Genomic DNA, 122,185 nt, shown 5'->3' on the forward strand with positions numbered 1-122,185 from the left:
CAAACGGATATATTAAGTCGTGGCATACGACCAATAATTTTTGCCTACATAGAGCTATTCTGATATCTCCTCTAGGCCATATAAGGAATAAAATGGGTACAATAGACCATTTATTTACATCCTGCCGACAATGTGCATTTCAGAGAAAGGGGTTACTCAAACCTCAACTTTGCCATATTGTGCTAGACTTAAGTATTCCAGCTGTACCATTGTTCAGGCCTTCGACACTACGATACGGTATAGCCATAAGTATATTTGCTCTCCTGTATTTGATTTTTTAAGTCCAAATGCATGATTACCGTGTCAATTTCTGTTTCTTTACCATTGCCGCTCTTCTTTTCTCTGTTCACCATTTGTTTCGCTGAAATTGACTGATTCTCGAGAGTGTTTACATTTGGGTTTCTGATCACTTCTTGGTTAATATATTTGTCACAATTTGGTTTCGGTTTATTTTACTGCTCAGTCCCATATTGAAAAAAAGAATTGTTATGTTTTACGTGCCACAAGCACAATTTCATTATGACGCACGCTGGCATAGTGTCTCCTGAATAATTTTGGCTACTTGAGGTTTATTAACGTCCTTCTAAATTTAAACAAAGGAGTGGTTTCGCATTTAGCTCCCATGAAAATTTCAGCTGTCGTGGTCCGGATCGAACTCACGAGCTTGAGTTCCGCATGGCAACGTCATTGCCATTGTGCTAACGAGTCGGGTGCACAGTATTCTTATTTTTCAGCGTCTCTCCTTTTGCATTTTGCATTTCTCCTCCTAAAGTAATTGTTTGTCTCGCGCTACCTGCTGCCACCCGACTGTTGGCCTCTTCTCCTTCATGAATGCGTGCTGTGGCTGAGGATCATCATCATCATCATCATTAGTGTATGTGGGACAAAGAACCGGACGAAGAAGAAGACGACACCGGCGGCACTCGGCAGGTCACACAAGAACCACGCCAAGGGAAGAGCAATAACATCGTCGCCAAGCTTGTGAGCCACTCTGTGCACCTGAATCGGGAGCCGCTTCGCTATCTGTCATCGACACACTTCGAACCTTCGGGCAGCACTTTGTTCCGACAGTTTGGCGGCGTCCGTGGCAAGAGCGCGATATGGCCGCCATGCAAGACGCAGCAGGTACCAGCCGGTCGTCGGGCACAGACCCAAAGTCTGTCTCCACCAGCGGCGGTCGCAAGGCGGCCGCGCTGTTCGGACCGACGCACGAGGAGAGCACCGTGATCGGGCAATGGGAGCGCAAGTGTGTGTTCTGCGCCACGCTCATTCTGCTGACGCTCCTAATACTGGTGCTGGCGATCACCCTCTATTCACCGCGTAGCACGCGCACGCAGGACACGAGCGCGGCTGCACCGGAGGCCCTCGTCCGCTGGCGAGCGTTGCCGGAGACCGTGGCCGCGGCGACCGACGATGACGACGAGGCGTTCGGCCAGCGTGCGGCCATTCGCCGCATTGGGCCTAGCGAAGGCGAGCCTCCTGACGCAACGCAAGCCGACGAGAAGGACACGAACGTGACGGCCGCCGCCGTCGCCGAAGATGGCAACGGGCAGCAGACGCTGCCACTGAACGACATGGCGAACGCCTACGAGTGGGGGTGAATTCGCGCGACCCTTGCGTAAAAGAGGAGTCAGTCAAGACGTGAAGGGCAGAGCGAATGCTTTGGAGGGACCATTTACTGCTTCTCCAACCATCTTCTGGCCAAACAACAGCAAATCTCTGCCACGATCGTGCACCTTGACTATAGCTCGGATCTACGCGTGCCCTTCTAAGTGCAACATTTGTTAGCAACTTCTTTTCGGTGGAGCGAACGCTGCGTAAAGTGTACATACCTTACGCTTTGTATTGTGCAGCATCTGCATTGACCATCGTGTTGCAATATGTAAACTGTTACCCGTCAGTGGCCCAAAGTTGTCGCTTATTGTAATTTGGCGCGCGAATTCGAATCGAAAGCATGTTTCAGCGAATTTGTTCTAACACATAACTAAAATTTTGAACCGTGGCAAGCTTTTGTACCTCATTTAATGTTCCCCACTCTCTGATCGATAAACACCCGTCTGGCAAACATAGATACACCCCATGCTAGGCAGAAACACAGTGCCAGATGGTAGTCGCGTGCAGTGCGAAGAGATTCGACAGAAACGTCAAACTTGCTTAATGTTCGTTGTTTTTCTTCTGCAGGGACAACAAGAATGTCGCACTGCAGCTGCCTATCGCAGCAACTACAGGTGTCTTCTTCTGGCCTAAGCTGCCTCGTGTTGACGACAAACGCACTGGGGGGTATTTTCTGACGTTAAGAGTGTCAGCTATTAACAATGCACCGTCAAAGCTCGTCTGATGCGCCCAGCGTGGTAGTGGATCGCGCCTATAGAGTGCCTTGATTCGCTCTTTCCGGCTTTATTCAGGGTAGCCATAACTGCATCGTCTGCCACGGCGCGTTCCATGTTCTGCCCTACTCTGCAGAAACCTGCACCTGGCGCAATGATGTCACTGAACTGTCTGCAATGCATTCGAAGCAGTGTTCGATGGTCTCAGGTTGCCAGTGTGCGCTTGTGACGCTTTTAAGGCGAAAGTTTTAAGCGTCGATGTTGCCAGTGCCCTTGGTGGCGACCTTGGCGAAACTGCGCCGCGACGAAAGAGTAAAACCACTTGAACAAATACTCGGGCTGACGTCACATTTCTGAGGGAGATTCCTGTAAACAAAGTAAATTAGCGGCCTTGAAAATACAATTCAGTACATTTAGGTTTAAGTGGGGAGGCGAGCCCAGGGCTCCGGGTAGGGATGCGGGTCACAGAAACGTGCTTGTGCTGCTGCTCGCACGTTTTCGGTCAGTTCTGTAGTGCGCCCCGATGGACAGTTGCCACAGTTTTTCGTAAACCTATCATAATCAGTGGGTGAACAGTGGGGTTAGTTTCGGTATTGGTTATAAAGTGTCGCCATGACACCGGTAGCCAAAGGTACATTGAGTAACTTTCGCATATGCGGCTCTATCTTTTCAACCTACATAACAAAGTGATGCAATTATGTGTAGATATAAAATGTGCTTTTCGCTATTTTCTTTTTCAGCATCTTATATCTATGTTGGCGCATCACTTGTTACAGTAACGGGCGGCGCCTTTGCTCATATCGCTTCGGCTGCCACTCTCTTCGCCCGCTCCTGCCGCTTTCTATGCACGTGCACGTTTTAACGCGACAGCGTTAAGGAGCTCGTGTCGCAGAAAAGCCGGTGTCGTCAGCGTTGGCCGTGAGCGATAAATCCCAGAAGGAACTTCATAAATAAAAAAACATCTTACAAGATGGGCTGGTGGGAATCGAATCAGGGTCTCCGGAGTGTGAGACGGAGACGCTACCACTCAGCCACGAGTTTTTTTTTTTTTTCGTTATTGCCGGCTTTGACATACACAAAGAATACAGAAAAAGGAAAAACATGTCAACAAGGATTTTGCTGGCACGACATATCAAAATTTTTTCAATGCTGCAAGTTTATCTAGCAAGCACTCCCTGAACAACCAACATGGATTGACATGCTCAGCCACGAGTTCGTTCCTTCAAAACGGGACAAAATCGCCTCTAGTGAATGCGGTGTTGCCTTAGAAACGCGCCGTAGAAAGTTATACTGCGGTGTATATCGGTAATTATGACCATGTAACTTACAGAAGTCGCAGTTTCACGAGTAGCGAAGTGCGTTTCCGCTAAATTTCTTCTGCGCTCTGCGCACACGCAGAGCCATCTTGCGGCAAACACAGAAGACCCCCTCCCCGCAATGTACGGCGCTGCCCCGACACGTGGCGCGCCACTCGCCCCATTACCGCGTCCGCCTTCATGGCGCGTCGGGGCCCGGCTATCTGTGCCGATCGCGACGTTTGGCTGGCGTAGCGCGTTTGAGTAGGCGGTGCGAACGGGGTGCGATAACGCTATCGCGTTCCACTCTTGAAGGCGAAGCTTAAGCGTCCTCCAATTTTTTTTCATATGCTGTGCAGTTTAAAGCTTTCTGCGCCTGCAGATGTTCGGCAATGTCGGAAAAACCGAGGAATCAAGGCTTGCTGCGCGGCAGTGTGATGTGGCAACTCGGGGTGCAACACAAGGGCGAGATTTTCCCGTTTCCCAGCGGACGAGAGGCAAGCGCACTTTTTCTGCAGTCGTAATGAAGGAACGAGCGCTGTGCTTATCAAAACAGCTACAGGACGAAACGAAAGGTTTTCCGCGCTTGTTTTCAAGCGAATATCGTTTTTGGTTTGGCGCGGCGCATTTTTCTTCGGTGTTGTGAGAAACTGAAGCTACTTGGCCTATTGATGCTAGCTGACGCGCAGACGGAAATTTCGCTTCCGTATATGCTAGCGGTTGCGCTTCATTCTTTTTTTTCCGCGAGTAGAAAGCTAGCAATTTTTATCTGCCGAAGGTATTTGAATGCTGCTACGCGAACTGCTTACGCTGGAAAGCATTCCGGTGACCAGTTTTTGTTATTACATTACCCCCTTCGAATGGTCATGGCAATGGCAGAAGTGCAAAAAAAAAATGAAAGAAGTCCGTTACCTAGCAGTTCACCGTTTGCGTTTAGAATTGCAAGAAGTTCGAGTTACCTATGTGACGACATAGGTTCGCTTCACATTTAAACCCGTGCCTAGAAGGAGAGAACTTTTTAGTCACTTCACTGTCTGCATATATTCAATCTCTGCAAACGTGGGTGTTTAGCTTAGTGGGTCAAAATAAGGCCAATGTACTTCGATCCGTGACGTCATGCAACCTTGCCCGACTGCTATAAGATTTAATGGGGACGCTCCCGAGTAAGGCGCGGTGGTTCTGACGTCCGTGCTTCCGTCACCCAGGGCTCATGGCCACAGAAATTTCGGTCCACTTAACATGACATCACAAACGACAGTTCACAGTCCTGTTATTTTAAGACAGTCGTCTTCTGAGCGTGTAGTCGCAGGTTTCAAACTCACCACCGCCAACGCTTTTCCTTTCGAATGTTATTTTATATATTACTTTCTGTATAGCAATTCGTCTTACGTGAGAGACAGACCGACCCGTTTCCTCGTTAGATAGGCATACAAATGCGTACGCACATAAATATAGAGCTCTCTGTTTTCTTGCACAACCTACAGCGGCATTTTCTTGTTTCTAAAGCCCGAAACTACGGCCCTGCAGCGAGGTTCCTGCGGCAGCGGCCCATGTATTGCCGCAAATCCAAGAGCGCTTGCGAAAGCATTTGTTTGTTGCATGACATTTGTTGCTTGCCCCTAGCTAGTGCTACAGTTACTGTATATTCTCCTAGAGGAAGGTATGCACAGTAACTTTATGTAGAACCAGCAGTCAGTGTTATGCCACCGTGAACTGAAATAAACTAGGAGGAAAAATTACGACCCGTAGCCAGCCTTTGCAAGCCAACTCTCCGGGAGACTAGGTGCTTCGCCCACTGTGTCTCAAGAAATTACGGCTAAAACTGCCATAAGGGGAATTTGTCGTGAAGCAAAGCATTACGCAGCGGCTGCTTACTTGCGCGTTTGCGAGCTAACATTCTTGCTTCTTTTCTTCTGTTAGATTAGCGTAGCGCTGCCTGTTCCTGGCTGTTCGGGTGCGTGACGTAGAAGCAATGCTCACCTTTTTCGGTCGAGGCGCGTTTGTAGTCCGAGAACAGGGGTAAGTTTGGAGAGTTGCCAGTGGCGTGCAGAGTCCAACCATTGCACCAATGAGGGCGCACCTCCGCGCCAAGTGAGCGCAAGTCGCGCGGTAGCGGCTCTTCTATAGCGCGTGAAAGGGGAGGAGCTTCGGACTTCGTTGCAGGTTATGCGGCCTCCGTTCCCGGAGTAAAAAGCCCGGCTATGACATTTTCCACAAAGCCTCATTCAAGGTGCTTAAGCCCAGAGGACCCAAGACTGCAATATTATCGTGTGGTTGCGTCACTCACCTTACGTGGACCCTTACTATATAGATGACACACACTGGCCATTTTCAAACTACTAAGTTAGCTTAATTCTTCACACTCCTCACAATATCAAGAAATTGAGTATTTTTTTAGCTTCGTTAATGAACTACTGCATAATTCTTCACATCTCTTGATAATTTAGAAATTATTAGGTCTAGCTTAAAACTGTGGCATCGTATTGCGGCATTTGTAAGTGGTAAACAGAATTTTTTAGGGTAGACCAAACAAATTGAAAATGACCTTGCGTCACTTTGATGAGAGCTTTCTGTATAATGCTTCGACACTAGAAGTTAGCGCAACACGTGACCCTAGCTCCTCAGCAGACTCGTCGCCCTTAGCTTGGATCGCCGTAGATTTCCATCGACGCGAACTAGCCGGTGTGCCTTGCCACCCGCTCTGTGCACATTTTATCCCTATATGCTCGTGCAACTTCGGCTGTTTATTGCAACGCATGCATTTATCGTTTTTACAGCGAAGCTATCTGCGGCTATAGGTTCTGGAAAAAAAAATAGTGTGTCCGAGATGGTGACAAAAACACTGCGCTGGAGCGATGAACGCTGTCACCCAAACGCTGGTCTATGACTAAGCGTGTAGAAACGTCAGTGATAAAACGTAATAGTCTACCAGCCAATAGCTGTGCCTCATTCTCTCTTCACATACTTGACATGTTTCCCTAGCGACGTTATCAGTTGCCCCTTTGGACTCAGTGGGGGTAACACCCGTGTCGCTCGCTCCGAAGAAGAAGAGCGCGCCTTCAAGGAGGGCTCAACGGCGCGAATGGGTGCGGAGGCGGCGGGAAAGCCAAACGCGCAGCGGCTCAACCTGCTGCGGCCCATGGTGCAGGTCCTTAGACTTCCAGTGGCCGCCCCCTTACCAATGAAAAACGTGCCCGTAATTTAAAAATATAAGTAAACAAAACCGCCAGCTTCGCTGTTCTTCTAGCTTCACATAGTGCAAGGGCTCTGCAATTATTCCTTTATTTTTTTTTATTTTTTTTTGCAACATGCGACTGGCACAGCCCTGTGCTGCTGCCCCGAGCTGAGCGCGGCTAGCGCTTTGGTGGAAGACACTAAAACTTACCGAAACATGATCATGACGGGTTGGGCACACTCTACTGACTTTCATTCTGCTGCGCAATGCTTAGTTCTGATTCTTTTGTGCCTCAGAGACGTGCCACCAAACCGGCTGTCGCGAAGCCCTTGTAATCAGCTATATCAATGTATTTTGCACGTGTTGGTGTCGCTAACGTATTCTTCGTTTATAGTGCGAATGGACACAGACGAAGGCTAAAAGCAGACCGGACGAGCGCTGCTGGCTTGGCCACTGCTCGCGTAGCTGATGATGTTTTGTCGCGCTCTGACTGCTTACGGCTATTGTTGCGAGAACGTCGCCACATTATCGTGCCTCCCCCTCTCCCTCTCCGCCCCCGCGTTTGAATCTAGAATTGCTGCAGTGAATTGGTTTGGGGTCTTGTGACCTGAGTGGGGGCTCTATAAGCAATCAGATAAAGAGGTAACGTGGAATGAATGGTCCGCGACGCGTGCTATTTACTTAAAAATATTTTTTTCATTTTTTCTCTGTCGAAGCACGAGAACCAGAGTCAATGGTTTTGCGTACTTTATTTGAACTGCCCGATTTAGATTGAAATGTTATCGTGAAAGCGCACGTCTGAAGATGCGCATAGCATCGTTGAAAAGTCCTTGCAGCGCACTATATATCGATGTTGGAGGGTTATGACCAAATGCACGTCTGCACTCTCTTGCGATATACGGACGCGCATAAATAACTAGAAGCAGGTCCACTGCAAGAGAGAAAAACAACTGTCAAGCTCTTGCAACTTAGTCAATGCTCATTTGCATTTCGGTAGGAAATCTTGAGCCCTTCTACAGCATCTATACAACTAAAATTACCGATAGGCAAGATGGAGCGGCAAAATGACAACTCGAGGCACCCACGAAGTAGCGCGTTTTTTTTTTTTTTTTGGAACTGAGAAATATATACAGACAAGGTACAAATCACAACAATATGGTAAATATGAAAATAAAGGCACATTTTATAAGTATAGAGAGAAATGAGTTGTCTTTCAGACAGAAGGGCAGGGGGCGTGCGGACCCAAATGGTCATTCATATGGTTTTACATCAACTGTGGCTACAGCATGCATAGCTTATTCCAATGGTGTTACGCACATTTTTTTTGTTAGAAAATAAACGTAATACAGGAGGAGGGCCCAATGTAACGACTTTCTGGCGGACCTTTTGCCAAAACGTGTATAAAATATAACACTATTAAGGTGGCGATCAAGGTCTAATACTACAGAAATGTGCAAAGTAACATATTAGAAGCAATTAAACAACACATCAGGTTTATTTCCAGATTACACAGCATTGTCTTTTGGAGTTGCTATAGACGGTACACAATTTATCGACACGCCTTCCAAATGTGAGGACCCAGGAAAACAGAGTTGCATAACCGGATAACGTAACCTAGCTGCATAACATCACATTACATCACAAATTCCTAACATAACCTAGAGGAGGCTCGGTAAATCAGGAAAGATACAAAAGCAAGGAACTGGTGCCACGCTGAAGTTCATGCACCAGCTTGCAGATACGTCATCCATTTTAAAAGAAAGCTTTAGCTCGGGGCCTCCTGCAGAATTAGATGGGAACGAACCACTCGGCGAATACTTCACCATACTGATGACGCTTGTTGCACTTAAAGGAAGCACTCAAACTATAGTGACAGTAGGAAGCGCATCGTTTATTCAGGCCGTCGAGTTCTTCATAAAAATTGTTGAATATTGCAGAACTTGAATAACCGAAATTGTCAAGTGTACGACTCTGTTGCTCAGTGATGAACAATTACGTAAAAAATTATGAACTCTGCGTGTAATAACACATCTAAAGCGGACAGAGTTGACTAATGTAGTGTGCACTTCTGCGATGTAAATTACTAAGTTGTGAATAGGACTTTTGCAGAACTGTTGCGAAGATTGTAAGAAATCTACGTAAGCTTTGATTAATCTGTCAAATTTGTCCGCTTTAGTTTAACCGATGCAGTTCACAGAACTGCTATATCTCTTTTTGGTGCAGAGCTACAAATTTGTAAACGTCGTGCTTCTATCTTTTTCACATCCGCCAATTTTCCAAAATATTTGTTAAAAAGATAAGGCTCTATTCCGAAACTATGTTTCCTATACACGCTAGAATGTAACTTTCGTCAAATGCAATAAATTTCATTAAGATAGGTCCAGTGGTTACCTCAGAAAAGCATTTATGCGTTTTTTATGTATTTGAATGGACGATATTGGAATCGATTCCGAGATATAGCTTCCTCTAAAGAGCTGATAATAGGGTATTGCAAACTATTCATCGGTAGCTAAAAACTACATTGCATTGTTCAAAAAGCAATGACTCAGAACAAATGACCAAAAAATTAAGCAAATATCCATGGTGCCATACTGGAATATAGGGTGCAGAGGTTTCAAAAGTTTGAAAGAATGAGCGCTCCGCTTTCATTTTCCCCAAAAACAATTATAACATTTTTCAACCAAATGAAGGAAAATATTTTTTTCTAAGGGCACCTTACCTTTTCAACACACATTTAGGATAGCTAGTTTCTTTATTATTTCCTCGGGTTGCCACACCGCATAACTTCAGTAAGCAATGAAATATGAGCGTGCAAGTCCGTTTCAAGTAGATACGGCAACGGTCACTTATCGAATGCGTCGTCAATAATCCGTCGTTAATAGTTATTGCGTCTGTAACGTGCGGTTTAATGTTTCTTACATGTAAGGAGTGTCATGAAGAAGAAAACGGTGCTTCTGAGCAATGTATCCATATTCCTGAGATCTGTAGAGAGTACATACAAAGAAACGCATTCAGTCTCTGTATCAAACCGTGTCTGAGCTAACGTTAGTAAGATATTCAAAGAAAACAAAAATGTTAAAAAGAACACTGTGCAAGCTGCACTTATAAGAACTACTGTGTTAGGTCGTCAGAGGTGTGACAACCGATCACCGTAGTTTTTAAAATTGTATCTTGCACAATGTAGATAAAATATTTTTATTTTCTTCGCCAGCTTGGCAAGCGTTAGCTGGGGCACGCCCTAAAGCAATACTTTCTATATAAAGGCTAGGATATATTTTCGTTTAAAAGATATAAACGTCACTTGTCATTTTCGGTTAGTTCCGTCCCAAAACGACTATTTGTAAACACTCTGCACTAAACGTGTATGATTGCTTGATTATGTAATATTATCAATTCATTCTACCAAGGTATAAGGCCAATACGCAAGATTGTCTGAATCGCTTGGATTTCGTAACTTTGCAAAGTATAGCCCAACTACTACAGCGCGGCAACTCGCCCAAAAAAGTACGTAGGCCGCAAAAGCCCGAGTTCGTTATACGAAAAGGGTGCCTGTGTCTTCGCTCCAAAGCTCGCAGTTGACGCGACGGTGGCGTTCTCTTTGTATTGTTCAGTTTTCTCAAGCGCCCCTAGTACTGTTGTGAGGCAACTTCTTCATAGAATACCTTAACAGTACTAAGAAAGCGTGCGACTCACCTTGTATCCTGGGGAACCCAATCGTTCTAGCAGTGGTGCTAGAAAAGCGGGAGAGGTATTACAGACCGCCAACGAAGGGCTCGCCACCTCGAGAACATTCCATCCCTCTAGCGGCAATGTCTGCGCGTTGTGGGAAAGCAAGCCGCGTCTCTAAGCACGCTCCTGTCGAAAGCTTCTAGCTCGACCGGCGCTATAGTGCATGGAAAATAAGATCTACGGTTGCGAGTGTCACGAACATGACAAAAATATAAAGCGAGCGTGCGTGCCAGTAACGAGAAAAAAAAAGAAATAAGGCTGCTCAGGTGGCTGCCTTGTTGCATTCGGAGCCTGTGAAGAAAAAGGAGCACGCCACCTAGTGAACCATGCAGGCACGAGCAGCGGACAAATACAGGCCTGCACTCTGCGATTATTTTCGTGCTGACTCGCCCGCTAGAGAAGCGACACACACGAGAAGTGATTTAGGAAAGCTGTCATTGGAAACTTTCAGTTATTCGTTCTCAATACGTTGGCTTGTGCGTGTTGGCGGTGACAACGGAGAATTTCGCACGCAATGTGCGCGGCAGTCGAAGAAGCGTAAGACGCTAAATGTTTGCTCCACCCGAAAAGGCAATACGGTCTTAGCCGTTATTCGAATCGTGAATGCGATTTTTTTTTTCAGTGCCAAATTCAGGAATCCGACTTTGTCTTTCAGTCGTCTTCAGTGATTGTCGAGACAGAATTCAGAAATTAAGTGAGGACAACTAAAGAGCGGCCGCTGTATAGTTCTACGTTGTTCACAGTAACAAAACTGCATCCCCATCGTATTTTATTTCAAGAAAATGTTCACTTGATTTATCTCACATTTAAAATCATTTGCGCCTACCTACCATCGCACACATTGTGTGTTGCTTAATGTGTGTGCGTGCGTGCGTGCGTGTGTGCGTGTGTGTGTGTGTGTGTGTGTGTGTGTGTGTGTGAGTGTGTGTGTGTGTGTGTGTGTGTGTGTGTGTGTGTGTGCGTGTGCGTGTGCGTGCGTGCGTGCGTGCGTGCGTGCGTGCGTGTGGTTGGTTGCAAATGTCCGTGACATTCTCAGCTAGGCATTCTCACTGGTCTGAAAATAAGGCAGATATAATTTGAAAAAAAAGTATCAAAGGAACTAATTCGCCGCATAAACTAAATAAGCTATTTATATGAAATAAATTTTAGTTCCGTTCTTTTACGCAGGCGCTTATTCTGCACTGTTGGAGGGAATCGCCGTAAATGTCCAATTACGTGTTTCTACATTTCAGAATGGCCGTATTCGCCAAAATAACCGGCGGTAAATTAGGCATACTCGCACTAGAAAGGCGAATGTCGCCGTTAGGCAACAGTAGTCAAGTGCCATTCCTTGAGCAGGAGGCGGCAATAAAAGACCGAGCAACGGCGGCGGCGACAGTCATGAAGTGATCGTACGGCCGAAAACTCGAATGCGTTCGTGGCGCCACTGCCACAGGAAGCGTGTTATAGACCACTACGCCGGAAGCATAGTTGAGTACACAAATAAAATATGGCGCAGTAAGCGCGCTTGGCACAAGACAGGGCTAATTGGAGATCGCAGGGAGAGGCCTTCGTCCTGCAGTGGACATAAAATAGGCTTACGCTGCTGCTGATGATGATGACGCGCGCTTATCGCCTTGCTTACATATATGGCGTAAGTGCGATTAAGACAGCACAATACGACAGCAGGCCAAACGAATAAAACACATAAACAGCGCTGGCTTAGAACTCAGGTTTATTCGTCGCCACAGTGTGATATACTGCTTGCGCAGTCTACGAGAAACTAAGTACAAAAGAAAAAGGAAAAGGGACTGAAACAGGAGGAGTAAGAGGGCTAAAGGCACATGCAATAATAATAATGACTACCAAGCATCTTAAGGGAGCGTACATACTGACTGCTGTCTTAATGAGCGGTTGAAAGAACATGCCTGCAGCGTTTCCTCGGTGACATGTGGTCACCTTAGCATTCATTATCGTGACTGCGACTGTGCGCCCGAGTTGCAACTATAAGGAGTGGTTAAACGTCACTGGAACTGTCTCACATCAGGAATTCTTGAGCCTTTGGAAATGGCCAAGTTAGGTGGCATGCACGTTAGAAAGCCTTCGGTTGATCTGCCATACAAAGAGGTTGAATTCATATTAGTCATATTATTGCAATATTGTAATAATATTGTAGACTGTATATATATATATATATATATATATATATATATATATATATATATATATATATATATATATATATATGATATTCTAAGTGTGTTTAGCCCTTTCACCGTTCATGGTTATTTTTTAATCATTACTTGTCCTTCATTTGCCGAAAACTGCGAAAGCATTTGTATTGCCTTTAACCGAATATAGCGGAATCGACATAGAATTCTAGAAGGAAGCTGACGTTCTTGTCAAGGGATCTCCCGATAGCCTATTCCGCACAATAATCAACGACGCGTTCGAGTTTGCAGGCACGGGAGCTTGCCGAGGCCTTCTTTCCATCGGTTCGCGGTTGCAAGTATAAGTGGTATGTCATAACACCGCAGCCGCAGTGCCCATAAACAGTTCGTACGCTTTAACCTCGCTCGGTTTGCCTCGACAGCGCACGCACGCACGTCATTCTGTTACAATGGCGGTGGGAACCCAATGTTGCTTTGCGTGAGCACAGGGTTGTCGGCATTATGTGGAAGGTTTAGAAGCTTATGTTGAACTAGTTGTTTTTAACGGCTTGTCTAAAGTTAGATGACACATCATATGTACTAAGGCAATGAACTTAGAGAGAGCGTTTGTTGAGTCATAAATACGACTCAACAAACGTTTGTTGTCGCAAAATTAACAAGCGTTTGTTGTCGTAAAATAAAATATACCATCTCTTTTACGAATGAATTCCATTCGCTTATGAGGAAGAGAAAGAAACGCTTAAACAGACAATTTCTGTGCATGAAACAGCATAAGCCACTGATAAGGTTAACAGCGAGTCACAAGGTCTTTGAAGTCCAACTGCAACACTATTTCACTTGGGCTAAATTGACTCTATAAATGCCTAGCGTATACTTTCAAATTATTATTCGCAGGGCCGCAGGGCTGGTAATTGCCTTATTTTATTAATAGGAACTAATTAATAGCGCCTATGGAGACGACGCGTGCGCAACAACGCCAAGCGGTAGCGATGCGGATATTACGAATATCGAAGAAGCGTACGCAACTGTTGATCTCTCAGTTGCGCCTAGACAGCGAGGTGCATTGCTCAGTCATCATCTGGCGTCTTCCTTGGCGTGCGTTCTCCCTGCTGCGCTCCCAATTTGAGCTGTTGCAAGAATGCCGATGCATTGCGCGGCCGTCGGGGGCTCGAACAGGTGCTCAACACGAGCGATGGCTGGGCTGTGCACAAGGCTGAGTAAAGAAAGGCCGAACGCAACTTTCCTGTCCCAGCTTTCAGAGCGCAAGCGGGCATCTCGGCGCAGCAGGCAAGTGCGACACGGACCAGTCAACGCGCACAAAGCAGGTGAACTGCAGTGGACAAAGCAGCGAAAGCTACATCTGAACAGCACAGTCATTTAGCCATCAAGATATTCTTGTGAAACGCTTTCACGGGATGACTGTAAATACTACAAGCCGCGATGGCGCACCAAAGCCAAAGGTAAATTGTGTTCGGGCGCGATATTCTCGGGCCATCATTTCCGGTAGTGCATCATCTTCAGGATATTTCTCGCGTTTCTACATCCAACGCGTGGAAGTAGACGAAAGAAAGCCTTTCTGACAGAGGGCCAGAAATGAGTAGGAACCGCATGCTGCATTTGTCACGAAGGAGAATACGATGCGGCGCCATAGTGTAGATGCGGCGGCAAGCCATGCAGGAGTGCAATGTCGCCAGAACGAAATGGACGAAGGTTTATCAAGGCCGGAGTCCGGCCTGTCTGGCCGTGAGCTTACAGGCACTTACAATTAGGACCGAGTCCCTCTAGGTCTGTCGTGCCCAGCTTCAGCTACTTATCATCCTTTACTACTGATGACTGTAGTTGTGTGACCACTCAGCGAGTCCGGCGTTTTCATCATGCCAGGCAGCGGCCGGTGAAGTAGAATACGCAAGGATGCCAACTCTGGGTATTTACACCTAGATCTAGGGGTTTTCGGGTGAGATTAGGCATGTAGCGTCTTTCTCGAAGTATCTAGGGATTTTTAAGCATGCAGTTATCTCGCCATTTACGCCGCTATGCATATTCATAAGTACCCACGCAGACTTTAGCAAGGTTACAGACACCAACTGCTTCTTAACTCTCGATCACTACCATTGTAGGTGGAACAGCGCGCCCGGAATACTTTTCGCCAGAACTAGCGGCGCTGTAGTCAATTGCTACTTCTTTCAGTTATGGCATTGTAATAGGAGAGGGTGGAGCGGACGTCGCTGTTTTCTTGACAGCCGTATGGAGCATGTCTTCCGGCAGCCCCGTAATTGAGGCGGCTCTAGTACCATAGTGTTTCTTTTTGACCAAAAAGGGTGTCCAGTGCTGCCTCCTATCCTTCATTTCGGAAACCCTTTTTGGCTCCTCTTCGTGAAAAAAGGCGAAGATTTATCGCGGAAGTGTATTACACCTGCTGCGCAGCGCGTGTAGAAGCGAAACTTATGAAGCTTGGCCAGTTTTATCCATTCTGCACTCGAGAACGCAACCGTTGTTCGCGTAATTTAATGAAGCAACACAGCATACGCCTAAAAGCATTAGACATAATATTGTGCTCCAAATGACAATTAGCAATATTAAAATTATTAAGGTTCTACATGAAACTACATGAGTATAGCAAACTTCCTGCTCTCACACGTTTCCGCGAAGCATACTGGCGAAGTCACTCATATCCAATATGGCGACGAGCAAATTCCACGCAGCGGTGCATTGCTGCAGCGCTAGCCGCGATGCCCGCGTCCGCTGCACTGCATAGTGAATTGTCGTTGTTTGCATCTGTTGGGAGCTCGAATTAGCGGAGGCAAGGAATACGTTTTGCAGGTTTAGAAAGGAGAGATTAGGGATGTAGCGCCTTTTTCGAAGTAAAAGCAGGTCCTCCGAGTGGCTGTGGTGGCGCCCCAGTCGGGCAGCCACCTAGATTCCAAAAAAGAGCAGGGGGCAATGACCCCAACGACGAGGCAAGGCGAGGTGAACGGGATTTCCGCAAAGCGGAGACAACGTAGCGGCGGACAGTCGCTACAAGGGCTCCCCCCTATCCTAGGATGCCGGTGGTTTAGGTGTGAAGGGCGGAAGGAATGAAGAGTTGTTCAAAATGGGCTGGCTTCATGCGGTCGCACGACACTGTCTCTTCTTTGCCGCGAACGTCAATCTTCAAGGTCTCCTTTGAACGCGAAACCACACGAAAGGGGCCTTCATAAGAAGAATTCAATGGTGGCTTGATAGTGTCGCGTCGCGGAATGACGTGCGTAGTTGTGTTCATTGTCGGGGCACTAAACACAGGCTCCCCAAGGGCGATACATGGAGGTGTCGGTCGAAGCTGGCCGATCCAGGAATGTTGCCTCTCTAAGTGCTGCGCGGCCACTGGCCGAGTGCCTTGCTGGGTGCCGAAAAAGTGGCCTGGAACGCGGATTGCTGACCCATAGAGTACCTCGGATGCACTGACTCCGAGGTCATCCATGATTGTTCGCAGCTGCAGTAATACTAGAGGTAGCCCAGCTAGTAATACTAGGGGTAATACTAGGGGTAGCCCACCCAGCGCTGTCTGTCAAGCGTGGCGGTCAATGACGCTTTCAGTTGTCGGTGGAGACACTCGACCATGCCGTTGTTCTGTGGGTGGTAAGCCGTGGTGTTGTGAAGGCGCTTGCCGAGCAGTCTCGCAAGGGTAGAAAAAAAAGCGAGCTTCGGTATTGCTGGCCTCAGTCAGTAGTTATTCGCAAAGGACAATCGTACCACGACACTCACGTAGCAACAAATGCTTCCGCCACTGTTTCGGCCGTGGTGTCTTGTAGAGGCGTCGCCTCAGGCCATCTTGAGACATACGTGAGGGGGTACCTGTAGCTTTGGGAAGGCGGAAAACGCCGCACCAAGTCTAAATGGACGTGATCCAAACGGCTCTTTGGTGATCGAAACGGCTGCACCGCTGAATATGCTTGTGCCGGATCACTTTCATGGCTTGACATGCTGGGCAGCTTCTTGCCCAGATTCGAACATCTTTGTTGTGTCCTGGCCAGACAGGACAACAAACGCCTCTGTGTCGCTCTGATGTCGGAACCGTGGAGAAAGACATTCAGCAAGAGGGGACACTCGCATAGAGCCCAGCGGCCGAATTGACTGTAGCGCACCAAGAGGATGAGATTAACTCCTTCCGGTTTTGGTCTTGGACGCGCGGGTTTTGAACGCTAGCTGGCACGCGCTACGCCTGCTGCAATACTCAGTGGCTTTTTGTTTTCGTTTTTCTGCTGCTCAGTCGCTCGCGGTCTTATTGCAGAGTCGTTTATTTATTTAAAACGATTGCGAATGATCTTTAGAAGCCTCCATCGAATCCGTGCGACGTGCAATTTCATTAACTAGACGCAAAACGCCTTGTATATGAGCAAATCTTTATTTCGCTCTATATAAAGGCTCGTTCGGGGCTTTTTGTGCGTTCATCCAACGTTGTGGCACCTGGTAAGCAGCAGTAGTTCCCGAACGAAGCTCCACCGGACGGAATCAGCTGAAGAAAAGTAAAAACAAGCATGTGTAAATTTTTTTATTTAGACGTTATAGGAATACTGCGCGTACAGGGCAAAGTGCGAATGTACTGATTGAGCGACGTCACAAACAAAAGCAATTCACCTTTACATAGATGACGTTGAAAATACCCGACTCATTCCAAGCCGCACTATGAATTATGAACAAAACATCTGATTTCCAAGCATTCCCCCCTCCCCAGGCATTATGTACTGCACTTTAAGAGCAAGAATGCACCGGCGACTCCGCGTTTCCAAAACAACTTGACCTCAGCCGACGCGATAGTACGCTACATACACAGAGGAGGCCACAACTTAGGCTCTCAGCCAGACCATGCTAGACGCTCGCAGAATGCCTTCTACTCGCACTCAAGAGAAATTCGGGGGTGCAAAGCCTGTTTTCAGTCGTTCAGAAGACAGAATTGTCTTGTACTTGGTTTTTGAGCTCCTCGGCCTTATGTATTTCGCGTTCTGTCGGCGCAGGCAACACGCTCCAGTGTTATCACTCTTGGCAATCACTCGTCGCGTCTTCGACAAGCGTGAGTACCGAAAGAAAGTATATGTTGCGGCGCCATAGAAAGCGTCACAAACTCCACACTAAAATTCAGTACACGCAAAACTAACTGTCACCACGGCCGGCTTGTTTTTTTGAAGACTGCGTCACAATCCCAGGCGGAGCGAGCGTACCTCAAAAGTATCCCAGCATGTAACAAAGTTAACTATAATAATTTTCGGGGTCAGATAATGCGCCACGAGCTTGTCCCTGTAAGATTCAATACACGCGAAACTACTTGCGGCACCCGGCCGAGCTGCTTTTCGCTTACTGCGTCACGACGCCGGGCGCGGCCACTGCGCTTGAAAAGTACCACAAAAAGTAAAGAATTTAGTTGCAATACTGTTAAGGGTCAGAAAGGCACCAAAACTTCTCCCGATAAGAGTCAATACAGTGAAATTGCATCACACGGCCGAGGTTCTTTTTCACTAACTGCGTCACAAAGCCGGCTGCGGCGAGCCTGTCCAAAAACTACCGAAATAAATAATAATAAAGTTGGGGCTCATTGAAAGCGCCGCAAACGTCTCCCAGCACGAGTCATTAACCTAAATTAACTACGCAAGGACGGCCCAGCTCTTTTTCGCTAACTGCGTCACAAGTCTCGGTTCCGTGCCGTAAAAGCCTAAATTTGCTTGAAATGCATTGCAGACTGTAAAACTAACTCTCTCACCTTGCCGTAGTGCAATAGTGCAGTGGGGCCGTGTCGAAGTGCAGACGGAATGCAAAAATACGCCGGGAGCCCAACAATCTAGGCTACATCCAAAAGTGACGCGTCGCCGTACAGGCGAACTTCACATGCACAACCAGCCACACTGGCTTCGGTGGCCTGTTTGGCGCATGACGTATGCATCTTTCACGCCTGGCGTACCGTTAGCTTGTTGCTAGGTTACCCAAGAAAAGTAAGTCGCAAAGTATAAGTTAATATATAGGCTAAACTTTATAATTTTAGCGAAAAAGAATTAAAAAAAATGAAACGTTGTCTAAGTTCATTTGTTGTTGTGATGTTGTGAAGCGCCTGTGAAAATTTATCAGCCCCGAGAAACTTGCGCGAATTTCGGAAGGATGTTGTAAAGGAAAAGTTCTCGATTGCCCGCACCCGTGATTCCAGTGGCTTGATGCCTTCGAGGGAACTGCGATGGCCAAGAAAATCCAGGGCTTCAACTCCGAAAATTAATTTCTGGAGCTTTAGGACCAGGTCGTGTTCATCCACTTACTCAAATAATAGGCGAAGGTGCTCTTTGTGCTATTTGTCTGTGCGACTTGCAACGAAAAAGGGAGGAGAAAATGAACAGCAGTCCGCGCGCAACCTAGTCCATGAACGTTTGAAAACTTTGCACCGCTTTCTTGAAACCGTAAGGCATACGGACAAACTCAACCAGAACCCAGCGTCGCTGGGCTCTACAGGAATTCGGAGGTGGGCGATCATCAAATCAATCTTGCTGTATATTTTGGTTCCTGCGAGACGGGCGCCGAAGTCAAGTTTTTGGGGAAAGGAGATTGATCCAGAGAAGCGGGGCCATTCGAAGCTCGGTAATCATCACTCGGCCGCCAGTCGCCACTATCCTGCTTTGGAACCAGATGGAGAGATGAAGACCAACTGTTGGAGGAAGGAAGAATGACACCGAGGGGAAGCATGTGTCAGAACTCACGGTGGGCGTCTTCGAACCTCCGTCTAGCGAGCCTCCGTGGCGGGAAGGCGACAGGTGAGCCGGTGGGGGTAATATGATGCGGTACCTTGTGTTTCACGGGCTGCGCATCACTGCGGGGCTTCATGAGTTGCGGGTACTCCGCAAGCGTCTTGTACGTTGAGACCAGCCGAAACGTTCGAAGGCCAGATGAGATGAGGTTGGACTGCAGGGCAAGTACATCGAAGGATGTGAGGTTATCTTTTAAATGCCGGTCGCGAACACTCACATCTTGGTTGAAATGACTGAAGTCCGCTCCCTGTATGTCAAAGCTGACGTCGGCGATCACAAAGACCCATCTGTGCGAGTGCCAGGGTCCGATGTCTAGCGTTATTGTACGGAGTCCATACGACGCGATGGCAGTGTTGTTCACTTCGTGGAGCGTGGGTGGGGACAAGCCGCGTCGGCGAGCTATGGCCGTGGCGGGAACGATAAACAGCTCGGCTTCGGTGTCGATGAGGAAGCGGGAGCCGGTGATGCGGTCGACTATGTAGAGTAGGCGTCTTGCGCGAGGGTCGATGTCACATGTCGCCATTAGTGACTGGCCGGTGCTTTTCCCCAGCAGAAACAGGGCTGGGTGCAGCGACTTATTTGCTCACGAAAGCGACGGTGGTACCAGCACAACAGCCGCGTCGAGTCTCTAGGTGTGCTGTGAGACTGTGAAGGGGAATGGTTGCGCCGAATTCGGTGGCCATTGTTGTCACCCGTCGTCAGCTTCTGCAGTGCGCTGGTGGGGCTGTTGACTGTTTCCTCCAGGCGCGAGAGTCGGCCTCTGTATCTGAGACTCGCAGCGGCGATAGGTAGCTGTGCCGTGGACGAGCAGTCGCTTATGCGGTAAGCGAATGCATCTAGCCGATCGAGACTCGTCTTTTCGGAACCCGTGATTACCATGTGTGCGGACTGTGGGAGGCATTGAAAGAACAGCTCGCGCAAAATGTGCAGCTGCCACTCGTTTTGGGAGTGCTCATCCAGTAACTGATGCAACCGGTGCAGGAATTGCGACAGTCGTTGGTAGCCGAGTTCCTCGTAGAGGAGCTGTTTGAGCCTTCTCTGATACGATGGCTCGAGGCACTACAAGACCTTGAGTTTTAGGTCGTCGTATGCTGTAGTCGAAGGCCTACCCGCTAGGAAGTCGTCTACGGCATCGGCGATGCTGTAGGGTAGCGCGACAACGACGTGCAGGTATTTTGCTGCTTTTGAAGTGATGCGCCGGAGTTGAAACCAGGCCTCTCTCTACTTGCATAAACCAGATTCGGAGATTCTTAGGCCAAAAAACTGTATTTATTCTCGTGTGCTGGTCACAAATATGTAATTATATTTTTAAAGCTAATCTCTACAAAGTGCACTACTTGTTGCAAATTTGGGATGTGCTACAAAAAAATATGCTGCTTTAACGGACAGACCTAAGATTAGGCAGGAATGGTCCTGCATGTTCAATGGATGCTACTTTGAATTTGAATGTTTGTATCAAATTCCGATGAAGTTATGAACTTGTATAGTGCAATTTCGCAAATTGGAATTTTGATTGATTTATAAAAGATTTCCAAATGTCGCACTGTGCTAGGACACTATATCTTGTTAGTGTGCACTTTCTGTCTGACTGAGTGACTGAATCGGGCAAATATACAACGGAGGGCATTGAATGAGTAGTACGGACACAGTGCCGCTCCCCAAATTAGAGAAAAAGACAAAAAGGAAACACAATGACGAGTGCACAAATATACATTTCCCACTACAAATTTCCAGTAGTATTCGTTTGAAGCCGCATTAAGGCTTATTTTTGGTAGGAAAGCATGCTGGAAAGATGGTTCTTCAAACCATACTGAGTTGCCTTGGCTATGATAAGCAGTTATGGAATGGCAAACAGAACAAAATGGGCCATTTATTGTGGTCTTCATTTATTTAATTTATTTACAGAAATACTGCAAGTCACATGGCCCAAGCAGGAGGGGGCGAAACACACGCTCACGAACAACAACACACAGCAATGAACAACTAAAAATTTTAAAACAAATAGCAACATTCGAAATAAAATATGGTGACAAGCGCTAAGAAATACTGAGAAAAAAGCGGATACAGAAACAGTAACATATCAAGTGGATTTCAAAGACAAAGAGTTTTAATTATACACAGGATAGGTTATTCCAGTCATTAATTGTTTGCGGAAAGCATGATAATTTATATACATTTGTTATGGCAAAAAAAGCAGTTAGAGAAATCGGGTGCATATGACGAGTGCGCTGGGTAGAAAGTGGGGATAAGTACTGGGCTGAGTCGAGCCCAAGCTTTCGATTAAGGGATGAATGCAAAAACATTAAATGCTGATCCTTGTGCTGGGATTGTAATGAGGGAACCTGATGACATTCCATAACTAACGAGAAGGAATGCTGGTGGCCGTATAAAAAGAAAATAAATAGTACAGCCCTTCGCTGGAATTTTTCAAGAGCGTTAGTGTTAACGTTAGTATGCGGCTCGCAAATAATAAAGCATACCCAAGCTTAGACAATCAAGTGCTCGTACGCCAAACGCTTTACACGTGGTGGTGCATCTTTTAGCATGTGTCACGGAAAGCATAGTTTGTGAAGAGCAGAGCATGTTTTAGCAATATGGCTGTTCCAGTTTAAGTTGTTTGTCAGATTGATATCTAGGTACTTATACTCACACACCTCAGTTAATGGTTCAGAGCCTATGAAATCAGAAAATTTAAGGGGGCTAAGTTGCTTGGTGACGCGAAGGAGCACAGTTTTGTCATTGTTCAGTATCATGCACCCCATTCGTCCCACCACGTAAGAATTCTATTGAAGGCCATGTTAAGGGAAACTTGATCGCCGACGACATGAATATTGTCACGTGGTTGTGACGTTGAAGAACACAGTAGCAATTCTGTGAAAGGCAAAACTAACTTTTGTTGGGCGAACCTGTGCCCACAAAACAGGCTACGCTAACAGCACAACGATAGCGGCGAACACAGTCGGCGATCGTTGAAAATCTGATCAGCGGGTCAAGCGCGTCGGCTTTTATACAGCAGTCGTCGAATGTTCCAGACTAATCGTTCGGACCCGCGTGCCTTCCACAAAGTTCTACACCATTCGCGTCACACGATGAAATCAGATAAAACAAGGTTCGGCGACAACAGACAGCCGGGTAGAAGCATCGATAACTTTCCAGAAACCTCGGATACATGCAGGCGCATCCCGCGCTGTGCGATTACCTTTGTTAGGCGGCGAAACGTGGTCGCCCGATAAAGATAAGTACACGTCTCAATATCATTATAAAGAACGCAATCATCTGCGAATAAGGCCGTTCTCATTGGTTCATTAATTATTGCGACTAAATAATTAACGTAAATAAGGAACAAAAGTCGCCCCAGGACACTGCTCTGAGGTGCCCCTGATGATACTGAAAGAGCGCCCGATTTCTTTCCCATTCATTTCAACATATTGCCTGCGATCATTTAAGTAGGCGGAAACCCAGCAAATAAGAAAATCGGGAAGGCCAATTATATGTAGTTTCTGGATTAATTTGTCGTGTGGAACGCGATCGAAAGCCTTGCTGTAATCTAAGAATGTAATGTCTACTTGACTCGTCTTATCTGGAGTGTCAGCCAAAAAAACATGAACAGAAGTCAACTGATTAACAGTTGAAAAGCCTTTTCCAAAACGATGTAGCTGTGATGATATGTTTTGTCGGCTAAAATATTATTAATGGTGGCCACAATATGCTCAAGAAACTTACAGCAAGAAGATATTATAAATATGGGGCGGTAATTTATTTATTTATTTATTTCAATACCCTAAGGGCCCATGAGGGCATTACATAGGGGGGGATTCATCAAAGAAAACTTATAAATATACAACACAGGTTATAAACGGCTGAAGACAGAAATAAACAATTTAACAAGCCAGGTACAAGTTTTTAAGAGAAAAAATGGCTAGGAACAGGATCTGGAAAAATGCACATGTAGCAAATTCCACAAGACATGACATGGCATCTAACATTTCACGGAACGATACGGCCAGCACGCACAAAAAAAAAATAGAGAAAAGAAAAAATAAAGACGTACATCATTTTACGTTGGAATTTTCTAAGTATGACCAAAGAGCTGTTTGAAATGATGATGTTTCATTGATAGCCGCAATGCTAGAAGGAAGCGAATTCCACTCTTCGATAGCCAGGACCAAAGGTAAGTATTTGAATCGTTCTGTTCGAGCGAAAATGGGCTTAGTCTTCTTCATATGATCTACACGAGCCGATGTGTGCGGCGCCGGAAGAAGATGTGAACTTGCGAATGGTGTGTTATTGTGGTAGAGAGTGTGGAAAAAAGATAAACGGCTGAATTTTCTGCGCATGGCCAGAGGCGGGGGATGGAGCGTTATTTTCAGTGATGTTACACTTTGATGCCGAGTGTAACGGGAAAGGATGAATAGTGCAGCCTTGTTTTGTATAGATTCCAACATGTTAATAAGATACGTATAATGAGGGATCCAGATCACTGACGCGTATTCTATCACAGGCCTGATTAGCATGTTGAATGCGTGAAGTTTTGTATCCTGGTTGGCTTGGTGTAGTCGGTGTTTAAGAAGGCCAAGTTTTTTTAGGGCTTTGGTAGTAATCAGTTCAATATGAGTGCTCCAGGATAAATTAGAAGTAAAATTTACACCGAGGTATTTTACCGACACTGCAGTTTCAATGATAGTATTATTAACTGTGTAGGCATAAGGACTTGTGTTAGCAGCGGAAGTAAACTTGAGATGCTTAGTTTTGTCTGCGTTAATAACCATTTGCCACCTGGCGCACCAATGAGTTAGTTCATCAAGGTCAGTCTGGCGAGCAATGATGTCGCAAGGGCTCGATATTGCTCGGTAAATTACGCAGTCGTCTGCAAATAGCCGTATTGTTGATGTTATGTTCGACGTGATGTCATTAATATATATTAAAAAAAGTAGTGGACCCAGCACCGAACCCTGGGGAACTCCTGAAGCAACACCTGTACGCCTTGATAAGAAGCTCCCTAACTTAACTGACTGAAAGCGGTTTGTTAGAAATGCGTTGATCCACTGCGTAGTACGCTGGTCCAGCTGCAGGTTGCGTATCTTTATCATCAGGCGGTTATGAGGCACGCGATCAAAGGCTTTAGAGAAATCAATAAAAATGGAGTCAATGTAGAAGGAAGAGTCGATTGCTTGATGAAGGTCCGTTATTAACTCAAATAACTGTGTCTGACACGATAAATGTTTGCGGAAGCCATGTTGGTTGTTATGAAGCAAGTTGTTCTGGTTAATATGGGTGATAATGTTAGTGTATAATATATGTTCGAGTACCTTGCAACATATCGATGTTAGTGAAATTGGCCTGTAATTATGAGGAACGGATCTGTCACGAGATTTAAATACCGGCATTACATAAGCGGATCTCCAATCTTCTGGCACACATGCCGTATCGAGTGACTGTTGGAAAATGAGAGATAGCAGGAAAGCTGTGTGTTGGCAGGTAATTTTTAAGAGTTTCGCGTTGATACCATCGGGTCCTGGGCTAGTGTGGTGAGGTAGGCGTTCAATTGCACGAGCCACGCCAAGCGCAGATATGTGAATGGGTGAAAATGGAATCTGTATATCGGCCTCAGGAGGCAGCAGTGGATTGTAAATGGGCAATTCGTTCGTAAATACTTGTGAGAAGTGGCTATTGAATTGTTCTGCACACTGTTCGATAGGTAGAGTGCGGCCGTGGGCGTCCAAAAGAACAGGAACCGTACTAGCGGTTTTAGGATTAACAGTGTTCCAGAATTTCTTAGGGTTGGTTTTTATCAAACTAGGAAGTGTAAAATTAAAATATTTGTCTTTGGCTTCAGAAATTAGTTTTTCAGCTATTTTGGAAATGCTTTTATAGTTTTCCCAGTCTGTAGTTTCCTTTGATCGAACCGCTTTACTAAATGCTCTTTTTTTCCTATTTAGTGCCCTGTTGACATCTGTAGTGAACCAAGGATCGTTGGTACGCGTACTTATCATTAGTTTTGGCACGCAGGAATCTTCAATTTCATTGAGTTTGTCACGTAACAACTTCCAATTTTCATTAGCCGTACGGTTATGAAAATTGGCCTGAAAGCTATTTGTGAAAGTTTCCAGCAACAGGTTCATTTTTTCAACATCCGCACTTGCGTAGTTGTAGATAAGCTTCCTGGTTTTTGTTTTGTCGGTCCGTGGAAGTAGAAGAGAACAGTGCACAACTTTGTGGTCACTTATTTCTTCCAAGACGTGGATGTCTGAGAGCTCAGGATGGGTTGTCAGGATGAGGTCCAGGATGTGTTTACCGCGAGTGGGCTCGTGAACAATTTGGGTGAGCTGGTGATATTGAAGTAAATGAAGAAAGTTAATGTTTTCCTGTCTGTTATTATCGGAGCCAACAGTTAGCGTCATCCAATTAATCGCGGGAAAATTAAAGTCGCCAGCTAAACATAAGAGGCAATTCGGGTGCCTAACAAGGATCTGCTCGATAGCGTCATTTAACAGATCAATGAATTCAGGTTGGCTACTTGGTGGCCTATAACAGGCGCCAATAATGCAAAACTTATGACCAAGTTGAGCAGAAACCCAGACTATTTCTAAGGGAGAGTCGATAGGAGTAAGAGATGCATGAAAGTCTTTGTTAATCGCAATGAGCACTCCTCCTCCTCGTCGAGAATCAGCCCTATCTTTCCTAAATAAAACGAACGATGATGGAAGCGCGATGTCGTGACATGCAATGTCTTCGGTTAGCCACGTTTCCGTACCCACGATGATATCAGCTGAGCAGGTATGTGCTATAGCTTTGAGTGCGTCTAGTTTGTTATGTATGCTGCGGAAGTTTGCCAAGACCAAGGAGATTGGTTTTGTTTTGTTATGGTTGGCTTTCTTTGGGGTAGATTGTCAATTCTTGGGGGGCGAGTGCCTAGAAAAAAGTTTTTTCACGCTATCTGTTGGCGAATCATACCGGTAAACCAAATTTTTCATGTGAAGCTTATCAAATCTTACAAAATAACGCTCGTTTTCTCTGACATCGGCCTTGGCGAAGTCGCGCAGCTTTTTCCGTGCATGTAGGACCTTCGGGGAGAAGTCTTCGTCTAGCCAAACTTTTGGTTCCGTGAGATGTTTTAGTTTATGTGCATTTTGAAATGCTTCGAGTTTTGATTTGAAGTTAAGAAATTTAACTATAATTGGTCGAGCTTGGTCAGAACGTGGCCGGACAAGGCGATGTGCACGTTCGATGCCACCACACTGTAACTTAAGGTACTCGCTAAAGAAGTCCTTAACTATTTTTTCTGTTTCTGCATAACCTTCGTGTTCTTCTTCAGCGAGTCCTTTAATAAGCAAGTTGACAACGTCAATCAAAAGTGACAACGGATCTTCTTTCTTTAGTATGGGAACTACACGTGCAAATTTCCAATCAAGAGGGATGTGAGAGGGTTTTAAAGAAGATTGAAATATAATCACGAGAAACTTCGCTAATGGTTCAGCATAGCGGTGAAGGAAGGAGTTGGGCATACTATTTGGTGTGATGGCGACTTTGCCTTTAGTTTCAACAATATGTTCAACACGCCTTCATAAGACAGAAGACTAACATCAAAAGTATTTGACGAGTGACCGGCGGAGTTATTCATAGATGCGACAGATAACACACTATGAAATTGAACATTAAATGATCAGCAACAACCTGCGGATCATCCAGTATTTCATTGATATATGAAATATTATGTGTTGGCTGCTTGTGCTACTTAATATAATTCCAATACTTCCCTGGATCATCTTTACTAAAATTTGGCAAAGTACTGTTGAAGAAAAAGTTTTTTGCTTCTTGAACACCCTCAGAGGGTGCCGTTCGAACTTTATGCAATGCATGTGAAGAAGAGCGCTGGTCTCTCAAACTTATGGCCCTGTGTTTCAAGTGAATGTGTCTATTTGTCCAAGGGATATATTTGTCCGTTTTTTTTACTTTAATGGGTAACAAATGATCGATACAATATAAGCAGATTCTTTTTTAAACTTCACGCAACGCAGTGAATGATTGTCCTCTGGAAATGCACTGAACCCTGTTTCGAGATGATTAAAGATAACATCGTCATCAGCACACAGGTAATTTTTTACAGATTTAAACGCAGTGAAATGCTTTACAAGTCCAGTAAGAAGCAGAAATGAAACAAGAACCAATAAGTGATCAGAAAAACCGGGTTGCACAGAAACATTGTAGTCAGCAATGGACCGATCTACGAACACCAGGTCAAGAATGGAACTTGAGTTATTGGCAATGCGCCTGGGCTCGTCGACAATCCATGCAAGGTTGTTATCAAGGATAATATCAAACATCACATCAGCCTTACGTGCAAATTCATAATTGTAAGCTAAGTGGTTCCAGTTTATTGATGGAAGGTTAAAGTCAACCAATATAATTTTGTGTTTCTTAAGTTGAAGTAAATGATTTCGTAACGGAATTAATACAGCATCAGGAGAATCAGGGGCCTGTGCACAGCACAAAAGACAAAAACAGTATCAGAGAGATTCAACTTAAGGCATAAGCATTCAACATGAGCGAATATGAATAATAAAATACGCTCAATACTAGATTTAACAACTACAGCAACTCCGGCACCTCTAGATGGTCTGTCATGGCGATATATTTTGTGAGAAGGCACAATCGTGACCTCATCGCAAATATCCTTGTGCAGCGAAGTCTCCGTGATTACAGTAACGTGTGGATTGAAAGAGAGGACGGCCTCCAGCTGTCCTGTTTTACTCATGATGCCACGTGCGTTCACATTTATAATCCTGATATTATTAAGGAAGGAATTTTACGCTGACCGCGGCATTGCACGACCATTCGAAACACTCTTACACCCATTCTTTGTTTCGTCCCGGAAAAACAAATCCCAATTGATCTGTAATTCATTGTGAATCAGTGACTTTCTTGCCTTGCTGTTTGTCCGATTTAGCACTCTCCCAAAACAGGCTCATTTTCATCAAAGTTTCACGTGAATAGTCATTCTCTACAAAAATATTTGTTCCTTTAAGTTTGTCAACATTTTTGAAAACAGATACCCTCTCTATAAAGTTTTGAAATAATTCGATGACTGGTCTCTTAGAAGCCTTGTTTCCAAGTCTGTGAATGCGGAAAACAGATCAGCACTTCACCCCAAGCCTTCCCGCAAGTATTTCAGTTATTAGCTTACGCTTGCGCTCACCCTCTGTTTCACCTGCTCCTCAGGAAACCCAAAAATTATAAGGTTTGAATGTCTACTTTTATCTTCGATATCAGTTAGCGCACAGGTTGAACCTTGTTGATGACTTGAAATAAAATCAAGTCGTCCGTCCGGGTAAAACGCACGCGACATGCGGGCAAACACAGTGTGCATTCCTAGGTGGGCGCCATCTCGCAATGTCAACTGTGTGTTGGCTCGTAAAACTCGGTTCGCACGTTACACTACTTACCGTCTGGCATCGCATACTGAAAGTGTTTACGTACGGTAAAGTTCGTGCATGCGCAGTCCTCGGCCGATACGGCATTTCCGCGCTTGCCGTACGGCACTGCTGAAACTATAATATCGTTGCCGCGTGCCGTATGCTGTATGCGAGACGGAAAGCGTGCGAAGGGGAGTCGACGACGGTGGCTCAATCCAACGCCTCCTAGATAGCAGGCCTGTGCACTCTGCTTTATGACGACATGTTACCTGGAACAAAATTTCTATTGCAAAGCGCGGCGTGAAAAAGCGGTTGCGTCAAAATCACCGCGGCTTATACCCCTGTCACACGGAAAGATTTAATGCCATTCGAATCGAATGGCATTCGCATATAATCCCACTAATCTGGATTTACGCGAGAAAATTTAATGTCATTCGAATGGAATGACATTTGCCATCGAATGAGTTAGGGGAACTCATTCGCATTCGATTTCGAACCGAATGTATACTCTTCACCCCGGATAGACAACAGCGACACACAACGCGAAAAAGTAATGCGTGCATCAGCAAAGTTGGAAGATATTTCTTTAGACTTATAAAAAGGAATAATTATTTTTGCCACGATGATATTTTCACCACGGGCTGTGCTCAAGCGCTATTACTCTTTGCATCAGGAGTCTCTTGCGACGGTGGGCCATATTGGATGTGCTGATCGAAGTGCTTTTAGTTGTGAATAACTGACGTCAAAATGTTTTCGGCCGTTTTAAAAGTACTTCCAAAAGTTCTTAGACGCGTGTAATAGGCATGAAGCTTATTGGAATTTTGTAGAAATTTTGTTCCAGATCGTCATTTCTATCATTTGCAAATGCAATTATATTTTACTGTGTAGCACCGCAAAAGACCGAATGGCATTCGAAACATCGAATGCCATTCAATTCCAATGACATATAATCTTTCCGTGTGACAGGGGTATTACTCGGGCGCATGCCCGTTACACTCTTTGTCAATCAACGCCATACATCGAAGGAGGCGTCCCTTAATCACAGGCGCGCAAAGGAGGAAAGCGGGGAAGAAGCGCGGCGGCTGCATATGGCCGCGGTCGCGCGGGCCCTATCTTGAGAGCTATCTACGATGGGGACATGGTGCCCCGAGTGCTGATAGCATCCGGTGCACGGTGTTCTCGCCACTTAGTTGGCTTTGAAGCGAAAGGCCGCACGAATATGAATTCGCTCGCTGCTGCTGCCCCGCTTTCTCACTCAGCATTTTGAGAGCGAGTGTGCGCAGTCATCGCATGAGATCTGTTAAAGATTACTGGGGCGCGCGTGACATCATGGCTGGTAATTTTGCTAGTGAGCGAATGTTTACAAGTCTATAAGGCCGATAAAGCTACAAGCCTTACTCCCGATTACTTTCTACCAGTTTGTTGTCGCGAATTTTTCATGTGCTCACAAAATCCACCGATGCCCTGTCGCAAGAGCTATAGTTTGGTTGGTAATGGGTGACCAGCGCTGAGCATTACCGTACCAGCAGCAGCCCAGTAACACGCAATTCGATGTGAGAAGTAAACGTTTGTCATTAGCACATGGTGCGACATGGCGAAGCCGAAAACACGGGCGTACTAAAACCTGCCGGCGTACAAATGTGGTGCTCCTGACAACTCGCATTACCATACACTACCCTACATTGCCAGCTTGGCTGGACACATTGGACGATAGCTAATGCTTCAGCAGGGTTAGGGTACGGGCTAGTTAGTATTCCTTAGCAAACTTCACTTACTGCGCGTACATAGAAAAAAGAACTGAAAAAACGATGAAGACAAGCGCTCACTTCCAACTGAATTTTATTTCAAATTTCAAGTATATATAACCAAGACACAAAACAAAAACGCCCCCTCCGAAACACGTAGGCTGCATGAATACGCATTCAAAATTCAAACGAACCATAAGCGCCTGCTGAAGACGAAAGAGAGCGCATGTGCGATCTCATGGACGCAAGTTCTTCCTTTCGTGAGATCTTGATTTCCTGAGCAAGATATCAAGCGCAAAAATAAACAGCCCGCATCAATTTAATCGCAAAACTCGGTAAGACACGCTTCAGCAAAACTCGAACACTCCACTCGCAGCGTAAAACTATAGAAGGACCGCTAAGCGACGTTCAGATGGACATTAATGATTTCGCACTCACAGCTCGTAAGAAGTACTAAGGCGTCCTGCGATGTTTTTTTAAGTTTTTACTTTGCGGTATGCTGTAACCTTGGTGGAAGGTCTCCCATGAATAAAACGCGCGAGAAATGAAGTTTCTCACGCGGGCACCCACCCCGTGTTCGGTTTCTTGCCTGCTCTGCGGTCGTGTCTTGTACACAACGTCCTCGGCAGCGAGCACGCGCCGCCGTCACGTGAACAGAATTAGTTTTCGTTTCTTCTACGGCACAGAATGCAACGAAGATTGATCTTGGGCTTCTTAATACATCTATGAATCAGAAATCAATAAAATTTAGGAGTGCGCAATATTGTAAACTTGCAAATAGCGAATCGAATAGTGTCCTATGGGATGTGGTTTTCGACTTTTCAAATATTTAAACACGTTAACTGTGCCCAAACAAACATAAAATAGGAGTAAAAGCACGGCAGGTTTTTTTACCCCCGCGGCAAAGTATGGATATAAAACATGAAAACTTGCGTAGTGTAGCAGGCTACGTCACTTAGGTAGCCATACCTCGCAGGCAGAAACCTGGGGCAGAAACCTGGAGCAGAAACCGGGGCAGAGTACGGGGCAGAAACCTGGAGGCTTACGAAAAGGGTTCGACTTAAATTGAGGACGACGCAACGAGCTATGGAAAGAAGAATGATGGGCGTAACGTTAAGAGATAAGAAGAGAGCAGATTGGGTGAGGGAACTAACGCGAGTTAATGATATCTTATTCGAAATCCAGAACAAGAAATGGGCATGGGCAGGGCATGTAATGAGGAGGCAAGATAACCGGTGGTCATTAAGGGTTACGGACTGGAAGCGTAGCAGGGGTCGGCAGAAAGTTGGGTGGACGGATGAGATTAAGAAGTTTGCAGGGACAACATGGCCACAATTAGCACATGACCGGGGTAGTTGGAGAAGTATGGGAGAGGCTTTTGCCCTGCAGTGGGCGTAACCAGGCTGATGATGATAATGATAATGATGATGAATGTGACCTCGCAGGCTGTACACCGATCATCTGCAATTTATTCAAAGCACCTTGCATACGAAAAAAATGCTTGTTTGCTCCTAATTTTACATTTGTGCATTTAGTAACAACGCTTTATACTATAATGACAGAAACTTGCTAACTTTCAGACTACTGGTATGTGAACATCGTTTTATATTTATTGTGGTAATGACTATTCATAATTAGAAAACTGTTGGAAATGAGTTCAATATTCGATTCGATTCGCTTCTGGCCCTGTTCAATTCGTACTTAATTCGATATCAAAAATCCCTATTCGTCCACTCCTGATAAATTTAGAAAATGCATTTTTCTTTCGAAAATCGCCATTTTAGCACCGCTTGTCCCCAATAAATGGGATTGCTGCAAATGTCACGCTAGTGTAGTTTTAGTGGAGGCGCTCGAAAAACCAGGAAGTAGGGCATCGCCTAATGGCGCAGTCGCACGAATATCTTTTTTTTTAACGTTACTGGCACCTGATGACACTGGTGCTGAGCTTTAGGTGTATGCAGTCTGCAGCTGCGATAGCTTGCGCTTCTGGATAAATGACGGGGGGGGAATCAAAAGCGAAGACTGCAATTTTAATGGGCCCCTGATTTTGCATGTCTGATGTGAGTGATGAAAGCAGCAGCTGGACGTAGCATAGCACATGTCGGCGTTACAAAAAAAAAAAAAAAAAAATCTCCCTTCGCTGGCATAGATCATTACTACCGGTCTCCTAATTAGAGACGGCTAGCTATATAACCAAAAACGCTTCGCGAGGTGTAGCCGTCTCTCAGCTGCCAGAGTAACAGTGATCAAGGAAAATGAAACACCATGCAGCCTTTTGTGCAGCAGTCGGCTTAGCCTTTGCTGTCTTGGGCACCGGTGTCTGTTCACGCAAGGGACAAGGACGCTTCGATGTCTGCGAGGAGAGAACGGGTGGGTCGTAACTATAGGAGCTATACACGCAGTGTAAAATCTTTTAAGAACGCGGAACATTAAAAACATTGCTGGCGGCTCTAATACTATTTAGGAAAGAGTGGTAGATGATTTATCAGGCGCATTCGATTTAGGGAATTAGTCACAGTAATAGTTAATTTTATCGCCTTCAGGTCCACCGTGTAACTGAGAGGAAAGTGGCAGAGTGCAGCAACAGTGGCAAAACTAACAGTAAAAATAAAATGAAGAATAACTTGCACTTCTCACTGTGCAGAAGCAACGAAACACAGTACCGCAAATACTAATTCACCTTAACATGAAGTTTCACATAGCTATATATTGGCATGTTTCACGGAAGGTTTCTTTCTTTTTTGGAAAAATATGAACGATGTCCTCCTTGATGACCTTGGAAACATAATTAAAATGTTCTAGGCGCGCGTCAGAAGTAAATATTTAGATGTCTTCGTTGTCAAATCACGCCTCGACGCTAGTTTTACCAAGCTGCTCGGCTAGATGGTAATAAATCTGAAATAAAATTGTAGTGTGTCGTAGTAAGAGACAAACCACGGACCACGGGATGAATTTATAAAGTGTTTCGTTCGAACGTGCTCCTTGTCATCGCCCAGCCACCTTCGTTATTAACATATCCAGCATCCGCATTGCCTGATGTTTTCTCTTGCAGGCCACTCTAATATCAGAAGTTCTTCCGGGAATTAGGGCCAGGGCTTTCATTCCGAAACTCCGTTTTTCGTATCTTACGGCGATGTTGTTAAGAGGAGTTCCATAACGTTTTCCGAGTATCGTGTTGGTCGGTATCAAATGGCAACGCAAGAACAGCAGAAAACGCTGCGTCGGATCCCCGAAGCAGCGCCACGTGACCCTTCATGAGAACGCGCTCCCGACACCGGTGTCGCTATAGATGCGGCGTAGAGTGCAGGAAGATGGCGTCGGATATAGCGTACCAGGCAGGTACCCAAGGGGGGGCCCGGGGGGGCCCGGCCCCCTCCTCCGAAATTAGGACACATACCTGCCCCCCCCCCCCCCCTCCCCGCCCACGCCACCACTTCTCACACACATTCCTAAAGCGCCGCCAAATCAATGTTGAGACTTCACAACTATTCGGGGTCAACATTTTGCTGCCGTTTTCAGTCCTTTTGGATGGCGGTAGTTATCGGCGTCTCCTGGGATGTGAAGGTCAGTTTCCTCATCAATTCGGTGCCCGCGCGATTAACTCGAGATGCATTCAGTTGTCGCCGTTTATTCAACGGTCACGCACATCGGTGTTGCTTCGTTAGTTCAACCTTCTTCATTTAGACTGATCCAGGCACCAGGAACGGGATTCGGTTCGTGGTCAGGTGGTCTGTATGCACATGGAACGACTTGGAGCCAGAGAAAATGCCAATTGCGTTTAACTTTTCTTTTTGTTTCATTATTTCCTCGAGTGACGGCTCGTCGCGACGCTGACAGATCCTCGGAAGCTAATACCCGTAATATGGGTTAGATAAGGTAGAAAATAAGATAATGCAAGACAGAGTCCATCATCAAACACTGCAATAGCCCTTGCACTCATAGGCAATAGGACTGTCACCCGTTAACTCGTCTGGTTTTTCCCTAATTGTACAGCTCTTTTCGTGCAAAATTGCCAACTGGAAACAAGAGTCGCAAGGATTTGAGAAACTAAGCGATCTACTAAGGGAGAGTGCCAAGGCAACAGCCAAGCAGGAAGCAAAAGCGAAAATTAACAAATTTAACCGTCTTTTAGGAAAATATTCCTGGATCAACATCTGTTTATTTAAAAAAGAAGTAGCGAAAACGCCGCCAGAAGTGGAGGACAATTCCGTGTGTTCTGAATGACGCTGCTACAGTTATCATTCGAGCCGCCTAACGTATAAGCATTTCTCTGCTGTGCTTATGTAGATCTTTTCCTAACCTTCCGCAGTGGGCGCATTACGTGTACAATCGCAACTTCATGCATCATACGTGGTTGTACGCGACTGGCGGCCACGCAGCGTTACGTAACTTCCCGAATAACAATACGAGTCGGTTGTCGCACTTGACTTGTTAGAGCAGTAAACGAGGGACCTAAAACAACTGTGACTGTTCCGCAAATATATATTTCTGTATAATTCTTCCAGAGCTAATTAAAAAAAAAAGGCTACTATAGTCGGATACAACTTAAGTCTGCAATGAAGCCCCGCCCATGCCCTTATAACCACCAGCCACTGTTCCTCCACAAGGCGGAAAAGAATTCGTACTTCAAACATTTTCTGTAACCTAAATAAGGCGGTAACTACAAGAACAAAATGATTAGCGCGTAATTTTCCCTCGCCTATTATAGTGAAATGGCGATTGCCTAATTCTTTATTGAACTGAAATGACATGCTTGCTTCGCTACAACTATTTTTGTTGTGAAGTTTCACTTCAGTTGGCAGTAAAGTTCCATGCGAAATGCGCAGACTCCACACATTTTGTCCATGTCTGTTGCACGCCTCATTGCTTCCGCCCTTGAAAAGACTCTTCAAGAACAGCAGACGCTCCGGAGGTGTCAAGTACGACGCCAGGTTGAACAGGCCGCACGACGACGATTTTGTTTGCTTTTGTGATTGGCTGGCGGAGTAACACAACCCCGCGCAGTCCGTGTGCCTTTGTTGCCAACTGCTGTTTTTTAAGTTCTATTCTACTAAAGTAATCCTTATTTTACACTTTCCGGAGGCTTCTTTAGTTGTTCTTCGTAGTGTTCTTCCTGCGCTTCTTCCTGCGCTTCCTGCGCTTCGTGCTTGGACAGCGAAGCGTTCGAATACGCTCCCATCGAATATAGTTAAGTGCTTGCACATTCTTAGATACATTTCGGGTAGCGGTAAACCCGGGGCGGAATTCACTCGGCCAACTATACGAAGAAATTTTGGCGTAAGAAAGATCTGACGAAAAAACACCGTATGCACAAAGCTAAAACGGTTCGTAAGATCGGTAAGCTTGCGATGCCCGGCACTGCAAGAGCGATCGCTATTGTAGAAAAAAAAACCTTTATGTAATGGTAGTACAGGTGCGAACTTCACTACTTGCGCCAATAGTAAGCTTGAGTTTAGCAAGCGCGCTTTCATTTGTCTTCTCAATGTTCATGGAGCAGTTTTAGCGTATAATTCTGTGGTGCATAATCGGGTGTTCGCTGAGGTGGCAGGCAGTAGTAATAATGCTTTGCTGCGAACTTCTGCCTAATGCCTCATATGCTGTGATTCTCTATGCGCGCAATAAGCTGACCTTTTATACTCGTCATGACACCGTGTTGAGTGGTATAGCAAAGAGAACTGTGGTGTCTGTCCCTGACAGCCGTGAAGGTTGACATTGATGTCTTTTAAGCACCTCTATCGTTTTTTTTCTAGTTGGAGCTTTCCGTCTCTTATAGATCTGCGGATGTTTATTTTTCAAGACGCTTCAGAGGATAGAATTCTCCGCGTGAAATGAAACAAGGAAAGAAAGTCTGAAGGTTTCTAATTATCAAAACTTGTTGATGTCGGGCACTTCGCTGCCACCTTCTGTGCTGCTAGCCTCAGCCTTCTATTATATTATTGCTCATAGTTTCAATTCAGCACTGAGTCGAAGCGACGCAGTGTCTGCGCCCACCGTATTGCTTATGCTGTGGCGTATACGTCGCGAGTGAACGTATGCGTAAGAAGGACGGAAATACTGTCTATGATATGAAGCGGGACGTCAATATGATGGCATATAAAAACAAGAAATGAGGAATAAAATCACGTACTGCCATTGATACAAAAATCATGTGGACTGCCCGAACAAGCGTGACGGTGTGAAATAAAATACACCTCAGCAACGGAGAGAGTGATTGTCGCCCAACCACTCTCGTAGCGCACGAATACTCTTCTTCTCTGAGGGCAACAATTTTTGTGCGTGCACCACCTATCAGGTCGGTATGTGCAGGGTGTCGTAGCTAACTTTAGCCAGACTTTAAAAATATGCCGCTGCGCTATAAGACGACGCGACCAAATGCATGTTGCTGACTATTGTATGGAGTAAGCCACACACTTTTTTGTATTCTATTTAATTGCATAATTAGTCGAGATTAACTAACCAACTCCTGAAGTGCTTATAGATTTATTTTCTATTATTGCTATGTACTGCAATTGTTGTATATTTTACCACTCCTTTCTGTTTTGCCTGCCTGGCCTTGAAAGTATGTAAAATGAATGAATAAATAAATAAATAAATAAATAAATAAATAAATAAATAAATTATACACATGGACGCGGCTCTTTCCCACTCGCCTCTACGAGTATCATGAAGGAAGTGTAATCACTGTTTGCTGGCTCAATGATTCCCAACTCAAGCATTCGTTTGATCTCTACGTCCATTATTTGTTGCTGACGAGGCGAGACCAGGTGCGGTTTGGATGGGACGGGCTCATCTGATGTCAAATCAATCTCATGAGTAATGAGCGTCGTTCTCCCGGGCCAACTATTGAAATATTGGCGAAATTCTTCAAATCGTTTCCGGAGGTCGCTTACTTGATCGGCCTCGAGAGTCAGTCGGTTTACAGATTCAGGTTTTCCTCTATGAAGCGGTCCGCATCTGTCACTGTCGCTAAACCTGGAAGTTGGACCGCTACTTCTTCAGACGCGTTTACCATCATGTTCACAACCTCTTCCCTTCCACAATAAGGTTTCATTGAATTGGAGTGGTAAATGATTGCTTTATTCCTTTTCCCGGGAACTTCTAGAGTGTAGTTAGTCTGCGATATCTTCTGGGTAACCTTTACAGGTCCATCTCACTAACCTCAAGTTTGTTTTTTCGTGAAGGCCTTAGGATCATGACCGTGTCGCTTACCTTAAATGTTCGCCTACGCGCATTTCTGTCATAGTGCGCCTTCGCAGTTTCCTGAGCCTCTTTCAGGTTTTTTCAACCAGTTGTCGCGAGACATTTGAGCGATCCAGCAATTTTAAAACGCAACTGACCACCGTCTGGCTTTCACCTGTTCCTTCCCTCATTTCTCTTAGCCTTCTGAGGGGGGACGGGTCGTCCGACCGTACACCAGCTCGGAAGGAGTGAACCCCGTTGCCTTATGTGGGACCCTTCTCAACGCAAACGGGGTTGCGGGCAAATAGTCCTCCTAGTCTGCGTTGTGTTCATGGCACAATGCACGTACCACCCTCTTAAGCACCGAGTGCATCTTTTCAACCCTGTTTGATTGTGGATGGTACACGGAGCTTTGTATCAGCCGCCCACCACACCATTCTAGGAACGGCGTGGTTATAGCACTTGTAAATACCGTCCCCTGGTCAGCCTGAATCTCTGCAGGAAAACCGATTCGCGGAAATGCGGACAGCAGAGCATCGTCTATCGCGGTGGAGCTCAGTTCCTTCAAAGGAATCGCTTCAGGCAACTTTATCGCAGGAAAGAGCATGGACAAAAGGTACTTGCACCCTGATCGGCTCGGCAGCAAAGGCCCGACTGTGTAGATCACCAGTCGAAGGAATGGCTCCATGATTAAGGGGACCAACTTTAAAGGTGCCTTGCGTTTATCTACCGGCTTCCCAACTCGCTGACACGCGTCACTGTACCTTACATAATTTTCCACATCCTCAAAGCATCCTGGCCAGTAAAATTCTAACGAGAGCCTCTCCTTCGTTTGGTTGATTCCTAGATGGCCCGACCAGCCATTTCGGTGACACAAAGTCAGGAGATCCCCCGATACCTCTCCGGAACGATTAACTGATCGAGGATACGGCCCCTACGACCTCGGTAGTGTCTATACAGCAGTCCTCCCTTTTCGTGGATGGTAACGTTGCATCTAGCTATGCCCTCATTCGCGTTGTACTGTAAACGTGTCAGAGTCCGGTCCCTTTGTGTCTCCGCGCTGAGCGACTCCCTGTCCACGTGGAGAAGCCTGTCAAAAACCTTGGAGGCAGGTGAAAATACTGAGCTTCTCTCCCTTTCTGTTACTTCCACTGGCGAGCTTTCTTCGCTACGCGAGTTTTCTGCGGGGATCATTTTAATTGGCACCTTTACTGTCACACTGTTTTCTTTTTCCTCCGTTGTCCGAGGTTCTACTAGGGAATGCGCTTCCTCGCGTTCCGCCACCGCTGCGCTGGGGTCCGTGGTCAGCTGAGCGGTGATATGGCGTGCTCGCGAGCGGGTTAATGCCTGCAACCTTCCTTCTACGAACTCCTGACCGCGCTCCCCCAACAAACGCTGCGAATGGTTTGAAAAGAGATACGGGTAGTCCATTGGTAGTGCCTTCGAAACGCCTGCCTCTGTCTCTAGTTCTCCGAAAGGACCAGAAATTGTCACTCGTGCTTATTGGCAGACACACTCTGTGTTCCTCTAGCACTGACTTGATCCAAGTTACCTTCCCTGTATAGTCCTCGGCGTTTATAAAAGAAGGGTGAACAAGGTCCATGCTTGCTCCACTCTCCCTTAATACCTTACAGGTTTTTCCGCTAATCCGTAGCTCCTTGAGGTATGGATGGAGTAGCTCGAAGCTTTCGTCGCTTCCGCCCACGTAGAAAAGCACTACAGGCTTTTTTTTCTTAAATTCTGGCGTATAGTGACCGAGGCCCTGGCACTGATAATATCGGACCTGTCGCCACTTCTCGAACTCTCGCCTATCAACATTCTCTGTCCCCTCCTCCGGCGGGCTGCTAGCTCCTTTATCCTTGTTCCCTTCCTGAGTTTTTTAATCTACTTGGCCATCTCGGTAGCTTTTACCTGTGTCTCTTTTTTGTGGTGGATATACCTTCTCGGATTATCCCTTCCATTTGAACGCTCGTCATCGGTAGTGAGTTTTCGTCGCATGACCTACTCATCATCTAGCCGAGCCGCCTTATCTACCGTGTCTACGGCATCTCTATCCTGCATCCAAAACCTCACTGGCTGTGGAATCCTGTGGTAGAATTGTTCGAGACAAGTACACTCTATAATTTTGTCTCTACTTTGGTACACTTCGGCACCCTTAAGCCACTCAACAAGGTTTGTTTTCAAACAGTACGCAAACTCTGAGTAGCCCTCGTCGATCTTTTTGCTCGCTTCTCTGAATCGCTGCCTATATGCTTCCCAGGAAAATCGGTACCTGATCAACAGCGCTGCCTTTACTTTGCCGTAGTTTTCCGCGTCATTCGCCGTTAATCTTCGACTACGTTCACTGCCAACAGTCACCAACCGCTGTGACCAGGTGCCCTAGCTGAGCGAAATTACACCCTACACAGGTTCTCTCGAAATGAACCAAGAATAAGGCAATGTCCTCTCCAACCTTGTACGGTTTCATCCACTGGTCCATCTGACATGGCTCGACCTCGCTTGATCTGCTACGGTTGTCCCCCTCACTGCCCGTCGCTGGGCAAGATTTCTGAAGTTCCACCTGTAGCTCTGTAATCTCTTTCTCGTGCTTTTCCCGCTCTCGCTTACGCTCACTCTCACATTCTTGACGCGCACGCGCCCGTGTTTCTTGTATCACTTCCCAAGCAATCTTAATGCTTTCATCATCATTGCCAATATCTTGAATTGCCTTTTGGACAGCTGGCTTTTCCAACTTTTCGTCCACCTCAACTCCCAACTCGTAGAACATTAACAACAAGTCTCACCCCGTCAAACCTCTAAGATCCATGGCAGCTGCCCCGACTGGTGGTTAGAGCTGTTTTCCTTGAATAATTCGTGCAAACAGAAAATGTGCAGCGAATTCCCGATTCCTAGAACCTTCACAATAAACACGCAAAATTTGAAGTCTGGCGAATCAAAAGGAAAAAAAAAATCACGCGCTGACTCACGGATGCAGCACTACGCCATCCGGTTCCTCGGTCCGCTGTTTCCGGTTCCTCAGGACTCCCTGGGTCGAAATCTCTTTCTTCATCGCTGCTCCCAGTTCCTCAAGACTTCTTTGGGCGAAGGTTCATCCTTACCGCTGCCAGAAGTTATTAGATCTTGCCGTTGACTGCGGGAGTTAGCCGACATTGAGGAGGATTTTGAGAACTGAAGGTTTATTTGCATTAATTACCGTAATGAACTATCATCAAGTCATCGACGGCCGGCAGCAAGTCGGACGCTGCGGCCCGTGGCAAGAAGAACGAAAAAATTCTTCTACCTGTCTCTAGCTTTTAGTTCCATCGGTCTCTCGGGGTCACGTCATTTTCGACCAGTTGTCGAGCCAGCTCAGGTGTCAGCATTTTCCTCCAATGGTAGGCGTCCGTGCCAGTGTCGTCACATTCGGGCAATGGGGACGCTCCAATGGCTCCATTGTCCGAGGGCTCACTTGCCTCTGGAGTCGCCTCCTCGTCTGGAAGCGTTCAGCTGGAGGAGACGGGTTTTTCTCGAACGACCTTCCAGAGCAGCAAAACAACTTTGCTCAGGACCAAGATCAGTTATCTGGAACCGTGCCAACCTCCCGTTGCACTTTCGGGAAGAGTCAAGCAAGAGGGGAGACAATAGCTCGACGTGCGGCGCATGAGGTTCGGGCCGGCAACCTGTCTGACGGGTCCAGTAACGTGGAAGACGCGCCCCGGCGCATCACAATTGGAATGCGACGGCGATTGGATGTGGTCGACGAACTTGAGTGATGCCAGGAAAAGGTTTCGTATCCAACACCACTTATGCAGAAAGAACCCATAAACACGCGCCAACAAAGCGGCTGCAAAGCGGGCACTCAGCGATGACGACATCCATGCACGAATGAACCGTAGCGCGGAACAGGAGCGTCTTCGCTACAAAGTGGGACTTGGTGCAGACCGCTGCTGCCACGATGCGATGTGCCATGTGAAGCAATGATAATGATCAACCCTCATTCAGAGATTATGAACGATGACGCGCAACAATGCCTCAAGCAAACACGACTAGCTGTGAGTTCTGTGGACTACGCAGACTGACAACAGTGATGCGTGCAAGGTGACGTTTAACATCAACTGACCACTCTGGTATTGAACTAAACGCTGGAGAAATTGCACATTCGCTGCCAACATCACCGTTAATCATCGTCAATCAAAGCAAACCACTTACAACGCTTCGCTGACATCGATTCCCAGAGTGCGTGGGATCCGCAGACTTTTGGCTAAGAAATTCCGTACGAAAGTCGCAGCGTGAATTCCGCCCTGACCCCTAGTACTTACTAAAGTTGTGAAAACTCTCCACGGAGGGGCATTGTGACTCAGGTTGATCTGGTTAGCTCGGTAAACTTTGTTACACAGTTTCACTGTCTTTGATGTATGAGTTACTCGCATCGGCATGCATCTGCAAATTTGTATTGGTGAGACACTTTTTTTTTATTAACGTGATATTTTTTTCAGACGCGAAAGCTGAAGCTTTGCATTTTTTTTTATTGAGGACAAACAGGAGTAGTACAACGTCAAAGAATGTTATGACATAGTCAAAAGTGGAGCGTGCGAAACTTCTTTCACTTTGAGTTAAATGCAACCTTCAGGGCACGCCGAGAACAAGCTCTGCTAAGGATTGCTTTTGCCTGTTAAAAATGCACCCTTTGGGTCGTATCTTGCCACACAACAATAATAGCCATCTGTCTTTCCGCATTTCCTCTCTTTGGCGCGGTTGCGAGAGAAGAACGGCATGCGCGTTATCAGCATGACAGAGCATTCTCGGCAGGAAAGCAGTGAGCGCAGCGTTTTCAAGAAAGCAAACGGGAGCAAGGCAGATGATTATTGTTGTGCGGCAAATATACACCCTAAAGGGAGTTGTACATTGTGTAAGAGCCTACCTGCTCTAATGGCTCCTCTCGCCCTGCGCAGGAATCATTAATAGTGCCAAAGCTACTGTGTTGGCGTCGAGATTTATCGAGAAGTGCACTTTGCCACTTGTCACGAAGTACAAGTTCACCCCAAGGATGATACAGCTGGTGAGAATTCAGATATTAAGTACGCCGTAATTTTATCGTCTGCAAGCGACTGCACTCTTAAGCAATATTACGCTCTTTGGGTCATGTCTTGCCACACAACAACACTTTCAAAGAAAATTCCACCCTTTGGGTCGTATCTTGCCACAGAACAATAAACGTCATCTGTCAACGAACGGTATGCGGGTTATCAGCATGATAGCATTTCCTGTCGGCAATACTATCATGGTGATAACGCGCGTGCTGTTCGTCACTGGAAAGTACCGGGCTCGCAGCGTTAAAGAAAGGAAACGCATCAAGGCAGATGACGATTATCGTTGTGTGGCAGAAGGGGCACTCCAAAGGATGTAAACTGTTCTTAGAGTGTACACTCTAAAACAAAATTACACCCTTTGGGTTGTATCTGGCCACACAACGATAAACTTTGCGCACATTCTCTTTCTTTAATTATGCGAGCCCGGTACTTCCAAGTCAGGTACGGCGTGCGCGTTATCAGCATGACAGAGCATTCTCGACAGGAAAGTATACAGCGAGCGCAGCGTTTTCAAGAAAGGAAACGCAAGCAAGACAGATGATGATTATCGTTCTGTTGCAAATATGCACCTCAAAGGGCGCATTTGTTTAAGGTTGTGTTAACGAATGAAACAAGTGTGGTCGACATTTACAGGACACATACACTCTTAGGCAAAGTTACACCGTTTGGAGTGCCCCTTCTGCCACACAACAATAATCGTCATCTGCCTTGATGCGTTTCCTTTCTTGAAAACGCCGCGCCCGCTACTTTCCTATCGGGAATGCTATCATGCTGATAACGCGCATGCCGTTCGTTACTAGAAAGTGCCGGGCTCGCAGCGTTAAAGAAAGGAAAGGCATCAAGGCAGATGACGATCATTGTTGTGTGGCAGAAGGGGCACTCCAAAGGGCGTAACTTTGCCTAAGAGTGTAGTAACATTGATCCCCTTGAGTAAATGACGCGCAAGTGTACAAACTAATAGCTCTGCATAAACGATAGATATCGCGGTTCTGCATACGGCATCCATTAGATCATTCAAAACGGACAAATTCGATGTGTCTATTTATATCTTACGTGAATTTGTTACGTTGTGCACAAGCGTTCTTTTAAAGCTGTAGTTTCATTTTACTGGATTTCTTTAGATTCATGTGTAACATATGCAGTTTGTCCGCTCCAGATGTATTATCAGGTGTAATTCAGATAATTGTGGTATTATTTTTCATTGCTGAGTTAGTTGTAAACTTAATAGTTTCGTTTTCTGAAAATTTTCGATTTTTGCCAATTTTTAGTAAAAAAATGGGCGATCTAAATAAAAATTCGAAACAAACAGTCACTAGATCTAAGCTTTTCTTTTAGATGCAACAAACCTCGTCAAATTTGGTGCAGTGGTCGGCGAGAAAAGCGAGTTATCCTTTTACATGTATTTAGATAGAAGCACCAGAGCTAAAGCTTCCTCTTATGAACGTTTTGTGAATACGGGCCCAGATTACCATCGGCCTTTCGAAACTACGAGTAGAATGCTTGGACGACCAGACGCACAAAAGAAGGACGCATATACAAGCTCTCTGTCCTCTTTGCGTCTCTTGTCCCAGTGCTTTAATTGCCTTCAGCTGCTTCAGCTTTAACTGCCTTCAGCTTCATGAACTAAACGCAGCATGAGCGGGCATGTCTGTGACCAGATAGCGGGAAGTGTGGCCCTGTAATTCGGTGACTATCGTCTTGTGTTCAACTCTGACACTGAGATGCTAACTTGGTGTGACCGGCTGGCGACGTGCGTCACACGTATGTGCTGGAGCTCCGCAATGGTTAATTTGAGCATGTGGAATTATATTTGTCGCTCTGGATAGAAATTCTTGTGATGCAGAAATCAAAACAACCTCATACCAACTTGACTGATTGGTACCGCTTCTTCCTTCTTAGCTAAAGCACAGACACATAGACTATTGTCGTTAGTGCAGCTAGCAATGACCTGAACGTGACAAGAGAGCAACTTATGGTGCATAAGTGATGCACAAAAACAAAAATAAGGGTCAGTTTACCCGACTTCAATATGTCGTAAGTTAGTAAACGCATCTTCATTCGTATATCATGATCTGTGTGGACATGTGTGAGCTACTCCTGAAAACACATCATATTTCCTTCAATAAACAATTGTGCTTATACCCGTTATATGAACTATTCCTCACCTCCATAATTCAATGCATACGTGGGTTTATACGGGAAACTAAAATTACATTGTGGGGTTTTAGGTTCCGAACCCATCATCCGATTATGAGGCAAGCCGTAATGTAGGGCTCCGCATTAATTTTGGCAACGTGAGGTCCTTTAACATATACTTAAGTCTAAGTGCACGAACATTCCTGCATTTCTCCCCCCATCAAAATGTGGCGCCCCGCAGCTGGGAGATGAACCCGTGCCCTCGAGCTCGATAGCGTAAAGCCATAGCTACTTGGCTGCCGCTGGATTGAAGAGTTCCTCTAAGACACGTCTGACACGGGTAAAATATATGTGAATTGAAGTCCAAGCTAACCCCGATTTCGTTTGTTGCGTGTGAGGAGTCAGTATTATCTGGGTCCTCTAGTCAACTTTTTCATCTGATCTTTCTTTAATTAGTGATCTATATTAAAGATTGCCTTTTTGTATTCTAATGAGAGTGTTGAAATACAAAAAAAAAATTTATATACATTTATTGTCAAGAAGTTTACTAATAATGCATCCCACGCCAGCAGTCATCACTCATATATACCTCACCACAATAAAAATTCCTCTTGCAGTTGTGTACATAAAGCCATAATCTATGCAATGAACTAAAACAATTACGATATCATCAATCGTAGTTTTTTATTTACAATATTACCAAAAACGACGGTTTTCAGCAAGGAATGTTTTTAAAAGAAATGCAACAATAACAAATCTTACTGCTCAATTCTATTGTCTCTAGTTGGTTGCACAGCCTGATATACCAAGAATAAGTGTTGAAAGTTTCGTTAAAAAATCTACTCGAGGAAAAAGTTACGAATGTTCGCGCAAGCTGAAATGGCAGAAAAGTAAGTTTCGAGAAAAACAACAAAAAAGATTTTATATAGCTACATATGCCATACAGCAATATCCAGGAGGGTTAAAGTCCACCACATTTGTAGCTCAGGTCCTCCTTAGGTTTGTCTTTATTTTTTTTGCTCGTGCGTCTGCTCGCTTTTTTTTCCTTGCGTTTCTTGCGGCATCGGCAGACTGACGGGAGGATCTCTTGATACGCTGTTGGTCACGTGTGAAGCAAGCTTTCATTGTGTGGCGTCCAGACTCGATCCCAATGTGTTTCAAGACATCCAGCGTTCCTCTGTAGCCATTGTTAAAATGGCACACGGCATCATACAAGCAAAACTTCAGTGTTGGCAGGCTGACATAGACATTTTTAGGTACCCTTTGCCAGAGCATGCCGTTGAAACATTCATTGGCATTCTGTGTCTTGCCATGCAAACATTTCTTGAGGAGCTCGTCTGAACAAAGGTCTTTGTACGCAACCTTTACTCTGTTCAGAACGTCATTCTTCCCTTGTGCTTGTAGTTACATTGACCAGCCGCTTTGCCTCGGTTGCTCCTATAGGGCACAGCCCATGCCTTGGATTGCCGTCCGTGGAACTGCAGTGGAACAAACTAGCTAGCGTTGCTTGTTTCATTCCTGCAAGATTTCCGACGTTGGCTCTGATGGCAATGCCATAGTAATTTTGAAGACGGTCAATGAGCCCATCAGTCAATTTTCCTTTGCCACCTATTCCACGCACTGTCTTCTTAGGCTTTCTTAGCCGGCAGCCAACCCGTTTTTGGACATGGCCAATGCATTCAAATTTTTTCACACTATTTGGTCCATAAATATCCTTCACTGTCGAGTAGCTCTTCGAGTCTCCATCTCCGTAGTAGTGCACATATTTCAAACCGCACGTCATTTCTGACCTCTCAAACATGCGGTAAAGTCCAACTGGCTCCATACCACCGGCAGTGCCTGTGTGGTTGGCATGACATGTTGTGTGGTACGCCTTCCATTCCAGGAATTCGCTGCTTGTGGGATTCAGTTTGCTCTTGATCTTGCATGACTTGCATGTGCTGGACAAAGCTTCTACATCAATTATTTTTCCTTTATCCACAGATATCAAAGAAACACAGCCGTTCAATGAAGAGTGGCCACGTTTTGGCCATGTGCCATCCCCTGACACTCCGCACTGATTACTCTTAACAGCCTTCTGCACTTCAGCTGCTGCATCAATCATTGACTTCGATGTAACCTCCTTTGCAGCGTCAGACACCTTCAAAAAATATTTTGTCCTAAGCGGAATGCCATGGGGGTGGAGGCATATTCATAACTTTACAAAACGTTTTCGCACCCGCATGCCCACTTCCTAGCTGTCGCATTGCATATATAAGTCGAACGTTGTTCTCCGTTGAATGCCCCGACTTTCTTGATGACGAGAAATGGTTCTCATAGCCACATTCAACGCACAGAGTAGCCAACACACAAGACGCACCTGAACAGGAGCGCTCCTCAAGTTTCAGGGATATTGCCTAGCGCTCCGGACACGCAAGTGACGAAAACACATTTGACAGGATGTCAAGGTCAATTATCCTGTTTCCTTCCGGCGTAGAATCCGATTTACAGTAATCGTAGTCCTCCACATCGCCGAGTTTCAAGGCACTTGCTGAAGCACTCACGTTGGCAGGATTTGGTTCGTCGCCCACTTCACCTGTAGTGTGTCTATTTCCAGCAAACTTTCGCTTTCGTCTCCTCTGCGCTCCAAACTTCCCCATGTGCGTAAAGCGCGTAACAACTAAGTGATGTCGTTGAACCACACGAGTCACCGAGCAAGCAGTCTGCAGGTTCTTCAATTTGCGCGGGAACGCTCCAGGGTACACAACTCAGGTGATCGAAACATCATGCGTCCCTCTTGCGAGCACTTTTGTTATTAAATGAAAGCAAAAATAGACACAAACGCTTAAAAAAGTTATTATGATTGTAACCTGAAAAATTGTGGTGCAAGAAAAGGTAAGATCGCCAAAGGAGCCAAATATTTTTCCATTTGTGGAAACCGAAACTGTGTTAGTTTCGGTTTTGCAAAATGCACAGGGGGTTACATATTTGGCTGTATCTTTGAAACGGTTTAGTTAGGAGCATAATTTTTTCGCAAATCATACAGAAATGAATGTGTAATGTGATAAAGTAAAATTCAAAAAATTGATTTTTTTCAAAAAGAAAAGGTTTTCAAAGTGGCCTCATATCTTAAGAAGCACAGCAATCACATGCGTGTCCGGCAAAGCAGTAAGGCCTCTGAGACCCCCGCCACGCGAATCAGGTGTCCTACATGAGGGAGGATTACTCTGCCTTCTGGATAGGCGGACTTTGCTAAACCCACCGAGAAGTCACGTGACTCTCAGGGGAGCAAGGCAAACAACACTGCGCTTTGTGCGTTTTAAGGCGTACCTGAGTTCCAGTGAGGATGTTTAGGCAAAGCTTGTTTCTTGAATGCGTGAAGCCCGAACGTTTACATGAACGCTGTCCTCTGCGCGAGCTATTCGTCGAGACAGCGGCAGCAGCAGCAGGCGCGGAAAACTGTCGTGCGGGAGGGTTCGCTTTCTTTGCGAATCCCTCGAGCACAGTTTTCAGCGCCTCACATGTGTCAGTTCACGAAGACGAAGTTAACAAATATGCGGCAGCGTTTCTTCGGGCTAAAGATTATCAGAATTTGTCTCCGATATTATCCGTTGAGTAATAGTACTCGCTATGTCCTAACATTTCTGACTTACGGAGTTGCCTTCGTTTTAAGCAGCGCTATTAAAGTTATTGCAGTGCAGTAAAATTCTGTAAGCTAACATCAGTCAACATTTATTGTTAAGTTTATTTTAGTATCGCTAATGCTAACTAATCCTAATAAGTTTGTTGTCCGCCCTATAGTTGGTCTTCCACACTTATTTTTCTAGGACATATATGTCTGGTTTCTCTCCGATCCGCCTTTTTACGTCCGGGAACTTGGAGCGCAGTACTAGACGACAGACAAAGGAAAGGATGCGCAACGAAAGTGCTCGTGTTGTGTTTGCCTTTCCTCGTCTTTTGCGGCGCTACGACTTTCGATACTGTACTATCTTCAAATTGCTCTCGATAGAGCTTATGATGCCGCGTCAAGATTGGAGAGAGAGTCGGAATTGGCGAAGAAACAGCCCACACTAGAATCTGACAAACCGCCGGCCTTTATAATAAAATATTCTAATGCACTCGGAAACATAAACAACATCCTACGAAAATACCACCCAATATTATCAAGTAACGAGCATCTGAGAAAAGTGTTCCTGGATGTACCCATGGTTAGCTATTTAACTGTTTAACTATTTAACCCAAGAAGCATCTACAGAAACGACGGACGCGGAACCGACGTCACCCTTACAACACCCGCTCACGCGGAAGCCCACAACCACCCGCGAAGACTTCACGCAAACCGCTACGTACACTAATAAGCAGACCGATACGCAGACAAATACACAGACAGACATCGCTGCAGGCCTCGAGAAGAAAATTAAGAGTAAAAAGATGCCACCTGAAGATTTTTCACCCCGGAGGTCTGCCCGAACCAAGCAGAAATGACTACCACGCACTAGGGATAGCCCATGCAAAAACAAATCTGGCCCTTTCCTCCAATCCCGCAAACTCGCCGCCAAACAAATGAGAGATTTCAGATAAAAACTTACACTAGTTGCATTAAACAAAGGAAAATCCCAAGAGGTCTCAGAATTAAGGTTAGATACATCCTCGGTTATTTACCCTCCAGGCTATTATTGAAGTGGAATGCTGTCCTAGAAAATGCATCGCTCTCTCTTTTTGATATTCTCGAAGAACACTGCAACGAACACTTTAATATAATTGCTGATCAACTGAACACCATAAATTTATCGGCACCGGAAAGAAGAGAACATGAACAATTCGTCCAAACTAGGGGGAAAAATTACCAGATAAGTACCAGCACAAAAATATTAGAGCTGCAGATCCACACAAAGAAACTAATGTAACCTCTGCACCACGTAGTTCCAGCGATATTTCTACAGGCGATCATCCAGAGCACTGCATCAATGTAGTAGATTCTAAGATTCTAAGATTCCCAGATTATAAGACCCGAGGAAGTTCATCTCCTGAAACGTGGTCTAACGTTCTGTCCGACGAACAATGCAGTAAATGAATACGAACTCCACACAGATATAACGGAGTTTTGAAGACGCATGCGCATTAAGGAGTTCTTTTTCGATAGACCAAACGTAGCAAAACGAGGTAGGCTCTTACACCACCCAGCACGTGGACACCGGAAACCGAACAGTGCCCAGACCTGGATTTACACATAAAGCTGATATCAGAGGAAATTCTAGAGTCAGCGCGACATTGCCGGAAACGCAAAATTTTTCCCCCGCTCAACATCAACTCCTTGAAGAACTTGCGAAAAGAAAAGATATTGTAAATAAACCAGCAGGCAAAGGCGGCAGTATCGTAATCTGGCCTATAGAAAAGTACAAGAATGAGGCCTCTAAACAACTGAGCAACCACACCCATTACATAAAAGTTGACTCTAACCAACTTCAGATTACTGCAATACTGTAAAAAAATTGGAGGACACTTAAGCTTCGCCTTCAAGAGTGGAAAGCGATAGCGTTATCACACCCCGTTCGCACCGCCCACTCATTCGCTCGGCATGCTCTTGAGTCACACAAAAACGAAACGTGTGCCTGAGAAAGCGGAACGAACCAAAGAACTCGGTGTCTCGGAGGGGGAAACGATCTACGCGAGCCAAACGTTGTTCGGCACGGACAACCAGGATGCTACGCGCCATCAAGGCGAACGCGATCATGGGGCTGACGCCTTGATGGGATCGTCGAAGCGGGCGAGTGGCGTGCCACCTGTCGGGGCAGCGCCTTACATTGCGAGGAAGGGGTCTTCTGTGTTTGCCGCAAGAATGCTCTGCGTGCGCCCCAAGCGCAGAAGAAATGTAGCGGAAACGTACTTCGCTACGCGTTTAACTGCAACTTCTGTAATTTACATGCTCATAATTACCGATATACGCCGCAGTATACCTTTCTACGACACGTTTCTAAGGCAACACCGCATTAACTAAAGGCGCGTTTGTCCTGCTTTGAAGCATCGAACTCATGGCTAAGTGGTAGCGTCTCCGTCTCACACTCCGGAGACCCTGGTTCGATTCCAGCCCAGCCCGTCTTGCTGCAAGTTGCTTTTATTTATGAAATGCCTACCGCCATTTTTCGCTCACGGCCAACGCGCCGACGCCGACGATACCGGCTTTTCTGCGACACGAGCTCCTTAACGCTGTCGCGTTAAAAAGGCAATAGCTGAGCTCCTGTCCAGGGAACTAATCATGCAATATGAATGTCGCTTCGTGATGTCCAAGAACAAAAACACTGGCCGCTTTTATTGTTCTCCTAAAATACGTAAAGTTCCGGTCGAAGAAATATTTACAGGAGAAATCACAGGTCGACCTATTGCGTCTAATAACAACACACCTACTGAGTCACTATCTAAATTCTTAAATCACCACCTGTCAAACATCCCCACCAGCCTCCCATCTTTCGTTCAAGACGCGCCGCACTTCCTTCGAATTATCGACAGCATCAAAGCCAACCAAATCCTCTGTGACCGCGCTATTCTAGCCAAATTGGATGTTTCTGCCCTTTACACCAACATACTCATGAGTGCAGGAATTGAAGCCGTTTCTAAATCCCTCGCAAACAATCCCCAAGCGCGCGCTCCTGAAGTTTACCTGTCGCTGCTTAGGTTGGTTCTCACGCTCAACTGTTTCTAATTCTATTCTATTAACTACCTGCAAACTTTCGGCACTAGCATGGGTGCACCATTCGCGCCGACGTATGCGAACATTTTCACGAGACAGCTTGAAGCAGACCTGTGGAAATCCTACCCTTTAAAACCGCACACCTATCTTCGTTACATTGACGACATATTTATAATGTGGGAACACGGCACACGCGTGTTAACCGATTTAATTAGCCATTTCAAAAGCTTTCACGTGAGTATTAAATTTACTGCTTACCACTCTCTTAGTCAGATCAACTTCCTGGACAGCCTACAGTGTACATAGAAAACTGAAAGCTGAGAACGACAATTTACCGGAAGCCCACGGATAGCCAGAAATATTTACACTACAGCAGTCCTCACCCGCGACATTGCAAGCAAGGAATTTATGTCAGACAAGCGAAACGAATAAGAAGAATCTGCAGCGAAGGCCACAATTATATCCACCACCTAAATGACCTTAAAACAACGCTAGCAGAAAGGAACTATCCCGAAGATGCTCTCGATAGAGCTTATGATGCCGCGTCAAGATTGGAGAGGCAGTCGGAAATGGCGAAGAGACAGCCCACACTAGAATCTGACAGACCGCTGGCCTTTATATCAAAATATTCTAATGCACTCTGAAACATAAACAACATCCTACGAAAATACCACCCAATATTATCAAGCAACGAGCGTCTGAGAAAAGCTTTCCTGGATGTACCTAGGGTTACCTATTGCCGAAACAGGAACTTAGTGCACGGATGTTAGTGCACGCAAAAGTCATTCAACAGCATTCCCCTGTAATAAAAGCATGTTGTCGCCCAAGGTGCAAAATCTGCAGGCACCTTCAAAGTGACATTAAAATTAAAAGCATCGCAAATATGCTCAAGTAAAACTCGTGCTTGAGCTACTTGGTTCATGCTTGAATTAGTAAAGGCAAGGCGTAGAAAACCAGGACTCTAGAAGAACACAAACGACAAAAACCGGCGCCGGTCCTGTCGTTTGCGTTCTTTTTGTGTTCAGGCCTTCTGCGCCTTGCCTTTACTAATTCACCGCAAATAGTTATACACACGAAGTCAAATCTAGCTTCACTTGTACAAGTTCGGATGTGATTTATATGCTTGAACGTTTCTTCTGTAAGAAACAATATATCGGTGAAACAGGACAATCAATGAACGTCAGATTAAACGGACATCGCGTGGACACAGCTGAAAAGTTTCCCAAAGCCGTCGCCGAGCATTTCAAGCAACCAGGTCATAACTTTGATGAACTTAAACTCTACATCTTAGAGTCAAATTTCCGTTATGAACGCGAAAGAAAATACAGAGAATCATACTTTATCCGTAAGTTCAAGACATTGCAACGAATAGGCATAAACGTTTCAAAGAGAGCTTTAGAATCTATTCGCTATGGTAAATTTCAAGCTATAGGCAACAACACTTACTGCGGTTTTTTCGCAAACTTGTTTTTTTTTTTTTCAGCCGGCGTGCCAGACGCCGTTGACACGCCGGCTAACTCGTGGTTGACAGACGGGGGGCTGGCCTTGTGCACAGCATTCCTTTATTCTTAGTTCGACATCCTAACACACCTTCCCTCGTGACCGCACCCACTCGCCTTACACCCTCTCCGCTGTACAAGAAACCCACCTATATATACTGTGGCTAGGAAAGCATATGCCGCCTTCGAGAAGACAAGTCCACTTGCCGAAACGTTGGCTCCTGCTTTCACCTTGTTCTCGTTTTGCTCATCGTCTTGAATTTCCATATCCCGCCTTCCGCGTGTTTTCCTTTGATTAGCAGTAGTAGCATATATACCACACCGCGAGTTGCGGGAGCTGCCTTCGCATTGTTCACGTCGTGGACCAAACATCCATAAGTTAGCGCTGCCAATGTAGCATAAGTTGTTTTTTCCAGACTCTTTGTTCTATGTTGCTTTTCTGTAACTTATTCATCGCTTTCTCATATTGCTCGTTTGATGATTACAGCTGTGCCCCTTATACATACCCTCACAGTTCCGGCCTTGAATATTGTTAGATAGCGCGAGACCAGGCACAAACAACGCAAACATATTTTTTTTAATTACATTCTGGGGAAAACTTGCCAAAACCACGATATGAGTGTGATGCATGTCGTAGTGGGAGACTCCGTATCAATTTTAACCAGCTGGAGTTCCCTAACGTGCACGCAATGTACGGTACGTGGGCTTTTTTTTTTTTTTTTGCATTTTACCCGCGCTGTAATGCAGCTGCCGCGGAAAATATTTGATCCGGTGACGTTGAGCTTAGCAGTGCCATGCCGTTGACGCTAAGCCACCATTGCGGGTGGTGAAAAAACATTATTTCTTTTTTTTTTTGCGTCGTCTGTCCTGTTTCCCGCTGTTTTTAACAAGATGGCACGCGCACCCAGTAGCCTGGTCTCATTCCTTCCCGCCCTTCAGAATGCCCTAACAGACCATTATATGACACTGAAATAAATTGGCGCGATATACAGGTGTTATAAAAGGTTCGAGTGAGGCATTACGAAATAAAGAAAGATGCAACGTGGAACCGATGTGTAGGCTGTAGGCTCATTTTTATTTTCACTGTGAAATAAACGGGAAGACCCTTTCTATGTACCCAAGAATAAAGCAACTGCGGACAAAAGACTTCACTTAGTACCCATACAGCGTCAAGTTGTCTGACACTTTGTGTGATACAATAACGGCGATAAAAACTATCCCTTATTTAATTGAGATCTTTCGAAAACTATGCAGCTTCGCTCTTATTATCCACTAAAAGTTTCACTAAACAGAGTAACGCACTTTACTCTAAAGCAAGACATTTGTGCCAACTGTAAGAGGTTTAAGGAATCATTAAGATGTAATTCAGATCTTAAAAAAATAAACCTTTGACGTCTTAGTCCCAGACTATTTTGTTTCTGAAAAGATTTTCCCTGCGTCTGCTATACCATTGGTGTATTGGATAAGGAATTGGCGCGGTTGTTTTACTAGTGACCGCGTTCCAGATCATGAGATACACCATTTGCCAGAGCGGATACGTTTACTCCCTGTGTGGTGTGTAGAAAAATGTATGGTATAAGCCACCGCGTTTCTTTTCTTCGTTGAGCCCAGCTTCAGCATCTCTGCCTCCATTGGCCAGGTCATTTTATAACGAAATTGACGGCATTCTGTAAGCTTACAAGCACGTTTATGGCAAATTATTTATTTACCTAACTTTTTTTCTTTCCTTTTTTAGACACTGCTTTCGGACCATGTACAGGAATTCACATTTCCCATGGACAATTCCATTACACTTTTTTGCAGGGTATGGACGCATACGCTGAGGCTGTGTACCCCTGCGTCGCCAAAATGGCCCCGCTGTTAACAACAAAGTTAAATCCGGTAAGCGATAGTTTCCATATAGCATCCAATAATCAAACATTTTCAACCTCCTTTCAAGACAGGCGCTTTGGTATTTGCAATACTTGTACGAGGAAGAGGTGAGCATGAAATAGGTTGAAACGGGCTCGGATAGACTGTTGTTTACTGTAAAACGCCATCGTCACTTGTTTTCTTTTCGTTGTTTCTATTGTATTAGCGTTTTCACACTTTTAGAGACCGTACTTTGTTCTTCGTAATTAATAATACTTTGTTTAGCTACGTATTTTAGACAGTGCAAAAACTATGCGCCAATATAAAGTATATCTGTAAGTTATACGTCCTGCTTCCTCAGCAGTCCTGGCGGACTCAACCAGGGCAACTGCTACTGCTAGAACATTAAAGTATGACATTTTGCAGCGAAACTGTACAAGGCTAGGTTGTGGGAAAAATGGTGTGCGTCTATCGAGCCGTGTAGATTGAGAATTCCTCCCCATACGTGGGCCGATCCCGAAGATAGCCCAATACCGGGCCGGCCCGCGGCGGAGGTGAAGCAGGCTTTAAGCAGTCCGCCCACTTGGAAGAATAGGGTTAATATCTCAGGTCCAAGTACAACCCCTATCAGATACTAAGCTGATAAGAACAGATACTACACTTTGACCCGCGTCGGCGATGTCTACGTTCGCACCGCTCTCTATTTGTCGGCGTTCCAAGAGCTTGCGTATCCACTTTCCTTTCCTTCCGCTTTCTCGTGGTGCTCGCTAGGACCGCGAGCGGGAAAGAAATGAGCGCTTTCCATGTGGCCCCGATCCCGCATACTTGGAACGTTTCACCGGAGCAACGGACAGGTTTCGGAGGGAGTTCGTGCAGAACGATTTGTGTGTGGCCTTTCTTGCGTGTGACCACTTCTGGTTTTCGATTGACGTGACAATCATTACTGCACTGCGGGACGTCGGCCAACGCACGATCGCCTTGGCTACGGTGAAGCAGTGTCTGCCTTTGGAGTGGGGTGAAGTGCGTGTCTGTTTTACGTGCCTGGACTCGTTAGCAAAGGGCATCGTGCCGCATTTCGCAAGAATATATGGGCGTGTATAGCAGCCGGTGCCTCATCATCTTCCGAGGCTCAACATCGTGAAGGAGCGACTAGTTGCGCCTCACCTTCCATTTACGTGCCTACGGCGTTTGACAGACGGCAATGGACAGTTCGCCGTTGAGGGGCGCATATTACGCAGCTTCGGTGGCCATCCACCTGCACAGAGTGGAATGACACTGAATTTTTTAGGCAGCAGCACACCATGCAGGCTAATGCGCTGCTCGGCCATACGCGGCTCATTTTAAAGCATTGAATTCGCCGTGCGCAAGCTGGCATGTCACGCACCTTTTACATTTTTTCGTATTTTGAAGACTTTCTATAGGAAGCAGACAAAAATTATTAGGCAAAAGCAGGAAGCTATATATAAGCCGCTAACATAAATGTTTTCTAGAGGGCTCTACAACTACCTAATTAGAACTTTTGTCCTCAAATTAATACTTGTGAACTTCTATAATTCTACAAATAAGTAGGATGCAAAATGAAGTCCCAATTTTGTCCGAAAGGCGAACCATCGATTACGATAGCAATTTTTTAGGCAGGTATACGAAGCAAGGATAACAGTATTATCGGCCGCATGAACTTGCAAAGGTTAGCTTACTCAGTAAACAGACAAGCATGGTGCCACGCGCACGCAGGCATCCATGAACACATCTCACTGGACGAGCGCGGACAGTCGCTGTCAAAACGCTGGCGTGAGGGAAGGCGGCAGCAGCAGCGAGCGAATTGACCTTCGTGCTGCCTCTCGCTGCACAGCAAACTACGTGGAAGGAACACTGTGCAAACGAAGCTATCAGTCCTCGGCACGTGTAGCACGTGCAAGATAAGGCCTGTGAGACTTATCTTGCCCCCGCCCCCCCCCCCTTTCCCGCTGGCCTTGCGAGGGATGGAAGGCGGCTCACTTGCTCACCGCCTTTCCCCCTTGTGTACGTGAGATAGAGTCACCATCCTTGGTTCATCCTCGCACGCTTTCACTCGCACTCGCAGCATACGGCGCGCGGCTACGATGTTATCGCACTTCGACTTTCACGAAACGTCACAATCGCCTGCTTAAATGATTCTTTTTGCCTGCATTATTAATCTTACCCGTCCCACCCAAGCCATCAAAAATGGATAAAAAGATTATTTAGTGAGGCAAAAAGAACCATTCAAATAGGCGATCCTTGTGGCGCCGGTGTCATTATCGCCAAGAAAGTTGGTTTACTTGAACACGACGGTGCACTGGTCAACTGCGACTTCGCTAGCGTCTAAATAGTGCGGGTTCCTGACAATAAATTTTCTTGGAAGTTGCGCGTCGTGTGTGAATCTCGCTTATGTGTGTCGTCGTCTACGCGCGTTTCTCATCTGGATAACCTGTCAAAGAAAATGGGACCAATCACGGAGAGAACATATTCCGTGGTCAGGTGGTGGAGAGCTCCCTGTCTTGCATCTTCCCTGGCACCCGGGTAATCCCTATGGTGCAAAACGTTGTGCAGGGTACATTAAATTGCATGACATTTATTTAAGCATTTCTGAAACCTTCGCTTCTAAGGTTTTGACACATGAATTGTATATGCATATTGTTTTTCTTTAGGATTTCTTGCGTTGAAACATTTCTTCTGTGGGTCATGCTATCACGGGAAGCTCTTCGCTTCCACTACTTACGCAGGCGGAGGCCTCTTGCGGTATTAAAATCCTTAGCTAACCTACTTTGCTTTATCATATTATGCAATAGAGCCCTTTGAGAAAAAACGAGCTTGCGCCAGCCTTCTTCCTAAGGGAAACTTCTAACCAGTCCTACCCTTGGAAGCTTGGACATAATATTAACATCGGTGACCGGTCAATGGAAAAGATATCCTACGAAAGAAAACTTTGTGAATTTGCCTCCAGATCTATCCCTACACCAAGAAACTTCAGTAATTTCAAGGCAGATATTATTATAAGACTTGCCATCAGTGAAGACAAACTCATATATGCGGTAGGAAAGCTGTCGTTTTGAAGATATAAACTATCACCAATTTACAAATTCGGCGTCGCTTTAAACCTGCGATAAAGACGGACGGGAACAAAATACCGTGACCACAGGACAACATTCCAGAAATCTTGTCGTGTACAGGGAGGATGAACATGGTGGCCTGATTGATATTCACAACGGAAAGGTGCGTTTATGTCTCTAACTTGGTGGTAGCCCCTTCCAGCCTCAGCCCAAACTTACAATGTTTGGGCTGTTCTGTAACTATTCTGAAACAAATATTTAGACTTCGAGCAAGGAGACCTTAAGTTAACCTGCTCTGTTTTTTAGCTACAAAAACCTACTTTTAGCGTAAGGTAGTTCGAAATTTTAGGCTTACGTTATTTGATAAATAAGGAGACTCAAATTGAACTTAACAAATTTGCAGGACTATATCGACACCAACGTCACAAATCCTGCGGGAATTTTTCAAGATGGAGTGGTAAGGATGTTTTACCTAGCTCATTTGCATGATGCCGTCACACGCAGTATCGTTTAGAAGTGTAGACTCCTACCAATACCTATGACTAAACCGAAGACATAAACTCTAATTCAGAAGTACATGTTGTTGGGTAGTCTGTTCATATTGCTCATTAGATCATGAATATCAAGGTCGCTCAGCGCAAACAAGGAAGGATGGTAGGGCAGAAGGAGAGCGCCAACTTTCGGCTGTTTATTCTATTTTGTATTACTATCCAATAAATGTACGCAAGTGGATGATGCGTAACATACCTGAAAGCTCCAAACGCGCCACACCCTAACTGTAACCGGCTATCAATACCTTCTTTCTGCATACAAGGGTGAAACTGATTTATGACTAATACATGACGAGCCTCGTTATTTGATGTGAAAAGTCTCTAAGCCCCTTGTCCACTTCCGTCCTTCCTTGTTTTTGCTAAGCGACCATGATTTTTGTGTTCCATTCAGCGAAGACATGAAGTCGCTGCTATGTTAACTCTAGTCTCAATCTATTTTACAACATCCATGAAAGACGAAGACGACGGAAAATGTCAACATGATGATTGCCAAGCATTAAGTATAGCTCAGCAAGTAATGACATAATATTGCTAACTCGCAAGCGGTACAGTTAATTGTGGCCGTCCGGAAGCGGTTTCTATTCCATAGGTTACACGCAGACAAATGGCTGTCTGTCAAGATGCTGTCGAAAAATCGACTGCGATGTCGAGACCCACATAGGTATGGTAATTGCGTTTGCTCAGTCGTATATAATATTTTACTCACCTGCGGTAAAGCATACGCAGGCCAGATGAGTCAGCGCCAAAATAAAATCTTCGACAGCATGATAATGACATTAGGCGGGATGCCAGTATTAGGTTTTTAGCGACGCACCATTCGTAATGCCAGTGCCTCTAAATATTTGATAGAACAAAGAAATTATCTTACCGCTTAAAGGACAAAAGAAAGACATATATACTCGGATAATTTTTTCATTACGGCACGGTGTAGCCACATCTGTGCCTTGCAGCCTCGTTGTAGATGACGACAATGTTAAATTCCTAAATTAAAGGTTTCGCAAAGATGGATCAGCTTGACGCCAAGTCTTTATATTACGTGTTTCGTGTATATGCTTTCATATTTGATATCGTGCTGATTACTGTGCCATCACATATTTATAATGCGAAGCATTCTATGCCTCATTCTTGGCTAGGTAGCTGAGCAGGTTCCTGCCTAGCCATTTGTTTAATAATATGGACATACTGTGCCACCGACGGCGGAATCGAACCTCAGCCTCGGAGCACAGCACTCCGGAGCTTTAACCACGAGGCCACGATCACGTTTTCTTCTTTAGTGCAGGGATACATAAGTCACGTCATGCGAAAATGTTTACATTACATTTAAACGCATACACGAAAAACAAACGCGCAAATGTTACGCAGGCCACTGAAAGTTGAAAAATCATGCAAACAAAGGCGAGCGTCCAGATGCGAAATCCAATCCATTCGTGAACGGAATCAAAAGTTTCAAACAACACCACGCACTTGAGTAGCCTCTTCTCGAAAAACAGAATTTGTCGAGCGACGTGCGTTTTGTCTATCGATCATGCGACTTCTCCGTGTAGTAGAGTCCTAATAACGTAAAGAAATCATATGGTGAATTACTGATTGTCCTTTTTGAAAGGGAGGAACCGAATACCGTAAGATGCGAGAAAAACTGCATTTTTTATTGTTCTTTGTAAAAAGTCCTAAATATAGGTCACGTCAGCACAAACAATAAAAGTGTGGTATTGTCTAGGATTAGTTGTAAATTCTACGATTTAAATTCCACGGTACATAAACTCCTTTGTCATAAAGACGTGCTTTAACTGGAAAAGTGGAAGTGTTTGGCTTGGAAGAATTTTTTGGTGCTGGCGTTAAACTCATTTTACGGACACGGCAAAGAACAAACATCTAGACCAAATATAGACAAATACGGCTTTATATACACAGGTAGAGGGAAAAGGTTCTGTACTCGTGCTTTATTTAGCTAAACAAATACCGTAGAGTGAACCTAGCCTTTCAAAAGGAAATACCGCCGACTTCTTTTAGGAAGCGCTATAACGGCCATACTTGAGCAACTTTCACCGTGACAAAAAGAACAGGGTGGTGTGAAGCAAAGAGTATTTGATTTACCAACAGAAAGAATGAATGACGGTTGTATTGCAGGTAAAATAATCGCATGACCAATTGACCAACTGACTGGACAACAGGTGGCTGGAGACGAGCACGGAACATCTAATACAGAGATGGCAGAATTGACGATGGGAGACCCGTTGCCGAGCGACATGCCTTTCGGAAAAACTTGAGTGCTTAAACGAAAATTTAAAACAGGAACAAATACGTGGTTATCGGCGATAGTCACAACGGTATGAGGAACGGCAACTGTGCGTAGCAGGAGAACATTGACATTAGGCGTCAGCTTATAGTCACCGTCAGGAACAGATGGGAAGCACGTCAAAGGCATATGCATGGCGGCTTGAGGTGGCAACTATACGAAGTCTACAGAACATAAACGAGGCTGAGTCAATCAGTGCTGAATGGTCCTACAAAATGTAGAGGCCGAAGATCAAGCCATGGGAACACTGTTCCAGAACAGCAAATAAAATGGAACTGTTAAAGCCAACAACAGTTATTCGGGCAGTGTACATGCCAATGATAATTGGTGTTGCTCCATCAGCGACCCGGCTAGCATGAAGTGCGGCATGTGTAAGGACTTTCTACAGGCGGCAACATGGATGGTTGCTCATCACCGAGATATGGGCTCCATTCTCAACAAGCGCTGGGACAAATACACCGACTTCTACATCCATTATATTTTGTCGGGTCGTTAGGGTGAGAGACGTTGGCGGAGACGTCGACAATGCAGCGTGTCCTCCGGGAGCTGCATATTTTAGTTTTCCGAAGGTGTGCACCCAGGTCGGCATGACGGCGACAGGCGACGGGACTGGGGTGACCTGGACGATGCCCGACGATTTTGTGGCGAACGGCACTGGTGACTGCTCGGCGACAGTGATCGACGGCGCCATGCGGTTGTACCGTCAGTAGCATGCAGATTCGGCTTGGCTTACGGCTAGATATGGCGAAAACCACCGTCTGGACGAGGACTGTTCTAGAATGGCATCCAGGACCGGCGGTTGCGTCAGCATCGGGCGGCGTGACCAACCCAGCGAGAACTAAAACAAATAGGCCGGTTATCCGGTGTTCGCCACTCTGCCATGTCGCGAGAACTTCGAGAGGTCCATTCATTTTGATTATGCAGGATCGAAGGACGTTCAGTTGGCCGAAAACCATCCGCGGTGCGAGTTGATATTGGCAAATTCTTGGCGCACAACAGCCTGAACAAGGGGAAATACAGGAGCGCATGTATCGTTGACAGGTGGCTACAGAGCCGCGAGACAAATGGCTTTCAGCTCATGGCGCATGATCTTCTTCAGCTGCTCTGAAGGCTGCTCCTGCCACGGAGGAGAGTACTGTCGGTCTTCACGAGGCGATGTTGCAGCCGTATTGGGAAGCCGTGCAAACGCCCGATTGATACGACGGCTTTTCACGTGCTCGAAACGCTTGCACTCCGTGACAATGTCATTAACCGAAGTACAGTTCTTTCAAATGAGTAGATTGAAGGCGTCATCGAGCATACCTTTTAAGACATGCCCGACTTTTCAGACTCTGGCATTTCGTCGTCGGCCACGCGGCAGAGTGTCAGCATGTATTGTATATAGGCGACATAGCTTTTGGTAGACACGTCTGAACTCGCGATGCCAGCTCTTTCTTGTTGATAACCTTCCGAGCCAGTGGTTTTCCGAAGAGATCTCGCAGCTTCTGCTTGCAGGAATCCCTCTCACGTAGTTTTTCTTCGTGGTTTTGAAACCACTCGCGCAGTTCCCGCCAAGTAAAAAAATCGTGTTCGTCAGCATTACTATGCGATCCCATTTGTTGTGGCTGGTCACCCGCTCATACATTTCTAGCCGGTCGTCGACGTCGACGCCGTCGGTGCCCCAGAATGTTCCTGGATATCGCGGATGCGTGAGTACGACAGCCAACGCAGTCGACGCAAGCGCTGCCGAACTAGGCACCGTCTCCTGCGACCTCGGTGAAGAACCAAAGTGGCGGCCACTGCGAATGCGAAGCTCTTTTCTGAGTCGTTACGCCACATCTCCACCAAATACTACGAAGAGGAAGTCCGCTGCACAAATGTATGTACAACTTTTACACAGGGAAAAGTTCGTGGTAATCGCGCAGGCAGGTAAAAAGGTCACAGCTCCAGGAGACTGTATACCAATTCCTTTTGGTCTCTCTCTTGCGCTAGTGATCCTGTCCAAATGCACCGCAAAATATTTAAGAACGCAGAGGAAGTTCGATCCCAAATGTTTAGTCAAAACTCCCTATATTTATAGAAAGTCACTCTAGCTCCTGCAGATTCATAGAATCGCAAGGTAGTGTTTAGTGCCTCAGTATTACCGGGATGATCGACGCAAAAATGGGGATTGTCATCTGGATAGCTAACAGATTAATTTCCTCATCTGCGTACCTCGATACTTATTGTTTGCGTTAGGAAGCACGCTTAAGCAAAGCGGTTAGAGAGCGGACAATTCTGACGGTCGGATGAATGTACCTATACTATGTACCTAATACCTCCGTATTCGGAAATACATCTTAACTTGAAGCCCATGCTTGACTTCGTATAAATGACGCCTGGTATGAACGCGCATGAGACGCTCATTGCATTTTCTTTGGGCGTTCATGACAGGCGTCGTTTGAATTAGGTCCAGTTTGGACTTCAAGTTAAGATTCATTTCTGAATACGGGGGTTAGTGTGGATTCCGTATACATAATTACATTAGATATTCAACGTTCGAAGCTTTTTCTGGCTTTATATGGCCTTTGTGCTAACAGCACTGGAGGCAAGGAAGGTACCATTTGTGTTAGGTTTCATGCGAACCACGCTTAACATATACTTTTCTCGACTGTTTTCTACCTTTACTCATGCTATGGTACGAACCGCCACGCTTTCCATTCCAACAATGGTAAAGCACGCATCGCTCTCATCAAGTATGTAAAGCAAAACATCATGCTTCGACTTCAACTCAGACGTAGTGAGCAACCATACGACTTGTGCACTATAGGCTTATTCTTACACAAACACGCAGACACATACACGCAAACTGAAATTCGTCGCGCCACATTTCCGTGGGCAATCGCATTCTTCCGGAACCAAAAATTGATATGGCTTGTAGCGAGAATATCCTTCAATTCACAGTGCAAATTATGAACTTCTTTCTTCCTTCTTTTTAAATCTCCTTTCCCTCTTGCACACTGCAGGGTAGCCTACCGAGCTCAGCCTGGTTATCTCCCTGCCTTTCCCTTATGACTTCCCTACCTCTATCTACTCTTTAAATTACAATTACTACGAGTCCGCTGAAGCTGAATGCTTAAAAGGTCATTATCAGATTTTCTTATTTTAAGCATTGTCTCACATTCACAACGTGCACAGATTGCGGCAACATGTATACACAGATGGCTCAGTAAAACTGAACAGCTCTGGTCATCATCATTCTGGCAAAATCTGAGGAAATCAAATTAAGAACTTCAGGTGTGACCACGTCGACGGGTGCAGAACTCGCGGCGCTTCGTGCTGCACTTGATTTCATTAAGCAGAAGCCACCGCAACAATGTACAGTCTTTAGTGACTCCAAGGCAGCCCTTCAGTGCATACGAAGCCCAATGCGCCACGGACCCAATGAACAACTGGTCTCAGTAATTCGGCACATATGTCATCAAAGTCATGACAAGGGACACAGCATAATCTTTCAGTGGCTTCCAGGACATTGTAACATCAGCGGGAATGACCGCACCGATGAAGCCGCCTGATCTGCGCATGAAAGTCTTCATTCCGCTTTCGCGAACAGACGCTGCGGCTGGGCTGCGATTGATGTCCCGTGACTGTACTTTGCCCCTGTGGGACTCAAATGTTTTCACCATGTGTCGGTTGCGTTCGTTGTCTCCGGACATACGGATGCACCTCCTGCCTGGGTTACCACGACGTGAACAGACCATGATCTACCGTCTGTGGCTAGGCGTTGTCTTTACGAACTCATATGCTTTCCTCATTGGAATGGCCAACAGCCCCACGTGCGACACATCCAACATCGACGAGACGCTCACACATATCTGTGTCTGCCCGCGCTATAGTGCTCAGAGACAGGTGATGTGCAGAGTACTGGACAAGTTGGACAATCGTCCACTATCAGAACTAAAAGCTTTAGGTCAATGCTCCGAAAGAACATCCGCATGGAAGACCTTACTCCCGTTATTAAGGTTCCTGCGTTCTAGGGGGCTTCACGACAGACTCTAAGAATGCCGCTCCCTAGCGCTCTGTAATGTACGCGCTTTGTTCGGGCTTGTCTCTCTTTCTTTCTATCTCCCCCTTCCACTCTGTTTCGCTTTTTATCCCCCTTAACCCTTCCCCTGCGTAGGGTAGCCAACCGGGACAACCTCTGGTTAACCTCCCTGCCTTGCTCTGCACTATCTTATCTCTCTCTCTCTATCTGTATCACATTTTATTTACCTAGCGGCTAAATTGCTTGTGTCACCGTGACCCGGTGGGCACCATTACTGACGGCAAGTCTCCAAAAGAACCGTCTTCTCATTTGAAAACGAATTCTTAAATATTACTCAATGTCTTTGCATAAACACTCGGTATATACGTAGGATCCTTTGTTTTAGGATCTTACATTTTTTTCAATTAGGGAGCGAAAATGGGCTGCTATCTTGAAGAGTAAGACAGGCGATATATCGAGTTTCTTTTTCTGTCTGGCACGAAAACCGGGGACAAATCAATGTTTTTCTGGAAGCTTAAAGCATTGAATTCTTCTGCTAACTTTGGAAACAATTAACACAAGCAATGGTCTTCTTTTGGACACAAACCTTTCATTTCAAGAAGCAAAATCACTCACAGTAGCATGTAATAGCGGACAGAGCTGCTCACGAGACAAACTGATCTCTACGAATCCTCATTGACAGGCATTATTAGCTTATTTAACAGGAACTGAATTAATAAAAAAGTACACATAAAGATAGGTTTGGCGAGCTCTCCTTTAATTTATCATTGCGATATCGATTATATGTATACTCCAAGCGCAACATTGCGGTCGTCGTGCTTAGTGCCTCGAGCGGCCAGTCCCGCAACAACTTTGCGCGTATTCGCTGGCTTCTATACCACTCGGAAAAAAACACTTTTGTGTAGCACGTTTTTGAGCAACAGAAAGCTGTATCGAGAGTTGTTCATGTTGCTCTACAATTTTCTCATTGAGACTACTTATCTAATTATATTGAAAGCTTTCTTAATTAAGTAAGCCTAATTATGCAATTAGGCGCATTGCAAAAGATAATCTGGGTATCTCCAAGTCACGTCACGGCAAACAACATTACCTTATTGCTGTCCAGGTACGTGGCATCTGCACAATTTTAAATCTTGGTGCATAATAGTTGGGTCACCCGTAATACTATGGCGTCATCATTTTGAAGTTTTAGGGAATTTTTGAAAATCGTCTGCCGCAAATGACGTAAATGTAGTCCTTGAGCTGGATTATTTGGACAGGCGGACATGACTTGCACAAGAAACCAAAAGACAGGTTCAACTAATTACCAAAAATGCTTATTACATTTTTTAATAATTACTTTACGTCACATATGAAAATTTATGGATTGTAGCCTGAGAGCTTGTAAGTCGTATTCACTTGGAATAAATTTCCACAAAGACACTAGTTTTTAGGCATACGTCATCAAACTCGCCTAAAAATGCATTGCTGTTTGTTGTCTACATTAAAGCACAAAAGCAACTCGAACGCCCATGTATTTCGTCCTAGACTTTGGGAAATATTCCGAAACTGATGTATTCCTGGAAATTCAACAGCAAGTGGATACGTCTTTCAAACTCACCGGCTACAATTTGTTAATTGCAATATGGGAAGTAAAGGAAATAATTAGAAAGTTAATTGCTGCATTGCTGTTGATTAGTTCGATATGTGCTTCAACTTCTCGTGCTAGTTATGTCTGTCTCTTCCAATAACACAGCTCTAGGACAGCAATTTTGCTATGTGCCGCAGTCAATTTTTCAACTTTGGGAAAAACCTAAAAATGATCATCCTTTGTACACCATGTGTATCGTATATATACATATATACGCCCCAGAGGAACGCAATGCAAACATCGCTGTTCCCTAAACGTTAGCTACTAAAGATGCATGCCTTCGTAATTTGAATGATTGTATGCAACAAGGCCACAATGTATAAGGAAGGAACGCTGCAGCGCTCACGCATGCGCAACTTTCTCCTATCTGTCACACAGGTCATGGTCGCAGTACACATAGTTGGCTCTGAGTCTGCTCGGTCAAGATAAACGTGATACTTTACACACTCATGGCGCGAAGTCACATCGAAAAGCTCACTTCTCAAATACGTTAAGCAAAATGCGGTACCCCAGGAATATGTAGAACTAAGGCTACAGAATATCTCAGTTTTTATGCTCAACATCTCCTTCGCTGTTTGAGGTGCACTCTATACTACAACGGCGTCAATATTTACATGCAGCTATGTATATAAACTCGCACATCTCTATTGCACAATATTATTTTCTTCCTGTGCATGGGCTATTTCTTAAGTGTAGTCAATAAAACTCCCCAGCAAGATCTAGCCAATGGTGATTCAGTTTGGCCAAAGAAACAATGTCTCTGTTCTTTACAGGAATGTGTTGCTAAGCAGAAGATATTCACCGACGATGTCGCTATCGCCATGGCTGGGATCAAATGGCTCCTCGAAAACTTTTTCTGAAGCTTCCGGCACTGCTCACGCTGTGTTTAGCGTCGGGAAGGCTGAGGATTATAGTGTGAGCTATCGTCGTTATTGAATGAATAAAAAGAACTTGAAATGATGGAAAATTTTGTTTCAGCATACGTCGCTGTACGAGCACTCTATAGGAATTGAAGAGCAGTGCTTGGAAACTACACGTACGCAGCAAATAAGAGGCGGTAAAGAATTTTACTGTCACTCGCGATTAGAATTGCAACAACGGAGCTCAATGCCAAAATGGTCTCCGACACTGTGTAGCAGCGCCCACCATCACAGGAACACTTGGAGAACTGAATGGCGTTCTGTCCACTGGTACTACCCCGTTTACCGGAGAAAAAAAACGCGCCCGTCAATTTCCGTAGGGCATTAAAAAGTAGTGGACGTGTAACATGTTCCGATCACTGGCCCTGTGACGCCATCACGCTACGCCTTCAAGATGGCAGTCCTATCCCACACGTCCCTAGTAGCCGGGTCCTCGGTCTCACCATCTCTACCAACGGCTCCAACGCCTTGGCTCTTAACAAGATCTGTGCCCAATCTCAAAACACCCTACGACTTCTTAAACGTATCTCTAACCGACGAGGGGGACTCAAAGTAGAAAGGCTTCTCCGCCTCGTCCAATCCTTTGTCATATGTCCCATTACCTACGTTGCTGCGTACCCCAACTGGTACCGGGCTGAGCAAAACAAGCTCGACACCCTCATACGAGGGGTCTACAAGCAAGCACTTGGCCTTCCGCATTGCACCAGCACTGAACTCTTCAACCAACTGGGAGTTCACAACAATCTTTCCGAACTCATTGAAGCCCAACAACGCTCTCAGCTTGAACGGCTCACCCTTACTGAAACGGGACGCCTTATTCTATCCACGCTTGGCTTCACCTACCATCAGCAACAGGGCCCCAAACAACCGATCCCGACCGACATCCATAACTGGATCTACATAGACCCTATCCCTAGAAACATGCACCCTGAATATAACACGGCCCGGCGCCAAGCTCGGGCCGGAGCTATCATAAAAGCCCTTGCTCACGTACCTGGCGTCACATTTGTTGATGCAGCCCAATACTGCCATGGCACACGATTTGTGGCTGTCGCCACACGCGATGGAGTCCTACACCACGCCTCCAGCGTCACTACCCCCACTTCCGAGACGGCTGAAGAAGTGGCCATCGCCCTGGCCACTCTAGATCCCACCTGTCACACCATCGTGTGTGAATCTCGCTCAGCCGTCACTAACTTCAGCAAAGGCCGTATTTCTCCCCAAGCTCTTCGCATCCTCTGCCAGGCACCACACTCTAAAGACAGCATAATCTCCCTAACATGGATCCCGGCCCATGCGGGCCCTGTCCACTCACACCTCCCCAATCTCAACGAGGTCACCCACTCCATTGCGCGAGGCCTAGTCAACCGCGCCGGAGTCACTGGAGATGAGTTGGACACCAGGGACAATCTGACAACTTATAACGATCTCGTTAAGGCCTTTTACCTTAGTCGCCGAACCTTCCCTCGCCTCACCCCAAGTTCAGCCGGGCGCAGGCTATCACCCTGCGTCTGCTACAAACAAACACGTACCCTCTACCCGCCCGCCTCCACCTTATATTTCCAGTCGCCTACACTATCCCCAACTGCCGGTGCTGTGGCATTCACCCGGCTACGCTTCCGCATATGCTGTGGGAGTGCCCAGCACAGTACACACAGACTAACACCACGACTCTCTCACCGAGGTTGCATGAGGCTGTGCGGAGCTCCGCCATCGACGACCAAACCTAGGCGACCCAGCACGCCCGTGAGGCGGTGGCGAGGCAAGCCCTCGACGTCGATTCATGGGAGGCTTAGGCCCGGCCATCATAAAGTGCTGGTTGTACAATAAAAGGTTATTCCTCCTCCTCCTATAAAATGTTGCACATCATATTGCTCGCGAAAGCACGTACTCATTTACGTCATCACGAATGTGTCCAGGAACCTATTAAAATATTAAACAAACAGACTTATTTCCCAAGGCAGACTCATAAAGCTCTATAATTTCGTGAGCAAGTAAGCCATAAAGCCTGCGTATAAGCACTGAGTCGACAATCTGTAATGCAGGTTTGTGGTCACAGAAAAGAGTCTATCCTTTAGGCGGTTCCTGAGAGATGTAACGAACCGCTTCACGAAGCAAGACCCGCCCCCAGCCGTGGACGTTATGTTGTGGTCTAATTCCAAGCTTTGACGAATCGACAAGGCTAGCAAAACGTAAGCATTGCAACCGCGGAGACCACTGAGGACGTCGATCCATCCATGTAAAGAAGTACTGCAGAGGCATATGCTTCAGAGATGTGCGATAGCGCTAGTTGTTTTACAACACATTACGGTGTTCTTGATTTGTTGATGAGCCCAGCAATTCAAAGGCACACTGGTGGTCTGAAGAACAACCATGCTGAGGTGTTTGAAGCTTTAGCCGAGAAAAACCTTGTAGGAATGAAGCGCTCGTAACGAGCAATCGCTCATGAAAAAACGCAGTCTGGTCGCAGGTTACGGACTGTCGTCAAAAGGCTGCATTCGTGATAGCTCATGAATCGCACGTATACTCGGAGATGTTTACAGCAGCGGTATGCTTCGATATGATAGACGTCTGCTTCCGCAATTGTGCCGTTAGCCGACGTGTAGCGTCACACACCCAGGCATAGAAGTAACCCTTGTAGCTGCAGACATTGTAAGGCATGCAGGCAGGAAGGTTGCATTTCTGTAAGAAGTGGTGAGCTATATTGCTGGTAACATACTGTAACTGCAACACAGCTGGTATTGCAGCTCCCTGCTCCAGCTGGTACAGCTGGAGCAGGGATCGTTCAGACTAGCACCCAGTTTAATTCCTTCTACATTTCTCAAAACGTTCGCGAAGCGTACATGATTTTCCCTTTAAGTATCTTCATGTGCTTTGACCAAGAAAGGCCATGGTCGCTGAATACACTGTGACGGTTGACATACGGCACCACGGCACCGTAGATGGCAATCAAATGCCGACTGATTTCCTTCGGAGTGAAAACAAGCACAGCACATTTGGAACTTGCCACGTGCAAACCACGAAGGCGTAACTACTTCGAGATAGCAAAATCAGCACATTGATGTCTCGTGCGCCGTGGGGAGCTGGATACTCAGAAGCCCAAACACAAATGTCGCCCGCGTACAGAATAATGTGGGCAGTGTCACACAAATATTCACGAATCCCAATGAGTGTCGTTATAAAGAGCGTAGGGCTGAATGCTCGCACGCGAGGCCGATTTGATGACGGACAGTCTCACCATCTGCTGTCATCATGAACAGCGTGATGCTTTTGATGTAATTAATGAAGTATATTTGCCGCCCACATTGTCTATCTGTTACAAAGCACCGAATATTGCCTCGTGTAAAACGTTGCCGTGGTCGCCTTGTACAATCAACAATGCTGCGTCCCAAAGGCGGCGGCGTTTCTTCTCCTGTTGCATTGATGAAACGAGATCGTTGACGCTGCCTACGGATGATGTGCCTTTCCGAAATCCTATCATCGAATCTGGATAGAACCTACGCATTTGTCTAGTCTCGTCAGCGATACTCTAATTGACGTTAATAGAAAAAATGGAACTGGGCATGTCAAGTAATGCGTAGATTAGATAAACGGTGGCGCCAAGAGAAGGGAAGTTCAGTCGAGGATGGCAGAAGACTAGGTGGGGTGATGAAATTAAGAAATTTGCAGGCGCTAGTTGGAGTCGGTTGGCGCAGGACAGGGGTAATTGGAGATCGCAGAGAGAGGCCTCCGTCTTGCAGTGGACATAAAATAGGCTAATGATGATGATGAGTCTCATCAGCGCCATACTCCCCATCACTTTACCAACACAGCTTGTCAGGGTCACTGGTATGTATATTAAAATTCCGAGAGGACTTTTCCGGTTTCAGGAGAGTGACCCCGCCACCGCATTTCCAATTTTCACACACAATGCCAGATGCCCATGGTGCATTGTACGCAGAAAGTCGAAGCTTGCGGGCCCCTTCTCCAGCGCCAAATACCACGCTGCGTATAAAGTGCTGTCTAGACCAGCTGCCGATGAACTCCTCGACGAAGAGATGATGGCTTACAGTTCCTGCACTGTCAAAAACAATGTTCACGTGGTCATCTTTCGGTGTCTATATTTGACGGTCATAACGTGGCAAGGAAATATCAGATGAGGCGACAATCGCTTTGCAGCTGGCTTTAGCAATCTAAACTCCAGTTCTGCCTTGTAAAACAGCCAGTGCGCTTAAAGGATGTTTCTCTTCCAGTGAAAAGCGCGAAATCCCTACTGACTGCCATATTCTGCAGAGAGGCTTGCGCGTATCCGCAGAGGCACAGAATCCCCCCCATCGTCGTTTACTCCACTTGTCTAGGTGATGGCAGATCTGGCGTTGAAATTGTCGACTCTTAATCAGGTCTGATGGCGATTTCGTTCTTTGATATTTTCTCTCTGCTCGCCCATGAAGACCACGAAACAGTTCATAATGAGTGTCTGTAAAAGTCCTAATAGTCGTCGTCCTAACATATTTTCTTCTCCCCTGGAACAATGAGTACGTCTACCTCAGATGAAGTGGATAAGGTCTGGAAAGAGCTTCCAAGAATTCATTGAGTGCATTCTTTGAGTCTAGTCCAATCCGTAGTCCGAACACGATGTGGAGCAAATAGTAGGAGCTATTCCAGTGTATGTAGGCCAGTGTATGGGTCCCTATTCTACGTTTCTAAGGCAGCCCACAGATCGCAGAACGGCTCTTGACACAAAGGTCATATTCAGGCAGCTGCTTGAGAATGAACCTCGGAGGAAAGAGGGAGACCCGTTGATTATGGCGGACAAACCGCGGTGATATATATATATATATATATATATATATATATATAAGTGGTGAGGTCTTCTCCACGTCTATTCATTCCTGTGCTCCTCCAAAGTGGCTGGTGGGCGTTAAAGTTACAGACGAGCATGTGCGGGTAAGGACGTCTTTGGATGACTAAACTAATCCATTGACAGTCAATGTTCTTTTTCGGGGGTAAATAGACGCCGATGATAGAAAACACATGACGTTGATTTTTCACGTTGATGATGATGTGCTTATTAGAAACGTGCTCAGGAAGTCCACGCGGAATGTGAACAAGGTCCCGATGGATGCACGTTAAACACTTCGAATCTTGCCGGCACTAGAGTACTCAACAAGTATCCTGACAATCGAAAAGAAGAAGTCAAGTTTCGTTCACGCATTATCGCGACTGGAAACTGGTACTTTAACACCCTTTGTCGGAAGTCCGGAAGACGAACTCAGAGACCCCGAGCATTCGGCTGCATTACAACGGAACTGCACGCACGTTCTTCAAATGACAGAGGGCATGTTAGCAGCGCCTTAATAGACTGCTGGTGAAAAGCCGCTAGAAACGGCTCCTGTGTGTCCAGGATTTTAACCGCAGCCAATGCTGAAGGTGTCTGTAGATTATCAAGAACGGTTCGCACTGAGGTCAACAGGTGTCGGAGTATATCCTGAACGTTATTTCCTGAAGCGTGTTCTCGTTGTAAGGTGCCGTAAGCCTTGCTTTTCTCAGTATTTCTTGAGGGCAGAGAAGGCCACTCGATCTCCGAAGGTGCCTGAGTCGAGCTTGACATATTGGCCGCAGCGGAAATGTCTTTGCTCTTAGCTACTGCGGCTTACGCAGGTAAAGTATTCTTTTTTCATGTTGCCTCAGATTCATTCTGTCACATTCACGACTGTTCCTCTGATGCTTTTGTCGCCAAGTGTGCCTTCCTTGGGGTACGTATTTGGCGGTTTTCCTGCAGGCAGAATTATCCCTTGCCATTAGGCGCAAAGTGCGTGTTTTGTCTTGTATCTACAAGCTATCTTTAGATGTTCGCCTCATGTGGCGTTGCACAGTTCGAACATTTAGGCGCCGCTGCCTCACAACCGGTGTGCCGGCACTGCTGTTCGTACAAACCACGTTTGTATGTCCTCAACGAAAGCGTTTGTGACACTGCGGAGGCCTCAGCACATATGTGCGTACTGGGGATTTATTTTTCAGATCACCATCTTGATTTCCAGATCTATATCAGAGATAACCACGATTGTCGACACTTCCCCGTAAACCGTATATGAGTGGACAGGTATTGTTTCTATTACTTGATAAAGTTAAATGTTTCCAGAAGGATAGGATTCTTCGCATCAACGTTGAGAATGTTTTTACTCGCGTTGATCCGAATTACATTAATCTATACCGGTGCCAAACGCTCCAAATATTCTGTCAAAAATTGTAAATTCAGACCACTGAGATCTCCTATTGCTGAAGTGGACAGAAAGTAATTGAGTCGAGCATTTCTACGTTTCCCGTCTCAGTAACTGGCTAACTTTTTATGATGGGTGACTCGAACTTCATTTTCAAGCAGCAATACTATACGTGGGCGTAAGCTGAATGCATGGTCTCTTTTGTGGCACTCTAAATGCTCGGGTAACTCCGAGCTGAAGTGGGCACAATATTCCTTTTGCAGCAATGGTGCAGGCGGAGGACAGAGTTCCAGTGGACGCAAGGAACCAGCTTATCCCATCCTAGACGTAAACGTCTCCTTACAGGGGACAACTAAAAAGCACACTAGAAAAGCCAGGCTACAGTGAAGCCCACTCATTCCATGTGCAGAGATTCTAAGTGACCGCACGCGAACCCGCCGTGGTGGCTCAGAGGCTGCTAAGACGAGGTTGCGGGGTCAAATCGTGGCCGCCGTCCGCCGCATTTCGATGGGGACGAAATGTAAAAATAAGTTCACCGACGATTACGATAAGGCCTAGTGCGAAGTTTCAGCGAAGATCTAGGTATGCTTTCATTTCGCGATATATTGAGGTAGAGAATTTGAGAGAGACATGTAGCAGAGTTGGCAGTCGTCGAAAATGTGATCTGTGAGTGAAGCGCCTCGGTTTTTGTACATGACTCGGCGAAGGACCCTGTGTAATCGCTGGTGCCGCTTGGCTGCCAGAAAATACTACGCATCTCGCGTCGCGCATAAAATTAGATTACTCAACAATCACGAACCATGAAAATCTAAACAAGTGCTAACGAGACAAAACGAAGCAAACCAAAAAAGCGCGAGCCGACGGTAGTACGAAACAAGTGGTCCGCCTGACACCAGATACGAGTAAGCATCGAGTGGTCGGGTGGGTCCGCATGACTCCCGTTTCCCGTGCGCACGTCTTTTAAGGATCCTGTCTCATTGGTCTCCGCTATTCGCGGCTCACGTTATTCATCTGCCGCTCCGCGTTCACTCTTTCATCTTTCGCTCCGGGGATGCGGGGATTCTTAGGCCAAAAGCTGCGAAGCTGAAGCTATGCGGCGATGACAGGATACATAATCATGGCGTGTCTCTGTCAGCAGTTGTAGGAACAGCGTCTCCCATGGCTAATGTCTGAAAAAAACGTAAATCTCCTGGGTCACCAGCCGTTAAGAGGTCGGTTTGGCGGAGGCAAGGAATACACGATTTGGCAGCTCGAGAAACGAGAGTTGACTGGCTTTATTCAAAAGTAAAACCATGTTTGCCGAGCGGCCCAGTCGGGCAGCCGCCTCAGTTTCGAGAAAGAGCATGGGGCAACCACCCGCACTGCGAGGCACGGCATAGTAAATTAGATTTCCAGAGCAAGAGGCAATGACCCGCACGACGAGGCACGTCGAAGTGACGGACGGTCATTATAATACAGCTAAAGATGCGCTTTGAGCACCACTACTCTTAGCTGTCAGAACGGCATTGATGTGTTTGTTACGCTGGTAATTCACAAACACAGATTATAGAACTACTCTGTACAACAACGGGCAATGTTTATTTGCTGGAGTAGAAAATTCAAGACATGCAGCTGCATCATCTGGTTTTTCATCTGTAATACTTAGTTTACTTTAGGTAGCGCAGTGTTAATAGTAGGTGTTATGCTGGCTGCAATGGTTGCTTGTATATTTGTGTCAACAGCAACGTAATAAAAGTTGCGCCTGGAGCAGCATTGATGTGGTTGCTACGTTGTACCTTCATGAACACAGATGAGTTAACTACTGAATTGAAAGACAACTCGCGTCTATTTCCTAGAAACTTTGTTCAAAACACACTGGTGTTGTGTGCCATTTCTTCAAACTCTCAGTTAATTTACCACGCTCGACGATTGGGCAGCCTCCTGGGTAACTGGGATAGTTACAGCAACTGTTCTGGGAAAAGGTAGTCCCTGGTTTTATGCCTGGATCAGGATGAATTTTGACAAGAAGCTAATATTGGATTTCCCTTCTACATTTGTGATAGAGTCGGGTTAAAGATAATTTTCTTTGCACGATTATTTATTCTTTAAATAAAAAATGGCTGTGGCTTAGCTAAGGTTAAGCCCAGGATGCGAAGCATACAAGCCTTTATTTTAGTTGTTGAACCATTGTTTAGCCTGGTGAACTGCTGTTCCTTGGCTATATTTGGTTCGGCTAGACGAAGAAACAACTCATGCGTTACTCTGCTTCGCCTTCAAGAGTGGAACGCGACAGCGTTCCCGTCGACCCACCAAGGGGTGTAAGACAATGGGCTACGGCGCAGCGACTACGCGCCGCGCATTGGACGTGGTGAGCGTCGAGCAACGCAGCGTTCGGCGCGGCAACGAAATGTGCGCCTGAGCAAGCGACGCACGCCTGAGCCTTAGAAACAGCTCGTTTCTAAGGCAACACCGCATTCACTAGAGGCGCTTTTGTACCGCTTTGAAATAAAAATTCAGCTGGAAGTAAGTGCCTGTCTTCGTCATTCTTTCGGTCCTTTTGTCTATGTGCGCGCTGTAAGTGAAGTTTGCCAATGTTTCTGCAGGCGCGCGTATGTTATCGCTCAACACGCGCCAGTTCTCGTGGTTTGCATAATGGGTGTTGTCAGCATATTTAAGCTAAACACTAGAACTGCGTAAGCGCCTCTTGGCCAGCGCTGCTGCCCCCATGAAACGAATGCTGTTGGCTCACGTACCGTTTTGAAGGGTTCTGTCTCGATCACGGTGATGTGGTTTTAACGCTTTCAAGCCGCATGCGCGAAGATTTGGCAACCAAGTAACCACCCTGTAAAAATTGAGTCACTGAGGTTTGCTCACGCGATTTGAGTGCAAAAGAACCATGACTTCTCTAATTATTGGGTACGTCCATGATACGTGACGTTATACATAATCACGTGCCCTTCACAACTATACCTTAATCCACTTTAATCCACCTCGCTCTAATTTGTACCAACCGTAATCTACCTTATTCCCCTTTAATCCACATTAATCTACTTTAATTCACCTTCATTCACTTTACTTCACCTTAATTCCCCCAGTTTGCTCCATCTTGAGTTACCTTACTCTAAGTTATTCTAGCTTTATTTCTGTATTTCTACTGACGTCATACAAAACGCTGACGACGTCGCTGTTGATCTTTATCACCACTCGATGCGCTCAAAGCCTGCTTTTCTGCCTCATGGGACTTTTCTGCCTCATGGACTTAATGCTTTCGCATTAAAAATTAAGCAGCTCACTAAAAAGACAAAGTTTCAGCGTTCGTGGAACGTTCTTCCAGAATGCGTGTTCACAACATGGTGACGATTATAATGATCATTCCTTGTATAACAGCACAAACCTACTGTTGGGGATATGCTACGAGCCGAGTGGTAATATAAAAATGGATTGCAGTGTTCGCCTTCCAGATATGGCCCGTTAATAAACTGTAGACAACTGCGGGAAATCCTCTTATTTTCCCGCTTAAACTGTATCGGTAGTGACGGACTGCACCGCATCGTGCAACTATGATAGTTTCTGCGTAATTCATAAGCCTTAACGCGATAAGTACAGGAAAGATTCTAGGCGAAGGAGGGAACACAGGGCCCTGGTGAAATTGTTGTGCCTCTGTATTTGCATTTTTGATATAGCTGTTCTCTACGGAAATGTAGAGATTCAGTGGGACGGCAACTCGCATATGACATGCATATACGAATATTTGGAGGCCAGTGTATCAGCGTTCCGTGAATGTCTCTTTGAGCGAATGAGTTTACTTTTCTTCCTGATGGGGTGTGATTGAGCTTGGTGTCATTCTCGCGTAAACTCATTGGTTTCGTGATTTTGTGCGCGTGCCTGAGGGCATATGAAACGAAACATCGGGAAAAATAAAAGAAACAATTACGAGACTGCACCTGTCCGTGTCTATTAATTGTCCGGGAGTTATTTTGCGACTAAAATCATTTTTAGTCCCTATCTCTTTCTCCCACCCCCAAAACGGCTTAGCTGCTGCGCTCGCTGACCCGCCTTGGTGGCCGCCGCTGCTTCGTCACTCTCTCATCGCGCAGGGCGTCGGTGGCATGCGGCGCCCTACATTGCTCAGCAATATTGTTCAAATGATTCCAGTTTACAGCCGACGTGATAATATACAAACTGCGCAAAAAGAAATAAGCCGCACCAGCTTAATCGCAAAACACGATGACATACCCCACACCAAAACTCGGAAACTTTACTCGCAGCGCAAAACTCGGAGTGCTCAGCGGCGTTCAGATGGACATTCATGCTTTCGCATTCATACCTCATAAGAAGTGCTTAGGCGTCCTCTGATTTTTTAAAGTTTGTACTGTGCGGTATGCTGTAACTCTTGACGGAAGGTCTCCCACGACTAGAACTCGCGAGAAACGAGGTTTCTAACACGGCGTTCCGTGTTTTGTTTCTTGCCTGCTCTGCGGCCGCGTCTTGTACACAACTTTCTCGGCGGCGAGCGAGCGCCGCTGTCACGTGAACAGAATTAATTTTCGTCTCTTCTACGGCACAGATTGCAACCAAGATTGATGTTAAGCTTGCTAATTCGTCTAGGAATCCGAAATCTGTAATATTTATAAGAGCGCGCAATATTATAAACATGCAAATAGCGAATAGAATAGGGTCCTATTCCATGTGGTATTCGAGACTCGTATAGTCACTATTCGTAAGTGCGAATATTTGTGGAACACTTTTCGAATATTTCAAAACGCCAGCTCTTCCCAAACAAACATAGAATAGGAGCAGAAGTGCGGTAGGTTGTTAACCCCCGCGGCATAGTATAGGAAGAAAACATGACAATTTGCGTATTGGAGCAGGCTACGTCACTTAGGTAGTCATACTTCGCAGGCTGTACAGCCATCATTCGCGATTTGTTCTAAGCGCCTCGCATATGTAAAATGTATTCGTTTTCTCCTAATTTTAAATTTATGCATGCATTAACAACACATCATACCATACCATGTAATGGCAGAAACTTGCTAACTTTAAGACTAATGATATGTGAAGTTCGCTTTATATTTACTGTAGTAATGGCTATTCACCATTAGAAAACTGTTCGAAAAGTGTTCAATATGCGACTCAATTCGCTTCTGGCCCTATTCGATTCGTATTTCATTCGACATCAAAAATCACTATTCGCGCACGCCTAATAAATTAAGAAAATGCATTTTTCTGTCGAAAATTGCCATTTTAGCCCCGCATATCCCCCATAAATGGGATAGCTTGAAATGTCACGGTAGTGGAGTTTTAGTGGACATCGCCTAATGGCAAAGTCGCGCTAATGCTTTTTTTTATGTTACTGGCACCTGATGACGCTGTTGCTGAGCTTTAGGTGTATGCAGTCTGCAGCTGCGATAGCTTGCGCTTCTGGATAATTGACGAGGGAGAAAAAAAAAGCGAGGACTGGATTTCAGTGGGCCTATGAGTTTGCATACGTGTGCAGCTGGACGGTCATAGCACATGTCGGCGTTACCAAAAAAAATATCTCCCTTCGCTGGCACACATCATTACCACCGGTGTCTTAATTAGAGACGGCTAGCTATATAACCAAAAACGCTTCGCGAGGTGTAGCCATCGCTCAGCTGCTAGAGAAACAGTGATCAAGAAAAATGAAACGCCACGCAGCCTATTGTGCAGCAGTCGGCTTAGCCTTTGCTGTCTTGCATGCCGGTGTCTCTACACGCCAGGGAGAAGGACGCTTCCATGTCTGCGAGGAGAAAACGGGTGGGTCGTAACTAGGAGCTATACATTTTAAGAACGCGGAACATTAACAACATTGCTGGTGGCTCTAATACTATTTAGGAACGAGCGGTAGATGTATAATAAGACGAATTCGATTTAGAGAATTATTCACAATAATAGTTCATTTTATCCCCTTCAGGTACACCATGTACCTGAGAGGAAAGTGGCAGAGAGCAGCAACAGTGGTAAAAATAACAGTAAAAATAAAATAAAGAATAACTTGCACTTCTCATTGTGCAGAAGCAACGAAACACAGTACCGCAAATACTAATTCATCTTAACATGACGTTTCACCTAGCTATATAATGGCATGTTTCACGGAAGGTTTCTTTCTTTCTTGGAAAAATATGAACGATGTCCTCTTTGATGGCCTTGGAAACATGATTAAAGTGTGTTAGGCGCGCGTCAGAAGTAAATATTTAGATGTCTTCGTTATCAAATCACGCCTCGACGCAAATTTTACCAAGCTCGGCTAGATGGTAATAAATCTGAATTAAAATTGTAGTGTGTCGTAGTAAGCAACAAACCACGGACCGAGGGGATGAATTTACAAAGTGTTTTGTTCGTACGTGCTCCTTGTCATCGCCCAGCCACCTTCGTTATTAATATATCCAGCATCCGTATTGCCTGATATTTTCTCTTGCGGGCCACTCTAATATCAGAAGTTCTTCCGGGAATTAGGGCCAGGGCTTTCATTCCGAAACTCCGTTTTTCGTATCTTACGGCGATGTTGTTAAGATGAGTTGCACAACGTTTTCCGAGTATCGTGTTGGTCCGTATCAAATGGAAATGGAAGGACAGCCGAAAACGCTGCGTTGTATCCCCGATGCGACTCTACGTGACGCTACATAAGAACGCGCTCCCGACAACGGTGTCGCTATTGAGGCGGCGTAGCGGGCAGTAACATGGCGTCGGAAATAGCGTACAATGTACAAGTAGTAAGCTTGGACAGAGAAGCGTTCAAATACACTCCCATCTAATATAGTTACATGCTTGCAAATTCTTAGATACCTTTCGGGTAGAGGTAAACCCGGGGCGGAATTCGCTCAGCCAACTTCATGAACAAATCTTGGCCTAAGAAAAATCTGACTAAAAAAACACCGCATTCACACAGCTAAAACGGTTTGTAAGATCGGCAAGCGTGGGATGGCCGCCACTGCCAGGACTAGCGCTATAGTCGAAAAAAAAAGACGTATATGTAATGGTAGCAAAGGTGCGAACTTCACTACTTGCGCCAATAGTAAGCTTGTGTTCAGCAAGCAAGCAAGCGCATGTTTATGTCTTTCTGGCGCACTTTGAGTTGTCTTGTCAAAGTTAATCAAGCAGTTTTATCATATAATTGTATTGTGTGTAATCGGGCGGGCGCTGCGGTGGCAGGCAGTAATATTGATGCTTTGCTGCGAACTTCTGCCTAATGTCTCATATGCTTTGATTCTCTGTGCACGCAATAGCCTGAGCTTTTATACTCGTCATGACACTGTGTCGAGTGGTATAGCAAAGAGAAGTGTGGTGTGTGTTACTGATAGCCGTAAAGGTTGACATTGATGTCCTTTAAGCACATCTATCGTTTTTTTTTTTCTAGCTTGGGCTTTCCGACTCTTATAGAGCTGCAAATGTTTATTTTTCAAGACGCTTCTGAGGATCTAATTCTCCATGCGAGATGAAGCAAGGAAAGAACGTCTCACGTTTCTAATTATCAAAACTTGTTGATGTCGGGCAATTCGCTGTCGCCTTCTGTGCTGCTAGCCTCAGCCTTCTATTATATTATTGCTCATAGTTTCAATTCAGCACTGAGTCGAAGCGACGTGGTGTCTGTGCCCACGGTATTGCTCATACTGTGTCCTACGTCGCGAGCGAGCGTATGGGTACTACGGACGGAAATGCTGTCTACGATATGAGGCGGGATGTCAATACGATGATATATAAAAACAAGAAATGGCGAATAAGATCACGTTCCGCCATTGATACAAGAATCATGTGGACTGGCCGAACAAGCGTGACGCTGTGAAATAAAGTACAGCTTAGCAACGGAGAGAGTAATCGTAGCACAAGCGCTCTCGTAGCGCACGAATACTCTCCTTCTCTGTGGGTAACAATTTTTCTGCGCACACCACTTGTCAGTTCGGTATGTACAGGGTGTCGTAGCTAGTTTTAGCCAGAGTTTAAAGATATGCCCCTGCACTATAACATAGCGCGACCAAATGCATGTTGCTGACTCTTGTATGGAGTAGGCCACACACTTTCTTGTATTCTATTTAATTGCATAATTAGCCGAGACTAATTAACCAACTTCTGAAGCAAGGAAATTAGACAACGAAATTCGATTAGAAAGCTGTAGAGCGGTTTGGAAAACGTCCGATTAAACAGTTTCTAACTTTCTATCTGTGAAATATTAGTTATTTTTCGCTCACTCCAGATGCCCGCGAAATAAAAAAATATACCACGTCACATGCCCGCTTGCTTGCACGCCGGAATTTCTGTACTCCCAAACGTTGCGCGTGCAAACGACCGTAGCATTTAGCAGGGTGTGCTGCCGCTTAAAGGCGACATGGCAGCGATGCAGGCGCCGGCTGTGCGATTTGCGCTAGCAATTGTTATCGCTTGCGCTGCGATGACGGTTGCGCTGCGGTAACACATGTGCAACTAAATAACAAAAATGCATTAATTATTTTTTAACTGAATTACCTTACGGCACATATTGCAATTTACGAATTTTAACCGGCGTGTTTGCAAGGCGTATCCACTTGGTAAGGATTTCCAGAATTCTGCCAGTTTGGAGATGTGTGCCATCACACTGGCCGTAAAAATGCACTGTTGTTCAACTTACTTTTTTAACAATACGCTCTTTCGTGCATTGAAGCGCAAAACAAACTGGAACGCCCATGTATTTCGCCCCACACTGAGAAATAATTGCCAAACTTGGGTCGCCAGCGCGGTCCGACGAAATATGTGCGCGCATTTAACAGAGCGAACGACGCGGCTGTTATGACGTATCTTATGCATGAATTTAATGATTTTTATGATTTGTATGTTCAGAGTACCGTAACTGTTGACGCCTTGTGGGTACAATTTAAAGAACACGTGATGCATTGCATCACAAATTTTATCCCTTTGAAAAAGAAGGTAACATGCAAGCACAATCCGTGGATTACTCGAGAAATAATCCACATGAAACGGAAAATTAATAGGTTAAGGCAACGAAATGGGCAACGACCAAACTCAGAACTAAAGGTAAACATAATTTCGCTAACAAAACAATTAAAGAATAAAGTACGCGAAGCTAGGAAACAATTTTGTGGCAATACACTTAACAACTTCATTAAAAATTCGCCGGCCAAGTTCTGGAGGTATTTAAACAGAAAGAATGTTACTGCTAGTTCGCCTACACGTGGAAAGCAGCAAGCTGACTCATTTAACAATTACTTCCAGTCGATATTCACCGCCGATAACGGTGTTTTAGGAACATTAGCGTGCTATAGTAATGAGTCTACACAACTTTCTGGCGCTCCGGCCATAAGTGTACCTGGGATTCTTTCTCTGTTGTTGAACCTAGATGAAAGAAAGAGTTGTGGTCCTGACGGAATTCCAAACTGCTTTCTTAGGCGCTATGCCGAACCAATCAGTGAATATCTCTACCTCATATTTTCTAAGTCACTTCAGGACAGCTGTCTGCCCGCTGAATGGAAGGTAGCAAAAATTGTGCCTATTCACAAATCAGGCGACGTAACGTCCCCGTCCAATTACCGGCCTATATCCCTCACATGTACCTGTTGTAAAATTCTTGAGCACATCTTGTTAAAATTTCTTAAAGAACATACTGAGACTAAAAACATCATTCACCAAAACCAGCATGGCTTCAGAGCAGGGTTGTCCACTGTTACCCAACTGGCAGAAATCTTTCATGACCTCGCAGAGGGAATCAATCATCAAAGTCAAACTGATATAATTTTCCTTGATTACTCAAAGGCTTTTGATCGCGTGGCACATGCTAAACTGAATTTCAAACTAAACAAAATACTTGGCGATGGTCCCGTTACGAGGTGGATAGCCAGCTACTTATCGGAACGCCGACAATATGTGCAATACAATGACCATGCTTCTGATATCGTTCCGGTCATTTCTGGCGTGCCGCAGGGCTCTGTGCTAGCACCATTTTTGTTCATATTATACATAAACGACATAACATACCACGTTGATGTGAAGGTGCGTCTCTTTGCGGATGACTGCGTGCTGTACCAAAAAATAAACACTCATGCAGACCAAATAAGGTTAAACACAGCTTTCGGCAACGTCATAAAGTGGTGCAATACATGGCAAATGGCAATCAACATGGAAAAAACTGTAGTGATGTCTGTCACAAATAAGAAAACAAAACTTAATTTCCCTTACGGTACTGGCAACGGCGTTCTCAGAACAGTAACTGAAAAGAAATACCTTGGTGTGATTATTTCGGATAATCTCAGCTCTAAAACCCAAGTACAAAACATTACCAAAAAAGCAATGAACAATTTATACTTCCTTAAGCGCACCTTGCGCTTTGCGACTTCAGATACCAAGTTACTCGCATATAAAGTCCTTATCCGTCCAATCTTGGAATATGCAAACGTCGTCTGGTTTCCATATATGCAAAAAGATGTACACATGCTCGAATCAGTTCAACGAAAAGCTGTTCGTTTTATCTACCATAGATACCGGCGCACTGATTCTCCCACAGAGCTGCTTTCCAACGCAAGCCTAGGCACCTTATCAAGCCGCGTCACGCTCCATAGGCTCAAGTTTCTTTATCAATTAATTCATAACGCTTTTAACATGGATCCCGCTACTTACATTAGTTTTAATCGTTCTAGAGAAACACGTCACAAGCATGACTTTACGATTAATGAATACTCTTGTGCTAACAACACATATTACTTTTCCCTTTTCCCTCGAGCCATAAGAGAATGGAACGGCCTAGATAAATCTATAACTGCGCAGGATTCCTTGAAAAAGTTCGCTGAGCTCGCTGCCTTGTCAGTCTTGACAACTATCCAGACCTGATGATCACGTTCAGACTGTATTGATTTTGTGTTGTTGCCCACTCGGTGCGTAACTGGCATATTACTATACTGTATACTGTTTGTATTATTGCCCGCTTGATGTGTAACTGGCGTATAACTGTACTGCACTGTATTCCTGTATCTTGCTGATAAATCCACTCCTGTAACAGTCCCAGTGGGACTAACAGTATGTTAAATAAAAAAAAAATAATATATCGAAACTGGTGCCATCCTAAAAATTCACTCCAAGTGGATATGTCTTGCAAGCTCGCGGACCAGAATTCGTAAGTTGCAATATGTGCCGTAAAGTATATATTGAGTAAGGTTATTAGTGAATTTTCGTTAATTAGTTGAATATGTGCTTCGATTTCTCCTGCAAATTTCATAAATCTTACAAATGATCGCTCCACGTTGAATGTTAAACGAAGCCAAACTTTCATTTCTTTTAGCGTGCGTCCAGTATAGAAAGAGCACATTATATAGGGCACACCCTTATATCGCGGCACTTACGCGTGCCTCCCCCCCCCCACCCCCCCTTCCGTCGTCCGAGACCTATTATATTTGCCCATTTCAATATTGATATTTATATAGCAATGAACTGAAGATGCCCACTTACGGTACTTAAAAATGTTCAGATAAGTCTCATGAATTTAATGCGGCTTGGGTTACGTCGAGTCCAGATGCTCGACGAAAGTACACACACACACGAACACACACACACAGGCACGCACATTTATATGCATAGCCACTGTTGCGTATCACTGGAGACACTTCGTTTTTGGTAAAGCAATGTGGGGTATAACACACATAAAGACGTCACTACATTTTTGTTTAGGATGTACAAAGCCGGTAACAGGCAACAGGCCATGGGAAGATCAGATGACAAAGAAAAGCGACAGCAGACGACAGCCGTCATCATCTTATTATTGGTTGGAGATGCTTATTCTAAACCCCAGACTAATATGAGTCCTAGGCGAAAGAACCTCAATCACGTGTTTCAGTCGCATCCTGCCATGCTTTCTCTATATTTTCCTGCTCGCACTTAAGAGAGCATTCACAAGCGTTTCTGGAGCCAGTGCAAGAATTTTATTCCAGCTGGCGATGTTCGTACGGTGCTCAGCGCCTGCTGAGCAGTAGTCGAGTCAACATGGCGTCATGAAAAAGCCTACCACAGTGGTTTGGTATGCTGAAGTGAAGCGCGAATTACGTGGACTGTGGTCGCTAAAAGCCTTCGTATGAGTAAGATCAGCATTTACGTCGTTAAAGTTATGCTGTCTTGCGTGCTCTCCTGGCGGCGCACAGTTAGATCACTTAATTCAGTGCGTTTCGACGAATTTACGACATTTGTGTGTATTTAGCGGTGTTAGTGCATACCGTATGGATTGTACTGAAGGAGTGAATTAACGTCCCATTAAAGCCGTTATGCGTGTAGCATTCGGCTGACAACACAAAAACTGTCTAATTTATCTGAAACTGCCATATCTACGTTCAGTCAAAACGCACCTATTCCCAACTCGTCAAACTCGCTTCGGCTTCGCATGAGTGATATTTGCGGTTTCATAGTTTTAATTCTCTGTAAGAAAAGTGTGTGTGTGTGAGAGAGAGAGAGAGAGAGAGAGAGAGAGAGAGAGAGAAAGTTCTTTATTGAAAATGCAGTGTGTTTAGGCAGCGTATTATTGTGTACGTGCCACTCTGCATAGAATTGAAGGAAGAGGAAGAAAGGCCCTAGAAGAAGGTGGCCAGACGAAAAAAAAAGCAAAGCCAGTTCAACGCAGGGAAATCTGTGAAAACAGCGAAGCTCGTAGTCGTTCGCTGAAGTTTGAACTCGTATTTAGCGTGATTTTCATGAAACTGTTTTGCCTCGTTGTCCTCGTTTTACTGTATTCGAGCTTCGGTTGCGGATTGCGCACACTCTTCAGTTGCATAAGGTTGTGATCAAACCACAGTCTATCACACACGTTGCAGCTGTGGCCGCACTCAAGGTCGAGCAACCGGCACTCTCCGTGTGAGGAATCTCTCAGCGTCGACGTCTCTGCTCGGCCTCTTACTCTCGAAGTTGTGGGTTAGCTTGCCTCAGCCGGCGCTTGGCCTGGGTTGCCTTCTGTTGAAAGTAGGGGTTGGCTTGCCTCTACCGGCGCTTCGCTTGCGCTTCCCGTTCTCGATGCTTGGCGGTAGCGGCTTCCCTCCGCTGGCGCTTTGCTTGCGCTTCTCGCTTATGAAGTTCGGGACTTGCGCGATGTCAGTGCTGCCGCCCGCGCCGAGTTGAATCCATGGGGGGAAAGGGCGCGCGCCGGCGAAACACATCCTCCTATATCCCTCTCCTCCCCCTCCGCCACGTGCGCTCTGCCCCTTGCCCCCCTGCGTGACACCGGATAACGGACGGCGAAGGCTCGTCTTACAACATCTCCGGTGTTAAAAAAATGCAGGTTGTTCGATGTTATTAGCAGTAGAGTATCCGATGGTGCAAATGTAGACGGTAAATGCAAAATGAAATAAAATCAGCAAGGAAAGTGGAAAAATATTTATACAGAAGTGGGTCCGGCAAAGAGAGACAAGCTCCATAATGTTAAGCACCGCACGCTTAAAAGAAATATTCAAGATATTAGATTCTAGGGGTCCAGGGTGATGAACAACGGCGAATATCTCAACAAGCTTCAGTTTGGCGATAAACCTTGTCCTGTTTATCAACGCTGGGGACACATTCAAACAATTGATTGAGCACTTTAACTCAGAAAATGCAAAAGTAGGCTGAATATTTTTTATTTATTTATTTGTCCATACTACAGCCTATACAGACCAAACAGGTGGGCGTATTTCGGCAAACACTCATTTATATAAAGAACAATATATGTGAAAATGTTAATATGCAGCAGACAATGGTAATGTTCAAAAGCGTCATGGGATCAAAAAATTGGCCGGCAATTAGGCTTCTTAGTAAAGCGAACTTTTAGCGCAGCTGCTGCCTTATTTCCACAGCAGGCAACCGCATACAGAATCCGCAGTGACGAACAGAGGCGGTTCTGCTTTTCGGATTAGGCAGCACACACCGTGACCCGCCGCTATCGAACCGTCGCTCCGGCGACGCGCCATCTTATAGTGAGTCACCGCCGTGGAGAGAGGGGGGAGATTAGCAATTATTATTTAATGTTTCTTCTCAGGTGGGATGAGGAAACGGGCGGAGAACCGAAGTATTGAGTAGAGGTCACACACTCATTCACTGAAAGACAGGCCTCAATGTGTCCGCACAAGGTTGGTGGGGGGGTAGAAGTAAGGGGACGAAAAGCTATAACTGTCTTTCGAGTCAGCGCCACGAAACTACGCCAGGTAAGGGGAAGTAATGGGCAAGAGTAGAGGAGTGCGAAGGACAGCCAGGCGCAAGCACTGCCAGAGGCGACAAGTGCCACTGAGGGACGCGCCCCGCAAATGGACAAGCGCGAGACACGACTAATGCCCCAACCACTGGCACGCGCCGGAAAGCTTCGGCGCGCGCCGAAGGGTCAAATGCGTCAAAGCGTCGGTCGGGAACTCGGCGAAGCGGAACATCGCACAGCGATTATGTCTACTGCCGATGCTAGAAGTTTGCCGACGCGCGGCGAAGCTGCGCCGGCGTGCTCCAATGAGAGGCTGCGACGCCTCGCAGGCGTCAACCAATCGGAGGCTGCGGAGCCTCCGGCTGCTAGACCTGTAATGGCCGACCGTGCGGAGACGCCGGCACCAACGATCGTCCGAGTTTTTTGGACGCACGACGCGCGCGACAGTGTTCCTGAAAGACAGTGTTGTAATAGTAGGCCGACAACGACACGATCAACCGACCGACGACCGTGGGTTGTGGCAGTGCGACGTGGATCCGAAGCGACTTCGAACGACGCCGACTAATCCAACCTGCCCACTGGGTTCCGCCGGGCTCGGTACGATCGTCTGCTAAAACAGCCAACCGAATCACGATTGCCGCAACGTCTGTGCTTGTTGTATGTGCATATTGTTGTGCTCAAAACGAATGGAAACACGTTTACGAGCTCCGAAGTCTGGATAATCAACACTCGCGTATCGCCGATGTTGTTTACGTTACGCGTAGGCCTAGCGCGTCCATCGAGTTCGTAACTGGCAAGTGAACGAACTCACCTGAGAAACTCTGTCGAAGGAAATGAATTTTCAGGTCCGTTTGGTGCTGCAGTGATTTAAAATATGGCACTCTTGACTTCACGTGACCTGTGATGTGGTGAATGAACCGTGTGGAAGTTGGGTTGGTCAACCGCGGCGTGTTTCGTGTGGTGCCGGTTGACTCAAGTTTAACGGGCAGCTCTGCGCTGTTTCCAGTGGTAAAGATAACTTCCGAAAGCGAAATACACTAGTAGCCGAACTATTGGAAGTACTTACATAATCAGCCGTGCCGCCTGTTTCAGCTGACACTGCGCTCTTCTATTCGGCATGTGAATCCAGTTCAGTACAAGTTCACTGTACTCATTCACTCACTTCTTTCTAGTGCGTCCGTCTTTTGGGCTAGTGGGGCATAAATCGCTCGTGACGCAATCAAGAACACTGACGCACTGAAGCATACGTGACAACGCAGTCATGTTTGAGTCAGTGTGTCGTTATAGTTGAGCACTGCAAAAAGAAATTATCTGTTTGCAACGTGTGCCCTGTGTGCAGTGCATAGCAGGACCTGCATCATGCAAGACCTATGCATGTAGCAGCGTATACCACGATTGCTTCGATGCCCGCTTCAGAAGCAGCAAGTACTGAGTCAATGAAACTGTAATTGATTTTTTATCTCACTGTTTGCTTATGGAAAGTGTAGATGGTGTGAGTGCATTGTGGGGAAGGTGAAAAGGTGTCATCAGTGTTTTGTGCAGTCAGTATGCTTAAACTGCTGGAATCCCTTCAGCCTCTACTAAAATGTTTCTTGCTGCGATACTATAAATTGTAGTCAGGAGAAAGATCTACTCAAAACCAAGTTACTAATGCATCTGCGGAGAATGTGTTTGATTAACAAGTTAACGCTTCCACAACAACAATATGCCGATGCACAGCATATGTGCTTACAATAAATACATTCCGTAAAGGTGAACGACTGGGCCTACAATATCAAACTTTGTACTAGCACCGTAAAAAGTGCTGCTATGCGTATCAGCTACAACGAAAGTGCTGCACGTCCAACCTTCTTCCTTGGAGGCACTTCTATAAAGACTGTTCGGGCCCTTCCCATTCTGGGTGTAGCATTTAGCTGTTCTCTCAACTTTTCCGCATATGTCACCAGCACTGTATGTAAGCACCGGCCCTTTCTTGGGTTTGTGTCCCGTGTCTCCCTTCCCTGATGACCTAAGGTTTTCCGAGCACTCTACACTTCTATCATTCTGTCACGACTTGAGTACTGCTCATCAGTATAGTTCCCGTAGCAAACTCGCGACCCTAACAAGCTTAAGCTTGTTCAGCGCCGGACAATACGCACCCTTTACTCCCGTCTTTTCGGTTGTCACAAGCTCATGCCAGCCTTCGAGGATTGCCTCAAATCCCTCAAGTAGCACACCCTGCAATAACAACGCAACATTGCACTAGTCTATACTGCAGGGTGTTTGACGTCTCTCTGGACAGCACTAATCTTTCTTCAGTTCGTCTGAACAAGTGGTCAGCACAGCCTGAGCCCTCATCACGCCTCTATGGCCCGACACCACAACTCCATGATTATATCTGGCATGCAGAGCTTTCTCTCCACCCCCCTGGCGATTTGTATTCTCCTTCCTTGGAACCAGACTTCATTGGCACTCCTGTGTGTTGTGCACCTGTCGAATGTGTGCGTGTGCGCCGTGCTGTGTTATTGAGCAAGTGTGTGTGCACGTGGAGGGGAAGGAAGTGTCTTCTGCATCCTGCAAATTCCTGCTTTAGATGGCTGGTTATCAGATGCTGTAACACACAGGCATCAGCCTTCTTTTTAGTCTAGTGTGCCAAGTTACCACTAAGATTATTATTATTATTATTATTATTATTATTAGAATCATCACTTTGACCACATTGATTGTGTTGAAGCCAGCGTGACACATCATTGAAAATATTTCTGGAGCTTTGTGGGCTCTCTCGTCTAAAAGGAGTGCCAAAGGTGTACGTCTTCTTCATGAACATAGTGGTGTTGTCTCGAACACAGCTGATGCCTTTGCAGAACATTTCTGTTTGCTATATGGTGTGAAATATGCTTCAAGTAACCTTCCTTCTCAGTCTGGCGCAGTGTATGCTAACAGTCAATGAAAAACTCGTTTCCAAGTATATGAAGTGCCTTAAACTTTCCCTTTCTTGTGGTGTTGATGGTATTTCCTCCACAGAGCTTAACCCTTTGAGAGGCTGTCTACACAATTGGGCACAGCAGGACTCTTAAATGCTTCCAACACTATGGCATTAAGTTATATGCACAAAACGCACCATGTGAAATTTTGATACACCCTACATGATGCTCCACTCCTTAGGGTCGATGAAATGAAAGATCTTGGTGTGTACTTCGACAAAATGCTAAGCTTCTCTTCACATAGATAATTACACAAGATGCCCTTCACGCACTTGGAATTGCATGCCGTATATTGCATGATTTCCACTCACCTGTTGTGTTTCTGAAATTCTGCTGTGTGCCTCCAACTACTAGAGTATGCCTCTGTAGGAGGGGGGTGCAATGAGCAAATCTAATTCTGACCTCATTGAACGCATCCAGAATAAATTGATGTCTATCTTCAAGCACCACTTTTGCCATTCTGGCGACCACAGTTGAGCCTTCTCAAATATACTTCAACTCGCACCTCTAGATTCAAGTCTTAATTAATCGCACCTTTTGTTCCTGTATAAGGTGGTCCATGACATTATACATTCCTTAAAGCTTCTTGATCATATGCATTTGTTTATGCCGCAACAGTATACCAGGTAGCATTCCACATTCGTTGCCTGGGCTTGTTAGAAGATTGTGCTAATAAGACTCGACTCCAAAACATACTTCAGAGTTCATTTCCTGTGTATTGTGTATCTGTAGATAATCACGTAGGATTAACTTCCTTTTACTTTTCCGCATTTCCATTTTTCCCTATTTGTTTCTCTATCTTCCATTTTTTTGTCTACTACATTCATGTTTTCTCTACATTTTGTCTCACATAGTGCTCGTTAAGTGCACCAGTACAACGGTTCTCTAGCTGTTCCTGGGCACTACAATAAAAATTTGAATGATTGATTATTATCGTAGTATAAAATTGTGTTTTTTAAGTATGTACTACCGTAGTATACTATTTTAGTGCAGTAGCTTTCGTGCAATTAAAAAAGGGCATGAATTAAGAAGAGAGTGAGAAAATGATAGATGAAAGGTAGGGAGGTTAACCAGGACTGAGCCCGGTTGGCTGCCCTAGACTGGTGAAAGGGAAAGGGGGACGGAAAGATTAAAAGAAGAGAAAGTCCACTGGGGATATCAGTCGGTCACTCAGTCTGGATCACAGACGCTGACTCAATCCGGTATCTTTCAAATATCGCAGCAGCGCTTTTGTGGCCTTTTGTAGCTGCGATATGCGAGGCCATGTTCCCAAGATCTTGTTCAAGGTGAACGGCTTTCCATCTGCTGATTGAGAGCTCTGCAGAGGTCTTGCCTTTCATCTTCAAAAGATGGGCAGTAGCACATTAGGTGTTCTATGGTTTCCTCGACACCGCAGGCATTGCACTCGGCGCTATCAGCCATTCCAATCAAAAATGCATATGCACTGGTGAATGCGACGCCCAAACGTAAGCGGCACAGCACTGTTTCCTCATTTCGCAGAAGACCTGGTAACAGCCGCAGTTGCATAGAGGGATCGAGGGAATGCAATCGATGTTAAGTGAATTCACGTGTGTGCCACTTTTACAATGTCAAAAGGGTGCGCTAGCTTGCCTAAGTGTTGGGCTGCGTCGATCCGCGATAAAGGTATAGAAACAAGGGTTGCTCCTTCGTGGGCTTTCCTAGCAGCTTCGTCAGCGAGGTCATTGCCGGAGATACCGCAATGACCAGGCAGCCACTGAAACACGACGTCCTGTCCTTTCTTGATCACGTGATGGTGCATTTCTCGTATCTCCGACACGAGTTGTTCACATGACTCGCGACGAAGAGATGACAGAAGACATTGTAAGGCCGCCTTTGAATCGCAGAATATTGCCCACCGATTAGCCGGTTGGTTATTAATATAATCAACGGCACCTCGGAGGGCAACAAGCTCTGAACCGGTCGATGTTGTCAAGTGAGAAATCTTGTATTGGATGCTTAGTGATCGTGATGGTATAACCACTGCGCTGGTGGAGCTGGTCTGAGTGGAAGAACCATCCGTATATATGTGGACTCGATCAAAGTAGAAAGTGTGCAAACAATCCAGAGCTGCTTGCTTCAAGGCCAAGGTAGGCAGGACGGTCTTCTTTCTTATCCCTGGAACCGTAAGACGCACTTGAGGTTGCTTTAAACACCACAAAGCTGAGGTTGAACGTGCTGAGGGTGTGAAGCCCAATGGTAAGGAGGCACGATGGATGCTTACCTTGTTGGAGAAGGACGCCTGTGGTCGTCGTTCTGGCATGAATTAAGAAAGTGCAATAATATGCTATGTGCCTGATCATATGCATTGTGCTATTGATTTCTTCTGAGTTTTAATAATGGCTGGCTACTGTATGCAGTGTTGTGCAATAAAATAATATGCCACAGCAATTATTCCGTGCCTCGCAGAAAAAATTGAATATATCTTTCTCAGTCAAAACATCATAGCAGGCTGAAAACAATAAACTGCAATTTTTCTTTGTGTGGTGACGAAGTGTATAATTGTGAAAATAACCTGTTTATATATTTCTTATACTATGCAAATGAGCTGCTCCCATACATTCGAATAAGTGCTTCAATAGTACGACTTGGCAAAGGGCAATGAAAGACTCCTATTAAAACCCTCTAATTCTCAAGCTTGTATTATCTGATGGTATGTCATTTCATTAATGTAAAGAAAGGCAAACTTGATATGTGGAAACCAGTTACAATAGAACATGGCCCTTACACTGTGAAAATGTTTTGTAGCAATACACTCAATGTGAAGGCCTCCGGATGCGGCGTTGATGCATCAAAACAACTTAGAATAATAGAGGTGCTCCATGGGCTAAATTTGGCAGAATCAAGAATTGGGGGGAGACAAGATACGAATTACATACATTTTAGCTATTCTAGTTTATTTTTTTTTTTTTGTGAGTGCTACAGGTGTTTCAATTCTGTTGTGCTGATTTTCTCAGAACCCACTTTTTCACGTCTCTCTCATGCACCAACAAGCATAATTATATTGACACGGATGCTTTATCTGTATCCGGTTACCGTATTTCACCGGCTAAAAAATGTTAAACGTTATCGCTCGGTGCAGGATGCGCCTGAACGTATCGGAAGTTTCGCGAATGTTATCGATGGTTCTGTCTGTTGTCGACGAACCTTGCTAATCTGATTGCATACGCGACACGAATTGTGTTGTAGTTTCTGGAAGGCGCGCGGGCACCAGCGAATAGGCTGTAACTTTCGACGACTGACGTATGCAAACCGACGCGCTTGACCCGCAGATGAGATTTTCTACGATTGCCGACATTGCTCGCCGCTATCGTTGCGATTTAGCCGGCACTATTTATTTACCGTCACTACTACGTGGCAATATTTCCAACACAGATTTTTTCAGTTATACATTGCACGCCTAATTCTTACATAGTTGGCTGTGCAATAAGCTACCAAAGAATGAAATGGTACAACAGTTTTTGGTATATGGCATCGTCGTGCAGGTGTTTGCAAAGCGATCTTGCAGACAGGCGACGCGCGAGCGCTGATGTCGATATTTTGTACACTATTGTTACTTCAAAAATAAAAACAAACTGTTGCGGCAGGTGTACATTCATTATTCAAACGTGTTTTTTATATCTAAAAGCACATACAGATCACTAACTTATTGTTTCAAGCTTAGTTTAGAGCAGGCTGTTTTAGGCCGGACTTTGACGGATGAAGACGGAATAGTCCAGCAACAGTGCGCCGCAGCCGAGGAGCGAGCTTCGGCGCGCGTCGGAGGTTTTCTCCTGTTGTTGCGCGCCCTTTCGCTCCAGCCGAAGCGAAGCGACGCGTTCGCTTGCCAGCGCGCGCCGAAGCTTTCGGCGCGTGCCAGTGGTTGGGGCATAAGAGCCATACAGCCACGCGACGCGGAGACGGAGTGGAGAGCCGTGGATCATGTGCGAGGCGGCAAGGAGCGCCCGCCGCCGCCATCGCGGCAGTGCCGCGACAGCGAGAGGAGGCACGGCGAGGGCGGAGTGGGCGGTAGCGGCCACAGTCGCCGCAACGGCCCTGCGCGGAGGAATGGGGTGACAGGATAGGCGAGAACACGTGATCCGGATTTGAAGGATACGGGGAGAGCAAGACTCGCGCCGCGCAAGATAGATGGCAGCAGGAGCGCGCGCAGCTAGAGCAGCGCGGGGATGATGCCCTTGGTTACGGCGAGGACGAAGCGAAACACGGTAACGGTTGCCGGAGACCTGCGCTCTAAAAATCAAGATCGCCATTCAGCCTCTAGTGTCTGAAGAGGAGTGCGTTTTTCTAGCTAAATTGCTCACATGGGACACTGATCATGAGAAATTTACCGAAGGCAAATAGGCCGGAGCGCATATGGCAGGTATCAAAAAGCCATGACCGGTATTTCACAACATTCGTTGAAAAGAAAAAGACCACCACCCTTGCATTTTACCACTACTAACATATATAAGGCAGAAACTTGGAGGTTAATAAGTAAGTTTGAGAACAAGTTGAGCATCCCGCAAACAAGCGATCTAAAAAAAGAAATTTTGGCGTAACGTCAAAAGACATGCTGGCCACTTAATTTGGAAGGCCATGTAAATTGATTGTCCATTAGAAATACAGAAGGGGTTTTAGAGCAAAGGAAGCGTTGTGGAGGACGGCAGAAAATTATTGGAGGTGATAAAATTGGGAAATCTGGAGGCACAGCTTCAAACCAGCTAGCGCAGATCAAGGGTAATTGGAGATCGCTGAAAGAACCCGCCGTCCTGTGGTGGTCATGAAAATACTCTGATGATGTTTTGCAGCATCCGAAATTCATCCGAAATTTTAACGCACCATTGCTCTTGCACCGCTGTTTGCTTCGTACTGCCAGGTGGCATTCACATGTTTATAGAGAATTGTATGTCGCCGCTTCCATACTGTTGAAAACCAGGAAGCGGAGCCGAAATAGAGAACGTCTTCTTTATTCGACGCTTGCAAAAACAACTCAAAAAATGCGCAGGCGCGCGCTCGGCTCCACGCTCGCTTCTCACTTCGGCTTCTTCTCATCTTTTTCGGAGCATAATATTTAACAGCTCCCGGCCGAACAATTTGCGTGTGCTTGCTTGTTTCTTTTCAAGACGGAGCTTGTCCAGCAGATTCTAGGTGGTACAGCATCTGTACCGGTCTCCGCAACGTGTTGCCACTAGAAGTGCGCACTTTGCATGAGCGAACTTTGCCGTCGCTGCCCGGAAATAATTCAGTCACTTGTCCAATCTTCCACAATTGTCTTGGCGAGTTTAATTCTTTTATGAGTACTATGTCTCCAAGCTTCACTGATTCTGAGTGTCTAGTTTCATTAATGTGAGCTGAACGAAGTTCTTGGAGGTACTCTCGTCGCCACCGGTTCCAGAGATTGTTTAACACATGTTCTCTGTGTTTCCATCTTCGCTGAAGTAATTCGCGTGACGACGGTGTCTTTTTTGATGCTGTGCTCGACAAGTCTGGAGGAAGCATAGTCAATCTTTGGCCTATGAGGAAATGACTTGGCGTAAGCGGCATTGGTTCACAGGCTTCTGCATACACAAATGTTATCGGTCGTGAATTTATCATCGCTTCTACTTGGTAGAGCGTGGTCGAAAGTTCTTCAAAGGTAAAGAAACTGTTTCCCAGTGTTTTCTTCAATGTAGACTTCACAGATCGAATGAGTCGTTCCCAAAATCCTCCCCACCAGGGAGCTTGTTCGGTGATAAATGTCCAAACAATCCTGTGACTTCCGAAATACGATTGTACTTCCTGTGATTTCATTAATTCATAAAGTCGCTGTATCTCCCTTGAGGCCTTTCTAAATGTCTTGGCGTTGTCGGAATATACAGTCTTACAAATTCCTCGTCGTGCCACAAATCGTTTAAATGCTAGCAGGAATTTGTCGTAAGTAAGACTGGTGACAAGCTCCAGATGAACCGCTCTGACGACTGCACATGTGAAGATGAGTATATAACACTTCTTCGTTGGTCCTCCGTTATCTTTGTGTAGAAGCGGTCCGGCAAAATCGATACCACTGACTTCGAAAGGTGGAGAGGGTTGAACACGTTCAGCTGTCAGAGGCGCGAAGGACTCCGAGTATGGCTTGCAGGAATATCGTCTGCAGACTGTGCATTCGTGAATGACTTTCTTTATAACCTGCCTGGCCCTCAATATCCAAACGTTTTCTCTCAGTTCAGTCAAAAGAAAACTGAGTCCAGCGTGTAAAAGTCGTTGGTGTTCCTTCTTGACCAACAGCGTTGTGAATGTGTCTGACGTAGGGAGCAGAATGGGGTGCTTGGAACTTTCCCGGAGGTTGCTGAACTGGAGACGACCTCCCAAGCGAAGAAGCCCTAATTCGTCGTGATATGGTCTGAACCGCTGGAGTGTAACGTCCATTCGGCTGACATCCGGTCCAAATACTTTATCTTGTGTTCGACGTATCCAATAAATTTCAGCCTCTTGTACCTCAGTTGCGTCTAAAGGTCCCTTCTTCCTGGTGTCTGTGTACCTGCAATTTCTAGCAAATCGTTGTATCCACGCAGTTATACGCATCAGTCGGTTATAAGAGCTATAGTCGTTGATGTTTACAATTGTAAGCACTGGTCGAGCAGCTGCTTTCAAACACGTAATTTCCTCTTCTAGGCCGACTGTATCCTGCATTGCTGCTGCTGTACAGTTAGTTTCTTCTATTTCGACTGTATCCTCGGTGTAGCAGGGCTGGTTGATTGTCGTCTTAGTGTAGAGAAAGTTTGGTCCTTTCCACCAAATTGAACTTTGTAAGAGTTGCTCCGCAGTGGATCCTCTTGACAGTAAATCGGCTGGATTTTGATCACTCGGACAATGTCTCCACATGTTCAAATCAGTTAGGGAGAGTATCTCTGTAACTCGGTTTGCTACGAACTGTTCCCAACGTTTCGCTGAACCGCGTAGCCAATGAATCACGATCATAGAATCTGTCCACATAACTGTTTCAATGTCCACTAGATTTAGTGCACGTTTCACTGTTGCAGCTAGTCGAGCTGCAACTAGGGCTCCCATCAGTTCTAATCGTGGCACAGTTATCCTTTGTATAGGTGCGACTCTCGACTTGCATGGCTAGTAGTAGCTGAACTGTTGTGGCTCCCTTGAAATCTCGTATCTGAAGGTAAAGCACGGCGCCGTACGCAACTGGGCTAGCGTCACTAAAAGCGTGTATTGTAACCTGCACATTCTTGCCCAGGAGGGTTTGACCAAAATATCTCTTGACTTCCAGCTGATCAACAGTTCTGAGGCCTTTAGTCCACGGTGTCCACTCTATAAGAAGGGACTGAGGAAGAGGCGCATCGCATGTGTATTTCTCTAACCACAGTTTTTGTATAAATAACTTGACTACCAGCACGAACGGCGCTAAGAATCCAAAGGGATCGTACATGAGTGAGGCGAAGCTTAAGATCTGTCTCTTCGTAACCCTTTGTTCGCTCAATGATTCAATCATCTTCGTTAGTGATGGCCTTAAGATGTCTTTGTCGGTATCCCAAACGAGACCAAGAATCTTCTTTTCTTTTTCTACACCGAACTGTACATTTAAGTTTCTACTATTGTAAAAGTTTCGTAAGTGTCCATCATTTGTCGTCCACTTTGTTAGATGCATTCCTGCCTCTTTCAAGATACTGAAACAATCGCTAACAACTTGCTGTGCCTGTGCCCCGATAACCAAGTCATCTACGTAGAAATGATCTTTCAATAATTTGGCAGTAGACGGGTATTTGTCTTCTACCAGTTGGAAGTGGTGTCGCAGAGTTGCAGCCAGGAGAAACGGACTGCTGCAGGCGCCAAAAGGAACCCCTGTCATGCGCAATTCTTCAATATTGGAAGACCCTTCTTCAAACCAGAAGTAACGAAACGCGTCTCGGTCTTGTTCAGCCAGCGATACTTGAAGAAACGCTTTTTCGATGTCGGCGGACATTCCAATCTTGAAGCTGCGAAACTTCAGCAGTAAGTCGAGGATGTTGGGGTTCAAATTCGGCCCTGTCCACAAGACGTCGTTAAGTGAAGGCGAGTCTGAAGCATGAGAAGAGGCGTCGAATACCACCCGTACTTTAGTCGTAGTTCTGTCGCGTCGCACTACTGCTCGGTGTGGCATATAGTACGTGATATGTTCACTCGTACTGCCCATTGTGACCTTCTCAGCGAAGTCTTTCTCATAGTAGCTCCTAATGACAGTGTCATATTCCTTCTGAAACTCTGGTTCTCGATGTAGCGTTCTCTGCAAAGACTCCAGCCTCTTTAACGCAACATCCCGGTTATCTTTAAGCTGGGAACAATTGCTGCGCCACGGCAGTTCAGCTTGATAGCGACCATTGTTTCTAACAGTTGTTTCCACGAAGTTCTTCAGGACGTGTTCGTCATCTTTCGAAAGTCTGTCTTCGTTAGACAGCCCCAAATGTTCTACTTCCCAGAAAGACCTCAGTTGTTGGGAAACGTTGGTTTCCGTTAGGCATATATTGAAATTCCTTATGCCACCATCAATCAACATTCTCACAAAGCATTTGCTTCCAGTTCCCAGAGCCCAAACTTGGGCGGTCTGCAGAAGAACTGTGCACTTTGGCGAATCTGTTGACGAGCTGGAAACCGTTGTCTGCGTTTCCGTATTCTTCTGCTTCCATTTCGGGTCGCACATTGTGGTGATATGTCGCCCCTTGCATTTCGCACAGCTTAGTCTCTTCCAGTTTCGGCATTCCTTAGCTTTGTGAAATTGTCTAGCGCAGCGGAAACAGCATCCTAATTTGCGTAGTTTCTCTTTTTTCTCGTCTAATGTTAGTTCCGTTGGGCAGACATCCACCGAGTGATCTTTGTCTCCGCATAATATACAACTCTCTGAAGTCAGTTTCACGGTTAACATAGATGCAGAACCTTGGAAATTTCCATTGGATTGTCGTTTTGCGGTTGATGCTTGTTCTCTCATGTCAGAAGTCATCATTATAGTCTGTTCCCGGCTTCTTACTTCAAGACTCAAGAAGTCTAGAAGAACAGACATTTCATTTAGCCTGTCACTAGTAACGCCTGTATTTGTCGAAGACAAGATGCGCTGATTATAATGGAGTACCATTTCTTGCGGAAGATTTTGTATTATAGCAGTTTTCAGAAGCACTCCATATTCTTTTTCTTCGACGCCAAGGTTATGCAGGGATCTCACACGAGTCTGCACTTCTTCATGCAACCTTTGAAGCCCTTCGTAATCTTCGCAAGAACGAACTTTACGAAGGTTTAGAAGGCGACGCATGTGGTCGTTAACAATCAGTGACTTCTGACCGAATCTTTCTTTGAGAAGTTCTATAGCTGTGCTATAGCTCTCGCTAGTTGTCGACAGGCCGCTGATGACACCTTCCGCTTTACCCATCAAGTAGTTCCGAAGATATTTCAATTTGTCTACGTCTGTGATATATCGGTTCTGGTGAACAGTAGACTCAAATTGATCCCAAAATTCTGGCCATTTAATGGGGTCACCATGATACTTCGGCACATCGAGCTTCGGTAGCTTAACGTATGCGCGTGCTTGACGAAAGTCATCGTGAGATTCGCGCGTAGTCGTTTGCTGATCGGATAAAATGCGTTCAGCGCATGATTTCGCGAGGACGATAGATTCTTGATACTGTCCGACGCTTTGAAGCTCATCCTCAAGATTATCATCGGTAACCTGCTCTTATACTTGGTTATCAAGGTCCGTAAGCATAGTTTCCTTTATCTTCAATAGGTTAAGATGGTCGGTCAGCTCACCATATGGCGTTGGTTCTGTCTGCATAAGAGTTGTCATGTCGTTGATGATCCTGGTGACCGCCGCTCGCACGGTAGCACGCTTCCGTTGTAGTCTTTCCATGTCGTCACGTCGGGAATGGTAGGCCTCGTGATGACGTGGATCGTTCTTCGATTCTGTCGCAGCGTCGTCGCGTTGATCGCGTCGGTCGGTCGTCCTCTTCAGGTAGCTCGCTTCATCGTCAAGGGTCTTCAACTGGAGATCTGATATCCTGGTCACGGCACCATATGTTGAAAACCAGGAAGCGGAGCCGAAATAGAGAACGTCTTCTTTATTCGACGCTTGCAAAAACAACTCCAAAAATGCGCAGGCGCGCGCTCGGCTCCACGCTCGCTTCTCACTTCGGCTTCTTCTCATCTTTTTCGGAGGATAATATTTAACACATACCACCACCCCCGCCTTCTTCTCATGTTATATATAAGTGCAGTAAGGCTCTGAATAAAGCGCGTCAGTGTAGGAAGGTCGAAGACTCGAACGACTTTATCCGGAACAAGCTAGAATGTTGAGCGGTTATGTGCTTCGCAAATGTGCAGCTCAGTATTTTGACGTGCACTTGAACGTGTCGTCTTAGGAAGCTTGTATGTTTATGGAAGCGTTAGCGCTGACCATCATGGTGATGTTTACTGTTTAGCGTGTACTTCTATGATGCACCACTTGAGCTATGACAGAGGCCGTAATTAGAGGCTCCAGGCCTTGATGCAACCAAACTAAACCAAACTAAACCGGGCCCCAAATTTAAAGTGTACGCGCCTTTGTGCATTTCGCCGCTGTCGGAATGCGGTCTCGTGAACCTGCGAAACGAACTGTTCGCTTGGCAAGTGGCATCATCGTGTTTTAGTGGCTGAGGAGAAGCCAAGAAGAAGCCATGGACGCTGACACGATGCCAAAGTGTGAGAGGCAGCGAAACTTGCAGGTGCGGATGTTACGTATAGTGAAGTTTTCTCTCGTAATTTGGGAGTGTCGGTGGCCCCGGCTTCTTTCTGGAGTTCTCCTTCAGGGCTGCTTTTATCGCTCTCCAAGCCCTCGACAGGAATACTATGCGAAGTGGGCGCACATAGTGCCGTTGGTTGGCGCTCGAAGACATCGTTGACCCCCACCTTATGGACGGTACCGGCAGCCGAAGGAACTGCAATTTTCTTGTAAAAATTTGCAATGTGTTTTTTAGAAAGCCTTTGGAATTTTTTATACAACTCTACTGTGTTTATTTTATTGCCTAAATAATTTTCCTATAGGGTTCCAAAAGCTTTTTGGCCACCGCATTCTCATAGGGACACTAAAGGCAGATTTCTATAGAACATTTCTGTCGAGTTGCTTTAGAGGTGCTGAAGACAAATTTCTATGGAACATATCTATCGAGTTGCTTTGGAGATGCTAAAGACAAATTTCTATATAATATTTCTATCGAGTTGCTTGAGAGATGCTAAAGACAAATTTCTATAGAATATTTCTATCGAGTTTGTTTAGAGATGCTAAAGACAAATTTCTATAGAATATTTCTATGAAGTTGCTTTGAAGGTGCTCAAGACAAATTTAAATAGAAGATTTTTATCGACATGCTTAGAGATGCTGAAGACCAATTTCTATAGAATATTTCTGTGTAGTTGCTTTCAAGTCCCTACAGGCAAATGCATATAGAAGCTAGGCTGATGTGTGTAAAGAGCTTGCAATTTACCAAGGTTCTAGAGAACTGTACTGTAGGTAATAAGGGGACCTATAACGTAAATCTATTCCAATATGTTTCTATTCCAATCTCCTGACGTCAAATTTGCGTAACCACCGACGCAAGCACCGGGCGGTTACCCACAGGGTTGTCTGTACATACCAATCAAACACTCTCCTCGTTCATAGGAGGTCACTTTTGTTCGCTTGAAAAACGAATAACATCGCCTACACTGAGCGGCTTGTCGTATGTAATTGGCTGACAAGAGGCGAGGAGAACGCTCAAGTGGAGAGGGATCCACTGTGGCAGAGCCAGTGCACTGAAAATCGATAACCGGATGAAGAGGGTGGTGCCGGCGTCTGCGATTGGTCGGCTTTCCCTTACTTAGCTTGTGGTGGCTGGTCGAAAATCGCGGCGGCATGCAACGGAAGCTTAAGAATGACGCTAAAACTGACCCTCAGCAAAGAAGAGTAGGCAGAATGAGGTGGTAAACGTGCCGAAAGTGCTCGAAAACGTTACACGGCCACGCAAGAAGATTTATTATACGCAAATACACCCATGCTCTCCGGCAGGTGCGAGTAGCCAGCGTCTCAGCGACTGGCGGCAGCTATCTTTTATTCCTTTCGGAACGGGGCAGCCTGCGGCTATGCCGAAAAAAATTCAGTTTTTTTCGGCATATTAATGCATCTTTATCGCCTACACGTCACTTTGACGCAGTGAGTTTGTGCGGTTTTGTGACGTCGCGTGACAGGCAGGTGAAGTGGGTGCAGCCCGAAAGCTTTTTACCAATAGCCGAGGACTACTGGCGAAAAGGGGTCGAATCATGAATAACTGTTTTTCTTTTTCTGTCAAATCATGTATAATTAGTATGTACGCATCATATCAGATGGGGAGCTATCGCGGTTTTCGTGACGTCGTGTGACAGACAAGTGAAGTGGGGGTGGTCGAAAAAAGTTTTTGACCAATCGTGGAGGGCTGATAGCAGAATTGGAATAGAAAAGTTTGGAATAGTTTTACGTTATAGCGCCCAAGGACTACAGTAAATGCAGTGGCGAAAAAATTGGTGCTACAAACACAAAGTATTCAGTTTGAAATGTTTATTGCACTTCACGCTAAATATATGCTTCCTATATGTTACATACATGCAACAGGCTAGAACTTCCAGCACAGAAACTGTAGCTGCCAACATGCTTCGCGGTTCAAGCTGTTGGTGCGAACGCACGAAACATCAGGTAAAAAAAAATCAATGGCAGACTTGATTACAATTGGAACCTGGCAATAACAGGCTTGACTAGCACAAGAAATCTTACCATTAAAACTGCAATAGGACCGCCTGTTCCAGCAGTGCACATTAAATGGTTGGATATTAAAGCCTGAAAAATAAACTGATATGAATGTGCACTGCAATCTTTGTCAGCCTGACGAACTCACACAGAATTTTAGCCTATATTTAAGTGCAAAAATAACACTGGCAGTCCCCGCAAAAATGTGGCAAATAGTGGTCTTCATAGAGAAATACACCGTATATCGTACAAAGTTTGAAAGATGGAATTTCGTTGTAAGGGAAACAATTTTGATATCAGAGCCAATATTGTAAAATTAGGGTGAGAAATACAAACCAGATCGACACACGCGATGCCTAAAGAAAAGCTTCAGCTGGGGAGCGCCTATGTAGTGCACATGAACAGCAAATTTGTTTTTTTTCTTGGCTACTAGGGGATCGAATTTGATAAGGTTTGATACGTTAAAAATTTTAAGATCGTAGTTTTTATATTAACGCCATCAATTCCTATAAAAAATTTCTGAAGATAGCAAAACTTGAAAGAAAAGAACTTACTCAGTTTGCAACTGTAAATTACAAAATAACTAGCAAAATTCCGTTAATTCTGTAAATTTTCCTACTCAAATGCATCCAAAATACAGAAATACTTTTGAGACAACCACAGGACTAATTTGAATTAGGTTTGCGGCATTTGAGAAAGTTATATCCTACTCTTTGCAGGAAGAACTATTCGATTTTGATCCTAGAGGTAAAAATTATTGAACATTGACAGGTTTAAGAAAAACAACACATAGAAGCTTAATAATCCACGTCTCTGCGCCAGAAACCGATACAGCAGTTCTGCAGACTCCATCTGCTATGTCTGAAGTCAACAAATTTGATATATGAATTTACAGCTTACATGAAATTGTTGCAATGTTTGAGAGTTTTGTTCATCTACTCACAAATTAGTGATTGTATATTAGAGCAGCATATGATGTCTAAATTTTCCAGATTATATTATGGCACTAGGTCCAATACAAATGTGATCTGGCTTTTTACTTATGAGTAAGATTTGTTAACCTTACAGCTTTGTTTCTTCAAATTTTGCAGGTCTCATGAATTCGTATCAAAAGCGTACTAGTTGCCTAAAATTGTTTCACGGTACTGGGCTACGTGAATTATGCTTTTTCGATATGTTTACTTTGATGCAACGATATTTCTTTATTTTACCTTATTCCTTGCTGGAGACCTGTAAAGCATTCATGAGATATGAATAAATAAATATTGAATGAATAAGGAAACAAATATTGCGATTGTCTTAGCATTCCACCACTAGCATGACCTGTATGGAGCTTTGGCTATTGCTCACATGTTGCAAGTTAATTCTTACATGATCACCTGCTATTTCACTTCCCAGGAAAGGAGCGAGGAAAGATTAGTTATTAGCCTCATTTAGTCCGTCTAGTAATAGGCGACGGTGAAGCTTGGGCAATACGACGGAAATTATTTTCAAAAGGTGTAATAAACATTCAGCCATAATGTATTAGCATGCACAAGCATGTCACAAATATCTATATTGTAGCACTATGCTAAGTTTCATTTCAGTATTCCATAAAAAAATTATAACTAAAAGTGGCAGAACGCCCCACCTGCCTCACATCTCGGCCAAACATGGGCAGTTCTTTTGAAGATCACTTTTGAGAATATTTTCACTTTCTCAAGGTACCGTGACATTAGCTCTGGGCCAATGTGCCTGGCACTAGAATATCATTGCTAATGAAAAAAGTATCTGCAAACCATAACAACCCAATCACACATTTTGCAATGACAACACATTCCCATTTATAACGTAAGCAAGTAGGAACACCCATGAGTGCTAATAGTCCTATACAGACGTCACACTATGTATAGCAAACAAACTTTTTGAAAGGAAGAGAATGACCTACTGGCTTGTTTTCTTGAGCGGTAGACAAAATTATTAATCCATCCGCTGTTAGCCATAGTTGGTATGTACTATGCTTAATATGCCAATAATACATTTATAAAAACAGGAGCTTGCGATCTAGCAATCATGATAACGTTTGTAAGTATCCATCGCATGGGGGACAATAATGATTTAAGTTCCTTTTGCAAATTATGCTGGATAACTGCCAATTTGCGGTAATTGTAACACAGTCGCAGTGCCACTGTCAGACACAATGGGCATAGTATATTTGTGTTTTTTGTGTTATCGAAACAATTAGTTTCTAATATAGTACGGGTATGTACACTGATGTGTATCCTGAGCGCAACGATGAGACTTTCCAATCGTTATTGAAAGGTTAATTCAGTTTTAATTAAGAAGGGTCCTTCTTGCAACATTGCATGTGACAAACAGAAAGCAAGAATTATAGTCAGGAATATTATAATTTTGAAAATTGATTGCATAACTGCTCAATAGTTCAAGCAGAAAAATACTTGACAATAAGGTGCCTGAAATTACTTGCAACGAACAAATTTGTTACTACGTATGTTGCGGATAATTCAGTAAACAGAATGTGACACAGTCATTTTATGGGGCATTCCTCAGCAATTTTGTTGGTCACTTGGTTGCCGTAGGTGAACTAAACAGATGAACAGTCTAAATTGGGCTCGCAGTCCCAGTCCTATCGACGCATGGTTAAGTGAGACGAACATACTGGTCCGGTGAGTGAATTATCGTGCTCTCTTAGGCACGTGTTGAGGCACCGGCCAGTGCGCTGTATGTGCATTTCACCAAATATACATAATCACAGGAATACACTACACTACCCCTGACAGACACAAGACAAATTTAGTGGTATCCTTAAGCAAGTATTTCTTCTCAGGGTGCCTATATATCCAGTGAAAATGAAAGTATGCAGCGTATACGCGGCAGTGTGCAAGTGAATTGAAAAAGGCAAGCAGGCAAGGGAGGCTTGATCGGTGAAAGATACCACCAAATTTGTCCAGTGTGTCACAGGCAGTGTACTGTATCCCTTTCACATGTAGTCAAGCGTACATAGGGCAAACTGGCCGGCGTCTTAACATGTTTATAAGAGATCACCATAGTTCAATTAGGTCGACCAACTTGGCCGTACATTTCCACGACGGGGCTTTATGTTGGACTACAATCCTTCATCTGTTTTCGTCCAATGTAAAAATTCACCAGTGAAATAAATGAGGCGTACAACATATATAACACGACATGTGGGCGAGCCCCAATTTTTAATGCAAACAAAAAAGGCATCCTGTGTAGGTCACATGGGATCCAAATTAGTCTGCGGCTATTTACTACTTAGTAAATGCAGCATGGAAAATACAGACCTTCATATTAATTTCCAAGTAATTCAAGCTCATGAAATGTGTATTTGCCAGTGGCTGTTACTATGGGAACAGAGAAGTAACTATAAAGATGTCAATCATAAACAATGGTGTGCACACTAGAGGCTTAGACCTGCAACATATTTATCCCACTACACTTCGAATTCATACATGCGCAGAAAACTGCACGAGATTGTAGCATAGAGAAAATATGTATATAAAGGGTACAGCATAGGAAAGAGTTTTCAAACATTAAAACTACAATAAAATGTGAGAAATATACTAAGTACAAAGCAAAAATAAAATTTAGCTTGCAGTGAAGCAACTTATGCAAAAGAAATACTAAACATCAGGGAAGGTTAGCTATAGTTTTATACAGAACACGATAATGGGGGCATAATTGCTATGCACACTAAAAAGCAGCAAGTTCAATAAAGTTGTATAAATATTTGATGCCTTTAGTAAGCTGCGTAAAGTAATTTGTTTATAAACTTCACCATGAATGATACCAAGCCCATTTTTTGGAACACGTAGATGTCATACACACCTGACATGACCATCCAGATCACACAGCATGCTGCTGCAGCCATATATCCGCGGGGTCTGCATTTCTAGGGGCTCCTCAATCTTGTGATTTATGTTGTGGGTCACGGCCTAACCACTACAAAATGAGTTCTATGTTAGCTTATAGCAGTGGCACTATAAAGTTGTGATATCGTGAAAACATGCAATCAGCACCTGCAAGAGTCATGAAAACAATGTCTGCACTAATGTGGAAAGAGAGCAAATGCTTGAAATCATCGAATGTCATGATAACAGGGACCTTTTGACCAAATAAAATTTTGGACACGCCGCAGCAGCACATTACAATGTAATCGTCTTATTTTTTCCCATTATTATTAACCCGCCGTAATTCCACAGTGGCTATGGTGTTGGGCTGCTGAGCTCGAGGTCATGGGATCGAATCCCGGCCACGGCGGCCGCATTTCGATGGAGGCTAAATGCCAAAACACCCGTGTACTTAGATTTACGTGCACGTTCAAGGATCCCAGATGGTCGAAATTTCCGGAGTCCTCCACTACGGCGTGCCTCATCGTCAGAAAGTGGTTTTGGCACCTAAAACCCCATAATTTCATTTTCCATTACTTAGATTAAGCAACTTCCCCCTGTCATGTTTAGTTAATTAAAGTTATGTCAACACAACTTGTCTTCAAAATAAAGCTGTACTAGTAGCAAGCGGTGATAGGCTTACATTTTTTCCCTAGAAGTGATCGTTAACCGAAAACTTCGTAAGCAGCGATTGTGCACAACGTCGAACCATTTGTAAGCGAGAAACGTCATTGAAGAAATAATCGGAGAAGAGGTAGACGTGTCGTTGCTATGCAACTTTAGCAGACAAGCGGGAGCTCACGCACAGCTACACAAGGTGAACACTATTTCCGAAACCTTTCTCAGCGGAAGGAAACGCTTATCACGATTATCAGTTCCGCACTGTGGCAATAGAGTTGCGTACGGAATTCATACAACCAGCGCGCAGCAACCATCAGCACAGTTCGCAAGGCAAGGCGGCAAGTTCGCCGCAAGGCGTCTTCGCATCGTAATCCCCGGGCTTGTTCGAAACCCGGCGGAGCATCCGGCCCACCTGGTCCCCCACCTTACGCAATTTGGCCGATGTTGTGTCGGCTCTGCGATTTTTGTGAATAAAGAGCCCCATAATTCGGATCTCTCGTGTTCGGGTGTGGGTCCACTGGAAAGGGGGAGGTCGATTTGGATGGTGAACTTTGGTGAGAGCCGCATGTGGACAAATTCAAATTCGGACGGGGAGCACTGAAGGCCGCAGCGACGGACATAGTTGTCTACAATTTCCGCCGCTTGCTGCAGGTTGGCCTCCATATCTCCTACCGAGCCGTGTTTAGCCCAGATAGTGATGTCGTCAGCATGCAGCGCGTGCTGAATGCCATCAATCCTCGCGAGCTGGCCGAGAAATCTCATCATTGCCAAATTGAACAGGAGGGGCGAGAGGACCGCTGCCTCAGAGGCCCCTCGCGTGCCTGAGTGGTATGGGCCTTGTTCAGTTTCCTGAATCCGAATGTATGATTGTCGGTCAGTGAGAAATTGCCTAATGTATTTGAAGTGTTTTGACCGCAATCCGTTTGGGAAAGATGTGTTAAAATAATTTCGTGGGTGACGTTGTCGGATGCCCCATTCTAATCCAAAGCGACTACTTCATTGTCATTGAGGGGATATTCGACCGGGTCGAGAATTTCTCGGTCAAGTTGAAGGAGGACATCCTGTGTGGACTGGTGAGGGCGGAACCGGAGCATAGTACCTGCGAAAACATTTTTTTTTCTCCAGAAACTCGGACAGCCGGCCACGCACCATCGTCTCCATTAATTTTCCCACACAAGAAGTAAAAGAAATGGGGCGGAAGTTGTCTGGGTTGATGGTTTTACCAGCTTTGGGAATGAAGGTGACCAGAGCGGTCTTCCAATCAATTGGGAGGGGCGTTTCCACGATCCAAATGGAGCTGATGGGAGGGAGGAGTGTGAAGTAGGCAGAGTCGGGAAGATTGGCAAGTGATTTGATTGGGATTTTATCCCGTCCCAGTGCCCTTCCTCACTTCATTTTTGCTAGGCACGCCTTCAAGTCGTGTAGCTGGAACGGTTGGTGCATCTCCGCCATCTCAGAGCCTCCATACGAGTACGCGGGCCCTCGAGGGTCTTGCTGTGTACAGCGGTATTTATCTCGGAGTTTGCATGCCAATTTTGAATTTTTATGTGTCTCCATTGAAGCTGTGAATCGCTCGTTGCAGATGTTTTTGTGTTTCCACTCGAGTTTGGGTGGGGTTGATTAGGGAGCGGAAGAAGCGCCCCGTACTGCGCCTGGACATTTGTCGTGTGGCCGTGTTGCAATGGTCCACCCAGTAAGAGTCGGCGAGTTGGGCGGCGTACTCCGCCGCTCGTTGGGTGAGCTCGACAATCCGAATTTCGAGTTTCCGATTGTGTTTTTGCCTGCGTCATCGGCAGACAAGGATGTGCCGGGTCTTCCAGAAGTGAGGAAGGTGGCTGTCCACCTCTAGGGTCGCCTCTGAGAGTTGAATTTGTGTTACCATGGAGAGATGGGTGGAAACCAATTGATGGGACGAGCCATGGTAACCTTGCGCCTGATTGGGCGTCGAGTTGGTAAATGTTTCTCGGAATTTGGTTCAATCGGGAAGTTTTGCCTGTGCGAAAGGTCTTGCCAATGGATGGGTGCGAATGGTTGTAGTGCGTATCCAGTGGTAACTGCCAAGGGTTTCCTCGTTGTTAACCCAATCTTCATATTGAACGCTTTTGGTGAGGGTAAGGTCCGGACATGGGTCCCAGGTTACGGAGTTACCCACGTGAGCTCGGTGGGCAGGGTCGGTGTGGAGAGTATGATCCAGCGTGCACATAAGTTCTGCCAGTTTACGTCCACGTTTCTCTTCACGCGCGTATCCCCGAAATCTGCTGGGGGCGTTAAAAACGCCCACGATCTCCAGGGGATCCTTGCCCGCAGTCATTAAGGCGCGGCTAAAAAGGTCTGCGAAAGTGATGTCCGCTAGCCTCTGGGAACAATAAATACTGAGAACGTGTAGTGGTGGGTCCTGTTGTCGTAGTGGAAGGAGGGTCACTATAAAGTACGAGAATTCTGTTTTGAGGTCAAGGTCAACAATTTTGGCCATGTAATTTTTATGCACGCAGATACAGGAGATGGGGTCTTGCGTGGTGTAATTTGTAGGTGTGGCACCGCTCCCTGGCTCCTTGAGGGCTACCACAGCAGGAAGGTGCTCGAATGTTGTGAGAAAAATCGTAGGTTGGCCCGCCTAGCGCGGGCCTTGAAACCTCGACAGTTCGACTGAGTAATTAGGATGGGAGAATTTCCTAAGTTTAAAGTGCCCGCCATGCATGACTGGTAAGAGTGGTAAGGGAGTGCGAAGGTAATGCTGCAGATCCAGCACTCACGGGGAGGGGAACATCCTCCATTCCGGAGAGTGAGCAACTGTCTTCGTCATGGAAATCGAGTTGTCGCCGAAACATTTTGGGGTACCGGCTGGACACGTATTTAATTGGGCCGGCTCGCCGAGTGGCGCGAGACCTTTGCGCGATTCTTTGAGTTATGAGAGAGGGAATGGTTTCTCTGAATTTAGATATCGCGGAATTCATGGCCACGGAGATTTGGTTTTCAAGAGCGTTAATCCGGCTGGCCATACGGGCGTCGAGGGCGTTAGTCCGGGCATTCATACGGCACTTGAGAGCGGCTACCACGCTAGGTGCCTCCGCCGGCGCTTCTGTTTAACTTTCCATTGTTTCTACTGCGTGAGGAGAGAGGAAGGGTTGGGTCACTTTTGCTTCGATTGCTGTGATTTTCTTTAGCAGCATCTCGTTTTGTGCCCGAAGAGCCGAAATCATGTTTTGTTCGGCGCTGTGCGCCGCAGGAGGGGTAGAAGGGGGGAGGAGGAAGCAGCCTTGCCCGTGCCGCTCGCCTGTTTTCCGTTTTTCACAGTGTTGGCCCGGACACCGGCCTTGCCGCGTGGTGGCGCCGTTGACTGTTTCCAAGTTCCGCCGTGCGTTGGCGGTGGAGTCGTCGGCTGCTTCGCGTCTCCTCCAGCAGCAGGAGCTGGCTTGTCGGTCTTGCTGACGACCCGGTGCGGCAACTCAACGGGAAGCTCAAGATGGCGGCGCTTTTTTTTGACCGGCGTGTTGGTCTTCACGCCCTTTTGGGCGGCCATCTTGGAGTTGCGGAAACTTGCAGTGCACTCACGGGAGGTTGTGGTGTGTCCACCACCACGCACTGAACAATTGGGCACGCATTCGTGAGGCGACCGCAACTCCTCCACGAGTGCAATCTGTTGCCCACACAGGCCGCAAGTGTTCTGTCTCAGGTTTGGACATGCGTCCATCCTATCGTCGACGGCACAGCACTTGCCGCAGGCCGGGATCGTGCGGTCGTAGGGTTGGACGGGCATCACCATGTTGTCATAGTGAATAAAACGCGGTTTGCCTTTTCCGGCGGAGGTGACGCGCGCTTTGTTTGATGTGCCGAATTTTGTCATCTCAACAATGGTGCCTCCTCTCCAACGCACCTTTTGCTGAAGTGTCTGGTCGTGTCTGCGTTGCACATCACGATGACGCCGTGGCAAACGTTCCCGCCATCTTGCCATAGGTATCCGTGGGGCGGGACCGCTCCGCGTTCAGTGTTGACAGCGAAATCCCCGATGACTCGGGCCGCCATCGTGAGGTCCGAGTTGTGGATCACAATCAGAATTTGTACTGTCGAAGGGAGAATCGAGGCGGTTTCTGGCCGCTCGGACCAGAGGTAAGCCCTGAAAGCGCTCCCGTAGCGATTCTAGGAGAAGGCTTCGTGCAAGGAAATATGCTCACGTATCTTTACAACGATCACGTAGTCGTCCGGTTTGGGTCTTAGGAGCGGGCGCGGCTTCCAGTTCATGAGGACCTTGCCCTTGCTTTCCGCAGCGAGAGGCTGCTTTCCGAGGCGGGAGGCTGCGTCTTGCCGGCCGGGATGCCGGAGACCGGGGCGGCGGCGGGCACCACCATCTTGGCTTTCTCTTGCAGGCGGTGAGTGGCCGCGTTGAGGAGAGCTTGGCTTCGAATATTCGAAGGAATCGCAGACTTTGGTGGGGTACGGCGAAGTTATCTGTGGTTCCGGTCGAAAATAGGCGGAGCCGAGGCGCACCACGTCTGAATCGAACGCATCCGGGCGCGTCTGGCCAGCGTGCTGGCCACGAATATAGAAGGAGCCCGTAAACACGCGCCAACAAAACGGCTCCAAAGCGTGCACTCAGTGATGAGCACAGCCAGGCACCAATTGTGAACCGTCGTGCGGAACAGGAGCGTCTTCGCTACGCAGTGGAACGTGGTGCTGACCGCTGCTGCCACGATACAATGGACCATGTGAAGCAATGATAATGTCCAAGCCTCACCCAGAGATCATTAACAATGACGCACGACAACGCCTCAAACAAACATGTCTCCCTGTGAGTTCTGTGGACTACGCGGACTAACAACAGTGGTGAGTGCAAGGTAACGTTTGACATCAACTCACCACTCTGGTAATGAACTAAACGCTGGAGAAATTGCACATCCGCTGCCAGCATCACCATTAATTATCTTCAATCAAAGGAAACGGCTTACAAAGCTTCGCTGACGTTAATTCCCACAGTGCGTGGTATCCGCAGATTTTTGGCTAAGAAACTCCATACGAACGTCAAAGCGTAGTGAATTCCGCCCAGACCCCTAGTACTTAAAAGGTGTGAGAACTCTCCACGGAGGGGCATTGTGACTCAGATTGATCTGATCAGGTCAGAAAACTTTGTTATACAGCTTCACTGTTTTTGATGACTCAGGTTGATCTGATTAGCTCGGAAAACATTGTTATACAGCTTCACTGTCTTTGATGTACGAGTTACTCGCATTGGTATGCATTTAGAAATTTCTAATAATGAAACACTTTTTTATTAACGTGATTTTTTTTCGGACACAAAAGCTGCAGCTTTGCGTATTGTTTACTGAGAGCCAAAAGCAAGCGTACATCGTCTAGGAATCTTACGACATAGTGGAAAGTGGAGCGTGCGAAACTTCTTTAAGTTAAATGCAAACTTCAGTGCACGTCGGGAATAAGCTCTGCTCAGGGTTGCTTTTGCCTGTTAAACAAAACTGCACCCGTTGGGTCGTATCTTGCCACATAAAAATAATCTTCACCTGTCTTGTCTGCATTTCCTTTCGTTAGCGCTGTTCCAAGTCACGAATGGCATGCGCGTTCTCAGCATGACAGAGCATTCTCGGCAGGAAAGCAGCCAGCGCAGAGTTGTCATGAAAGGAAACGGAAGCTAGGCAGTTGATTATTGTTGTGCGACAAGTATACACCCTAACGGGTGTACATTGTGTAAGAGTCTACCTCCTCTAATGCCTCCTCTCGTCCTGCGCAGGAATTATGAATAATGCCAAAGCTACTGTGTTGGCGGCAAAATTTTTGGAGAAGTGCTCTTTGCCACTTATCGTGAAGTACAATTTCAGCCCCAGGATGATACATATGGTGAGAAATATTAAGTACAGCATAATTTTATCGTGTGCAAGCGGCTTCACTCTTAAGTAAAATTACACTTTTGGATCACACCTTGCCATACAACAACACTCTATGAAACGTTTACACCCTTTGGGGCGTACATTTGCCACGCAACAATGATCGTCGTCTGTCTTGCCCCCATTTCCTTTCTTTAACGCTGTGAGCCCGCTACTTCCAAGTCACGAACGGCATGCGCGTTATCAGGATGGCAGAGCATTCTCGACAGGAAAGTAGCGAGCGCAGCGTTTTCAAGAAAGGACACGCAAGCAAAATAATGACGATTATCGTTGGGTGGCAAATATACACCCCAAAGGGTGTATTTGTTTAACCGTGGGTGGATGAATGAAAACAAGCGTGGTCGACATTTACAGGACACACAGTAACAGGGATCCCATTGAGTTAATTACGTGCAAGTGTACAAACTAATAGCTTTGCATGAAGGATAGATAACGCGGTTCTACATACGGCATCCCTTAGATCATTCAAAGCGGACAAATTAGATGTGTCAATTTACATCTTACGTGAATTTGTTGCGTTGTGTGGAAGCGTTCTGTTAAAGTTGCAGTTCCATATTACTGATATTTTTTTTAGATTCATGTGCAACATATCAATTTTGTACGGTTTAGATGTACTATCAGATGAAATTCACATAATTGTGATATCATTCTTCATTGCTAAGTTAGTTGTAAACTTGGTAGTTTCGTTTTCTAAAATTTTTATTTTGCAAATTTTTAAGAAAGACATTGACGACCTAAATGAAAACTTCGATACCGATAGTCACTAAATTTTAAGTTTTTCTTTGAAATGCAACCACCCTCATAAAATTTGGTGCAGTGGTTGCCGAGAAAAACAATTTCTCCTTTTACATGTATTAAAATAGAAGCACCAAAGTTAAAGCTTCCTCTTATGAACGTTTTGTGAATACGGACCCAGATTACTATCTGCGTTTCGAAACTACGAGTAGAATGCTTGCAGGACCAGACACACAAAAGAAGGACGCATATACAAGCTCTCTGCACGATTTGCGTCTCTTCGTCCGAGTGCTTTAATTTGCCAACGATGCAGTACAAGCAAGCCCAACTGCCGATCCTAATAAATATATTACACTAGCGGTTTTTTTATTGCCTCTTGTCATGAATCAGTGCTATCTTGTGATAACGTTTGTGGAAAACGATAGTCACGACATAATTTTCTTTTTTTTTTCTTTCGTACTGCAGGCATCGAGAAAATTGTGCGTCGTATATCGCTTCTGCCTTCACAAACACCAGCGCGTCCTTAAAGCAAGCGTAAGTAAACAACTGATCAGAAACCGAACATTATCGTATCATTCGGGGGAAAGTGCAGCCTGCCTTCAGCTTTTCGAAATAAACGCAGCATGAGCGGGCATGTGCGATGAGATGGCGGGACGTGTGGCCCTGTAATTCGGTGACTATCGTCTTGTGTTGAACTCTCACACTGATATGCTAACTTGGTGTGACCGGCTCGCGACGTGCGTCACACGCATGTGCTGTAGTTCCGCCATGCTTTATTTGGGCGTGTGGGATTTTATTTGTCGATCTGGACAGGAATTCTTGTGATGCAGAAATCGAAAGAGACTCCTACCTACTTGACTGATTGGTACCGCTTTTTCCTTCGTAGCTATAGCACAGACACATACAGTAGTGTCGCTAGTGCAGCTAGCACTGACCTTAACGTGACAAGAGAGCAACTTATGCTAGCTTAATTGATACACAAAAACAAGAATAAAGCTCAATTTCCCTAACTTCAATATGTCGTAATTCAGTAAACGCCTCCTTCACTTGCATATAATGATCTGTCTGAACATGTGTCAACTTCTCGTGAAAACAGAGCATATTTCCTTCAATAAACGATTGTGCTTATACCCGTTATATGAACTATTACTCATATACATAATTAAGTGTATACGTAGGTTTATACGGGAAACAAAAATTAGATTATGGGGTTTTACGTTCCGAACCCATCATCCGATTATGATGAATACCATAATATAAGGCTCCGGAATAATTTTGGCTACCCGAGGTCCTTTAATGTGTACTTGTTTTCTTGTGCTTCAAAACAGCCGTAGTTGCGATGCGATGGGCTGCAAGTAAGGACAGTGAAATACGTAATAAATAAAATTGCTCCTGTGCTGACATATATGAATATATACCTTAAGTATTTCAATGGGTGTTTTTCCATTCAAAATGCAAGTGGCTCGTGTAGTGGCTTTATATAAGAAAGGAGAAAAAAAAGACGTATCCAATTATAGACCAGTGTCGATACTGATTGTATCTTCTAAAGATTTCGAGAGAACAATCTATAATCGACTATATCCTTTCTGTAACAAGCACGTGATAACTAAAGTACGGATTTATAAAGAATTGATTAACAGAACTAGCTCTTCTTGACCAAAAAGAGTATATATATTGGGGAAATTTGAACAAAAACAATTTGTTCTTGGTGTTTTTGTTGGTTTTATGCAAGCCTTTGATTAAATAAATCATAATTATATTTGGCAAATGAAGTCACTATGCCATTTGCGGGCTTCCCCTGATGCTACTGAAAAGTTATCTTTCGGAAAGACGTCAGTTTGTGCCGATGAATGAAATAGGATCCGATAGAAAGCAAATAATCTCAGGAGTACCGCAAGGTAGCATTCTCGGCCTTTGATCTTTATATATAAATTACATAGTCCATATATCTTCAGAACGTAAATGTATAATTTATGCTGACGACACTAGCATATTTGTTTCGTCTTCATCAGATGCCGAACGTTTTCATAAAGGTAATGCCATTTTAGAGGAATTAAGTACGTGGGCAGCTAATAACAAATTAAAGATAAATACAAAGAAAATCAAAGCTGTGAGGTTTCATTGCATAGGTGGGCAGGTTTCAGTAGTAGGTAACCTAGTTTTTCGCTGCTCAGAGATAGAGATAGTTAGCTCTAGTAAAGTACTTGGTGTGCATTTTTCAGAATCACTGCAGTCGGATGAGCATATCAAGGCGATATTACAGGTGTTAGGTGCAATAACGGGAATTCTGAACTGAAACCGCTACTTAATCCCGAAGTCAATGAAATTGCTGATCTCTAACGCCCTCTTCGCTTCGTATCTAAACTATTGTCAATTGGTCTGGGGGACTACTACACAATCGAATTTCTCGCGGCTCTTGGTAATGCAAGAAAGAACTTTGAGAATAATTGAGAATGTGCTACTCCGGCATTCCACTGTGGAGTTCTTTAAACAATTTAAAATAATTAGAGTACAAGACACATATGAGTATAAACTGTTGGGTGAATATCGCCTTAAATATTATTACGATATGCTCAAGCGATGTTCAAGAAATGAGCCGCCGCGAGAACGACGACGAAGTTGGTCGGTGCGCTTGGCGCGAGCGAGTGTCAGCCTGGCTGCCTGGCTCCAGTGTAAATAGCCTGTAAATAGCCTCTTCTGTCTGTGTCTTTCCACACGCAACATTCTGGTGGAGGTCAGCGATCCCCGTCCTCACCACGGAACTCAGAAGTGGTCGGCACACCGAGCTCGTCACCATGCCTCCCGGTGACGCGCCCACCTCTGCAACGGCTTCGGCATGGCCCACTGCTCCAATCGTCACAGTCGCCCCACATCGCGACCCAGGTGTGTTCTCTGGCCTGGAGGGCCAGGATGTTGACGACTGGATCAAACTCTATGAACACGCCAGTGCTAATAACAGGTGGGACCCAACGATTATGCTCGCCAATGTCATCTTTTATCTCGGCGGCACCCCACGCGTGTGGCACCAAACGCATGACGACGAGATAACCAGTTGGGACAATTTCAAAGAGAAGCTACGGGAACTGTTCGGCGACCCCATTGGGCGCAAGGCTGCCGCAAGAAAGGCTCTTGCGTCTCGTGTACAGTCATCTACGGAGCCGTACGTTTCCTACATCCTCGACGTCTTAGCTCTATGCCGCAAAGCTGACGATGGTATGTCCGAAGCCGATAAAGTGTCACATATTCTAAAAGGCATCGCCGACGACGCTTTCAATTTGCTTGTTTTCGGCAACGTCTCGACTATCGACGCCATCATCAAAGAATGCCGTCGCCTTGAGCAAGCTAAGAGCCGCCGTATTACATACCACATCACACGGCTACCCAACACTGCTGCTACGTCGACATGTGAGGGTCGACCACGTCAGACCACCACCTCTGACGACGTCACCAGTATTGTTCGCCGCGAACTCGAGGCCACCTGTTCGCCAGCTTTCTCCACGACGCCTCCCGATCCGCCAGCAACCACCATTGCGATGATCCAGGCCGTCGTCCGACAGGAATTTCAGAACATGGGTCTGAACTCTGTGTGTTCCACGTCTCAACCCAACGTTTCCCGGTTCTCTAGCGGCCCTCTTCGTCCTCGGCAGTCTTTTTCCGCCACATCTCGCCGCAACCCGTCCGATTGGCGTACCCCTGATGACCGGCCGATCTGCTTCCACTGCTGTCGCATCGGCCACGTCGCTCGTCACTGCCGCAACCGATGGCCACCAACTCCTCCGACATACACCGCCGCTTATTCCCGCGCCGTTGGACCTTCTGTTTCCTATACCAGCCGCCATGAATCCACTGCCGCTGATGCTCCTGCTCCGAACCTTCGGTACAGCCGCTCGCCCTCACCTCGACGCCATCAGTCTCGTTCGCCCCAACCCCGTCGCTTCTCTTCGCCGCCTATCGCCTCCCGGATCCAGCCAGAAAACTAGGCACTGCAGCTTCTGGAGGTGAAGCTGCATTATCGACCCTGCCCTCAAATCCTCTGCTCACGTTACCCACGAACCTTCTTGACGTTGACGTTGACGGCTATCCTGTCACGGCACTCATCGATACAGGAGCACATCTTTCAATTATGAGTGCTGCCTTCCGACGACGACTCAAAAAGCTCCTCACCCCAGCGTCGGCCCGCGTCGTACGCGTTGCGGATGGCGGTACTGTGCCTATCATCGGCATGTGTACGGCACGCGTCAGCATCGCCGGCCGCCACACTCCTGTCCTCTTCACCGTAATTGCTCATTGCCCCCCACGACCTCATTCTCGGTCATAATTCTCTCTTCATGGCATTAGTAAATCTCCATCCGAAGGAAGTATCACATAACACAAGAACAACAGAAATATGGAATGTTCCGTATTGTCGCACTGGCTATGGTCGGCAAATGCTTCAAAACAGACTTTCACGTCTACTAAATGAGTTTAATAAAAAAGAAATCGATATTCACGAAGTAAAATTATCTGACTTGTACACGTTCTTTCTAGCCTAACATTGACCGCTAGAGCTGTTTGTGATTGGTATTTAATTATCTTGTTCAATGTCATTATTACTACGCTTACGTTGTCATGAAATGTCGTGATGTCATTCGACACTGAGGTGAAGTTACGTATGTCAACGCATGATGCCCTACGTAGGACAGTAACTAATGATGTTGTAATGGGTGCACTGAAAAGTTCCGAAGGTAACGTCTCTTCGTAACCGAGGAGGCAGGTGACGCAGAGCAGGAACAGCTGGTTGCCCGAACGGCTCACACTCGTGCCAAGCACTGGCGATCCGGCTGGCCCACTGGTTGCACAGCAAGCATGGAAGAGACGATCTGGCTGACTTTGTTCTTGTGCTCTTCTTCTTCATTACAATTACCCCCGGTGCAAAAGCGGAGCCATCCTGGCGACTAACGACGTGGAGACGAGGGGGTCATAGAATTGTTTCAGGCGGCGCACGTGAACAACATCCCGTCCACGGCGGCGCTTGTCGGATGTCGATGTAAGCGGCTCTATGACATAGTTGACCGGAGAGGTGCGTTCGACGATGCGGTATGGTCCATCATACTGCGAGAGAGGAGGAGTATATTTTAATGAAGAGAAAGGAGGAGATGTCGGCCTGGAGAGCGTGTCTCTAGCCTGCTACTCCTCACTAGGGAAAGGGGAAGTGGGAAATACAGGGAAAGGTAGGTGGCGGGTGATTAAGTTATCAAGTTTTGTCGAAAGTCCAGGCGTGGTAGAAGGCACGGACAACAAGACAAGGGTGCCGGGAGCGAAGTTCGGATTCGTAGCGTCGCCATCACGATTGGCTTTTTGTCATTGTTGGTGAGCGGAGGTGAACTTTCGGGCTAATTGACGGCATTCCTCGGCGTATCGGGCCATGGCTGAAACGGGAGCACATTCTGACGCGTCTGGTGTATAAGGCAAAACCGTATCGATGGTATGGGAAGGATCGCGACCGTAGAGAAGAAAGTATGGAGAAAATTCTGTGGTACTTTGTGTAGCCGTATTATATGCGTACGTGACAAATGGGAGGATGATGTTCCAGTTTGTATGCTCCGATGAAACGTACATGGCGAGCATATCACCAAGGGTGCGATTGAAACGCTCTGTAAGCCCGTTAGTTTGAGGATGGTATGCCGTGGTGGTCCGGTGAACTATGCGGCATTGAGCAAGCAGAGCTTCAACCACCTGCGACAGAAACACACGACCTCTATCACTCAGCAGCTCCCGAGGTGGGCCATGAGGAAGAATGAAACGATGGAGCAGAAGGAATGCAAAGTCACTGGCGGTCGCTGCAGGTAGAGCAGCGGTTTCGGCATAGCGTGTAAGGTGATCAACTACGACAATAATCCATTGTTTTCCAGCGGGTGTTAGTGGTAGCGGCCCGTACAGGTCAATTCCCACAGGGTCGAAGGCACGAGCAGGGCACGGAAGCGGCTGTAATAAGCCGTGGGCCGGATGAGGCGGAGATTTGCGGCGTTGGCATTGCGGGCACGAGCGGACAAACTTTTGGACAAAATTAAACATTCCTCGCCAGTAGTAACGTGACCGCAGGCGCTCATACGTCTTCAAAACGCCTGCGTGTGCACATTGTGGGTCGGTATGGAAAGACGCGCACATGTCGGAACGCAAAGTCCTAGGGATAATCAGGAGCCACTTGCGACCATCGGGCTGTAGTTGCGTCGATACAAGAGGTTATCCCGGACAGCAAAATGGACAGCCTGGTGACGCAGGGAGCGGGAGATCGGAAATGCAGGCGAGCCAGAAAGGAGAACCAAAAGAGAGGCCACCCAAGGATCCTTGCGCTGTTCTGATGCGAAGGTGTCGATGTCGACCGAGGATACCGCCTTAATGGTGGAGAGGGAGGCCGTGTCGGCTGGCGGCGGAGAGCGGGACAGAGCGTCAGCGTCAGTGCTTGCGACCTGAGCGGTATATGACGTGTATGTCGTATTCTTGAATGCGCAGAGCCCAGTGGGCAAGGCGTCCAGACGGGTCTTCTAAAGAGGATAACCAACAAAGGGCGTGATGGTCAGTAACCACATTGAAAGGCCTGCTGTATAAAAAGCGGCGAAACTTCCCGAGTGCCCAAACGATGGCCAGGCATTCTTTTTCTGTGACGCTGTAATTGCGTTCAGCTTTGGTCAGCGCACGACTGGCGTAAGCAACGACGTACTCGCAGTAGCCAGACTTGCGCTGCGCAAGGACAGCGCCAAGGCCAATACCACTGGCATCGGTATGCACTTCAGTTGGGGCGGTGGGGTCGTAGTGTCGCAGTATAGGCGGGGACGTCAGGAGACGGCGTAAGGTCACGAACGCGGTGTCGCATGCAGGAGACCAGGAGGATAGGTCGTTGGCGCCACTTAAGAGTTGTGTCAGAGGTGATATTATCGAGGCAGAATTACGAACAAAGCGTCTGAAGTAAGAACAGAAGCCGATGAAGGTGCGGAGTTCTTTGAGTGTCTTAGGCTTAGGAAATTCTGCCACGGCGCGAAGTTTTGATGGGTCGGGGCAAATGCCGTCTTGTGATACGACGTGACCTAGAATCATGAGCTTGCGCGCGGCGAACTGGCACTTTTTCAGTTTCAGTTGCAGGCCTGCATTGGTCAAGGACGTCAACATTTGCCTAAGGCGAAGAAGATGCGTGCTGAAATCAGGGGCGAACACAACGATGTCGAAGAGATAGCACAAACACGTGCTCCCTTTTAGGCCCCGCAAGATATTGTCCATCATTCGTTCAAAGGTAGCAGGCGCATTGCATAGGCCAAATGGCATCACATTAAATTTGTATAAACCATCTGGCGTAATGAATGCAGTTTTAGGGCGATCAACTGCTGACATCGGGACCTGCAGTATCCCGAGCGTAAATCCAACGAAGAGAAGAATTTAGCGCCTTGCAAGCTGTCCAGAGCGTCGTCAATGCGCGGTAGAGGGTAGACGTCTTTGCGCGTTATCTTATTAAGACGGCGATAATCGACGCAGAACCGAATGGAGCCATCTTTTTTTGTGACG

The 122,185-nt window shown here is 45.8% G+C and overlaps 1 protein-coding gene, 2 long non-coding RNA genes and 2 pseudogenes across 6 annotated transcripts; 2 read left to right on the forward strand and 3 right to left on the reverse strand.

Annotated features, from left to right (window-relative positions):
- The first annotated feature begins 3,954 nt into the window (after positions 1-3,954).
- Positions 3,955-67,511, forward strand: LOC129380242 (uncharacterized). Of its 4 annotated transcripts, none has more exons than XM_055076190.2 (4): positions 3,955-4,119; positions 54,946-55,023; positions 58,468-58,521; positions 67,318-67,511. In XM_055076190.2, the coding sequence occupies exons 1-4, from the start codon at positions 4,015-4,017 to the stop codon at positions 67,402-67,404; spliced, it is 324 nt and encodes a 107-aa protein (XP_054932165.1). In that variant the 5' UTR covers positions 3,955-4,014; the 3' UTR covers positions 67,405-67,511. The 4 variants fall into 4 exon arrangements, 2 of the variants coding, with proteins under 2 accessions (XP_054932165.1, XP_054932167.1); XM_055076192.2 differs by lacking the exon at positions 3,955-4,119 and adding an exon at positions 32,319-32,962; XR_008614577.1 differs by lacking the exon at positions 3,955-4,119 and adding an exon at positions 54,595-54,696.
- On the reverse strand, positions 7,528-10,674 carry LOC126540646 (uncharacterized). Its single transcript, XR_007601583.3, has 3 exons — positions 10,491-10,674; positions 9,717-9,779; positions 7,528-7,728 (listed from the first exon to the last, which is right to left on the reverse strand). It is a non-coding gene; the product is annotated as an uncharacterized lncRNA (long non-coding RNA).
- Positions 45,961-47,615, reverse strand: LOC140216123 (uncharacterized; annotated as a pseudogene).
- Positions 55,494-55,675, reverse strand: LOC126541047 (U2 spliceosomal RNA; annotated as a pseudogene).
- Positions 67,512-79,025: 11,514 nt separating the features above from the next.
- LOC129387304 (uncharacterized) lies at positions 79,026-115,216 on the forward strand. The gene is made up of 3 exons (XR_008614576.2): positions 79,026-79,421; positions 113,761-113,867; positions 115,115-115,216. It is a non-coding gene; the product is annotated as an uncharacterized lncRNA (long non-coding RNA).
- Positions 115,217-122,185: the final 6,969 nt, after the last annotated feature.

Source organism: Dermacentor andersoni, chromosome 2, assembly GCF_023375885.2.
Source record: "Dermacentor andersoni chromosome 2, qqDerAnde1_hic_scaffold, whole genome shotgun sequence".
Taxonomy (NCBI): Eukaryota; Metazoa; Arthropoda; class Arachnida; order Ixodida; family Ixodidae; genus Dermacentor; species Dermacentor andersoni.

Bases quoted from the DNA above. Each gene is read 5' to 3' on its own strand.
- LOC129380242 (XM_055076190.2), top strand. From the start codon at position 4,015: ATGTCGGAAAAACCGAGGAATCAAGGCTTGCTGCGCGGCAGTGTGATG. The intron at 4,120-54,945 runs GCAAGCGCACTT...ACTTTTTTGCAG, and splicing joins CGTTTCCCAGCGGACGAGAG to GGTATGGACGCATACGCTGA. The intron at 58,522-67,317 runs GTAAGGATGTTT...TGTTCTTTACAG, and splicing joins GAATTTTTCAAGATGGAGTG to GAATGTGTTGCTAAGCAGAA.